This window comes from Ochotona princeps, chromosome 4 (genome assembly GCF_030435755.1).
Source record: "Ochotona princeps isolate mOchPri1 chromosome 4, mOchPri1.hap1, whole genome shotgun sequence".
NCBI lineage: Eukaryota > Metazoa > Chordata > Mammalia > Lagomorpha > Ochotonidae > Ochotona > Ochotona princeps.
In genome coordinates, this window is record NC_080835.1 from 95,284,900 (window position 1) to 95,420,355 (window position 135,456).

Here is a 135,456-nt window from a genome sequence, read left to right on the forward strand (position 1 = left end):
AAAAACCACATTGAAGTTACACGTAACTCCAGTGAGATTGTCCTGCATTCAGAAATCTACGAACATTGAGGAAGTGGGGGAGAAAGGTACCCTATTGCACTTTGGTGGAAGCACAGGCTAGAGCAGTCACTATGGCAGTCAGTATGGACAGGGTCCAGACAACTGAAAATTGATCTATTGTCTGACCCAGCTATCCGAGGAAGTGAAATCTGCATATGAGAAAATGACTTGCAGCCCTGTATTTGTTGCAGAACAATCCACAGTAGTTAAGACAGGGAAACAACCCAGATAACCATTGAAAGAGGAATGTGTAAAGAAACTGTGGTACATTTGTTCCATGGAATACTTCTTAGCCATTAAAAAGAATGAAATTCTAACATTTGCAGCAATATGGTCTCAAATGGAGGACCTTATTCTCAGTGAAATAAGCCAATCAGAAAGGACAAACATTGTATGATCCCTCTGGTGTAAGGCAACTTTCATACAAAATAGAAACAACTAGATGTATTGGTTAAGTTATGTATACATATACTGTAAACAATGAACTGTATAATTGAAACTAGGAAGTGAAGAAAAGTTGCAGTATGCATCTCTACTCTGAATAAAAGTAGGACTCCCAATAAAACTGCTAAATATATCTTGACAATATGATACTAGATTTTCTACCATTGCCTATGCCTGCAATGACACATGATACACTCAAACAGCTGAATGATGATGGATTTGTGACTGTTGCTCAAGGACTATGCTAAGCATGGGGAAATGCTGGAAAGGGAGGAAGGGGAGTAGAAGGGAGGAATCCATATAACTACAAAACCATATTATGGAAAGTAATAATAACAACAAAAATATAGAGGAATAGTATACAGAAAAAAATTCAGACCAAAGAGCAGTTTGGAGATAGTTGGCTAAAATTTTACTTTCTCAGAGAGCCTTTGGCATGATTACAAAATATGAGAAAGTTCTCTAACTTTGAGACAAATAATTAAAAGTGGGATGCTTGAATTATAGCACTTTGGTTTGACAAGGGAGAGCAGTTAATTTATTCTACAGGGATGGCTGATTTGGGTCACTGCCCTCTAGGCGCTGGCCCAGAGTGTGTCCCCCAGTGGCACCTGGGTTAGGCAAGCATTGGAGGTTTGTCTGTCCCATACTTGGCTCTTGCATTCTGTCCGTAATCCCTTTGCACTAGAATGTGCCAATCTCTATTTGGGAAGCACTCTCAAGAGCCCGGTGGAATCTTTCCTGTCTTAAATATTTCAGCATGAGTTCATCGACTTAACGATTACTACAGGGCTATCTTAAAGGCAAAGTGCCAGGTGAGTGAATCACAGCTGTTTCAAGCATTTCTTAAGTTTTTTCCCCCTTATTTATGCAACATCACTTGAGTCTCAAACTATCCATTGGAAGGAAATTGTGGAATTTCATTTGCTTTGAGACATTTTAGGGTGCTTTTTCACTGTTCTGAGCTCCTATCTAATCGAAGTGACTTTGCATTCCAGTTAATCACCCTTTCTTTTGATTAGATGTCTGCATCTTCAGGATGGGGAATAAGATTTAAAGCTAGAATAGAGGTTTCTTTTCTTAACAGAGAAACAGACTCACTTAGAGTAAGTAGCAGCTTAAAACTTCCATCATTTTAACTGTTTGTTAAAGTCTCCAATTTAAAAACATCTCTTAAACTGAATGTTCAAGTCTCACAACCTAGATTTTTTATCTTGACTTTGCTGCTCATAAACCCTACCAAAAAATGGGAGTTAATTAATCTGACATTCAAAGCCGAGGCCACAATGTTTCTTATATCTACTCCTTTTTTTCTTTGTTTAAAGTTTTATTTATTTTTATTGGAAAGGCAGATTTACAGAGTGAAGGTCAGAAGACCTTTGCTGTCAGAAGACTATCCAATGACTCACTCTGCAAGTGGCCAAAAATGCTGGAGCTGGGCTGATCCAGAGTCAGGACCCATGAGCTTCTTCCAGGTCTCCCATGCAGGTGCAGGGTCCAAAGGCTTTGGGTAATCCTTTACTGCTTTCCCAGGTCACAACCAGAGAGCTGGGAAATGGGGCAGCTAGGACACACATTGGTGCCTATATAGAACCCCAGTGTGTGTAAGGGGAGGATTTAGCCACTGAGCCATCGTGCCAGGCCCTGCATCTGCTCTTTTAACTGCTACCTTTTCCCACTATTTCTCTTCCAAACTGGACATTTTAAACTTTAACACAGGTGTTTCTTCTACTTACTTACATAACATTTTGTTTATCTACCCTTTATCTGAGAGGAACGCAAGTTTTGTGCCACCTACTTCTGTCAGTTGAAATTCCTTTAAAATGTCAAAGTAACAACCTTAAGTTTATTTTTATTAGACATTGCTACCTAACATTTTTTTTTTTTCTACATGCCAGTCTAAATGCTTTTCATGCATTATCTGATTTCCTGCTTAAGGCCAACTCTAATGGGAAAGTTATTATCTTCATTCTGCAATTTATAAAACTGCAAAGCACACATCATTTGCCTACATTTTACAGATTAGATTTGGAGAAATTATAGACTACCCTGCTGCTCTGAGTTAATGAATGCTAAGGCTGGGGACCTCACAGATGATGTTGAGCTCTAAAGTGCTAAAGTTATTGGGATCTTACTGGATGCCTGGCAGAGGGGTTAGAAGAGTGAAGAAAACAGGTGGTTTTCCATTCTCCAAGCAGAAAAATTGTGCTGCTCGCAATAGCACTGTACAAAAACCCCATGAAGACACTTACTATGCTTTAAATTTATTCTGAAACTGTATTTTGTTCTTAATTTTTCAAGTTGATTAGTTTCTTATTTAATCTAAACTAAGAGAAATAGAAATCTTAAATAACTTATCTAGTGTTCCTATAGTTGTTAATATCCTTTATTTTATACAAAATACTCAGAGAATGAATGATCATTGAATTGGTAGAATAGATAATTCATACATGGAAGTACAGAGTTATATCTAAAATCATACACTGAAGAAAATCTGAAATCTGTGTTTATACCTCCAGTGACAAGATACATTACTGGGAAGCTATACTGCATCAAAGGAAGAAGTCAGGCATGAGCATCTCACGGTTAACTCAGATAAATGCTGGAAAAACATGCTTTATATGAGGGTGCATCAAAAAGTTTGTGAAAAATGGAATTAAAAGTTAAGTTTACTTTGGTGAAGAAAACTGGAACCCAGGCATAACATGATTATTATGAAAAATATATAATTTTCAACATTTTATTATTCTGATTTTATTATTTTAAATTTCATTTTCCACAAAGTTATTGGCATGATGTAATCCTGTATTTCTAATATCACATGTTTTTGCTCATTTGATACTTCAAATAGCTAAAGGCAGAATATTGGACATATTGTTGTCACATTTTACAGATAGGAAAAGAAAAAAATGAGAGAAATTTAGTACATTTCAAAGCCACATAGATTTTAGTGGAAAGTTAAAGCTGGAATCCAGGTTTGTAGTTCTACTTATGCAGTTATACATTTGTTGAGCTGATACAAAGGAGCCTGAATCCAAACTGGTGGCCTAGACAGGACATCTTGCCTAGTATTTAAGGTTTGTAGTTAATGCTTCATATTGAGAAAATGATTACTTGAAGTTGTGGCCTATACATGATCTTAATATTTGTTTAGAGTAAGGGAGATATTAATTGAGAACACAAGTGGCACCATATCATTGTGATACAAGAAACCTTGAAGATCACAAAAGTGGGGCTTGATTTCATAAGGACTTTCTTGATGATGAAATTATCTTCTATCTGTGCCATGCCATAGAGTAACCACTCACCACATGGCTCAGTTGGAAACACATGCAAATATTTCCAGCGCAACTTAAAGAAGTGATCATTGTATTTAATTTATTGTAATGTACTATAAAAATCACAAGTAATAGTTGTACATATTTTTGTAGTGTGATATTATTATATATGTATGCAAAGCATTGCTTTTAACTCTATTTTAAAAAAAACTCACAAAACTCATTCCTCTTGTCTAATGGAAACTTTGCAAACTTTGATCACCACCTCTCCATTGCCCCATCCCCCAGCCTCTGGAAGCTGTTTTTAAACTTTCTGGTTTTACATAACATCATATCCTCTTAAATTAACGCAAACATGTGGTATCTGACCTTTTGGGATTGGCTCATTTCCCTTAGCATTATGGTTTCCAGTTTGGCCCATTTGGCCGCAAAGAACTGCATTTTGTTTTCCAATAATAATAAACCTTTTTAAAAAAAAGAGAACATCTGTTGGTTTGTTTTTATTTTTCTAAAATATTATTCATGAACTAGATCTTAAAATGTATCTGTGTACATTTCATGCAATTTCTACACAAAATGCCTCTTGCGACTTGTTCTTTTGCTAGTCTATAGTACTGTTCTTACGTATGTGCATTTGTTTTTCTTTGTTAAATTTTCCATATGTTTGTATATATGTTATTATTTTATTCAAAGGATGAGATTTTTCTTATGTGCACTTTTTTTTTCTTCTGGTTATGTGTGAGTTTCAGAGAGCTATGCTACTCTTGAGTATAATTTTCATCTTCATAGTGCCTTTAAACATTTTTTTTTTTTTTTTAGTTATGTATTGAAAAGGCAGAGTTACAAAGCCAAAGACAGCTGTTTCAGTCCACAAATAGCTACAATGGCCAGGGCTGGGCTGGGCTAGGCTGAAGCCAGGGACCTGGAGCCTTATCCAGGTGTTCCACTTGCGCGTGGGGATCCAAGTGCTAGGGCCATCTTCTGCTGCTTTCTCCAGGCCATTAGCTGAGAGCTGGATTGGACGTGGAAGCACCGGGACTTCAGCTGATGCTTTGATGGGATACTGACACCACATCTGGCAGCTTTATGTGTACCATGCCACAATGCTGGCCCCGAAATAAATAACTCTTCGAGAAACTAAAATTAAATCATAATGCGCACATAGACAATGTGGGTTGAACATGACAAGGTTTGAGTGTTTAAATCATTTGGTGTCCTCCGGATTGCAGTGTTTGTGTGAGAGATGCTATGCGCTGTACAGAATGATGGAAATAGAAGGACGGGCAGCAGTCAGAAGGGGAAGATTGCTCCATGCAGAGGTTCCGCATGTGGGCTTGCCCTACGCTATGTGTGTCTTTCTCTGAATCTTCTGTGCTGAGCGCAGCATCTAGTAAGGAAAGGCGCTTAAAACATGCTTATTGAATGAATATAGAGATGAAGAAAGGAAAATATCATTAAAACCTCTACTTAAAATTAACTTAAATTACAACGATAACTAGCACTTTCAGTAAGAAATGTGGAGTATGTTCCAGAATTCATTTAATTAGATTTCATAATATTAAAGATACTGACATGTATTTCATAAACTTTTCAGTATTTCACATGTTGAGGTAGTTCTGCCTTTTGGTGAGAATTTTTTAAATTTTAATTAATTTTTAGAAACTTCTTTTGTTGTTCCTCACATGATTGAGAAATTAGTCTTTGGGTAATGTTCCTGAAATTAACGTAGACACTGAAATTCTTCAGAGGTGGAGAGGTATTGTAGTTACCTTCCTCTGCCATTTCTCTACCGTCTATGGTCTCTCTGGATTCACAGAGATTTCGGCAGGAAACTTTTTCTTTCACATTTTTGTTTTTCATTTAATTTAGAGAAGAGTGTTTCTTCATCAACTTTGGAGAGAGCAAAGCTGTGTTTTCTATTTTCTTTCCCGCAGTTTCATTATCCTTCTAAGGTTGACAATGGATGCTTTAGCTAGATTTTCAGAAGGTTACTGGGTTTTCTCTAGGCGTATGGTGAGTAGTCTGTTCATTTTAAAACATGGTGACAAAAAAATGAGAACTGTAACTTCTAATGGGATTTCTGCCTAAATGTCTGGCCCAGGAGGATTCATCGGGCTTTCTACATCTATAGTGTGGGGTGTTAAATTGCAGAGGAGTTGGAGGGCACTCTGGTTAGTCTAGCATTACAGATGAGATAATTCAGGCACAGAGAGCTTCAGTGGATTTTATCATTGGCACAACTAGTTCCTGGCAGAAGTGAAGTTCATTTTCAGTTCAGTGATCTTTCCTCTACACCTAACGTCGTGGATTTTTTGAGGGTCGATCACTTTTTATCTTCAAAACCCTGAGATAGCGTCAATGCAGTTCTGAGTTTTGTGCCCTGGAGTCTGATTATACTAACATAGGATGCTCAAAGGCCTGCTATGCTGTTGAATCACTTGCAGCTTTCTTCTTAAGGTCAATTCTCCAGAGTGATAGGAGGAGATTATGTCAAAGAGCGTTGTAGACCCTCTGGTAAAGGTGTCTTGTTTTTCCTTTATCAGGTGCGTTTCATTGGTCACATACAGCGGATGAATCTAGCAAACCATTCCCAGGTCACAGCATTTGTCCTCCTCGGGCTCTCCCAGGGATGGGAGCTTCGATGCTTCTTCTTTGTTGTCTTCTCTGCTGTCTATCTTATGACTGTAACCGGTAATCTCCTTATTGTGGCCTTAGTGGCTTCTGACCCACATTTGCATACAACCATGTACTTCCTCCTAGGTAATCTTTCTTTCCTGGACTTTTGCTACTCTTCTATCACAGCACCCAGAATGCTGGCAGACTTGCTTTCAGGTAAGCCCAGCATTTCCTTTGGTGCGTGCCTGACTCAGCTCTTCTTCTTCCATTTCATTGGAGGCATCAAGATCTTCCTGCTGACTGTTATGGCGTATGACCGCTATGTTGCTATTTCCCAACCACTGCGCTACACAGTAATTATGAATCAGACAGTCTGTGGGCTCCTCATGGCAGCCTCATGGGTGGGCGGCTTTGTCCATTCCATTGTTCAGGTTGGATTGACTATCCGGCTGCCATTTTGTGGGCCTAACAAGCTGGACAACTTTTATTGTGATGTACCTCAGTTGATCAAACTGGCCTGTACAGACACTTTTGTCTTGGAGCTTCTGATGGTGTCTAACAATGGCTTGGTGACCCTCATGTGTTTTCTGGTGTTGCTTGGATCCTACACAGCCCTGCTAATCATGCTCCGAAGCCACTCACGGGAGGATCGTAGCAAGGCCTTGTCCACCTGTGCGTCTCATATTGCTGTGGTGACCTTAATCTTTGTGCCTTGTGTATACATCTATGCAAGGCCTTTTAAGACATTCCCTATGGACAAAGTGGTCTCTGTGCTGTATACAATGGTTACCCCCATGCTGAATCCTGCCATCTACACTCTGAGAAACAAGGAAGTGATTACAGCTTTGAAGAAGTTATGGAGGAGATAGAAACTTACTGGACTCTAGAGCATAGATCCCAAGCTGGAATGTGGGATGAATATCCTAGAACTGCTCTCAAGTGTCTGATGGAGAAAACATTGTGAGTGTCCTACTCTTTCCCTCAGAGAGCACTTACCCAGATGGGCATTATATTGGTTTGGCTGAAAAAGTTCCAAGTGCAATATGCATAAAGGTGGTAAGCCAACTGTTTCTTTTCTGATTTCATTTTCTGGCCACAAAATACACTTGGAATGCTTAACACATTCTAAAATTTCTTTCATACTTTACAGTGTCCTATGTGAGTTATGCCTGTGCTGTGGCATAATGATACAGCTATTGCCTATGGCATCAGCATCTCATATGGAGGCTGGCTTTTGTCCTAGCTCTTCAACTTCTGATCCCTGTTATCCCACCTGGGAAAGCAGTGGAGGATGGTCCTAAGACTTGGACCCTGGCACCCATATGGAATACCTGAAAGAGGCTCCTGGCTCCTGGTTTTGGCCTGGCCCAATGTTGTTTTTTTTCCTGAATATTTGGGAAGTGAATTAACTCATGAAAGATCTCTCCCTTGTCTCCCATCTGTAACTCTGGTTTTCAAGTGAAATAAATAAGTCTTTTTTTTCTATGAGTATTTCTTGATTTGGCTTGATTTTTTGTTTATTTTGTCTATTTGGAAGGTAAGAGAGAGAGAGAGAGAGAGAGAGAGAGAGAGAGAGAGAGAGAGAGGAGAATTTTTCATTCCTTGGTTCATTTTCCAAATGTTCAGAATAGTTGTACCAGTCTGAAGCCAGGAGCAGGAACACCATCTGGGTCACCTGCATGGTTAGCAGGGTCTAGCTGGGCCATCTTCTTCTTCCTTCCCAGACACATTTTCAGGGAACTGGATTAGAAGTGGATCAGCTGAAATTGAATTCACTCTCCTACATAGTATATTGGCATCAAAAACAGTAGTTTAACCTGCTTTGTCACAACTCTGGCCCTTATTATTTGTTCTTAATTTGATCATTTGTTTTATTTTGCTTTGTTATGCTGCCACCTTTTTATTTTCTCTCCTATTATTTTCAAAATTTTATTTATCTGGATGAATTTTTATGTTAGTTGAAATATGGAAAGAGTGAGAGAGAAGAGAGAGCTAGAGAGCATGCTCTTCCATTCCTTGGTTTGCTCCTCAAATACCAAAGCCAGATCAGAAGCAGAGCTTCCAGGATTCTAGCAGCTACTTTGATGCAGGACGCAGGTGGCCCAAGCATAAGCTATGCCACATCCTGGCCTCTTTTCTCCTAACAGTCACATGTGCGTAGTGTATCCAAATCTTTGTCTTGTACTGCTTTTATTTTTTAAAACATGGAAACTAAAGCTTTTATGCATTGGCGGTGAAATAGGACATGGTATGATTATTCTGGGGAATGGTTTTTAGTGTCTTTTTTTTTTCATTATAAAGAGAATTGATTTTATGCCTCCCATAGGTACAGTTCCAAGAAGATGACCCACTTCTCTAAAGGCCCTCTTCCCTCCCACCCCTGCCTTTCTCCCCAGTCTTTATCAGTTTTCACTAAGACACAATTACAGTTTATCAGAGTATATGCATGGCATAATACGCAGCACCATTTGATTTTGGAGAGCTGCTTTACAAATGGATACCTGTTCCTCTGAAGTGAATATGCTGTTTTGTTGCCTGCTATAGGTGCCTATTCATGTGAGTTTACTCATTTTTGATGACTTGTTTTAACCCTGCTAATCTCTTTGTCTGTTTAGACTATAAATATCCTAAAAATGCACATTAAAATTCCTATTTATTATTGAGAATGGATTATTTATCTTGTTTTCTTTGTACACTACAAAGCAATGTTCTAGTTTCTATAGGTTCAGTATTAGGTATCTGTCTGTCTATGTCAGTGTGTATACAGCATCATCAGATATTAAATTCTGCATTTATTTTTTATTTCACACACATCTATGGTTTCTTCCTCTACAAGTTCAATACTGCATGTATGTTCTCACTGTTAACCTTCATATGACCTTGGAAAAGAAGTGACTTCATGATACTACTCCAAGTCCCTGGCGAAGGGAAGTAAATCTTGGAGGAGGGGTCATTTGATGGATAGATAGGTGGGTGGGACTTACAAAGGGCAGGGGGACTGTGGCTTCCAGCTCATGGCTCTAAGCTAACTACCTACCTGTTCCCCCTGCAGAGACTTCCAGTTCTTAGTGCAGCTTCATCACCTCTTCCATAGTTACTTCTTGCTGATTAGAGACACATTTATCTATCCCAACTTCGAAACTCTTTCTGCCTTATCTAATGGATCCCTCTCATGCGGTGGAGAACTTCCATTCAGTGCCAATGGCTATGTCCTCCTACTCCTCATTACTCTGAGACATTGTTGGTTGCTTTGCACAGGAGCCAGCAACGTATGCTATCTAATCATGCAATGAGTGTGCAGAGACCAGACTACATACCCATGGGTTCTAGTCTCTGAGACTGGAGATGAATGATCTGAGACCAACATGAAATGAAACGATGGACCACCTGCTGCTGCCAAATGCCATTGCTGGGCCTCCTTTGACAGCGAGTGCACTTAGGGACCCCTGTCTGAACTGCCTGCAGCCCAGGTTCTTGTGCATTTGGGTGGGTACAGCTGCTAGGCTTGTGGAGGTATGTGGCTGCAGCTCTACCCATTTCAAAAACACTTAGTGCCCCCAACCCAGGCTCCAAAATCCTGGCAATTGGGTGGCGGCAGTCCACAGTTACACTAATTTCAAACATAATTTTGAAAAAACATGTATAATACCAGTAATTATGTTTAAAAGTATGTTTGCTTAAGCACAATTTTCAGTGTTTAAATTGCCTTTAGGACTTCAGATTCACAGCAAATTGGGATAATTAAATGATTAGTTTTATGCAAGATAAAAAATGTTGAAATATCAGTGATCAGTGTTTCTTATTGTTTTCAAATGACGAACTCCCACTTCTATTAATTACATTGCTGGATATGTTCATTTTGGCTATTTAAAAGAATGTGTAAAAATGGTATGTATACTTGCACATTGTTGTTTCAAAGCATACCGATTCCTTACCTTACAGTTTTCTTTGTGAAAGAAAAGTTAAATAGCTTGGTTAGAGATGAGTGCTAAAACCTCTTCAGAGAGCCATGATTTCATAAAAAGACTAAAGATGAAGCAAAGTATGGGGATATATATATTTTTTTCGCTGGGAAAAGAGAAGAATTAGTTCGTAAAGCTAGTAATGTGATTATTGAGAATATCAATAAGAACAGATAAAGACATTACAAAAATTAAATATGATTTGCTTTAATTTATAATATCTACAAGAAACAAATCTTAAGAGAGGCCAGGAGAGCATTTAGAATGTTAGCAATATCAGCCTGCTCTTGATGGGTTCAATTGTAAGGAGAAAGCAAAAAACTCATGAATTCCTTACTAACCACATGTTACACTACCAAAACTAAAATGTGGTTTGCTCTCTGTTAAAATGACAAGATGATGTTTGCTTTTAAGAAAAATTTCTTTGCTCCCTTCCATGAAATCTGTTCAGGTAGCTGAAGCTCTCTTTGCAGTAAGGTCATCTGTCTGTGTTTATGTCATTGACTACTTAAAACAAACAAACAAACAATTCCAAAAATCAAATTTGCCTTACTTTTAGAATACCTTGGGTCCTTACGGTTTTCCACCTTCTGCTGAGGTTTGTTCAGAACTAGTATGCTATTATTTTAATGAGCAGCAAACCAGGTTATAACAATTCATTTTTCCCAGGCTCCTGTGATCTTGTCTTAATGCAGTTATCGATCATATTTATTAATGTCTTGGATATTTTCTCAGTGTCATAAATGTGGGAAAATAGAATGTATATGAATAAATTAATGACTTCCCAGATACATTCTAAACAATCTTTTTCATTGTTTCTAAACTTAAAAGGAAATGCTGCTAGAATATTCTTTTTTATGCTCACAATTCAAGTTGTAAAAACTGCAAGACAAGAACTGAAATCAGAGAGTCTACCTTTACTGGGAGCCCTGCATGTAGGTGAGTCCGCTGACCTTGACATAGCTCAGAGTGGTACACTTGACCAGAAGTGCATGCCAGTCTGTAGCATGTTTCTTCATATAGGTAAATATTGTTGAACTGTCTTTGATATTGGTGCATCATGTCTACACAGGATGCTGCTGTCCTCCATTCTGACACTCATTTCCTCTCATGGTTCCTTAAAATTTCAGATACAAGGCAGATGCAAAACATGAAGCCTCAAAAAATAAAAGACTTCATAACCTCAGCTAAAGATCTAAATTAGGGCTCTAAGATTGATGCCTCAAGAAATGGGTGTGTGGTGCTGAAAGCTGCCTTGTTTTTGAGACTCTCAGGTTTTGTGAAAGGAATAACTTCAGGTTGTCAGAACTTGTTTCCATTCAGAATCAGACCGATTTGGGAAAGTGAACTGCAAGAGAAACAAGAATTAGTTCCCAACAGTGAATTACATTTTTTTGTTATAAATACTGACGTCACTCACCCCTCAGGATTTTGGGATTCACATTTCTATGAAGTAGTTATATCATTCATGACAATGTAGTTTTATGTATGAGTTCAACAAAGATCTCCCCTCTTTTCTTTTTATCTAGATATAAGTGGATGTGTCATTTGTGTAACCAAGACCATACCTGGGACATCATATTTGGAATGAAACTTACTAAATCAGATATTAGAAGCCTACCAGGAAGATACAAATATTCTACATCCTGTATGGAATAGATGTATTCAAAACCTCTTTGGAAACTCAACTGATTTATGTCTTGCAGTTTACAGAGACCCTCCTTCACAGATGGTAAGGGGTATCTCTTTGAATGCTAAGAGCTTTGACAGATGTTGGGAAATTCAGTATGTCCAGAGAAAAAAATCTGGAGGAGATGAACTTCTGTTTTCTTAGAGTCGAAAAAATTAGCAATTTAGCAATGTTCCAAAATATCTTTACAGACAGGTCTATGGGAAATATTCTGCAGAGAGTGAGAAGGTCACATTTCCTGTTGAAGCCACGTGTGACAACAGCTAAGAATGCTCCTGTGCACCCGACTTCGTGAAGACATACCCCTGATATAGGAAAATACGCTAGTACAAGTTTATTCACTGAAGTGCTACTTCTGATCACAAAATGCTGGAACAATCTAAATAAACTAGTCATCAAGGGGAAAATATCATGTTTTTCCTGATTTGTGGTGACTAATACACAGAGTACAAAAAAGTAGCATATTTGAGGGAAAGTGGCAATGTGAGATTTGATTATTATTCATAACCCTTGTCTGTATTCTTGAGGAACAATGTTTTTTGTTGAGTTCCTTATTTCATGGAGGGTTAAGCTTATGATTATAAATTAAGCCAAAATTGTGGCACTATAAAAATTAAAAGACACAACAAGGAAGGAAGGAGGAAGGAGGATGGGAGTGAAGGAGGGAGGGCTGTGTGGGATGTTGTTACTGTGCTCGGAAAACTGCATGTATGAAACACATGAAATTTATCAGTGAAAAAATAAAAAAATACTTTTTGCAAATGAGATTATATGGCATGGTATATCACAGGTGAATGAGAATGGTAAAGAAGATGACACAAATGTATTGCATCTCATCTCAAAAAGAAACCCAAAGAGGATAAAATGTAAATCAATAAAATTGATTCTACAGTCAATAGATGTGAAGGAAGGGAATGAATAGGAGAATGAGGCAAGGGTAGAAAGAATGAGGGAGAAACAGCCCTTCACCGAGTAGATTTCTCTGTAGAGCCTTGTATAGTTCTGATTCTTAGAATCGCGTTGATGTGCCACATACTTAAGCACCTTGCGCCACCACTGCAGTGCAGTGGGATTAGCTGCTGCCTGCAGCTCTGGCGGCCTGCATGGACACTGGCTCAAATCCCAGATGTTTCACTTTTGATCCAGCCTCAACACTCCTGGGAAAGCAGTGGCAGATGGTACAATAATTTGGGACCCTGCATCCGTGTGGGAAATCTGGATGGTGCTCCTGGCTCCTCGCTTCCACCAGGCCCAGCCATTGCAGATATCTGGGGAATGATACAGTGATACAAGATATCTCTCCTCCTTCACCATGACTCTGGCTTCTAAATAAAATAAATCAATAAATATTTCAGCAATAAAAGAAAACCTCATTTACAGGATTAGGCATTTATAATATTTATGAAACACAGAGTGTCTGAATTTTATCAGGAATAAATTAGACACACGTGCTGGAGTGGGTGAGGAGAGAAGAACTCACCTGAATAACTGGAAAATGGCATCTGTTCCTCTGTACTCTAAATGTAGACAAAAAAATCCTCTACGCTTATTGTACTCTCTGTAGTAACTGTGCTTTTCATAGAGCTGTGCATTCAAATTCTGAAACTACTTTGTGTTTATGTTAGGATTAAGGAAAAATAAATAGAAGGTGGATAATGACGGATATCTTACTTTTAGAGAGAGGGACTAAACAAAAGGATATCTTAGAATAAACTCCATGCTGTGGTTGGATTTAGAAATATGAATTCATAGTTTTTAAAAGCTTTTAAAAGGTGATCCTTCTGCTCATATATATGTATTCATAAACATCAATATACAGTCATGATTATAGATGTGTGTTTGTGTATGTGGAAGATTCAGAAAAAAGACATGGCTGTATATATTTGCGTGTATTCCTCTGCATGTATTTCCAAGGTGAGGATGCCACAGAGCCTGAAAGCACTCCATGCCTTGGTCAGCGACATCCAGGTTATCACCCTGGTCTTAGATTCCTAAATCATTCTTTAGTAGGAGATCATGGAGCTCAGAGTAATACCAGATTTCACAGCTGGGCAAAGAACTTGGAACTTCTTACTATGCTAGAAAACCAGGAAGGTCTCAAAGAATCAGGAAGATAGCAAACAGCAAATCTGGGATAATCTGGAATAATCAGAATGAAGTAATGATGATACTAATGGATGATATCCTAGAGAATAAAACAAATACGCACAAGTCCACATCGGTGTAAATAAGAAACTGAATAAATAAATAAATATCTTCCTCACAGTAACATTCCAACTCATAAGTGTACATTAAGGCTGGAAAGAGAAGTCCGCTTGTTAATGCCCCAGTAATTGCTTAGGGCTCTGAGACCCTGTTTTATTTCACCTCCAGGTTGTGTGTTGCTTTAGGAACACGCTCTTTGTCAAGTCAATGTGTGTGTGTGTGTGTGTGTGTGTGTGTATCTAGCTGATGATCTCTTTAGGGCAGGGCCTCACGTTCAGTGGCTATTGCAAAGATCCTTCACATTCAGCTTTCTAAAAACCGAATTTAGCGTCTTCTCTGAAACTGACAACACTTGTGGTTCACTTTGCTGTCAATGACGAGCTCAACTGTCCAACCAGAAACAGTGAATGAATCACTTTTTGCCCTTATTTCCCATGACAAATCCAGGAAACTTCATCGTTGTAACCTTGAAACCTCTTGAGCCTGTCTTCTTCATTCCTGTGAGTCTCATTTCCTAGGAGTTTTGAGCATCTCTTGTCTGGGTTGCTCGTTAAGTGGTGTTCTAAACAAGCCCTGGATCCTTCCATCAATGTTCTGTGTCACAGTCAGAATTGTTGCGATGAACTGTGTGTCTAGTTATGTTACACCCTACTTTAGAGCACTGCATTCACTGGTTCGTGAGACGTCATTCCTCTAATTCCATCCAGACCGCTTTGTTGTGTGCTCTCACTTTTTTTTTTTTTTTTTTGCCAGATTTGCCCTGTTCACTTCTTTTTGCAGCTGTACTAGCTATTTTTTAGTCCTCTGGTCACATGTTGCCCTTTGAGTATTTAGAGTCTGTACATTCTTCCCTGTCTAATGTTAATATTGTAGCAAATGTTAAGTGTTCCCTGTTCTCTGGAAGGGCATGGGTTCTTAAGTTCTCTGCCATTGGCCCATGCATCTTTCTTTCGTGACAGCCATTGGATGGACTGTCACATTTGTTACGGGGGAAAATTCAAGAGCAACCTGCTCATGTTCTTTAAAGTTTGGATGTTTACTACTCTCTTCTCATTGTGCAGGAGTTTTTGTGGTACAAATACTGATAATTTGAGAAAGGGAGCTTGACTACTGATGGTGCAAGCTTTCTTGCCTTTCAGAGAAACTGTAAAATAACTGTGGTAGGAATTTGCAGAGGAAGGAAAGTGGGACCTGAAAAGAAGTGGTTTGGCAATGCAGAGAACCCAAAGCTGCCTTGTTAGGTGTTGCAGACTGGTTATCAACTGTTTAGCTCAGGAACTGGTGGGTGTCATCTCATCTCAGACATTGAAGGGAGTGAAGGATGGCAGTTTGGAACTGAGTGTGAAGAGAGTGTGAAGAATGCCAGCAAAGTACTTGCTAAAGTATTCCAACTTTGATTAAGTTTTTCTCGGCTTCATTTGGTTGTCACATGGATTCTACTTATATGGAATTAGAACAAAATGAAATCCATTTGTTTCTAAGGGATATTACCTGCAGTATCTTCAGTTTCCAACGGAAAGGAGTTTTTCTTCCTTTGTTTAGCATAATATCAGTTTACATAGTTAGAATGTTTTAAATGTCTTTCATTTAAAGCAGTGACTTTGAACATAGATATTTATGACAGTATACACAGATGTACACATTTCTGTGTTGAAAATGTGCATTTTGCTCCTTAAAAACGTGCAAATATTCTAGAATAATTCAAAATTAAAAAATAATCTTTGAAAAATTCAAACTGAATTTTTTTTATTTCTTGATTGTGCTCCCAGAGAATTGTTCTAGAAATTTAGCCAGGATGGAATTAATTCTGTAATCAGACAGATCACAGCAACACTGATGGTTTTTTTGCCATTGTTATAGATTTCTTCTCATATAAGATCCCACTTAACTGCTACTTGATGAATCATCCTGTATTCAAGGTTTTCTCAATTAGCTTTGTATAAAAAATTTATACTAGGGTGGCATGTAGTATAAATGAAAGGAAGAGGATATGGTGCACAATTGAAATAGGTGTATTCCAGAAAATTTGGAAGTGACGACCAAGTTGAAGTATTTCATGTCCTAAATACCTGTTGTAATAATTTAGTTCTCTGCCTTTTTTTTTCTGCACATTGTTGTGTTTAACATGATGGAGCTATAATTGTGACTTTCTTGCCAACCTTGCTTAAGTCGTTCCTAAAATATTTGCCAAATCCCTACTATATGATGTGTTTGCGTATCTGGAACACAGCAGCACCAGAATCAAGACATTAACTCTTCTGTGGCTGGCTGGCAATTTTTTTTTCTTTTTTTATTAAATTTATTCATTAATTACATTGTGTTGTAATTACATAGAATCTGGGATTCTCCCACCCTCCCCCCATGGTGGGTTCCTCCACCTTGTTGCATAACCATAGTTCAAGTTCAGTTGAAATTCCCTCTTTGCAAGTATATTGGCTGGCAATTTCTTGTGTGACTGCATGCTCATTGCAAATAGTTTAATATTTTCTCTTTTGACAATAGCTTGAATTTTCTTATAAGACAAAATAGAAGAGCGTAATATTTTCTGTAGTAAAATAAGTTTCTGTTGAGGGAAATAAATTGGTGACCAGAGGCAAGGGTAACGTCTCATTTTTAGCAGTATGTATGTAGTTCAAAATGTTTCATTGTGAAAGACAAGCAGGCTGTTTTCCCTTTGGATAGTATTGGGCTTTAATGATCTTATCCCCAGTGAAAGTCCATTAAGTCTACTCATGTGTGCTGATTGTATTGTAACTGAAGCATGGGAAGAGTTGGGGCCACTGTTCATTATGAAAACATTATGAAAACTCCAGGTTCATTCACCGACGACTACCACCTGCGATGTATGTGGCTTGACTGTCTTAGAAATTCTCGTCAGTGGCTGATGATGAGCTGGGGAAAATAATGTCACAGTTCCTCACACATATAATTTTCCTGAAACCAAGTCAAGTGAAAGTGGCATGTTTTCTTTTTCATTGGTTAATTTTTAGATGGAGAAAAATACCTTTATACTTTAATGAGCTGTACATAACTGTTCCATTTCGAGGGTACTTGTCGGATTTATCGCAGTGCTGACATCATGAATTGATTGCCCATAATTGAGAAGAAGCCAACAGAGTTTGTCCTCATTTTTTAAAAAGATTTATTTATTTTTCCTGGAAAGTCAGATATACAGAGAGAAGGGGAGACAGAGAAGGTCCTCCATCTGCTGTTTCACTCTCCAGGTGATTGCAACGGTTGGTGCTGAGCTGAACCAAAGTCAGGAGCCTGGAGCTTTTTCTAACTCTCCCACACGGATACAGGGCCCCAAGGCCCTGGGCCATCCCTGACCACCTTCCCAGGCCACGAGCAGGAAGCTGGATGGGAAGTGGAGCTGCCAGGATTAGAACCGGCGCCCATATGGGATCCCGGGGCGTTGAAGGCAAGGACTTTAGCCGCTAGGCCACGCATGGTGAGGACTTTAATCAATAGGCTACCACGCCAGGTCCCTTTGTCAGCATTTTAACGCCAATTGCTTTCAAGGTGATGATTATGGATGGGAAACATTCTGTTGCAATGTTAACTACTTTCTTCAAATTAAGCATTTGGGTGAAGTCATTTGACCCAAGTCTGATGATGCAGACTCTGTTTTGAGGCTGAAAGTACTAATAATCCAATGCTTTGTCAAACAGTTGTAAGGTTTTTCTTCATTGAAAAAGTTTGTATGACAACAATGAGATAGAGTTAAATGGTTTTGTTTTACAATAATTTGTGTGACCACCGTGTGGCTGCATGAGCATCACAGTGTTTTACCACTCCCTGGTCCATTAGGCCACGTTCCTAAGACAAGTGCATGCCCTTCTCATCGCCGTGAGCACAGTGTACAGTTATCCTCTGCATCTGGACTTTCTGCAAGTCCAAGTCTAACTGACTATGGCTCAAAAATGATCGACAAAGAGAAGTCCCTGTATAAATTATTGCACCTCCCCAAATATTGTACTCCCCAAATAAACAGTAACAGGTACTTGCATATCACTTAGATTATATAAATACATGCATCATCATTTTGCACAAAGGATATGAGCATCTGCAGAGTTTGGCTTCTGTTGGTCGTGATGATAAAAGGGACAAATGTGTTCCCCAAGGCAATGGAGGTTTGGTTTTGTCACAAGACTTGGCCATAAGGGTAGCAAAGTGCAAAATATTACATTTGCTAGACTGAACTAAGTCCAAGCAACATCCGTTATTTTTAAATGATCCTTTAAATGTATTGCTAGGGGATGAAGGGGATATATTTACAGCCCATCCATTAGACTGAAACTTTCTCAAAACTTACTAAACTTTTTATTTTCAAGCTCTACCATCTATTAGGCACAAGAAATCCTTTGTAACAATTTATTCTCACCACCATGTGGCTATAAGAACATCACACTAAATATTTTAAAGCAAAGCCATTTAACTCTAGCTCATCATTGTCATGCAAAGCTTGATTTTTCTAAAACACAAATTTCTTTTTAAAGATTTATTTTATTTTTATTGGAAAGTCAAATATATAGAGAGGAGGAGAGACAGAGAGGAAGATCTTCCATCGCTTGATTCATTCCCTAAGCTGCCTCAACAGTTGGAGCTGCATTGATTTGAAGCCAGGATCCCGGAGTCCCTTCCACGTCTCCCACACTAGCACAGAGTCTCAAGGCTTTGAGCCATCCTCGACGCTTTCCTAGGTCACAAGCAGAGATCTGGATGGGAAACAGAGCTGCTGGGATTAGAACTGGTGCCCATATTGGATCCTGGTGCGTGCAAAGCGAGCACTTTAGCCACTAGGCTACAGTGCCGGGCCCAAAACACAAAATATTTTTAAGAGTTTTATGTCACAGTAAACCAGCAGCGGGGACTATAACTGGACTTTGACATGGATGTTGACCTCAAGGGGTGGCTTACTGCTGTGCCATAGTACTGACCTGCTGCTATGCATTTTTAAAAAAGCCATTATGCTCATAGCATGGCATTTTTTTTCCTGATCCCTGTTTAAATCTTTTCCATTCATTTCTTTTTGACCTGAAGTAGGAAAACTTTCACTGCTCTCTTAGGTCCTCTAACACTTAGTCCTTTATTTTGTATCCTGTGGATTTAATCTGCTTGCTAACTCTGTTTCCTCTGGTCTTGAAGCTGTGGGATTCTAGGTGGCCACGAGCATGAAACCTCAGATGCAAATAATTTCTCTAGCTGTCACTTTGGCCCCCTGAAGTGGTCACCTTCCACTGAAGCCCTGGCTTGAACACAGGCCTGGGCAACCCTTTTCAGCTTGAAGAAGCCAGAGCAGTCACCTCCCTAACCCCTGACAACAGCCAGGGCTTCCATAAGCAGAGGGCTAATGTGCGAACCTGAGACAAGAAGCAGATTAGACTAACTCCTTTCCACAGCTCCTTGCCAGCAAACAGGAGCGTTCTTCGGGGCAGGCAGCATCCATCTGCCTTCCCACTAACTGGGCAGGGACTGCTGCTCTTGACTTTCCTATTTCCCCTTTGTCATTTGACCCCCATCTTTTTTTTTTTGTTGTTGTTTTTTAATTCATCCTTCTAACACACTGGATCAAGATTTTGTTCTTACCACCTTGCTGATCTTATTGTGTCCTGGTGGGAGTGGTCAGAGGGGCAATTTCAGCAGGCAAGGCAAATACAATCAGACTTATCCATTCCTCAGTAACGGAAGACATAAACTACCTAGAACAGCAATCGTCTCGTCTCCAGGATCAGGTGGCCGTGGTGCTTCTAAACCACTGGGATGAGACCTCCTCACCTCTGAAAGAGAGATTTTTGCCTCTTTTTGGATGAAGAGTGCCACTTTTACACAATTAGGTGTAGTAAGAAAAGGGATTGATGATATAAAAAACACACTAACAAAATGTTAGTGTCCCCCAAATAACCCTGCCTCAATTTGGCCACGGATAATGCCTTTATTATCCTATTTTACCCTTATAATCATAGTGCTTTTATTCCTACCATGTAGAATTGATGTATTTTAAAAACAGAGGAGCCATTTGTGCCGTATTCCAGCCACCACGAAGGGACAACACAAGGCTGCTCTTCTTCAATCTGTTCAATCCAGAAGATAGATACCCGCACCCACATTAACATCCCTTATCTGCAGGAAGTAGCCGGAAAGAAACCAATGCCCCATCTCCCTATCTATACCCAGAGCCAGGATTGACAGAACAGGGACACCAGCAATGATCCTCTTAGTTCCTCGGCCATTGTAACTCCCCGACTCAATGACCAGATTCCCCCAAGGATTCGACGCCCTACTTAACAAAGACCAGCTCAGACACATGCCCTGTGTTACTCTCCACACCACCCTCTGTATTCCTTTCCTGTTACTTGGTCTGCAGAGAGGAAGCCAGCTTTTTGAAAAGCTCATTACTGCCCCTGTTCTGGCTCTCATCTGGCTTACGCTGTATAAACAGCTGCCAGCCACCCCTTAGTGACTCTGCCATCGTGATTGCTCTGTATGTATGCCAGCAGTTGGCCATCTCTGGAAATACACTTTTCCTCAAAAAATTTTTTTAGTCATAAAAAAACCATAATATTAGCGGTAAATTTTTCTTAAATTTACTAATCATGAAGATCAGAATAACAGGGTAATACTCCATTGTAACTCCTAAGTATTCCACCAGATGTCACTAATGCTGTAGTGTTCAAATCAAGATGAAGTTCTTCGGGCTTCGATATTCAGCTTGTATGATTGCAAGTTCACATGGCTATTTCTGGGTTCAAATCGATTAACACATTGGATCAGAATCACTTAGCATCTTTTGTTCACCAGCTCACTTATGTGAATTATTTCATTTTATCTCTCCTGCTTTTGTGAGGAAGTTCAATTGTAGGCTGCACAGGCACATCAGTTGTGCTGTTGTTTAAAGTTAAGATGAACTCCTGCTTCTGTCACCAGCCGAGGAAGTTAACCCATTGCTTCCAGCAGCTTCTGACACAGAGACTAGGAGGAACTAACTTTTCGGTTTAACTTGTAAATACTAACATGTTATTCATGTGTATTAAACATATATGAGATATTTTTTGTCAAGCTTAAAGTGACTATATAATAAAATTTATGTGGCAACAACTGTAGAATAAAACATTGTCCGTTTATTTCAAATGTTATGATTTATACTTTCTAAAATCATATGTTTAGAGCTCTTTCTAAATTGCTACACCTTTGGAAGTCAGCAGTATTCACTGTTATGGCGAGCTGCTTACTCTGCTTAATACTGCCTGATTGCAGAATTCCATCAGCAGTGCATAAGCGATCTGAGGTAGCCTCCAGACAGGATATTACACATATTGTCACCCTCAAGACTCCATGAGCATTGAGAAGTGAGCCAGGATAGGCAGTTCCTCCTGGGGGAGTTTGCACACTCCCAGCCTGTGGTCTTTTCCCTGTCAAAGTCCTGCCACCTGAGAGGGCTGATGGGCGTTTGGCTTCCAGCTCACAGGGGACTCTGGCAACATGTCACACAGGACTCCATGCAGCAATCGGAACTGAGAGGTCATCCCCTTTTCTAGTACTTATCACTTATTACTTCCAGCCGTGTTGTCCAAAACAGATGAGCAGACTCTGAAACAATGGTACAGACCAGATAAATAACATCAGAGTGTCCCAGGCTTTCCTTCCCTGCAATTCCTTTATTCCCAGTTCACACCAGTGGCTCAGTTTCAGGTAGAGGATCTTCCTTGCATGGCAGGAATCTCATGACTGCCACTGTAACCTAGGTTGTGTTTCCCAGGATTGGTCATGACTGCTTTGGTTTCTTTGAAATACATTGAGTTCAAACCTCTACTTGGCTTAGCTCTCCAAGAGTTACTAGTCAGAAAGGTACTGCAGTTTCACTGTAAAAGTTGTCATGGGTAAAATTAAGATATACCAGAATTGGGTGAGAGTATGATCTCATTTGCCATGGCCCTTATCAACCACAGGGCACAGTGCACAACTTAAAGTTTCCGGCATTGGAACCTGCCACTTTCAGTCTCAAGGAAGGCCAGTCCATCCCACCAGTACAAGTGCATAGTCACTAAAAAGGAAGGAAGAAGGAGGTTGGGAACTGTCATCATGTACTTAAAAATGTACATATGAAATACTTGAGATCTGTTCCCTTTATATAAATAACTAAAAATGAAAAGAAGTATGCCTGGTGAATCTCTATTTCCTGAGTCTAAATTACCCGCTGCCAATTATGTGTGTGTCTTTCAGTAACAATTTGCTGAGAGCTGGCACTAAGCTCCCCACAGAGGCTAAGGGGTCCAGATTCAGCCCCCAAGAGGAAGGAAAGAGCATCATATCCAGATGCAGACAGCGATGAATCCTCAGATGGGTGTCAGATACACAACACTGCAGCCTGCCTGGACAGAATAAGCTTTCACATAGATGAGTATTGTCCCCCTCCCCGTCCCCAGCACCATCACCCCGTCCCATCCCATCCTGCCCTGGGGGTGGGAGGACATGCTCAGCTGTGGAGTAACTGTGAGCCAGCAATCCAACACTGCTGACTACAAACTGCTAGTCATGCGTCTCCCAGCGTTCAGCCCAGCTAAGCATCATTTTACAGTCTGTGACATGGAAACAAAGACTCTTTTTTTATTATTATTATTATTATTTATTTATTTTTTTTATTTAATTATTTATTATTTAACTTCATTAATTACATTGTATTATGTGACACAGTTACATAGATACTTGGGTTCTCCCACCCCTCCCCATCTCACACTATGTAGCTTAGGAAATGTGATGATGTCTGTAGTCTGAGTTTGACACCTTGTCATTGCTCAGTGGATTTGATGTTTTCCAGATGTTCTTTATTCTCTTTGGCTGTGGAGGATCATCCATGATACCATTTGCTGGTTTGCAAGGTGGTCTTCCTGCTTCCTAAAGGAAGCTGCGATTTTAATAGAACAACTGATTTTCATAGTGTCCCATAGTTAATAAATAATGAAAATTGACTCAAAACCAGAAAGTTAAATCCCAGACCTCCTGCCATTATCATCACAACATCTTTTTTTTCTTACGAACATTTCAACATTCATTTAACATTTTAAGGGAAAAACAGAATAAGGAAAATATCTTTATATTGTGCTGTTATGCACTGAAATATTGGTATTGTTGTGGCAATACACCGTTACCTTCTCTATTGGCATTTAGGGTGGAAAAGTCAGAGTCAGTGCGATAAGTGAAGACAGACTACCTTGGGGTGGGTTGTGTCTTCTCAACTCCTCCGTGGGGCGAATTGTATCTCCTCAACTCCCCCATGTTGAAGCCTTCATCTTTTCTCTCTCTTTGTAAAGATAGAGCAAGAAGTTGTCTACCGTCCAGGAAGAGAGCCTGATCTTGAAATTTCAGCCTCCCCAACTTAGGACACATAAATATCCTTTATCTTACACATTACCCAGTCTTGGGTGTTTCTACAGAAACAAATGGAAACCAGAAAAGAGGGAGACTGGCATTGTGGTATATATGCTAAGGCGCTGCTCATGATGCCAGCATCCTACATCAGAGAGCGCTTTTGAATCCCTGCTGCTCCCTTTCTCACCCAGCTTTCTGCTAGTGCACTTGGGCAGGCAGTGGATGATGGTACAAGTACCTGGGCCATTACCATCCATGTGGGAGCTCAGGATGGAGCTTGTAGCTCCTGGCTTTGACCTGGCTCTGGTCTGGCTCGGCCCAAGCTCAGCCCCAGCTGTGGTAGACATTTGGGGATCGGACCAGTGGGTGAAAGATTTCTCTTTCCCTCTCTGTCACCTGCCTTTGAGTTATACAAATAAACAAATCATAGAAAGGAATGAAAGGTAATGTTATAACATTGTATATGGTATTGGTATTATGCTATACTACATAATTTTATAGTAATATGGCATAATTACACGGAACTGTAATTTTAGGAGGAGATACTGCCACGTGGGGAAGTAGGTGAAAGACAGTTGGTATCTTTGTATTATTTCTTACAGTTGTATATAGATCAACAAAGATGTCAGGCTAATTTTGAAGGATTGAAATATAAATTCAAGTCAAGTAAGTCAGTTTGTCAGTTGGTGAGTTTGTCAGTTATGGCATGAGGCTTAGAGTCATGACATCATAATGGTGAGTGGCCCTGGCTGCTGTGGAATTTTGGTCTTCGTGGATTAGTCCACAGTGCTCTAGCAACTGCTACAGACAGGACTGCTTTTTAGTGGTGAGAATTGAGAAAAAAAAAAGAGATGTTGTCAACTCAAAGGTGCTCCAACCTTGTTGGACAGCGTCCCAAAGTTCCCTGCACCAGGTACTCATTTGTTATATTACGTTGTTTTATATACCAGTTCATTTGCTGTTGCCGATCATCCCATCCACCTGGTAGTCTCAAGAATTATTCTAGGCTGTTCTCTGAAACATAGGAATGTGTAATTTCACCACAGATTTCATGAAGAGCTACTCTTGTTCCTTGTGTTTTTTGCTGTTGAGCTTAAGAGAGCAGATTTGTGTGCTCAGGGGAGGTACTCTCTTGGCTCCAAGGGAAACAGTTTCCTGTAGGTCTCTACAAAGGCTGTCTTATTTATGAAGAACATTTCCATTTTTTTTTCATTCTAGTTTTCTTTTGTTACCAGTTATGTCTACAGAGACCTATCGGAACATGTTTATAAATTTTCCATCTGATGTCTGAGCATGGTCTGGTGTCTAAAGACTTTGGATGATTCCAGTATTATTTAATGCTCTTTAGCACTTTCTCCTCAAAATGTGAATACTGATTTAGGTCAGAAGGCATTCAACGTACCAGGCCCCTTATTATATAAGGTTTCAAATTAACATGGAATTTAATTATAATTACTCAATTTTTTTATTAACCTGTGGTGTGCATCTCTCTGACTTATTCATGTGACGATCATGTGATTTGCTTGGACCCGCTAGTACAATCTGCCTGTATTAATATTCCTGATGTCCGTTATATCTGCACCATGTCTTTCTGCCATGTGGCATATTCATAGATTGCAGGGATTAGAGCATAAAGATCTTTGTGATGGCCATACTGTCTAGCACGGTCTCAAGAACTACACCCCTCCATTTTGTCAACTTGTTTATTGCAGGGTCACTGGTGACCTTCACGTTACTAAGCCCAGTGATCAACCCTAAGTAACTGTATGTCCAGTCCTCGATAACAGTGGGTGTGACAGACTGCTCCCTTGTCACACTGGCAGCGTTTGGTCTTCCTCCCAGCTCTTGCCCCTTTCCCATGGCCTCTCAATGCAGAAGCTGCTTTGTTTGTTTCCCCTGTCTCTAAGGGCTTACTGGCCTTTGGGTATGGTGCTGCCTCTGATGGTTTATTATCCATCGAAGTTTCCAAGTGCTCACCTCTCTTTGGTATCTTTGAAAACTATAATCCTGTTCAACTTACAGCTGTATAGTCCTGTTTATGATGGTGAAACACCCCCATCTTAGCAGTGTTAGCACAAAAATCTTGTATAAAGTTCTAGCCTGTGTTTGATTGTGACTATTTGTTTTGGGTGTTCGATACACAGTAAGAATAGCTCGGCTGCTGCGGTGAACGTCTCCATTGAGAAAGTCACATTGCTGGAAGGTGTTGCCCTTCCATTAATGATCCATGGCCCGGTGACACTTAAAAGTGGCCAGAAGAGGAAGAAATATCAGATCTTCTTATATAGCAACACTTTACTTCTATCTAATTCCAAGTATGTATATGTTATATGGTTTCTCAATCTTTATTGTCTCACAAACGTAATTTCATTTTCCGGAACTCTCACTGTAAAAAGAGCGCTTTTACTTGTGCTTCATGCAAATATTTTGTTTCTCAATTTTATCAGATAAATATTATGAAGGTCCTATTCCATGTGCTGTGACTTAGAGAATACAATCAAGAATGGGTCAGACAAAGTCTATTCTGCTTGAGGCTCACAGACAATTAAGATAAAAAGACTAAGATTAATCCTCCTGATAGTAGGATGGATAGGGGCCGTGTGGAGAAGAGTAAGGTATAGTGTCAGAGAAGGTTCACCATAGAGGGGCTCTCTGAGATGACAATATTGCAAACTTTAACCATGAGATTGGAATCAGCCACCAATTCTAGGCAGGGTACTCCAAGCTTCCTGGCTGCGTATCAGCAGGCCTAATATGAGGCGTAGCTTGAACCTTTAGGAAGGCTATGTCCCTGGACCCCACTGCAATTCAGCCTGACATTGCGTATGATACCGAGCAAGTGCCCAAGAATCTGGACATAAAGGATCCTGACAAGCCCTAGGAAGGAATACTGCTCTTACACATATTTCACTAAGGAAAAGACCCTAATAGGGAATCAATTCTAGCACACTTTGGGAAAGAGCTGATTAGAGTGCAGAGAACTTGGTAGGGGAGACTTGGTAGGGAGACTTGGTAGGGGAAGCAGTAGCTCCCATCAGCAGCACCAAGGGCCTCTTCACCTTGGGCGTGCCAATGAAAGTAAAAGACGCAGCAGGCAGATTTAGAATGTAACCTGCAGGTAATGGGAAGTAACTGTTTTTCCTTTCAACCCTGAACAGCAATGCGACTAATACGCAGTGTGCAAAATGATGATTTGTTCACACCTGTTTGCAGGCAAGGAGTAGAAGGGGATGAACTGGCCTGGCTAGTTGTTGACCTGATTGACTTGTGTTTCCCTGACTCATTAGATGTTATAAAAGACAAAGACTATTTCAACAAGCAGGATAACATCAATAAGCTTTCCAGTCAATGTACAGAAAACCATCTTTCTTGTTGCTCTATTATTTCCTGCCCTCTCTCAGACCAAATTTTGTAAAAAATACTTTCATCTTTGTGACGAAAGTAATAGATGTGATGGGTCAGGCCCTGATGAGGTACTGTGTTAAGAATGTCTCGTACTTCCTGTTAGTGGTTAGTGCAGTGTTAGTTTTTGTTTTCATTAAAAAAATTTAAATTTTTGAAAGTCTTAGCTGAGAGAGAGAGAGAGAGAGAGAGAGAGAGAGAGATCTTTTCTCCACTGGATCGCTGCCCTGGTGACTGCAGTGACCAGGTCTATAGCAGGCTGAATCCAGGAACCTGGAGCTTCCCTCTCTCCCAAGCAGGCAACAATGGCCCAAACACATGCTTCCTCTTTTGATGCTTTTGCTAGGTCATCACCAGGATGTTGGATTAGAAATGGAGCAGCCAGGGACACGAATCAGCACCCTTATGATATGCTGGCTTTGCAGGTGGTGGCTGAATTCACTAAAGCACAGTGCCAGCCCCTCTGGGGTCAATGTTTGGAATCATTAAAAGCACAGTTTTCCCCCAATCTATGTTGCTGCTGACTCCCTGCCTGGATTCCACATGTTGGCTGGTTCATGTCCTGGCTGTTCCACTTCCCATCCAGCTCCGTGCTTATGCCTGGGAAAGTGGTGGAGGATGGCCAAAAGACTTGGGACGCTGTACCCACATGGGAGATCGAAAAGTAATTCCTGGCTCCTGGATTTGGATTGGTTTGGTCCTTCCTGCTGTTGTGGCCACTTGGGGATTGAATCAGCGGTTGGAAAAATCTTTCTCTCTGTATTCCCTTCTCTCTGTAAATCTGCCTTTCCAATAAAAATAAATAAATCTTTAAATAATTCTGCCAAATTATTAAAATGTGCCTGCTTCTCCTTGGAAGGCAGTGGAAAAGTCAGTCTTTCTCCCCAACTACTATACACACCCTAAAATCTAATAGAGTAAATACTTCTTAATATGTATAGCTATATCAACAGCTCTGGCTTTTGGGGGCCATTTAGGGAGTGAACCAGTGGATGGCAAATCTTTCTCTTTCTCTATAAATCTTGCTTTTCAATAAAAGTAAGTAAATGCTAAAAAAAAAAAAAAAGAAAAGGAAGGGACTAGCTAGGCTTGAAGGGTACTTCCGTCCCCCACAGATTGCTGTTAAAACACACCCAAGATGACACTGCTCTGTTTCTGTTGCAAGTTTCCTATCTTCAAGAACGGAATTTTTGCTTTAGTAGGCCTATTATCACCACACGTTGTGCAACATTTGCTATTGAGTGCACATTTCATTTAAGGCAGTGCTGTGCATGCGCACACACATTCATGATAGGATGATCAACTACATTAATGTAATTAATGGTGTCCTATAAGACTTGATTCACTTCTAAAATATTGCTTTCGTACATGTTATACATTATTATGAACACTAGGAATTACAAGCAATTAACGGTATTTGAATTTGATATATAAACCCCAGGCTTTTGAGGCAGAAAAAACATTCAGCATTCATAATAACATTTTCAACAGTCTTTGTTAGAAAATAACATATTCCATAAAGTAATATCTTCCTCTGTGAGCAAACATTTCTTTCTGGTAGTGCTTCACCCTCAAAAAGGAGCATTGTGTGCCATGCCTTGATTCCATTTTTGTTCAGATCAGTCATCCACACCGAGGGCAGCATTTGTTCCATACACCACGGGAAGGAAAGTGGGTGACTGTAGGTTACATCAGATCTCAGCCCACCCTCGGGTTCTGGGTGGAAAGTTGATCACTTTATAGTGTGACCTTTTGCCATCGAGTCAAGTTTAATAAGTAGTTGACAGGTATACATTTTGTCAGAAAAAGTGAATTTCAGTTGGTATACAAAAACAAACAGGGTTTAAGTGTTTGTGTTTTCATGAAGGCGATTTTAAATCTTTGTTCAACCTCTCAAGTACTTTTTAAAGTAAATAAGACATAGGTAATGAAAGAATGAGTGTCTCTTAAAAATTGGTGTCTTTAAAAGAGCAGTCCTTTGGTAGCTATTGGTTGTCCCCTGCCCCTGGGATTTCCTCAGGAGCTTAGCTGCTGAAAGTTTATTAAGTTCCTTAAGAAACAAACTAACAGAGATTTTGCTTGATTATCCTCCCCAGTTACAAAGCGTGTTTTATTACAAAATGTAAAGTACCAGTGAGCAACCTATGGATGTCTGAAGATGGAGTGGACCCCCAGGGGAAGTGCAATGCCTGTGACAAGAGATCTTTCTTTATAGGTTGGCCCATGTTGAACTTTGTGGCCACCTTCAAGTAAGTACCACAACTTGGTCTTCTAGTTACTTTGATATGCATAGAAGGACAAAGTCAATTTTGTTTTTCCGGAGTAGCTGGAAAACTGTCATTAAATCTCTGCCCAAGCTTCTTTACTCAGATCATGTAAATAGTCACTGTACTTTCCCCTAAGAGGTTTTCATGTGAAAGCGTGCATGAAGGGGTTGTTAAGCAGCAGGGATTAGCAGAGTAAGTTCATTTGTTCTCAGCAGTGGCTTTTCAGGGGTGTTCTAGGAGCTATCTGGTGAGTATGTGTTCTGGGGCCAGGCAAGAATTGAAGGGAGTGAGGCTCGTAATCCACTATCTGATATCCTCTCCTTCAAGGCGCAGGTATTATCCCCCACTCCCAAATTCAATCCCTATAGAAATAGTTTATTTGATTCTGCAAAATAATATTATCAAGACCCTGGTCACCTGAGTTGTGGTGCAGCAGATTAATGCATTTGTCTGCAGAGTGGCACCCATCCAAAGAGGCCAACGAGGCGTGGTTGTGGGCTAGTTTTCTAGTAGTCATTTTGGAACTGTAAGGAAGGGGTTGTGTTTCCATACCTTGGGCAACCTAACCCAGCATTGTTGGGTTCACAGGGATCATGGAATACATGCCTGCTGCTCCTAACAAGCACACACTCAATCTCATGCATATTTTACACGTTGAGATGTCATCCCAGTACTCTACACTCTTCCATCCCACTCCATCAGATCTCGTGAATCATTTTGAAATAATTAGCTCAGTTTTATGATGCAGCAGAAAGTATATTTATTGAAGGTGAAATGTGGCTCCTACGTTGACATGTTTCATTGGTTGTGTGCTGTATGAACACACAGATGGTGTTTGTATCATCTAGTTCCAGTGCATTTGTTGTTGTCCTTACCACTCTTGCAAATTGGCTTGGGTGATCAGAACTGGTGTACATGTATATATGCATGTTGAATGTCGAGGTGGGGTGTACTCTCCTGATGAAACATGTCTTGAGAAGGTGCACAAGTGCACAGTAGAGGAGCTATTGCTGCTAGAATCAGAAAATGTGGACGATCCTGCTGAAAGGTCTGTTACTTCTTTGAATTAAACAAGATGACTGTAGCATTCAGCAATTCTACTTATGGGCCCAAGGTAAGTGCACACATAAATCCCTCAGACAGAGTGCAGAGATGTTCTTAGCAATACTGTTCACAATAGTTAGCAATAATACTTGGCAACAAACCCCATGTTCACTAATTGACAAATGGGTCACCATGTGGTACATAGTCTGGGGATAGTGGAAAATGGGAAAAGCTGCTTAATGAGTACAGGGTTTACTTTTAGATAATGAAAATATTCTGGAGCATGATATTATGAATGATTTTACAATATGATGAATATGCCAAATGCACCAGTGGTTCAATTTTACGCCAGCTGTAATATGCCACCACTGTGTTGATTGTATGTGATATACCCATGTATGCCTCAGATTTAAAAGACTTGGAGGTTGGATATTAAATACTTTGGTGATGCATTAGACGCAATATTAATTATTAATAATTGTAGCAGTAGGTGAACTGATTTCATCAGAGGATCAGTGTGTAAAGTGTTTTCTGGAACATATTTAGTATATTACAGTTCTGCAATCTGTATGAAGAAACATGACAGTATGGATTCTTCCACTCTGAAATGATATTCTTGCTTCTGGACAGAGTATTCCATTCAAATACCATAGCTTTTCACTATGAGTTAAGGGCAGTGCTTTTCATCTTTGAATTACACATCAAGCTTCAAAATTTCTCTTGAGATTTATTTAATGACGTTTTCAGTCTGGGAGACAAACTTACAGTGGTTCAAAGATTGTTCCATGGTCACTGAGCCTACATCATGTAGCACAGTGTATAAATTTAAAGGCAGGGTTTAAACTCCAAGTCCGTGTCTCTTCCACACCATTGCTAGATGTTGCTGAACCAGAGTGGAGTTGGTCAGGTATGTGTGAGCAGACCGCTCTGTGTACCTGAGTTCCCTCCAGCAGTAAGTGCCTGTTGGTGTTAATCTCTGATGGTTCTTAACAGGGTTGGGTTATCTATGATGATTGTCTTACCATGGTAGAATCAGTGCTAATTATCATTTAATTTTTTCTCATTTGTCTAATCTTAGTTCTTCAGTGACGAAAGAAAAATGGTACACACTACTTCAAAGGTATTGGCCAGTACTCATACTTTGAATTTTTAATTTGTAATAGGAGGATGTAAATTTCTGAAGGTTCTAATCCCAAATTATTCCCCTATTTCAAAAACGGATACTTTGTTGGAGTATACTCAAATAACTTTTTATCTTGTCTTCCGCATGTGCTGTCTGTAGTATTTCCTCATTTCCATGTATGCTTTATTTATTGTTGAGTAGGTTTAGATGCTCCTCTCACCCTTTGTGTCAGCTCGTGGGTTGTGTGTGTTAAATCCCACAAGTGTAAGTTATGCACTGAGTCTCAAGGTGACGGCTCCCCCACCACAGACTTCAAGCATTGGGAGGTGCAGGGTCTCTTATCTAGGCAGGGATACTTTGAGTGGTGAATCTGCTGCCAAAGGCATGTGTCAGGACACCATCTGTGCTTCTGTGGGTTGTGTCTTGTTTTCCAAAATTATTCATATGTATATTTTTTCTACTCACCTTTTGATCTTCTGAGTTATCCTATAATTTAACATATATAACCGCAAGTATACTTGACAAATTTGCAACATGGATGGATGTGAAATGAACTAATAACTAAATGCCTATTTGGGGTTATTCCTAAATTTGAATAGAAACATCATTTCAGTCAAGGAAGATGACTACTCACGCAACATCCTCATCAAAATCATCACTGAGGATATCAACAGTGGTGTAACTGTAAGTGTGCTTTGTCCAGTTAAAGTATGGGTTCCTGACTTGGGCAGAACAGAGGCAGAGATAGATGTAGGGGAGAGGTAGAGCTTCAGGGAGATAAGGATGTAGGGAAGTCATAACAAGGGAAAGGAGAGAGACAAGAGAGGGAGACAGAGAGAATGTTTGCAAAAATGACCGCATGCAGAAACGTATTTTCACATGTAGTGTTTATTTTGGAATTAAAACATCCTTTCTCTTTACAGTCCACAATTATAACAGTAACCAATTTAGACACAACAAATGATGTCATCAACTTATCACTACCAATACTAGGATTAACTGTAAGTAACCTAACAGCTACTTTAAAAAAAAAAGATTTATTTATTTTTATTGGAAAGGCGGATATACAGAGAGGAGGAGAGACAGAGAGGAAGATCTTCCATCCGATGATTGACTCCCCAAGTGAACGCAATGGCTGGAGCTTAGTCAATCCAAAGCCAGGAGCTCTTCTCTCCCACGCAGGTGCAGGGTTCCAAGGCTTTCGGTCGTCCTCAACAGCTGTCCCAGGCCACAAGCAGGGAGCTGGATGGGAAGCAGGGCTGCCGGGGTTAGAACCGCGCCCATATGGGATCCTGGGCATGCAAGGCGAGAACTTTAACCACTACGCTAATGTGCCGGGCCCCCTATCAGCTACTATAAGCAAAGTATGTTTTCAGACACACACACATATGCAAGTGTGTATATGCAACATATGTTTGCATGTTAATACAAGGGTCTATTACAAGTATTGATATAGATAGTCCCCAACCCCAGAACACATAAAAGTTGTATGTGAAGGCAGCAGAAAAATGTTTGTGTATACATTATTCTTGTGTTCCCATTTCTTTCTTTCATATGAACTAAAAGCCATAGGATAATGAAATTGGGGCATAGTGTTACAGTGTTAATAACATGGGTTTTATTGTATATCATATATACGTATACAGCAAGAGGCCTATGTGGTCCTTAATACAGAAATTACAACCTTCTCTCTTGGCTTGTTCTTTATGTATCTTCTTTTCTGCTTCGTTCCCTTCAATACCTAGTACTCTGTCACTCCATAACATATTCTTAGTATAAAGAATCTTAAATTATACTATTAGAAAGAGAGATGTAGACAATGAGAGACACAGGTACAGGAAAAAAAAGAGAAATAAATATAAGAGGTCCAAAGCACTGGTGTAGTCCTTGATGTACATGACACATAAGGATGTACTGGAACTGAAGCCTTGAGGCAGGAGCCGGTAATTCAATACGTATATCTCATGTGGGTAGCAGAAATCCAAATAATGGAGCCATTGGAGACACTTCCCAGGTCGCTATAAACTGGCATGTTGTGTCAAGATTGGAGCTGGACTCAAACCTAGGTATGGTAATGTGGGACGCTAACTTCATCCATTACATTAAACCCAATTCCTTGCAAATGTTTATGTAAAGAATATCTTGACTGCAGCTATATCCTCTAATTGTAGATCCTGCAAATGATATGGCTGATACCTCCAATTAATCAGTGAAGAGAAACACAAGGCTTGAGGAGATACGTGTGTGATCTATTTTTTTTTTAAAGATTTTATTGTTACTGGAAAGCCAGATATACAGACAGGAGGAGAGACAGAGAGGAAGATCTTCCATCCGATGATTCACTCCCCAAGTGAGCCGCAACGGGCCGATACGTGCCAATTTGATGCCGGGACCTGGAACCTCTTCCGGGTCTCCCACGTGGGTGCAGGGTCCCAATGCTTTGGGCCATCCTCGACTGCTTTCCCAGGCCACAAGCAGGGAGCTGGATGGGAAGTGGAGCTGCCGGGATTAGAACCGGCGCCCATATGGGATCCCAGGGCTTTCAAGGCGAGGACTTTAGCCGCTAGGCCACGCCGCCGGGCCCGTGATCTATTTTTTTTTTAAGAAAAGGAGAGTGAGCCACTGGGCCCGGCACAATAGCCTAGTGGCTAAAGTCCTTGCCTCACATGTGCTGAGATTCCATATGGGCGTGGGTTCTAATTCTGGCAGCCCTGATTCCCATCTTGCTCCCTGTGTGTAGCCTGGGAAAACAGCGGAAGATGACCCAGTGGAGGAACCCAGCGGAGGGACCCTGCACTGGTGTGGGAGACCCAGAAGAGGCTGTGGGCTCCTGGCCTCAGATTGGCTCAACTCCAGACATTGAGCCTGGCTGGGGAGTGAATTATTGGACAGAAGATCTTTCTCTGTGTCTCTCCTCCTCTCTGTATATCTGATTGTCCAATAAAAATAACTCTTAAAAAAAAGGAGGGAGTCACCAGCTACAGGCTTCCTGCCTTATTACCTGTAACGGTTATGGGATTATTGCTGGAATTAGGAGTCTAATCTAGTTCTTGGGCTAGTGTTGTGGTGTTGTGAGTTAAGCTGCTGCCTGCATGCTAGCATCTCATATCAGAACCCTGGTTTGCATCCTGGTTGTTCCATTTCCAATCTGGCTTTCTGCTAAGGTGCCTGGGAAAGCAGTAGAAGATGGTCCTAGTGCTTGATGCATGTTACCCATGTGGGAGATCTTGATGGAATTCTAGGCCTCTGAATTTGCCTTTTACTCCTACAATGGCATTGAAGCCACTGTATGTAATAGCTCTCTTTCTATCTCTCTCTGACTCGGCTTTCACAATCTTTTAAAGAAAAACTCTAGGTCTCCTATATGGCTGAGAAGTAGTCAATTACCGCCTCCCAGTTTCCACCTTACTTGGTAATTGGAGTCCAGAGCGAGAGCCATGGATCACACCTGAGCTCTGTTGTGGGTGTAAAAGAGCTAGCTGATTTCTTAATCAGGCTACCTGGTTTCTTAATCCTTAGGCCAAATGCTGAGCCCAACACCATGTTTAAGCTGTTTTGCCCTAATGTGGCTGCTCTGTTTTGATACAGCTGGCCTATATTATTAAAAGTTTTACTGAGAAGGACCTGATGTGATGACCTCTGCTTTGCTTTTCTTCAAGGGCTCAGTGAGAGATTACCAGCTATGGGTTGCTCCTGCAAAGGAAGAGGCCCCACAACCACTTAGTGGTAAGTGTCTGGAAGAGTCTAAAGTGGGATTGACTGGGTACAAAGTGACAGCAGTAAAGGCTGTCATGCACGTACAATACCCCAGGTGAGGACTGCTTAGGATGTCCTCAAGTAATCTGCAAAAATCAAAATATTCAATCTCTTCTTAAAATAATATGCCAATCTCAGATTAAAAGAATCACTAAGTTTATCTGAGGAAAAATCCACCTGTCCAATTCATGTTTGTTTGTTTGTTTGTTTTGGTGTTTTTGTTTAATGGTGACATCTTTGCTGCCATCGATAGAATAAATCTCTTCAAGTATGCTCTGAGAGTATATTTTAGTAAAATACGCCCGTTTACATAAAGCATAGTCTGGAAGATAATGTAGGCCAGGACACGGTCATATATGATTGGCTGTCTCTAAAGGGCTTTAAGAGCACGTCATTCATGGTGAACCCTTAGCTGCCATGTTTTAACAAGCTCTCAAACTCAAGTGTGGATTAACTCCTGTTTATCCTGATGGATTGTGTTTATTGTGCTGTAGTCACAGAGGCTTCTTTTCCTGCAAGGAAGAAGTGACTGTAAATCTTCTTCTGAAGGCAGTGTCAGTGTCCCATGAAATAGAAAAGTTACATTGATAAAACTTACAGTGAGAAGTTGCAAATGGAAGAAAGGGAAGACTTACTGTGTTAAAAACAAAACACATATTAAAGCGCAGAATATTTAAACTTTAAAATAAATTTATTTTCTTTTTTTTAAAGATTTATTTATTTTTATTGGAAAGTTAGATATACAGAGAGGAGGAGAGACAGTGAGAAAGATCTTCCGTCCGATGATTCACTCCCCAAGTGACCGCAACGGCCGGTGCACGCCGATCTGAAGCCAGGAACCAGGAACCTCTTCCAGGTCTCCCACGCGGGTGCAGGGTCCCAATGCATTGGGCCGTCCTCGACTGCTTTCCCAGGCCACAAGCAGGGAGCTGGATTGGAAGTGGAGCTGCCGGGATTAGAACCGGCGCCCATATGGGATCCCAGGGCGTTCAAGGCGAGGACTTTAGCCGCTAGGCCACGCCGCCGGGCCCCAAAAATTTATTTTCAAGAGAAAGATGTGAAAGGGTGCAGGAAAGGGCGGGAAGATGAGAGAAAGACAGAGAGGGGGAGAGAGAAACCACACAGAAGTCAGAGTAAGGGCTTAACTACTAGCTCTCTCCACAAAGTCGTACTAACGTCTAGAGAAGGCCTGGGTCAGGAGCCAGGCGCTAGAAACCAGGAATTCAATTTGCTTCTCCCACTTGAATGACAAGAACCCAATCAACCCATCAAGTCTGCTTCCCAGTGTCTGCTTTACCAGAAAGCTGAAATCGGCAACCCTGGACAGGGATCAATCCCAGGTAGTCCAAAGTCAGTGTCAAAATCGGCAACTTCACTGCTGTGCTAAATACCCTCCCCTGCAATGAACTTGGAGAATTACTCAATCACCAGCACTTTGTGAAGGGATTGACTTTGTGCACTCTGGAAGCAGTGCTTTGTACAGTGCTCTGGGATCCTTCCCTCTGCTAATTAGGTAGGGGGCTTCTGAGAAGGCAGCAGTGAGAAGGAACAGTTGAAGAAATCCATGTCCTGCAGCTCTTGAGCTGCCCTGTCCATGGAGCTGAGATGTGGAAATGGAGTGTCTTTGGATTGCTAGCACAGGGGACAGTGTGCCACACACAGCAATTCCTGATGTGTAAAGTCCAATAATTTACAGAGTGTTAGTCACCGATACTCATCTGTTTCTACCCAGAAGCTTATAAAGGAGGGATGGGATTGAAAACAACGATGGCAATCATCATGGAGACCAAATAATTTGGATGAGATGTAAAAATCTAGTTGGTGTCAAGGCAGACATCAGGAGGACTTGTATGTTTTCCGGTGGGAATAGCAGACCTGAACGTGCAAAGTGTCCAAGAGATCTCTGCATTGTAACCTAGGCAACAGGTTTTCACTTTTGTTCTCTTTACTTTCTGAAAAGTTCTTGGCTGGATCCACTGCATTATGTGGCTTGTTCTCAAAGAGGTTGCATGATGCTCACTCACAAGACAGCTCTCTTCCTTCCAGAAGCTCCAGGAGAACTTCAGGCCCCAGGGTGTTGCTCACGTTGATGACCAGGAAGACCTGATCTCCCCTTTCCCCATCAGCAAATCTATATGGCATTTTTTTTCTCTACACAGGGCATGAAAACCCCTTTACCATCCAAAGAAACTATATTCGTTCTGTGTCTCTGCCACCTACATCTGGGAAGTCTACCTCTCCTTCCAACCCTCAGGAGTCTGTCCTGAAAGAATTGTATTCCGAAGTGTGTGGCTGGTTCATTCTGAAGCCCAGGTGCCAAGCCAAAGGCCAGAACAGAAGTGGTGAGTTCTATCTTTGCTAAGAGCTGCCTGTCTCAGCTCACGTTTCCATTCCTGAGAAGAAATTTTTGACAGAGCTCTTCTCCCTGGAGGAGGAGGTGGCAGTAGAGGGAGGAATCCAGTACTTTACAGAATTAAGCTTATTGTTATTTTAAAAGGTTTATGTTTCTAATATTACTGACATAATTGAGAGAGGGATATAACCCACATGGGCCTCCAGTTAGGATGGAAAGGGTCAGGAATGGAGGAAGGTAAGTGAAACAAATGTTTCAGTTTTCCTTTTTTTTCTCCTCTTTCTGCAATAGGGGAGGGAATGATTCCTTGCAGGCAAAAACTATGTCAGTACCTGGGGCTGGGGGACCATCTTTTGATGGTGCCTTAGAAACCCTAACATGGGAAGAGTATCCCTAGAATATTGTTACTTGTGTGTTTAGATAGTTCTGAGACATTATGGGCTTGCTTGCACCAGGGTTGAGTCAATTTTTCCAGGATCTGTTGGTTGACCCAGTCCACTTTAATGCATCCACAGTCCTGGGAATATGCTGCTTCCTTGGCCAGGGGAGTTGTCCAACTTGCTCTGTTTTCTATTCTCTGACACGGCAGAATCAGGTTTAGAGAAACTAAAGGTCTACTGTCAAAATCCAACTGAGGTCTAGGAATTTGTGTTCATTTGTCTGGATGCCTGGGCGCTGTGTGCGTGTATCTATGTGTACACACAAGTCTATGCTGCATCACAGTGCAGCTTCTGAAGACTGGGAGAGCATGACTTCCCCATTCCAGGGTTTTGCCCTGATTCTTATGTGAGAGCAGTAGGGGATCAATTTACTGTGTAGCTCAGATACAGCTCAAATGGAAAAGCTCAAGGAGACAGAGGGTAGAAGGCTGTGGAACTGCAGTGGGCGCTGAATTGCCATGGCCAGTGGGTTGAGAGGTTGTAGCCTGAACTGCATCTTTTCTTTTTTTAGTATTAAGCCATTTAGTTCTCAAACCACTCATATGTATAATGTTATTTTACACAGTGTTAAAGTGTATTTTTGTACAAGTAGGGTTTAAGTATATGTTGGTAAGTTTTTGAGATCACTAACCAGGTTGCTAAATTGTTTTTGAAGATGTTAATGAGAAAGCTGTTGCTAAGCAGCTTTAAATATGTTTATCTAAGCCTCTCTCTAATGACCTCACAGCAAGCTGACTTTCCTTATCTTCAGACCAGATGCACATTAGACCAGGACTGAATCCTAATGTTAGGGTTTTCTGAACTTCCTGTTAACCATTTTCTTGAATCATCTTGATGTTCTTTTGATAGATGTTTTTCAGCAATTTCTTATTAGTGAGAAGTATTGTGTCAACAGCAAAATTTCCTATTTAAAAATGCTTATTTCAAAAGTAGAACAGTTGAGAAAGAGAGAGAGAGAGAGAGAGAGAGAGAGAGAGAGAGAGAGAGTGTGCTAATTCACTCCCCACATGGTGGCATGGTTGCAGTGGCTAGATCTGGTGTAGACTTAGCTCCAGCCAGGTCTTCCACTGGAGTAGCAGGAACCCAGGACTTCAGCCACCTCCATTGCATTCTCAGGCACATTTGTAGGGAAACTCATTGGAATGGAGAAGGCAAGACTCAAAGCTGCGTTCTGATATGAGATGCCAGCTCTGTAGGAGGCAGCTGAGCTCCTTTCATCAAAAAACTGGCTCCAAGAACAGACTTTTTTTTTTTTAACCCAAACTGTTCTTATTATGATTATTATTCTGTACATATATTTCTCCCTTCCTCCAACTATGGAAATAAGCATCTGTCAAATGGAAAACGTAGAAACTAGGATATGTAACTTGCGTATTTCTACCTCTAATAATCTCCCTTCTTTCCCAGATGGACGCCTAAGCCAGCTGTTTAGGTGGAACGCTGGTAGAAGAGGGAACGACCTGACACAGGGAGCTGCTCCCGCAGCTTCTTTTCCAGAATCGTCCTGTGCAGCCTCACTGATGACTCTGTCTGAGGATGAACACCTGCCCAGCCCACTCTCGGTGCGTCTCATTTTGATATACAACCCTCTGAGGACAGCAATGCTGAGAATTGGTTTTCTCCTCTCATTTTATTTCCAAATGAGTAAACCATTTGTCAGCCTTCAGAGAACAACAATCATGGTGTATCTTGCAGAATCTTAGTGTCAAACACAAAGGTGAAGAGACTCTGCTTTGCTGCGCTGGTTTCAGCGAAGTTCCACACACTTGCTCAGAGAAACCAGACATGGCTGTGGGGTCTGAAACGCTGTGAGTTTACCTCACTCTCACACTCTCCTTTCAATCTCTTGCTTGAACTCTGAACTAACTTCAGAAGTCCTTTCATTTCTTCCTCTTCATCTACATAGCTCAGCCTTGCCTTTCACAAGATATCTCACAGACATTTGATTTGTCATTAAAATTCTTGTATGTACCCTCTGGCATATATTCATCCTTTTTTTTTTTCCTCAATGGAGAATGTGGCCAACAAGAGCCGTAGAGCTTGGCCCATTTTATTTTAAGTTTATATAGTTCATAGTGAATTGTCACATTTTTGGATTGTCCTTCTCCATGCAATCTACTAGGTTTAGGCATGTTATGCTAGATGGAAAGGAGTTTATCATGTAGTTCCATGTTAGGTATTGCCCAGGCCTTGTAGCAGGATCAGAGTGAAAATGAAAGTCGAAATAAATGCAAAATTCCTAGAATACCTCACTCTGAATACCTTGATCTTCCCTTGGAATGAAGATGGGTGACAGAAAATGAAACTTTGGTGAGAAGGGAATGTAATCAGAGAAAAGCACCAGGGAGGAGATGGACCCTCTGCCTGGTTTAAATTAGTACAAGGAATTGCAGGAAGGAGTGGGTCATAGTTACACCAAAGAGAAATAAGTGTGACAGCCAAGTCTCCCTACTGGAGCAAGATCATGGCCATATAGAAATACTGAGAAGAACACGGTAGAGAGAATGGTTTATTGAAAACCCGGATCAGCTAAATTTTGCTTAACAGTTGATTTTACTGAAAAGAAACTAGGGTTAAAGTAAGTTTAAATTGGCCAGATAAAAGTGTAGAAATTATATTTAGAGATCCCCAATTTCCTTTATTTATGTCAGCTCTCTCGGCATCCCCTCATGCACTCTAGGAGTTTTTGTCTAAATGCTAAGAGAAGAATAGAAAGGAAGAAGGAAAAGAGACAAGAGGGGGTGAGAGACGGATAGAGGTGGCATAATAATTTCTGAACCTTATATCTAGAAATTATATCCAGTCTCTTACCTTTGTGTTAGTGTCATATTAGCACAAAAATAAGAGGCAGCAAGGCTTCTAGATCTGGAATGCCCTGTCACTGGCCTTCCTTTTTCTTTCCCATAGGATATGCTTTCCCTCATTGATGACAAAGGACCACAGACTGAGGGAATATTTTGGATACCAGGAGATATAGCATCCTATGTAGCCTTAAAGAACAAAATAAGTTCTGGAGACACAGTGGATTGGGAGCATGAATCCACTCTTGTGGCAGCCATGGCTTTACAGGTAAGGGGCATTCTAGCATCATCCGGGCTCAGCATGGAAGTATGTGGATGGTTCTACTATCATGATTGCTCTAGGGATTAATACGTTTAACAGCTGAAACATCTGAGAAACAGGAAAAGCCTAAATTGTAGGCAGCTGTTCCTTTCATTGCAAAAACAGTAGATGCCAGATAGGCTTGCATTTATCTTCAAATTCCACCCTCTCTCTGGTCACTGGAACACTCCATGCATACAACTTTTCCACAGTCAGCAAACATTGCCTTGGATTGATTCAACAATTGCACATGGGTATAAAGAAAATTTCCAATCATTTTCATTTTCATTTGCCCCCATCAGCTTTTTAAAAACATGGTGGACAAAAGGCTCTCCCATTGTATGTGACTTCCCTTTGACCATGTTTGGTATCTCTGTTCATCCAGACTGTGCTCAACCCAATAGTTACAGTACTGTTTGCACAGTAATCCACCTCTAACAAAGGGCTTGCATTGGGAATCTGAATATAAAAGTTGATGCAAAAAAAAAAAAAAGTTGATGCAGCAAATTAGGTTTGAATTGTGAATTGTTAGACTTTCTTCATTTCCAGAACTTCCCAGACTCTTCTTTCCTACTACAAGATGTAGGCAAAATAAATTCCAGCACCCATTTTCTGTGTGAGCACTTCAGAGGAGAATTGGAGGTCAGCTATGTGGAAGTCATAGTTTGGATATCTATGAAGAAAACCGGGATTAAACTGAATGTTTCAACGAAATATTTTCTTTGCAATTCCTCCCATATATAATTTCTATTAAACTAATGTGACTTTTTTTTAAAAACTTTATAAGGATTTTCTTCGACTGCTGCCAGGAACTCTATTTTCAGCCAGTTTGTATGGCCAGTGGCTCCGAGTGCTTGAGGAAGAGAATGAGGACAAAGTAGCTGCAGTTCAGAGGTGATGATACACTAATCACTCTACTTCAACTATGTTTCAAAACACAACCTACACAATCTGAAAAAGACAACACTCAGATTTCTATGCATTCAGAGAAGAAACAATGTTAAAAGCTTTCATTGGTTACTCAGGTGAAAGCCAGAATAAAATAAGATATAGGATTTGCTGCTGTCATTTAGTTCTTATTTCCTCCTAATATTATTGATACAGAATTGTTGACCATTTTACATGTACTGATTATGTAAAGTTAATACAGGAGGAATCCTATTGGTCAGCAGATAAGACCGCTATACTGGCTATCTGATCTAAATATAGTCGTAAGAATTAACTGAGCAGGGCCCAGCATGAGTGATCATAGGCTGAAGCCTCACTTTGCATGCACAGGGATCCCTTGTGGGTGCTGGTTCATGTCCTGGCTATTCCAATTCCCATCAGGCTCCCTGCTTGTAGTCCATGAAAGGAGTGGGGGAGTTCCAAAAACCTTGGTTCCCCGTACCTACATGGGAAACCCAGAGGAGAATCCTGGCTCCTAGCTTTGGATTGGGTCAGCACCGGCCCTTGCAGGCCTTGCAGCTACTTGCGGAGTAAACTATCTTCCTCTCTGTATCTCTTTTGATAAATCTACCTTTCTAATAAAAATAAATAAATCTTAAAAAATTAACTGAGCAGAGAAGACTACATATGGAAAATTTGTAGTCAATGTGACATATCTGGACTGAATCTGCTACATAAGAACATTGGACTGTTCAATTTCAGCAGTAAACTGTGAGTGGAACATATTTTGGCATGCAACAAGTGTTAGTTAAAATATGCTTTTCTTAATTAGGTATTCAGAAAGTTTACCCTACTTAAATCACATTATTGTGGTTTAACCAAAAACGGTAGGCAACTTTTTCCTGACAAGTTGGTTTATTTTCTGTGTTTTCTCAGGACTTTGTCAGTGGCATTCGAGATGCTCTTTTCTTCATCTGTATGCTTGTCTTTCCTAGGATAATGTTTCTATTCTCTGTGTCTAGGCTCTTAGTCCAACTGCCAAAAGCCAATTTTGTTCTCCTGAGGTGCTTGTTTGGGACCCTGAATAAAATTGTTCAACACTCCTCATTCAATCCAATGACAATACCGGACTTCGCATTGAGTCTTGCCCCAAGAATTCTTTCACTGTGGCAATCAACCTTCACAATGTCAGAAGTAGAAGATGAATTAAGAAAAAAGGTAATGAGATACATCACTTTTACACCTCAAGGAGCAACAACCCCCTTTGGAACTAGAAACCTGGAGAGTAAATGGTGACAGATCATTTTTTTTAAAGATTTATTTTTATTTTTACTACAAAGTCAGATATACTGAGAGGAGGAGAGACAGAGAGGAAGTGGAGCTGCCGGGATTAGAACCAGTGGCCATATGGGATCAAGGCGAGGACCTTAGCCACTAGGCCACACTGCCGAGCCCGACAGATCATTTTTAAAAATGAACATCTTCATGACACTACTGTAGTCTGTCAAGGTCATTTATCATTAACTCCTATCTGGGTGTTATGGAAGGCAGGATACTAAGGAAGAAATGGATAGCAGAGGGTTAATTTTTCTTTGCCATCCAAGAGACAGAGCAGTGACTTGACTAAGCTGTAGAGAGAGTAGGAAATTACATAACAGACTAGACAGGAACACAGGTTTGTAGTGTTGACAGACAGGTGCAACTGTGGCTGTCATCACCAATGGCTGTGCACATCTGTAGCCAAGTTTCTGTGTTTCCTTTCTTGAGCTTAGCAGTGAAGATCATACCTGTCTCCTCTGACCATCGACGACATTCCCTGTTTGGCCTGGACAGAGTGACACACACACTTCCATACACAGTGATCTTCCTCTGCCCGCTGTGGCTCATTCAGCGAAATACTTGTTTAATATTTCCTTTCTGCTACTAGAAATGTAAATTGTAGAATCCAGAACATTCTACGGTAGCCAAAATATTCCAAAAGTAGCCACAGTTCTTCCCCAAGCTGTTGCATTGAAGGGTGAGGGGGAGGCAGAGAGCATGGCTGTTGTGGGAGTCTGCATGCAGGTGATCAAAGAGATGCTGTCTTTGCAGGTGATCCCTTAGTTGTTGAAGGATTTTCACTGACACATTCCACCTCTCACATTTAAGTTACATCATTCGTAAAGTACATTGTGTAATTTTTTGTCTACTGAGTACTTTATGAATTTTTCCAAGAACCCATATATCTTCATGCCAAACATACTGCATACATTAGATGAAAATGATCTTTCCTGTGGAAACGTTGATAGGAAAATGTTAATCATTCAGCTGATACTCAGCTACTGGTTCATATAACTTTGTACCAAATCTGATTTTTTTCTCAGAATTCTGAATTGCATATTTGCGTGTGTGATGTCAAAATTCATAGATGACATGATTTATGGTTATGTAAAGTGAAGAGTACCTCATACCCCATTTTGACCCTTTTGTGCTGCAGATAACTCTCGTATGTTTTCTAATCCAAAACTATGCTGAGATATTTGGAGGTGACATGAGTTTTGTCTCGAGGGAGAGCTCCCTGAGTTCTTACAACAGCTTTGAAGAGATTGCACAGGATTCCAACAATATCTTGGAGAAGAATGATGACACTCTGGGTGAGAGCCCCCTGGGATCACCAGGAGAGCCTGGCAGGTTCTCTGTGCAAGTTTAGCAAGGTCACCAGGTGTCAGAGAAGTGTTTGCTGTGGGGCTCAGGGCCAGCCCTAAGGCATGTTGCGCTGTCCACGAATCCATCTCCTCAGCCTTCCCAAGGCTGCCACTGGCCAGGAGCAGTGTCACAGCCTTGAGATCAAAGACAAAGTCCCTAATTTAGAGAATAATTTGCTACATTGTAACTGTATCAGAGATACCATGTTCGAATCCAGATGGTAAATTAATGTTCATACCTAATTTAAATGGTGCCCTCAGGTTTCTGACACAAAATATGTTCACATCAATGTACATTTTCCCATACTAGGTATTTTTTGATAGAGCATAAGACTATTTCTTTACTAACATACTGTGCTATTTTAAAATCCCTCCTTCTATAAATTTCTTTTGAGTACTCTCACATATAGCATAAATATATCCTGATTAAAACTCCTTTGGAAGTCTTACAACATTGCCTGCTTTATTTCCTGCTCCTTGCACACTCTGTGACACATGAGACTTCTAGGTTTCCAGTGCTATTTGAAAAAGTGTGGAGGGAAGAAGCATCACTGAATATCAAAGCATAGAGTTGTTCTGGAAAGCATAACTATGTTCCTTCATTGATCGGTGATCTTACCTTTGGCAGTTACTGTACTACCCTCAGTTTCTTGCATGTAACGAATGTAAGAAGGGAATATTTGAATCTGACAATACTTCAAGGATTAAGGAGTTGATGTATAGAAAGTAAATTAATTTACAGCAAAAACCATGAATATGGATAGTAGAAATTTTCCTTAGCTTAGAAACTTGTATTATTTAGACCTAAGTGGTTATAGCTTAGAGTTAGCTATCAATTAGATAAGGGTGAGTTTAGCTTTAGGATTTGGGGGAGTTGCATCATGAGTCTTTTCCTGTTTCGACTATTCAATGTTTATATTACATTCATCTCATCGCTCAGAGGAAATCTTTTGCAAAATCCGTTTCATCAGCAATTGACCTGAGTCCAACATGTGAAAATATTGATAACCCAGGACCTTTGTTTTTCTTCCAGCGAAGACAATGGCCCAAACTCTGGAATGTCCTCCAATAGAGGAGAGAGAGATTAAAATAAAGGAAGAGCTGATGGATAACTCTAAACCAACCTTGGGTATGGACCCACCCAACTTTCTGCCTTCTATGTTAACTGAAGATTGGACTCGACGTAATTATTTACACTTTCACTTTTGCCCTGAACTCTATTTAACATTAACAATTAACAATTTTTAAATCAATATCACAAGTGAAGACAAGTCTGGTATCTGAGAATATTGATATGAAGCAGCGATTGTTTTTGTTTTAACAGAGGGAACACAGAAACCTTTTGAGTCTGGCCCAGAGCCCAGCATTGAGACTGATGGGAAGGCACCAGTGGACTGCAATGTAAAGGCCACACCTGGTAGGGGTCTATCCAGCTCTCAATTGTGCATTTTGTGAGTTGCCGAAGAACAATACCTCTCTTATAACTGTTTTTGTTTTCCTGCACTTTGTGTTTTAATGCACCAAGAACTACTTTCTCAGAAAATGTTTGGGCCTACATTGATCTCTGTCTTCTATTTATTAATTTGAATTTTTATTTTGAATTTTGAATTTTATGGCACAATTTCATAGAATCTGGGATTTCCCACACCCCCATTCACATTCCCACCTCCAGACTGATTTTCCCCATAGTGTTACAATAGTATAGTTCTTTTTTTTTTTTACATTTTGAAGCAATTTTTAAAATTTTTTATTTTTATTAATTATTTTGCATTATGTGACAGTTTCATAGGCTCTGCGAATCCCCCCACCCCTCCCCACTCCCCTCCCCCCCTGGTGGATTCCTCCACCTTGATGCAGCATTACAGTTCAAATTCAATCAAGATTCTTTCCTTGCAAACATAATAGTATAGTTCTTAATAAGGAGCGATAATTCCACCGGTCTGTTATGTAAGTGTGTTCTGACATTGCTGGTAAAGACAATGTCAGATGGTCCGGCATCTCATTATCTAGATATGTACAACAGCTTCCTTGGGAGCGCATCTTTGATTTGCAAGTAGGGATGCATATTGCTATGTATCTTCACATCTGGATATGGTAGTCTCTATTACTGCATCACTATGCATTCCCTTAAGTGAGAAGCCAGGAAATAAGGTTAGCAACAAGTATGAAGTTGAAAAAACAACAGCAACAACAACCACCACAACCACAAGAAATTACATCACCACGAAATTGAAAAATGTGCCACTGAATAAGTAACACATGGGTGAAGAAAACACAAAAGCCTAATTTACAAAATGATTTCCTTATTTTAGAGAGAACGTACTGTATTTGTCCTTTTGGTATTGACTTATTTCACTGAGTATAATGGTCTCTAGTTGGGAACATCTAGTTGCAAATGGTATAATTTCATTTTTTTCATGACTGAGTAATATTCCGTGGAGTAGATGTAGCCCAGTTTCTTTAACCACTCCTCTTTGGACAGACATCTGGAGTTTTTCCATGTCTTTGTTTGCTCTCCCTACTTGCTTACACTTTCACCTTTTTCCTAAACTCTATTTAAACATTACACTAATAATCTGGTTTTCAAAGAATCTGTGCAAGATGTTCCTCATCTTGGAAGAAATCTCCAGTTTCTTAAAGAAATAACTGAATTTCATGATTAAGGATCGAACAAGAAGCACCTTAAATTGAGACATCCTTTTTGCGTCTAGCTTTTTAATAATTGGCTCTCAGATGAATGCTGAATCAAAGTTAGCAGATCATTAGGGTGAATCTTTCCTTTTCCTTATCCTTTATGTAAGGGGACTTCCGTTCCAACAGAAATAGTACTCAAAGTTAACAAGAAAATATAAACATGCAATTTAAGATAGGATTCTATTTGTCAAGAATGTTTTATACCAATATGAGAAGTTGATATGAATCTGGGATCTGGGGATATTTATATTGAAACAACTTCCTAAAAAACAAAAACAACAAAACCCCCAATCCTCCACAAAACAGCTTTCTGATTTTCTTTCCACAGACAAAATGGTAAAGCCTCTGGAGCCTCCTCCGGTGCCAGACTTAATGAGTGATCTCAAGCATCGTGTGGAAGCAGATGCCAGACCCACATCTGGTAGGGACCACCTCTCTGTCTTTTATTTCCTGAATTCTTGATGATTAGAACATGCATGATTACTTATGACTTCTTATTCCTTAACTTCTTTAACATTACACTACTTTTATAAGATTTTTCTTACTGTATGAAATGTTCAGGATCTGTCTATAAAGAAATGGATTTTTTGGACACACAGCATTGTAAGTTAAGCTTTGTGGCTTGCATTTTTTCAATGACTGCTTCTCAGCTGAACACTAAATGGGCACTGAAAATGTTGTGAGCACGTCAGATCTTGCCCTCTCCTGTATTAATTGGGACATCCTGAACTCTCCTACTCATCTACTTATCTCACTTCTTCCTCAGAGCCTCACCTGAAGGCAACTCAAAAAGAGAATTATGTAAGAAAGTGGATTTTGCAGCGCTCCTCATGGAGAAAACGTGACAACCTGCCCCAACAGTCTACCCAGACATGTAGGCCAGCTCGGCTATTTGGATATCTTATTCAAGATATCTGTGAGCAGGACAGCTTGCCCAAACCTCTTTTCGTGAGTTTCGTTTTGATAATCTATAGACCACCTTTTGTGAGAGGATTTGAAAGGGTCAAGACTGCTCCCTCAAATCTGTCGTCATGAGGAAAAATCAGTGGGGAGCCATGACGTTTGACCAGGAAACCTTTTCATGTATTGCAATAAATAAAACTTCATTTAGGTATTGCAGAATAATAAAGCTAGTGTATATTTATTTTTTGCACAAAAAAAAAAATACAGAATGGGCTCTGGTGTGTTTGAGTCTCTGTGTGTCTCCCTCCCCAGGAACTGTCCCCTTAAATTCTTGAGAGCATGATTCATCCACTAATCGCCATCTCATATTAATTCCTTTTTTGTACCTCTTGATCACACCACTAAGAATGTCTCTCCATGGCTTTCCATTTGTTTCTCCAGGGCTTCAGCATAGACATTCATCCCCTGGCGTATGTTAATTTTTCATCTTAATAAAGCATGTGAGAAGTGAATGCTACTGTTTGAAGCCTAAGTAGACTATTCTACTATATTGTCACTGGTACATTTATTGAGGGTTAAGCATATCACCATGCTCATCTTTTAATGTGGGGAATTGTGGGCTAGATGTAAAGGTCTTCATCATATGATGTACATATTAGATGTTGCACTAGACCTTATTTCTTTCCTGGTAAGTGTAGTGGAAATCTGTGAATACTACCAACCCCATCTCACCAAGGGCTAAAGAAAAGTTGTACCAAAGTTGTTTATTGTGATCAAGGCCTTTGATGGAACAAGGGACACACTTGATAGGAAATTCTATAGGACAGTTGTCTGGCTCTTATTTTTCTTCTGTATTGGCTGTGTAAATAGGGCACTAAGGAAACCCCTATGAGAAAGCAATGCCCACAGAAAATGGTTCAGGAAGAAGGCAGGTTTCAGCTTGGATTTTAAAGGAGGATTAGGAGTGTAAATGGAAAAAATGGGGTATAATTTCTCTAAGGGAAAAATAAAATTGGAAATGGATGTCACAATGTCCACCCTTGCGGACAAGCAATGGTATTTGGGAAGAATGAGCACAGAATGGTCACTTATGCCAGGGTGATTCTATAGAGGCCTTGAAGCAGAGAAGTTGTAATTAAAGGAGTAAATTCACAGAAAAATAATGGCACTTTTCTAACATGAAATTACTGATAGGTACAAAATGCATTCATAGATACCAAAGTGAAATCTTTATAGTTTATTTCATTCCATTCTCTCTAGAACCATTACCTTTTGTATTGTTGCTACCTATCCTAACAGGGGCACACATGTGTTTCAACTTTTTTGGAAATGAACTGTCTTATAATTTTTTTGTCCTTTATTTCTTCCATAGGATATGCTTCGTGTAATCGATCAAAAAGGTCCACTCGCAAAAGGCATGTTTATAAAACATGGGAACTTGAAATCATGCTCAGAGCTACAGAAAAAATTAAACTTTGGATATGCGGTGGATTGGAAGAAAGAACGCACTCTGGTGGTTGGAAGCGTCTTCCTGGTAGGAATTCGTTTAGTGTCACTTAGATACAATTTGGGTGTCAGATGTGGACTTCTTTCACCCTGGTTGCCAGAGAACAATATATGCTTAAAGTAATGAGTCTGGGAAAGATCCTGCATAGTGCACATTGGTGCCAGCTACTTCCTTGTGTGTTGTGTACTTCGTGGATTTAATATGCTTTCTTTGATCATCATAAATGTCTGTCCTTCATCAACAACCCATGCAGAAGAATATTATTAATAATGCTATTCCCCAAATCATGCCAAAACATACCCTTCTATAACATACAATGATGACCTGAACAAGCATTCTGCTTTGATGACTTTCACATCATTTCATCACCAAGCTGGCTTTCTGAAAGAAAATTCTACTATATTTTGGAATGTTGTTACAGAATTTGAATTAGAAAGCACATTTTTGCTTTATCCTGAATCAACAAGTACTGCAAAAGGATCAGCAAAACCTCCATTTGCTTAGTCACCATTTCCTTCCCTTGTTTCTTATGCCAGAACATTAAAAGAGGTGTAGAAAGGACTCCACCATTTTTGCCTTTCAGTTTTGCCTCCTCTGCATGCTGGGGTAGTAACCACCATATGTAACACCTATCCACAGTGCTGAATGTGGGGTAACTTTCTCTTGACAGAAGCCTTGCTTTGAAATCTAGCTCCAAATCCAGGTGCAATACCCACAGTAGTTCAGGACTGTGAACATTCAGTTGACAGAAAGCAGATACATTTAGAAATGATAACACATTTCTATTTGTGTTAAGAGTTCTACATAAAATACTTCATTCTGGTCATGATTAACAAGAAGTTGCCACCATTTCCTTAAAACAAGAAACTTGGTCTTTCACTTCTCTTAGTCCCACTGGCCATAGGAACAGTATGCTAATGGTAATGGTCACTACTGTGTTTAAACCATAACACTGCAGAATGAGTCTTACCCCTCTGTTAAGGTTCACAGATCAACTGGATTTACTTTTCCTGAAGACTGAGCAATCTGGGTCTTGAGATATTACCAAGTGTAATAACTAGGGAGTTGGAAGAAACAGATATATGGTTGGGGCCACTTTTTTTTTGTTATTGAGGTGTCTAGAATCAGAGGCACAACAGCAGTTTACTTTGGCATATTCCCTTGGGTTGTATTGTGGCAATAATAACCAGCTCCGCCAATGGGTTCTGCATCAGAACTAAGAAACCAGAGAGAAGTCACAAGGTGCAGGTGTGTGTAGGTGTGGTTTGATTCAGCCAAAAGTACTTCAAGTCTGGTAAATTTCCAGAGCCAGTTGGAGGATTTTCTCCCTACATACATGAAATCAACTCTACAGACTAGCATTTAATACATATGACCAGGGTTGCTGTTGCACACCACTGACATAGTAAAGATATTAGTGGAAGGGAACTGCGTGTTAATTTTGCTGCTCCATCCCAAGTAGTACCAGAATGTCTGGAACAAGTGATAGTTCAATGCTTACTGAAATGTGTGACCCTTCATTGGATTATAATGCTGATAGCTGCCTGAGTGCATCACTAAACCAGTTATCATGTTTAGACAAAGACAAAAAACTGTAGAAATATTCATGGACTCAATATCATGGTTTTAACATTGCTAATTAGTACCATAAATGAACAAATCATCCATGGTTCCACTTAGTAAAATCATCAATCGTTGTGCATAACCAAGGCATAGGATTATGAACACTCTAAATTATGACTAAATTCCCTTCTTGTGGGGATTGTACATGTTCCCAACAATGGCTCTAAAGAATAGCTTGTAGGTACAAACAGGGTATCTGGTAACATAAGCAAGAGTCTTCTAAAATTGTAAAGATGTGAATCTATGCAAAGATAGGATGAGTGAGGCTGGGATGAGTTTTCTCCCGTCTGGCATACACAGCTCAAGTCAGAAAGTTTCATCCCCACTTTCCAAGTATATGCAAATGCATGCATGAATGTGGGTATTAATACCATTTGATTCTAAAACTTTCCTACTGAAATTAAAAGAACCAGGGCTGAAATAAATAGGCAAAATGTGTATTTCCTGTCAAGAAATTAATAAACAGAAAAAGTAAGACTGATTCATCAATAGATTCTGTCGGTTTATAAGCTGTACCAAAGGGAGGAAGAATAATGTTTTTTTTTTTTCCTTTTACCTATATAAGGAGTTTCTTCTAAGTATACCAGGAACTCTATTTATGGAGCACCTGTATGATGACTGGCTTCGTGTCCTAGATGAAGTAGCCAGGAAAGCTAAAGTAGCAGCAATTCACAGGTGAGAATAGGATAATTACTCTGGGAATTTCTTCAAACCATATTTTTCTTAAAAAAATAAACTCTCACTTTGCCATTTTTGTCTACGAAATCATGACTTGTGCCAAAGGATTTCATCTGAGCACATATCTGGAGGCTACTTTAAAAGGGGTACCAGCTTCTCTTTTGTCATTCACTCTTTTGTTTTTCTCCAAATATTATTTTCATGGAGTAGATTGTATTTAATCTATGCATATCACATTGATACAACAGAAAATGCATTTTCTTAAGAGAGATGCTACAGTAACAATTGAATGGTAATCCTTAAGCAACATTGTCAAGGTGTAAGCAGGCAAGAGACTCTAAATGGTAGTTCAGGATTGAATCGAATGAAAATTTTGTGTATGCATTCACACTTGGCATAAGTTTCTTGGATAACTGATAATCTTTGCACTATTACAAGTCCATGTGCTATTACTGAAAAGAGCAAAGAAGACCTCTTCCTTCATTTCTGTTGACATTCATCAAGAAGCTTTCAGTTGGTCACATTCTGCAATGCAACTAATGTTTCCAATATGCTGCAGATAAATTCAATGAGATTTGTTTCATTTAGCATGTAATGTAGTAGATTCCGAGAAATATTCCAGAAAATGTGTTGGAGACATATTTGTACATTCCTCAGCATCTTCATTTTGTTGTGTCAATGGCACTCAAAACATTCTGCTCTTTTATGTAAGTGTAATGTTTTAAGTTAACTTTCTTGTCTTAATAATGCATTTTTAATTCTGTTTAGACTTTTAAAGCTACTTCCAAAACCCAATGATTATCTCCTAAGATCCATGTTTGGGTCTTTATTCAAGATTGCCCACTATACAGCATCTTTTCAGAAGGCATGTTTTGATCTGTCCGTTAGTATATCTCCTAGCCTCCTTTGGCTGCCGATTGCCGATACTTCAGAACAAAACACAGAATGGCGTCGAAAGGTAATTTCATGTCTTGTTTTTATGTCCTGTGGTGCTGTGTCTCTACTTTGAATCTGAAATTAGGTATACTATTTCTGAAGGATCGTTTTGAAGAGCACATTGTAGGTAGTGCTCTGGAGGGGCAGGGTCACTCATCCTTCTTACATTCCTGGGGAATTAAGCACACATGGGGTCACTGAGTCACTTGTTCCCATCCTAGAAGCAGAGCACTAGATTAACCTGTTGTCAACACCCGCGTCGCCACGTAATCCGAGCTGAGCGGAGGGACTAGGGTGACAACACAGACAACGCAGAGAGACAACACACAGTACACAGAATGCCGATCGATGACAGACTGATCTTTATTGCAACTCCAGGCTTTCTTTTATACTCTCCCTAGCTCCTCCCAGTGTTTATCCAGTCCTCAAGTGACCCCCCTAAATCCTCAAGTTCCTCCCAGTAGTGGCCACCCTAAATCCCTTGAGTTCCTCCCAGTGTTTATCCAATCCTCTAGTGGCCACCCTAAATCCCTTGAGTTTTATCCAATCTCTTGGCAGATAACTTGACAAATAGGAAGCAGGAACTTGCGGTTAAGCCAGTGGCTAGATGTATCAGGCCAAAATTACCAATCCTGTTATGCTCTGAGAAACAAGCTAAGCTGTGGAGTTAATCCTTGGGAGACCGGGGCCCGCATTAACCATAAGATACAAACAGAAAAAAATCACTTGATGTTATAGACTTGAGCCTGGGCTTTGGTGTTGTAGAAAACAAGACTGTATTCTGGGTCTCACCACTGAGTATTGTGTGATGTGAAACACTGTTTCTGTTTATGGTTTTCTTTCTCTTTTTTTAAAGATTTATTTATTTTTATTGTAAAGTCAGATAGACATAGAGGAGGAGAGATAGAAAGGAAGATTCACTCCCCAAGGGAATGCAATGACTGGTGCTGCACCAATCTGAAGCCAGGAGCCAGGAACTTCTTCCAGGTCTCCCACGCGGGTGCAGGGTCCAAAGGCTTTGGGCTGACCTCAACTGCTCTTCCAGGCCATAAGTAGGAAGGTAGATGGGAAGTGGAGCTGCTGGGATTAGAACGGCGACCATATGGGATTCCCGGCGCATTCAGGGCGAGGACCTTAGCCGCTAGGTCACACCGCTGGGCTCTAAGGTTTTCTCTTCTAAGCAATGGCAGCAATTACAGTAATAAAAGATAACACTGCCTCAGCGCCCTAGAGTCACTGATTTTCTTCTGGCTATTCTGAGTCATGCAGAGATATGCCTGGGTCCAGTTTCATCTTTGCTTGAGGAACCTAAGAATGCGTTGAAGTTTCAGACATCTCAGTGGATTGACAGCATGGCAAACTAGACCTCAGTTCTTCCCCAGGATCATCCAGAAAGTCAGCAGAATGCTCCGGGGCGGGGGGGAGCAGTGCACGACAAGAAATTGTCATTAGAGAAGCACATTTTGTCTCCATCTGCCTCCCTGTCAGGAGAAGTTGCTAATGTGAGATTGTCAGACCCAAACCACCAGACCACCAGAGACAATACAAGTCCCTGGAATCACTGCTTCTCACGTATAAGCTGCTGCCCTGAAAAGAAATGTCCAAACTCGAGTGTTTTGAATACTACATAAATATTAAAATGCGACTAAATTTTTCCACTTCAATCCTCACTAAAATGTATTCATTAACAAAAGCTGCTCACCACAAAGGTGCATGCTGGATATGTTAATCTTCTTATTAGAAGGATTTAGACATTGGTGCACAAGTACTCTCAAAACTGTCATTTCAGAGAGAAAAAATGAGTTTATACATTGTTACATCAAACTTCTGAGTTTCACATTTTTGGTGATGTACACAATTTACATATGATCTGCGGTTAATATTGGTGCGAAATAAAATACATATTTCTGTTTTTGCCCTTATTACAGGCTTCACTGATTCGATTTATGATTGAGAATTACCTTAGGATTTTCAAGGAAGATATGACTGCCCCAAAGAGAGAAAATGCAGAAAATCAAGACAACTGCCCCAAACTTTCAGGTACTCTAAAACATTTAACTACCTTTGATGACCAAAAGGTAGAAATAATGCCAGGTTTATGTAACATCCTTAGACATTCTTTGTCTTGGAGTCCTGGCTATGACCCAAGGGCACTGAGCAGGGCTCCTGTACCTGCCTGCTGTCCTTTGGTTGCTGACAATAAGGTATGGAAAGACTCATAAAGGAGAAGGAAAGACAGGGCCCCTGATTTCATGGTAACACTGAGAGATATGTTTTATGTTTCAGTGACTAAAAATTGAGTAACAAATGTGAAATGGAAATCTTCCATAGGAGTGTACTTCACAAAGCAGTTGAGTGAGTGTAACTGAAGACACCACTTCATCCTCTGCATATTTATTGATTTCAGAAGCAGAGATGCATAAAAGACTCCTAGACAGAGACCCCACCCGTTGTCTTCCTCCACAGATGACTACAGCTTGTAGAGTCAGGCTGGGTCAATGTCTGGGTAAAGCAACATTTAAAAAAGATTTATCTACTTAAAGTAGAGCAGAGTGACCCAAAGAGAAGGAACCATTGGCTGGGTGGATCATCCTCCAAGTGGCCGCAACAGCCAGAGTTGGGCTGGGCCAAAGCCAAGAGCCAAGAACTCTGTCCTATCTCCCGCATCGGTGTCAGGGATCAAGGAATTGTGTCATCTTGTGTTGCTTCTCCCAGATACGTTAGCAGGGAACTGAACCAAAAACAGAACAGGAAAGACTTGAGCTAGTACTCTGACGTGTGATGTCAGTATCACAGGTCCTGACTTAACCTGCTGTGTCATAACACCAGCCCCAGAAATAAGGACGTTGATGCAGGACACCCATGTGTGATAGACACCCAGGCACTTGAGCTATCATAGTTGTATCAATTTATACTGGTAAAAAAGTTGACATTTACACCAGATTTTTTCACAATTTGTTTTCCATGTATGGTGAAAATAGTGTTTTGAATCAGAATGTTTTTTTGCACCAAAACCTTTTATATAGATACATAAAAATAAAACCTATATAATTGATATACTATATTGATATATATGGATAGTATATATTGATAATATATAATATGTAATTAATATATGTGCATATACATAGAATAGATATCACTCTCTCTATGTATATACACATATTTCTCAAAAGAAACTTTTCCTAGTGTCTCAAACTATCCTGCTTCTACACAGTATAAATTGGTATGAGTTTACCAGGATATATAAGATCTGTAACAATACATGCAATGAAAAAACTATACATAGTTTTTCATGCGCCCAGAATTGTGGCACAGTGAGCTAAACTTTGGCTTGTAAGATGCACATTGCCTATGAAAACTGACTCAAGTCCCAGCAGCTCTACTTCAGATACAGCTCCTTGCAAATGCACTTGGGAAAGTAAACGGTGGCTTGGGCCCCTGTATTCTAGTGCATGGAGTCCCAGGTTCCTGGCCTAAGTCTGGCTTAGCTCCAGAAATTGCAGCCATTTGGGCAATGAAGCAGGGAATGAAAGATTCTTTCTCTTTTCTCTCACACATACACACACAAACACCGGGACACACAGACATGTATACTACCTCTCCCCTTGTCGCAAACAAATAAATATTTAAAAAATGCTTTTCATGAAAGTAAAATTCCATTTTAATGAACTTGTGACATATCTGAAAAAAATCTCACAATGAAGTACTCACTCCATCTTCCTGTTTCTACCGTTATGTATATAACTCTTTCTGTCTCCTGTTAGTCCTCGAGTAAACACTGAGCAGCTGGATACTGTCTTTATACACATCTAGATTATTACAGGCCTGACACCAACTAGCATCTTGAAAAATTATGTGTACCTAAGGCTGGGGAAACTTGGTTTTATGAAACCAACCAAATTATATACTGATGTGTATAAATATATACACATTGTGTAACTATACTATATAGACTATGTAACATATATCTTATATAATATATGCCACATATGCACAAACACACACACTATATATAAAGTATATGTGTGTTACCTATTTGCATACAGGAATAGGCTCCTTGAACTTAATAATGCGTAGCATCATTGTTCTCTCTGATGAAAATGACAGTGGTATGGATTCTAGAAGTGCCGCTGCATTGGGACAGCATGACTTAAAGAGGCTGCTAAACTGGATGGAGAATTGGGGTGGAGTCTGATTTACACGGTGGAGAATGATGTCAACTGGGCCAAAAGAAGAACTGCTAAGAATCAGGTCTCCTGCTTCGAGACTCGGCTAGACTATTTTATAGTCCAAATAGGGGCAAGTAGCATAGTTCATGTACACACTGAATAAGTTGAAGCACAGAAAATTTTGATTATCTGGTCCCATAAAATGGCAGAACATGGGGCCCCTCCTAGAGTCTTCCTTTGTGTGTGATAATGGTGAACGCAGTCCTTCAGGTACCCAGTGGATCCGTGTTTGTTTCAGTTTGGTTTTGGAAAAATAGTTGTCCATTCAACTCAATCTTGGTCCCTTGGTTGACTTATATGGTATTTGTTACAAGGAGTTAATGGAGAAGCTATTAAGACACCTTCGTACGGAGGCATGCCTACCTGGGTGAATCCTTTGACTTCAGCTGCTACTGGTCACCATTCTTCTGCAAAGCAGCTCTTGATCAGCATTCATTTTGCATGGGCTGCAGATCAATTGGAAATTGTTTTGGTACACTTGGCCAGATATCACAGGGAAGACCTTCATTCTACAATGTAAAGGATAACAACTGCTGAAAGACAATTAAGATCACCCATGGAATCGCTGCCTTTGCCAGCTTTCACAACAAGGGGCTGGATGGCTCAAATAGCTTGTGTAAGGAAGGGCAGATTCCTGTGATTGGAGCTAGTTGGCAGTGATTAAATATTCCAAACACCAAACAGAAAATTTAAGAGGGTGAGGATCTTGACTATGAATAGGTGGTCATCAACTTTAGCTGATTGGGAATATCAAATGCTTTTTTAGAACTTATCAAGTGAGACCTGATAAGGAGCATGTAGTTTGAGCTTAGCATCAGGAAGCTTGGGGTACAAAGCAACAAAGTGTGTCCAGCTGTGTCAGCCAAGTATTCCCACTGAGCAACTGAAGAAGAGACTGTTCAAACCCTAGCTGCACTGTCAGAGCTATTACATGGGGAAGCAGAACACATTCATGCCTTAAGGGTTGTTGGAGTCAGATTTCAGGACTTAGCAATGTCTGTGCATCAGGAGATGCAGTTTATCCCAGCCACTTGAATGCATGTGCTGCAACCAGGAAATGTTATGAATGATCATCTGTGACTTCAGTTTTGCATCTAATCACCTCACTTCTGCCTCAGATCCTTGCCTGAAGCCAACTGAAAGAGGGGGTTCTGGGAGTAAGTCACTGTTTCAACGGGGCCCCTGTGAAAACCAGGACAATGTGCCCCAGGAGTGTACCTCGTGCACCCCTCCACCAGTTAAGCTGTTTGGATCTCTCATGCAAGATATCTGTGATAACGACAACCTGCCGAAATCTCTTTTGGTAAGTCTCATTTTGGTTTTCTGTAACTCAGCTTTGATTAGAGAACTTGTTCTGGTTGTCTCTTCATCTGTTTATGGCTACGAGGAGAAATCCTTGGACAACTGCCAGCATTTGGCTGACCCTCTTTGTTCATGCTACTGCAATGAAGGAAAATGTTATTCAGGCATTGCAGAATGATGTCAGAATTATAGCAGAAATAAGATGCTTTTGCCTATGCCACTCATTTCAGTAAAACCCCATAGACATTTGCACAGTAAATTCACCTAGAGCTGTGTGGGTGAATCTCCATGAGTCCTTCCTCTGCTTCAGATTCTCCTTCCTCATGGCTGCTCCAGAATATGAATCATCCACTGATCTCAAGTTTTCTCCCATTTCCTTTTCTATGTGATTCAATCTTACCACCCAACATATCTCACACATGTTCTGTTTGTCTCTCAAGGGCTTCAACATAAACAACCATCCTTTGGTATGTCTTATTCTTTCCATTCTAAAAGAACTTGTGAAATTAAAGCTGCACATTTGGAAATACACTATTGAAAAATTTTTGTACTTTCTCAGTAGTGTACATTTTGAACTCCCCTTTTACTTATGGAGATTTTAGGCTACATGTGAAGAAGCTTATCATGTTGGCACATGGTCAATATGGCAGTAAGGCCTACATCTTTTATGGTGATTGAGGACAAAGATAGATCATCATCCCCCACCTCACCAAAGGAATAAAGGAAACAGCAAAGTTTTTTTTTTTTTTTTATCACAATGTCACTGAGATAGTCACCTACCTATGGCCTATCTGACTGAAAATCCTTTGGGATACCTGTCTCTGAGGATTCTTCTTCTGCACTTCTGCAAAGCAGAACACTAAAGATTGAGAAACTTGTGATGTAAGAATGCAAGCTGAAGGTTTCAGAGGGATCACAGGTTTCAGTTTTGGTTTTTAAAGTGACTTGGCACTTGATTAGTGGATATGCAACAAGGTGGAATATTCCACATGGGGGGAGGGCGGAGGGAGGGGTGGGGTTATTCCCAGTTCCAACGAAACTGTATCACATAATACAATGTAATCACTGAATAAAAAAATGAAATATATATAAAAAAATAAAGTGACTTGGCACTCTAGGATGTAGACAAGGGTAATAGTCACTCCAATGAGCACACAAATAGAAAACCAGTGTAGCAGTAAGGTGTTCACACTTAGATTTTCCACATAGATTCGCCACATGGTCTAGCAGTTACTGCTAGGTATGTATCTAAACGACCTGAACACAATGAGTCCAAGACATACCTACACCATTGTGATAGCAACACTTTCACAATTGCTAAAATTTGGAATCAGCCAAGGTATCATTCATCCTCAGATGTGTGGATAAAGAAAACATAATCTACATACACAACAGGAGATCATCCAATCACTAAAAAGAATGAAATTCTATCATTTGTAGCAAAATGGTCCATAACAAGGGTATGGTTGCGCTTGGGACTTGTAATATGAAATGTCACATCATTTTGTGTGTTTTTTTTCACCTGTAGGATTTAATATCTTTTATTGAACAAAAAGGTTTGCACAAAAAGGGCATTTTTATGTTTGGCTGTAAAAGCAGAGTCCTAAAAGATAAACTGAATTGTGGACTCCAGGTGGATTGGGAGCATGAATCTGTCACTGCGGCTGCAACCACATTAAAGGTAGGATGTATTCTAGTATCATCTGCACGCGGTAGGAAAGCTGGATGGTGGTTTCCTTCATAATAATCATTCCCAAACAGCAATAGACCTAAGGCATTACGGTTTTGAAACACACGTTACAAAGTTCACGTTGAAGGCAGCTACCTTCTGAGTTGTTGAGAGCCCCATGAATTGCTCTATCCTTTTCTTAATCATTCCACATGGCACTGTACTTCCTCAGCCTCAAAAACCCGTGCAAACATTGTATCTCTTTTAGTGTTCATGAGAGAATGCCAAACCTATACTTCTACACAGAGAATGCCAACACAGACAAAGCGTCCTATGCTGGATAACTCTGACACTGTTTTTGTTACAAGGAAAAATTCTGACAAGGAAAACATTTAAGCTTTTGAAAACTGTCAGAGAAACTGTGGCATAGAAACATACACTTGCCTTGTAGTGAATCAGCGAATACTCAAAAGGGGCCATCAAAACTGCAACTCATTTCTTTATCTTTCCTTCCCCTTCCTCCTGTGTCTGTGGCTTATAGGCAGGTTTTCGACATGTCTGACTTTTACCACCCTGCTACACTTGTTTATTGGTTGCTGTGTTTAGCACGCTACTTGTAGGAGTCACTGTAGAGTAACCTCCCTTCCACCACAAACATTTTCTTCAAAATCTCACCATGTATATAGATAGACATAATAGCCATAATGAGTTCAGAATAACAAAAATCAGTTCATCTGTGTGAAAAATAGACGTTTTGGACCATGGTACATTTTTTCATTTTTTAATTTATTACTATGATATGATGTTACAGTTCCATAGGTCCTGGGATTTCCTTTACCTTCTATCCCCCACTGAGTTTCCCCTATATTATTGCAATATTGTAGTTCTTCATAAACTGCCATAAGTCCATCATTGTGGGCATGGACAGCATCCTATTGTCAAGACATAGTTAAGAGTTTCATTGAGAGTCCTTCTTTGATCTGGAAATAGAGATGCATACTGCATTGTATTCTCACATCTGGATATGATAGTCTCCATTACACAGTTACTATACATCCCATTAAATGACAAGTCAATAAGCAAAATGAACAACAGGGAAAAATAGAAATTTAAAACACCATGAAGTTAAATAACATGCTATTGAATGACTAATGTGTTGTTGAAGAAATGAAAAGGAAAACCAAAAACCTTCCTGAAGAAAATGATGCTACTGTATGACCTATGAGTCAGTGAAGAATTTAATTAGAAGAAAAAACTGTTTTGAAGAAATGAAACTAAAAGCAAAAACATCAAGATCCAGGAGATATAGTTTTCCCTGATCTTGGTTGATGAGATGTGTCTCCTGTAGACAGCAAATACATTTTTAAAATCCAATCTAATACATTTAGGGTTCATATAAATAGGTGGTAATTTTGGCTGGTCATTTTAGTAATGAGTCAGATCAAACCAACTAGAAGAATGGGCAGTTCTTCATCTGGGTTTACCTCCTGAGTGTTTGATAAGTTCCTCTTCCCACCTGGTTGCTGGTTGAGTTCTGATCACTGCTTACTTAATGCCATTGGGGTATATGTGGTTACTGCAACACCACACCATTGTCTTAGCTGCTTTCCCAGCAGTCTCCAGGTACCCCTCTGCCACTGGTTTGGCTTCTGCTATTTCCTGAAATGTGTACTGTCTGCTTCACCCTGGCTAATGTTTGTCTGTTTGTTTAAATATGTCCTCACCCTATTCTGCCATCTTGATTCTCATTCACCATGGTACATTGCTATATGTAGGAAACAGAACAGAGAAAAATTAAATCAATGCACTTTACTACTTGTTAGCAACTAAATAACGATGGTAGTCTGCTCATGACTTCAACTTCTGTAGAAGTCACCACAGTGAAACAGTTGTTGGTGTTTTCTTTTTCTCCATTTGTATTTGGCCATAGGTTAAATAGCAATAATATACTGATGACCTGTGTTGACACTACCATGCTTGTATTGTAATAATAAGTATAACATGTTGAGTCTTACTCTGTATAATGTATACACATGAGATAGATTTAATTTCCCAAATGACACTCAGTTATTCCCCTGAGGATTTTGCAATCTAGTCCTTGATAATACCATGTCATACAACCTGGGAAATTTTCTAGCCTAGACACAGGAATATGAGCAGGGCTACATTGTGGTGTTCTAGAGACAGAGGTCATACAGATGATATGCTTTGTTTCGTATCTTATGTTTTAGTTGTGTTTTGACTTCAAAGCTAGCTCCACCCACGAGTAGTACTGTGGAAGCCAGGAACCTAGAAAGAAGACCAATGATTGAGTGTTAGTGGAGTTTGCATCAGCCAAAGGATGCCATGAGCCTACTAAACTCCCAGGCCAGCCAGAACTCAAATAATCCTGCTGTTCATACACTAGGTCCACTTGAAGGAACACAGAGTGAACATATATATATTATTTCCAAGCTATTCTACTGGACAGAATCAACGCAGTGTATGTGTGTGTATGTATATATATATATATATATATATATATATATATATATATATATATATATATACACACACATACACATACACACACACACTCCAGTTATATATATATATATAGCTGGAGTAAGACTGTCTTTCAAGTACTCTATATTCAGCACTCATAACTGTTTCTGGGACAAATAGTGGCTCAATAAACATGAAAAAGGCTTGAACCTTCATTGGTTATAATGATGACTGTTACCTGGATGGATTTCCTAACCCTGTTTCTACTACAAAGATTAATGGGCTCTGTAGTGAGAATGATGCAAACAGCACGGCAATGGAATATGACAACTCCCCTTTACCATCACAGCAAGTGAAAACTTCAGAAAGTTTCATGGGCTCAAATGGACCAAATTTCCATGATCTTCACTTAGGAAGCTTAACCGTGATTCTGAAAGACAAAGAACTAAAACTGTATCCTATTATGATTGCTTCCTTTTTGTGGGGATTACACAACCACTAGATTACAAAGAATAATTTGTGGGTAAAAACTAGGTGTCTGATATTGGATGCAAGATCCCTCTGGTCACACCTATAAAGAACTGAGTTTCTACTAAGACTTGAAGAATGAGGCTTTGATGAATGTTTTTCTCCTTAGGAGAAAACCTAGGTCAGAAGGTCTACTACTCACTTTTGCATGGTTATTAATATTTCTGTTATTTGATTACAAACCCTTCCTGCACATGCTAAAATCATTGAACTGGAAATAAATAGACATAATGCATATTTTATTTCTTATCAAGAAACTGGAGTAAGGATGCTTCATCAACAAACCATGCTTCTATTAGTTTGTGCTTGTGTTAGTTTGTGAAAGTATACTTAAGCAGGAAGTGTCAGATAATGGGAATAGACTTTATCTTCATCCCTACCACTGCCTAGAGTACACATGTATGCCTTTGCTTTTGGCCAGAAAAATCCTAGCCTTTGATCCAACACAGGCAATTTAGTGGGAAGTTGGAACCAAGCTCTGTGTAGCTCAGAGTTGGAGTAGCTGTGAAAACAAAACAAAACAAAAACAACAACAACAAAAATAGGGACTAAACTGAGTGCTTTAATTAAAACTTTTCTGTAGGCTGGCCAAATCATGTTTTCTGTAATAATAACATTTTTATATGTCTCTATAAGGATTTTCTTAGAAATATCCCAGCAAGCCTGTTTACAGGCTTCCTATATGATGACTGGCTTCATGTTCTGGATGAAGGGAATGAGGATGCTAAAATAGCAGGAATCCAAAGGTGAGGATGCAATAGTTGTTCAGAGTGTATTTGGAAAAAGCAATATTCTGTTAAAAACTATTAACTATTTTACCCATTTATCCATTAAAATCATGACGTCTGACAAAGGATAGTTTTGGTCATGCAGATAGAGGTGGGTTTAGAATGGGATGTAGGCCATGCTGCTGCTGTTTATTTCCTGTGTTCTCTTAACATTCACATAGAGTCCTCAGTCACTGCACATATTCTGAGAACATGGCTTTGACAGGAGAGGAAATCCACTCGTTCAAGTCAAAGGCAGGGGCTCTGGTTGGTCAGTGGTCTTTGTGTGGGATTGTCAGAGTTAGCTAATTGCAGAAGTCTATTGGAGATTGAGGGGTTGAATTCAGCTGTATTTGTGCATGCATTCCCAGCTGTATTGAGTCTGTTTTGTAATGTTTGGTAACATAGCTTTGCACTCATGTGCTACTACCTTGAAAAACAAATAAGTGCTTTCTGTTTAATCTCTGATTGCATTTATGAGGAAGCTCCTGGGTGATCAAATTATGGAATGCAACACATTCTTGAACATACTTATGCTAGATGTTGATGAGATTTGCTCAATTTACCACATGATATAGTAGATTCAAAGAAATATTGCAGACAATAGTTTGAGCATTGGAACATTGATCAGTATTTTCATTGTGTTTTGTTAGGGACAAAAAGAGATCAGTTCCTTTTCTCTATATGCACAATATCTTGCACTAAGAGTATACTTTTCTGTTTTTAGACTTTTGCATAACCTTCCAAAATCGAACAGGAACCTCATACATTCCCTCTTTGGCCTCTTGGAGAAGATTGCAAAGCATTCATCTTCTAACTACATGACAGCATCGAAGTTGGCATCGTGTATAGCTCCAAGCCTTTTTTGGTTAAATGAATCTACAATCCTCAAAAGAATAAAGGCACACAAGAGAAAGGTAATTCTATGCCTCATTTTTATGCCCTGTGGCTATTGTTTCCACTTTGCATCTGGAATTCTCCATCCTAGTTCTGAAGGACCATTTTAAAATGTGCATTTAGACATTCCTCTGGAGGGGCACAGTCACACATCTTTCTGGCTGTTGTGAGCAGGTAGGAAATGAAGCAGGATATTGAGACAATGAATTATCTCGCATCCAATAATCAGACCACAGTCAGTATAAAGAAAGAAGAGAGTCAAACAGTGTTAGGAACAAGGGGTGAGTTCAGTGATGCTGTCATTCTGTATCCGTGTCATTCTGGGTTCACGTCTCAGCTTCTCTGCTTCTGATCCAGCTTCCTGTCAACAGGTCCTGGGAAAGGCAACAGGAGATGGCTCAAGTATTTGAACCCCTACCATCTACTTGTGAGACCCAACTGGAGTTATAGGCTTATAACTTGAGCTTGTTCCAACCCTGTCCTTTGCAGCCATTGGGGAGTGAACCAGCTAATGCAAAATATCTGTCTCTTCCTTTCTGTAGATCTGCCTTTCAAACAAAGAAAAACACATCTTTAAAAATACATACATGGGATTTGTGTTAACCAATTTTAAATCTAGGTCTTCACTGAGTGCTGTCTGATATTGAACAATATCCTTAAGCCAAAGCTTCCTCTTCTAAACAATGGTGATTGTTTTAATGACCAGAGGAGCTGAATGATTCTGTCAGGATGACCTGGACAATATTGACACACACCATCCTTCCTCTGCCAATTGTGAATTATTTAAAGATATGCCTAGGTCTGAGCTCATTTGTGCTGATGGAGTTTAACAAGTGAAAAATTCTAGAATACTTTAATGGAGTTAATATGCCAAAGGGGCCTCAGCTCTTCACCTTACTCTGTCAAAAAATCAGACTGAGATGTAGCAGGGCAGAGCACACAGACTGAATTTGGACAAGCAGCCAGTTTTTCTACATCTGCGCTCTTTTTGCCAAAAACACCCAGTGAGAATCTTTGCTCTTCCTAAGTTTAGGATACATCTCTGAAAGTGTTTTGCCCAAGCTTGCATCTATCTACTGCTTTACAGATTTCAAAAGGGGAGTAGACATGTTTACCCAATCATCATAGAAAAGTTAAATGAAAATATTACATCTAAAAAAGAGGCATTCATTGATAAAATTGCTCACAACTTTATTCAGAAAGTATGAGGTTGATGCACTAATGAGAATGTAAAATTCTGGCCCAGTGCAGTAGCCTAGTGGCTAAAGTTCTGGCCTTATAGGCAGCAATATCCCATATGGGCACCAATTTGTGTCCCAGATGCTCCACTTCCCTTCTAGCTCCCTGCTTGTGGCCTGGCAAAGCAGTGGGGGAGGCCCAAAGAGTTGGGACTCTGTGCCTGTGTGGGGGACCCAGAAGAGGATCCTGGCTCCTGGCTTCAGATTGGATCAGCTCTGGCCACGGCAGCCACTTGGGGAGTGAACCAGTGGATGGAGGATCTTCCTCTCTGCCTCTTCTCTCTGTAACTCTTACTTGCCAGCAAGTTTTAAAAAAAAGAATGTAAAGGTCTGGGCTCAAGAACTCTCAAACTGAGAGTATTCTTTTCTCAAAATCTCACAGAGGAAATGGGCTTACAGAATTTTTGCAATGCTTGAGTTTTTCTTAAAATTCCGAGTTTTACATTTTAAGGTGAGATCTCTGATTTACCCATGAAATTCTGTGTATACTGATGACAAATATTTAAATACATTCTATTTCCCCCTTTGTGTTACAGGTTGCTGTTGTAAAATTTCTGATTAAACATTTCTCCCGCATTTTTGAGGAAGCTGTCACTTCCCCTATGGACGAAAATGCAATAAATCTGCAGAGCTCTTCAAAAACTTCAGGTAACCTACTTCATTAGCTGATTTTGGCAATGAAGTGACACTTATTTGCCCTGCAATAAATAAAGAACTTAATACAGATTTCCCACATGAATGACAGGAAGCTAACCACTGCAACCCAAACTATTGCTTCACCTATTTTTGATGGAAATTTTTAAAAAAAATTCATGGGTATTGATTCCATGAATTTCCATTAACTTTCCATACATTGCTTTGATTTGTTTAAATAAAAATCATTAATGATTCGATTTAAAACATTTTGTCACTATCTATGGATTTAAATATTTGATAAAACATTTTTTGCAAGCAAGACATAAGTATACATTAATTCTATGTTCCCGCAAATGCTTTGAAGCCCTGTTGTAGAGATTGTCAGTATATTCTGAATTAAACCCAAATGCTGAGCTCAAAGCAATGCCTATTTGAGTTCTCTCCCATTTTCTCTATAAGATCCAGTGTCCTTTCAAAGTATTTTCAGAGAAACCAGAATAATTAAGAAACTATGTCTTGTTTTACTGTCAAACCATCCATCTAGAACAGCATACTTTCTGCCATCATTTTCTTGTATTTTTGGCCTATTATTCTCTGTCTGGCTCAGTTTCTTTATCTCTAAAATATGGACAAGAAGAGTGTACAAATATCAGGCTTACACTATGGGTCAAGTATGGATGCTCATTAAAACAGGTGGAGAAAAGGGAATTCATAGGGCAGCAGAGATTACTCTGAATCTGGAAGCTATCTTGTACTCTCCCGACTTGGCCAATTATAGCCAAGAGGCCCTCCATTTCATAGGGTAGAACTTGAGGACATGTGTGAGTATTCCCTTCAAATGTGTGTCTTTTCCTGGTTTTAGTACCTTCATCTAGTCACTTATAGGAAATCATTAGGAAAACCCATTTCATCAGGAATTGGGATGCATTGAGTGCCTTAGAATATTTGTGTCAAGACAACTTTTATTTTCTTTTCAACAGATAGTGCATCAATATGATGCACCCACTACTGCAGAAATCCTGATACATGACAAGAAATTGAAACAGATGGATAATGCCCAGACTACACCGCCATAGGCTCAACCAGCTGCCCTTGAATTTCCTGAGTTCTTTAATTCTGACATTGAGACATACATATGACCTTTTCCGATACTTACTTTCACATTGGACTAATTCAGATAGTGCATCAATACGATGCATCCACTACTGCAGAAATACTGATACTTGACAAGAAATCAAAATTGATGGATAATGCTCAGACTACACCTGCCATCGGCTCGATCGGCTGCCCTTGAATTTCCTGAGTTCTTTAATTCTGACATTTGCACATACATATGACCTTTATCTCATACTTACTTTCACATTGGATTAAGAATTATTTGACAGATGTTCACAATATTTTCCTAAATTTTGGATAAAATCTTTGCTTTCTATCAGAAGTAATGGAATATATTAGTAATGGAATGGACAGGAAGCACCTTCAACTTAGACAAATTCACAAAAATCATCTTTTCCTTTACAGGAAAATGCATGAGATTTTGTTTTCTTGAAGATACTTTTCACTGGTCTTATAGCTATTAAAAATACCTTACAGTCCAGTTTTTAAATATTCTGGAGGCTCTTCTAGTGAATTTCAATATATCATAAATGACTTTGACACACACAGTAATGTGTATTAAAGCAATTAATACTTTGAAGAAACAAATGCCAAACCCTACCTAGAAAAGCAACTTAATCAGTTGAATTACACTTATAAAAGTTTAACAGTTTGATACATAAGGAAATTTACTAGGACACAAAGTATACAGAGAACAAACTCAGTTTGCTGCCATATTCCTGTTAAGGATTTAGTTTGTATCCTTCTTTCCATTGCATTTCTTTATTTCTTTAAAAAATGTATTTATTATATTTTAATACAATAAAAATTACTTTATCACTTACTAGCTTTGGCAAGATTCTTATTGGGGATTTCTGCAAGCTTCTGTTGCCCTCTGAGTCACTCAAAGGCATGCAGTCAACAGACAGTGCCACTAGGAAAACCTTAGGTGTGTTTGGATTCAAGTTTGCTCTTTGTTGCCCTCCAAATCTTTGAGAGGGAAGCTGTACCTTCTGTATATTAAGGAGGAAGAGTTTTAAGAAGTGCCAAACACTTCTCAAACCCTCTGCTTGCTTTATATTTTCTTGTTCTTTAAAAAAAATTATAAAGTTTATTGAGAAAGTGAGGTGGTCAGAGACACATGTGGGCAATGTTCAGGAATATAGTGGACCAGGAAGGGAAAGGTGAGAGAGAGAAATGTGTCTGCCTTTTATCCTATACTCACGGGAAAAAAGAGAGAGTGCATCCTTTTACGTTGCCACATATGTGCTTGGGGAGGGGAGTGGTTACATGTCACTACCCTCAGGTCCCCGATGGGGAAATGTATATCCCTGGGGAGGAGGGGTCATTTGATCAATAGATAGGTAGGTGAGAGTTACACAGAGCGTAGAATATGTGACTTCTGACTTGTGACACTAAGCTAGCAACGTAGCTGCTCCATTTTATAAATCTTAAGTGTCGCAGGAGGGTATAGATTCATCACATCTTCTGCAGCAACTTTCTGTCTGATTAGATGTGTAGGGCTTACCCATCCTGGTTGTAAATCTCTTATCTAATACACCTCTCTCATGAATCAGAGAATTTCCAATCAGTGCCAATGGTTGTCCTTGCACTGTCATCATCATGCTGAGAAATTGCCGGTTTCCTTCAAGGAGCCAGTAACTGAAGTGGCCCAATCATGAAGAGTATGAGACAAGGCCAGTCCTTGAGATGGGAGATCCTGATGTATCTGAGGCCAACAGGACATGAGACAGGGACTGCTTGATGATGCTAAAGGCCATCAGTGAACTCCCAACATTTGGTGTTGTGTCCTGGGTCAGGCAGCCCTATTGCACCAGTCCTTCAGGCTCCTCGCCTGGCCTACCCCAACCCAGCTTCACATGCAACAGTGAGTACAGTGACTTGGCCTGGTGAGGCTTGTGGGATAAGTTCTTTAGGCTTCCTGCCAGCCTTACCTCAGCCGTGAATCTTGCATAAGCTGGTGGGTTCAGTGGCGTGGTGCTGATTTTGTCAGCATCAAAAACACTCAGTGTCCTCAACACAGGCTTACCTCATGGGTAGTGTCTCCAAGAACCCCCAACAGGGCTGCACCAGAGGGTACCTCTAAGTTTGCTCCCAATCCGCCACAGAAGTCATATGGGGAGGTAGGTTTTAGCCCTGAAGGAGCTCCTTCATACTTTCTAATCTCCTATTAGTCAACGTCCAGTGGCACATACTGAAGCTCAGATTCATTGGAGTTTGGGACTACACATAGGCTGCAAGACAAACTACAACATTCTAAGGCGAGGGGGCATGCATTATTATGGAGGTTTATTGCTCTGACATGATTAAAACTCAAGGCCACATCATTATCACTCTTTTATTCACTAACGTCTAACAATTTCCCATCATTCCAGAATCTATTGACTTCTTCCTCATAAGAGCAAAGACTCAAGGACTTAGACTGTCGTCTTTTGCTTCCAAGAGTCTGCAACTGCATTGGAAATGGTTTAACTGGAAGTTGAACCAGGTACTTGTACATGGTATCCAAAGCTGTAACTTGACCATTGTGCCACATGCCTACACACAGCATTGTTTTTCAGACCAGCATTCTAAGAGTGATGGGAAATACCTCCCTCTCTGAAACTCAAGTTTCAAAATAAATAACTAAATATTTAAAAAATGGGTCTCTTTTGTAAGCCAAAGCTATTTGAAGCATAAGGATTTAGGTTAAAAATTTTATGGAGTTTAGCAGGCCTGTTAGCCTTATGGGACCTGTTTTCCACTTATTGAAGAGGCAAGAAGGATTCATAAGAAAACCCACTCAAAGACATGCCTTGCACAGGTGAGCCAGAGTTTCTTGTCTCTCAACATAGATCCTGACAACACACTGAATTTGGGGGACTTAGATCTTAGCAGCATCAACACAGACTGGCTCTGCTATTCCAGAGCAGTCCTAAGATCTCAGTAGATGCTAGTACTCTGAGGGAATGCAAGACATTCTTCATCAAGGCCCTGACTCTTTGGCACTAGAATGATGAGAACACAGATAATCCATGGGGAACATGGAAAAATCCTGTATTTCTATTATCTGGTATCAGAGGATCCAATTAGAAATTTGCAAGCAAGTTAAAAGCAGACAGCAGTGTATGTCTTACACCTCCTAGTTTCTTATGCTTAAATTGATAAAATATTTAAAGAACTTTGATTCATTTGTGTTATTCTCAAAATGTAACTGTGGAAAAAGTTGTATTTTTCTTGTGGAAAAAAATTCCCATTACCTGTGAAAATCATACAGAAAAGCTTCAGTAAAGAAACCCAGAATTTCTCACATGCTCCAGACCATTATGGAGTATCACAATGTTCACAATGTTCCTAAGACTGTAAATGAATAAATATCATTCTTAATTTATTATATTGAGGTTAAAAACTTTAATCTGCATTATAGTCAAAGTCTTAGTGGTTGTAGTTAATAAAAATATCCAAACATACAAAAAATTAAAAGGCCATGGTGCAATGAAGAGTCAAGATGTCTGTTACGTTACACTGGTTTCAGATAGAGAAAACAAAGGAAGGATCGGATTCCCAGGGGACAGATTGAGAGAAGTCTCTAGCGGAGGATGGACAGAACAGAATGGGGACTCCATGGAGCAGTGAAGGTAAAGTCACACAGCTGCCAGTCAAGAACCACCAGTGACTCTTGCATATTCAATGGTTGGAGCCCATCTAGGAAATACCATCTTCCCAGGCAAGGTGAGTGGCGGCTACTATAGCCATTGCCAAGGACATTTTTGACTGAGGGAGAATTTCAAAGTCCTTACCTGTGCTGACATGTGGACCAGTGGAACAAAGCAGCAATCCCAGACATCAACCCATGCATCCCCATTCATCAAATCATCGCAAAGAAGCTAAAATCATTTCTTGAAGAAAGGCGATCCTCTTAACAACCTATGTTGGGAAAATTGGATTTCATATACAGTTTTAAAGAAGAGCTCTAACTTACATTAAGAAAAAAAAGGCACCTGGAAGTGGATCAAAGATCTGAATCTGAGTTTTGAAATCATCGAATTGCTGAGCAAAACATAAGAGAATCACTGCAAGGCATTGACAAGAGCAAAGATTTAGCGGGAGAGAAGGCGGGAAAGAGTAAGAGTCAGAGCACTCTCACTCCTTGGTTCATTCCTAACCTCCATTAGCTGGGAGGGCCCAGACAGAGTTGGAAACTTAATCCATGTCTCCCTGCTTTTGGTGACAGAAACCCAGCGACTTGAGCTACACTACCATCACTGAGAGCTCGGTTAGCAGGAAGTTGGAGTCAGAAGCCTGAGCTGGCAGTCAAACTCAAGTCTTGTGATGCCACAAGGTGCTTGCTAGGGCACACACTTATCCTGGTTTTGATGATATTAAATCTAGAAATAATCCCCATTTGATTTTTGTAATGTTTTAACCATTCTCCTTACATCCATTTAGGTATTTACCTATTTTATACTTCTATTTAGAAGTCTAGTTAGCACTTCATACCAATCATGTTCGAAAATGAATGTAAAATTTTATCAATATTTTCTTTTTTTCTGAGTTATTTCTGTTGTAATAACACCATAATTTACTCCTGAATGTAGACTATTACCTTTTGGGAGGTCTTACTCCATTTTATCCCAGTTATGAGAAGCTCCAATGAATTTTGTTTCTCAACATCCCTTTCATATATTTCTTTCAACTCACAGTGACATTGTTAACTTAGGGTATTATGATGACAATAATTCATCGTCAGATGCACTGTAAAATGATTACCTCCCAGCTCATTCTTCCTGGGTCACTCTGTCAAACTTGGAGCAACACTTTAATCTTATGTTAAAGGTGAAGAAAAACCTTGACTGGCTCCTGATGACCTTTTATAATGAGCACATTCTTTTTTAAAAAAAAGTAAAAAATTTTTATTTTGAATTTTAATTTCATGGAGTCTAAAATTTCTCCTCCCCTACAACTCCCCCCCGATCTTCATCATGTTGCTACAATAGTATAGTCCCGCAGAAGGAATTATAATTCTTGAATTTTCACTTGCTGTGATGATTCAAATTTGTCTTTGATCTGAAGTCAAGCTACTCTATTCCTATGAGAGACATTGAGGCTTCTAGAGAGTCTATTTATAAGTTTTTGGCTATGAGACAAGAATAGCTGCAGGATCAAGTAAAAGTTCCAAGAATGATGGAGAAGAGGTTATTAGTAATTTTCTCTTTTATTATAAAAATATGTAGTAGGTACCTAACAAATGTCCTATGTATTGTTCCAATTTGTTGCATAAAAAGATTTGGAAAAAAAAAACAACCATATTCATACATGAGTGACCACAAATGTGTTGTGAAAGAGCTTGATGCAAATTGACTGATGTGTAGTGTTTTTATATATATCCATAGCATCTATTTTCATGTTCTTCTAGTGTGTGACATGACTCACTTGAAAGAAAACAAAACTATATGTAAAAATAATCAATGTGATAATGAACTAAGCTGTATATGCAGGGCAGGGCTGGGTGAGTAAATCTTTGGCTGCAAAGCCTAATCTCTGGGGGAAATAGCAGAGAAACACAGGCTTTCCCAGTTCTAATTAGGTTGTTTGGATTTCAAATACCATACACAGGTGGTACTTTCGGCACTGGCAAAGCTATCAGTCTCTTAGCTGGCCAAAAGGCACCCTGGCTAGAAACCATGAGCTATGATTCTTGGCTTCCTAAACTCAGCTGGGCCTGGGACCTGGGATTTATCTCAAGCAGTCCCAAACCGACGCCAAACGAAACAGAATCTCTTTCCTGGGCTGTTCGCATATATAAAATTCTTCAGGGTCACTTGCCTTTTTGAGCCTAGGGCCAAGAGTTAACAAGGGAAAACCCTGACTCCTAAAACAGAAGGGTGAGTGTTGATTGCATCTTTCCTACCAATCTTTTAGAACCTTTTTTTTTTCACTTTTGAGACTGCCACTGATGTGAAGGTGGTCCTGGTGAACTTCCAGTTAGAGTTGGAGCAGAAATGCTGTACAGTTAAGAGTGGCCACAGGGTTTGTGCATTTTCTGTAGAGGATGCCTTTCTAGACCTTTTTGTTCGTGACCTTCATACACTCTGAGCTTCACAAAGTGGAGGAAATGAAGGTATTCAGAAGGGTGAGCTTGAGTCTACTGCCCCATCAGAATCTCAGTTTCTTTACAGTGAGGTTTGGTGGGAGCTGTGTTCTCATGTGTTAAAACTTGATTTTGTAAGTTGTTTATGGAAATGCAGATTGAGAGAGAAAGAGATAAAGAGAAATCTCCACCATCCTAACCCTCCTCCCTGGTTCACTTTCCAAATGCTCATAACATCAAACACCAGGAACTCTATGTGGGTCTCCCACCTGGATTGCTGGGATTTAAGTACTGGAGCCATCACCACCTGCTGATTCCTAGGATATACATTCCAAGGAAGCTGTAATATGGAGCTAAATGGGACTCCAGTGTCAGCATTTTGATAAGTGTATGTGCTTGGATGTCTAATCTTAACCTCTGGGCAAAATATTTACAACTGGGACCTAATTTTATATGGTTGCTGCTTCTCTTTTCCCAGGCTTATCGCAGGGAAGAATGGCCTCAGGAAATGACTCTTCAGTGACTGAGTTTGTCCTGCTGGGATTAACACAACAGCCAGAGCTGCAGCTGCCCCTCTTCTTCCTGTTCTTAGGCATCTATGTCATGGCTGTGGTGGGGAACCTGGGCCTGATTGTTCTCATTGTTCTGAACCCTCACCTGCACACTCCCATGTACTACTTTCTCTTCAACCTTTCCTTTGTGGATCTCTGCTACTCCTGTGTCATAATACCCAGAATGCTGATCAGTTTTGTGAAAGCGAACATCATCTCCTATGCTGAGTGCATGACTCAACTCTTTTTCTTCTCCTTCTTTGTAATTGATGAGTGCTATATCTTGACATGTATGGCCTATGACCGTTATGTGGCCATCTGCAAGCCCCTGCTGTACAAGGTCACCATGTCTCCTCAGATCTGCCTTGTGTTGACAGCATGTGCGTACGTGATGGGGTTTTTGGGTGCTACAGCTCATGTTGTATGCATGATGCGTCTTATCTTTTGTGATAATAATATCATCAATCATTACATGTGTGACATTCCTCCTCTTCTCCAGCTGTCCTGTACAAGCACCTATGTCAATGAGCTGGTGGTTTTCATTGTGGTGGGCACTAATGTAACAGTACCTAGTCTCACTCTCTTTGTTTCCTATAGCCAGATCCTCTGTAGCATCCTGCACATCCGTTCTTCCCGTGCAAGGTCGAAAGCCTTCAGTACCTGCAGTTCGCACATGATAACGGTGTGTCTTTTCTTTGGTTCTGCAGCATTTACATACTTCAAGCCTTTTCCGGCTGAGTCTCTGGCTGAGGATAAAGTATCTACTGTTTTTTACACCATTGTGGGTCCAATGATGAATCCTTTCATCTATAGCTTGAGAAACAAAGATGTACACACTGCATTGAGTAAAACATTGAAGAGAAACATCCTTTATTAACCTGAAACTATGTTATGTAGATGCCAACTCTGTATAAGGACATAAGCTGTAAATCTCTGGAAAAGACTAAGAAATCAAAATAAAATGTTCTGGATAACAGGGAAGATTAAATTAGTTACACAAAGCAAGTCATATATGAAGACAGGAATGTGAGTGAAGTATTAGATTTTCAAACTTCAGAGAGATTTTGCATTTTGTTATTTTAAAAAATTTAGGAATTACGTTATTGTAAAGAGGAAAAACTGGATGATAGTAACTCCAGAAATTGAAAAACTATGAACATTTTTACTCTGACACATCCAGAATATCTGTGCAACTTTGTGTTTGAGACAGCTACCTGTGTGAAATTGAACTCATTTATCATTTTATTCATAAATTCACCAATCTTTTTTGTTTTGTTTAGTTTCCTCAAAGAAGAAATATGAGTGATACTCTTCTCATTGTAGTTTTAGGTCTGAACTCATTGTCATTTCAAAGACCAGTGGTACTTGGAACCCAACAATTTTCATCTTCCCTGGCTAAGGATAGAAAATAAAAATGACCTTTTGGAATATTTGAATAAAGGTGACTTTCATTGGGTTTAACTCCTTGGACTTTAGGGCGGGCATGTGGGTACTGCAATATGTTTTAGATTCATTGGGAATATTTTTTATCACAAATGTTTACCAATTATTAGGGGAAAATAATTTCTCATTCCAAATAAATTTTAAAATTCTAAACCATTGTATCTCACTAATTTCTGTTGTTCCTCTCATGTCAGATATAAATGATACAGTATTATAATTGGCAAAGATTAACTGAACTGTACCAGCTTATGTTTAAAATTCAAAAAGTGTCGACATTAGGACCACAAATTGCATGGTTCTCAGAGGGTTATTTACAGAATGTGAAATGGGTGCAGGTGTTCCAGTGGAGACAGGATGAATGAACAGATACATGTGAATACATCATGAAAGTGTACGCAGAGTCTCACATTAAGAGGGCAAACAGAGAACATCTGTGAGCTCACAATAGAGAGGTTGGTCAGGAAGGGCTTTCTTGGGGGGGTGACGTTTACCCTGAGCCCTGACTGGCAAGAGGGAGCCAAGCACGTGAAGCATTTCAGGCCTAGGTCACAATCACACCGAGTCTCAGAGGCAGTGACCATCCTACTGGGTGTGAGGGTCGGTGTGCCAGTGGTGTGGTGGAGAAGGGGCACATATTAGGACATGGGTGTGTTGTGCAGGGGAAGAGTTAGGAAATGTGTGCAGAGTCAGAGGATTATCATTGCGGAAGATTTTCTCTTTCAAAGACAACCTGTGTGAAACCAATCAAGTGAAAGAGTTATCTCTCTTTTTTTTCTCCTGGTCTATTTTGAAATCCTACCTCTGTTCACTTTCAGCCCACTCTGGAGCTACTTTAAGGGTTTCATGGTGACCTGTTGTCAAATCCATGCCTTCAGTAACCCCCAAATTGCCCAGCATAAGAGATTTTTATTTTCTTTGTGGCTACTATTTCAAAAACGTGCTGAAGAATAAACAAAATTATACTGTTTGGAAAGCACTATACATTTTTAGTATTATATAAATCACATTCTAAACATTCTAAGGGGAATTTTCTCTCCACGAATGTCATGAAAATCAACATGCATTTTATATATTCAACTACATTTCACTTCATTGGAATTGTGCAGACAATTCTGCTATCAGTGTCATTGCTTGTACATGTACAAACTTACAACTATTCATGGTTTTGTTGCTGTGAAGAATTGCTTACTAATGTAGTTGTGTAGCTAATTACCATTTAAATTGCTTCATTTAAATATGTATTACACAAATTTAATTCTATAGTTTGTAAGTGCAGCTTCGAATACATTATTAGCTTAGCACTGATGTAAAAACTATCACATGTCAGGAAATACATGGAATCAAGAGTAAAAGGTATACATTTAAAATAAGTAAGTGTATTTTACTGATGTGATGATTATAATTTTGTTAATTTATTAATTATAAAATAGCTCTAAATGTAGCTTATAAAACAAGATAACGAAAGCCAATGAAATTAGACCATATGTAGTTCCTGAGACACATGAAAAGCAGTGTCATGTCAAGAGGAACTGGTGAGTGCTTTGTTCCCTGCAGTGTCCAAAACAATACTTCCAGAGTGAGTGTTTGGTGTAGCAGTTAAACTCCAGGAATGCCTGCATCCATATCAGAGTGTTAAGGATTGGATTCTGCTTCTGCTCCATTTACTATGAGGAGCGCTCAAAGGAAATACTCAGACCATTAAAGGAAATAACCCAGCTGATAGAACTGCCAGCTGGCATCCTCCCAGGTCACAGAGACTCAGGCAGTCTTGAACCTTGTCTCAGAACCTACTTGCCTGTAGTTTCCCAAAGCCTCCTCAGAAAGGAGACATGAGCACATGGATAGAGACTGAAAATGGTGCTGGTGGATGTTTGAAACATGATGCCTAAATTTTCTTTCCTTAGACAAGAAGTAATTAAGTCCTTATGGCTCTTAACCTGGGAATGGATTTGGTGACTGCATTGTGATACAGCTGTTTGTGTGAAAGGTGACCTTATCCAGATGGTAAAACCTGTAAGGGAGGCCTTGTGAACCATTCAACACTGGGTGGTTTAGCAGCCTTATCAACTCACCCGCAGAAAGCCAACAGAAATGGCTCAGTTCTTGCTGAATGATGCTGTTCCACACTTTTGAGTTCCCACGCAAGCTCTTGAGCAAATGTGGTCCTTGCTTCATGGGAAATAACTCAACATGAGTGCAAAGAGCCTTAGGAATTACCTGCAATACACATTCTTCTGGAGGCCACAAACTTCAGGAAAAGCAAAAAAATGTAAAACAGTTCTTCTTCTTTTTTTTTTTTTATCAACCTCTGTTGTTTCTTATTTTGTTTTATCATTATTATTATTTTGGTTTTGTATTTTTCAGTTTTATTATTATTTTAGATGCTGTTCACATCCTTGACCGAGGTAGGAAACATTCAGGGATAGGCAGAAGTGTTGGTGATGATTGCTTCCAAATTTTCTATTTCTTCTTCCCATTTCTGGAGGAATAAAAAAATATGGGGAGAAGTTAAACCCAGTCTTCCAAACATCCCAGTGCTCAGGAATGGGGAACAGCTACCCAACATCAACCCACACTCTCAATGGGGCATATATCTGAGTGTTCTGACCAGGTGGATATGATAGTTATGAAATGCTCCCCATCTCTCCAATCTAATGATGACGAATCCCTTTCAATGTCTGTTGGCTGACACAGTTGACCTTAGAGTCTGCATTCATCCAGATACTTGTTGTCATCGTTTGGTTGTGGTAGTTGTCCGTATGTTCTGTTTTCTGTTCTTTGTTATGGTATCCTATGTCCTCTGAAGGCCTCCACAACGATATACCGCATGCTCTATGTGCTCCATAATCTGTGGTCCAGCACTCCATCCTTTATAGTGAGGAAGGCCAGTTCTCACAGGTGGGTCCATGGACCTGGGCAAGGTTACTCAGACCCCATTGTATCCCCAACCCTGGGGCTCATATACCCAATACCCATTATGCAGGCAGTCCCAAGGACATGGGCCGGATGATCAGGTCTTGGTGGATCCCCTCACTCCCAACCCTGGTGCTCACTGATCCAGCTCCCACCAGGCAGGCAGTGTCAAGACCCTGGGCCAGGCAACCCATGCCCTGCCACATTCTTCTACCCCTAGTGCTCACAGATCCAGCACTCACTGCACAGGCTGGCCCAGGGATTGGGCCAGGTGACCTGGACCCTGTTAGACCCCTCTATCTTCCTCTCTATGAGGCTTTCGGAATTAGCATCCAAAATGTGGGTGGACCCAATGAACTGGGCTAGTAAACCTGGGCAGTGCTGAACACCTGCCTCTGGGATTCACAGACCTTGTACCCACTGCACAGGCAGGCCCAAGGATCTGTGCCAGGAGACCCAGAAACCTACGGACCCCCAAGCTGTGGGGCTCACAGATCCGGCACCCACCCTGCAGGTGGACTGAAAGTGCTGAGCAAGATCATTCAGGCCCCACCAGTCTCCCATTCTTGGACTCACAGATCCGACACCCAGTGTGCAGGCAGGTGCAGGGACCTGGGATTAATGACATGGGCCCTGCCAGACATCTGCCACAGGGGCTCACGAACTTAGCACCAACTGCACAGGTGTAGCAATGGTCCTCAGCCAGATGACCCAGGATGCACCAGACCTCCTGTCCCTGGGGCTTATGGATCTGGCACTCACTGTGCGGGAAGGTCCAAGGACCCAGGCCAGGTAACCTGAGCTCCATTGGACGCCCACACCTGGGGCTCATGGATCTAGCATGCAGCTTAAGGTGGGCCCAAGAACTTGGGCCAGGCAATCTGGCCAGTACTGGATCCCCTACACCTGGAGGTAATGGATCTAGCCCCACCACGCGGGTCAAATCAAGGACCCTGGCCTTCTCCCAGTGTCAGATCTTGAGCACACCAGTGGGTCCTTGGCCCAGGTTGACTTTGTGGACCTGTTGTCCTGGTAGGAATGGTGTCCCTTTCCAATTGGCCCATATCCTTTCCAGTTCTTAACTGTTGGGTGTTGTAGCCTAGCCACACCTGGTCCATAGCAGGAGCAGAGACCTAGCTAAGCCTGTTCTACACCCAGTTGTTGCTGGAGTCTAGCCCAATCTGGTACTCCCCAAGCGTAGTACACACCCATGCCGAAAGAGATTGCAGCCATGTTTAGCCCAGCCCAGTGACCCATTCTGGTTCTTGTGCTCACCAGTGTGAATTTCAACCCAGCCAGGGTGTTGCCCTAGTTCCCCATACAGGCCTATTCCACGCCACAGATCTTGTGTGTGCCAACAGAGATTGCTCTTCCATATGGGTGATCCCACATACTCCCCAGCAGATTCTACTCCCAGACCCAGTTGCGCCCTCACAGTACCTGTTCTCTATTCTGACTCTCCCTGGTGGATTCCATGACCTAGCCCTGCAATGGCAGTCACCTTGTCCATGGAAGACCCACAGAATTCATTCCTCACTTGGACATGAATCTTCAGGACCCTGATTACCCCAATCTGCGCCATCCACCAGACTTCCTGTAACCCTACACCCTCAAGTCCCCAGAACGCATCATTGAGTGGCCTGAGGGCTTTGCCCAGCACCATTTGTGCCTGGGATGCCCAGCCCAAGTTCCACCTGCCACAACTACGCAGCTGGGGGAGCAAAAATACAGACCCTCCAGCCCAGACCAGCTCGAGATCTGCCCATCGCATAGTGGTGGTGGATGGAGAATACTCCTGAGCCTCAGTCTAGACCAGCTCCAGATTTACCCACTGCATGGTGGGGGAGGGTGGAGCTAAAATAGCTAGCTTTAAGTCCAGTGCAGCCTAATTTATCAATGGCACAGACACACAGGCAGGGGAGCAAAAATACAGATCCTGTAGCCCAGAACAGCTTGAGATCTGCTCACTGCATGGCAGAGTAAATCAGTTCTTAAAGTCAACCCTAGGAAAACTGTGGCAAGAAACCTTTGAGAACCTATTACTACTTGTCATTTTAAGAATAATAACAGCCATTCTTGTAAAGCAATTTAGACTCAGTCATTTTGGAATGCTATACAGAAGGCTTGTTCTGGCTCCTGGTCTACTGAGAGATTTAAATACCAACCAGAGTATTCATCACGTTCTTTTTCTGTATTTATTTTAAAATTTAAGTTGGGACAGGGAAGCGTTGGGAGGCAGGAGTTGGGTAGGGCGAGCAGACCCAGAAGAGAATACTTAGAGAGATCTTTTACTTTCTGATTTGTTTTTCCACTGATTGCAACAACAGTTAGGCATGGTCTAAACTACAGCTGAGAATTGGTTACTGATCTCTGGATCTCCCACATGAGAGGAAGATATCCCAAACTTGAGCCAATTCAGGTGCCTCTACAGGTGTGTATTAGCTGGAAGCTAGTTTAGAAGTGGAGTTGTAACCGATAAACAAGTGATTTGATGGATATCTTTGTATATAAAACTTTCAGTCTTGAATGTCTAGAAATGGAGAGCGTGTTGTTGCTTTTCAGGGAAGAATAGAGGCAGGAGCAACACCTTGGCTAGAAACACTCAGTGGGAATATTTTTTATGGTAATGAGAATATTCTGTACTGTGGTTGAATCCATGATGATAATGATAGTATTTAAATTAGCAATAATTATAGCATGCATGTGATAACTTTTTTTCTTGAACCTGAAATAAGTTTTTTTTTTTAAATACAGAATCTTGGTAATGATATGCAAAAGATTTTGAGCAAAATTTCTGTTTGCCTTTAGAAGATGAGCTTAGGATGAAATTAATCCTGGAAACTAAACATTCACTTAGTTAATACAGGCTTACCATTCTATACATTTATGATAATATCATCTAATATAAAGCTTAGTAGCATGTTGGACTTTCTACCCATGTCTGTATCTACAAAGTGAGGAAACACTTTAATAGAAGAAGGATGAACTTGTGATAAGAGCTGAAGAAGTATAATGTCTTAATAATATAGGGGAAATCAGTGGATATGAGGGAAGATGAGGAGGGTGAGAATGGAAATCCCTGAGTCTATGGAATTGTAGCATGGAAAATGTTGTAAACAATAAAAATAATTTAAAAGTTCTCAAAACATAAAAGGAATAGTGGAATAAAATCCTTCATGCAATGTGATTTGATGTAAAATCAGCTTATTGGGAATGTATCTAACATTTTTCAACTTAATAAGAGATCTTAATATTTCCATAGAAAACAGAAATTTTAATGAATCACCATGGTCCTCATCATTCTTGTAAGTGAAGGAATACAAATCTTATGGGATGCTTTTTAAGTTTTCCCTGAAGGATATTAAGTCTCTTCACAATTTTGAGGAATATGATAATGAAGATAATTGGAAAGTATTTTTGAAATTATTGGGGTGTAAATTATCCTAATAGTAAATAAAAAATAAAAGACTGGTTTTTTGGTTACTTCGGCTCTTTTTCTGTTATCCCATTTACTCAAATAATCCCATGGCTTTATTTTAAACAATTAATTATTAATGAAAGAATCAGCAGGGGAGGGAGAGAGAGGGAGAGTAGATGAATTTAAGAACTCACACCCACTGATTTACTTCTTAAATTGTCTAAATGGACAGATCCCTAAAGCCTGGAACCAGGAGTTCAATACTTGGCAGAAGTTCAACAACTTGAGCCCTTACTGTTGTCTCTTACAGTCCGTATTCACCATAGCTGGTCGAGAGCAACAGCCTTGAATTGAATCTAGATTCTTCAATGGGGGATGTGAGGTTCCTATCAATTCCAAATCTAGGCCACATATCTCCTCTTCTGTACCCATAGCATATTTTAATATGATGGAAACTATCACTATGCATTTTCCAAATTGAAGCCTTTCTCCTTTACCTTTCCTTGGTCATTGACTTACTGTGTGATTTTCCTTGAATATTTGATTGTCCAGGACAATCTGATAGTGCAAATTTTAAAGATTTTCATTCTTTTCTGTGTTTCTACCATTAGCAATGAGAGAATTTATGCAAACCAATAGGTTGTTCTCTTTGAGTGTCATTCTTGTCTATTTTCCATACCAAGTGTAAGCAGTTATGAGAACTCTTCCATTGTAATGTCTCTTGCATAAACGTGTTTTTGGAATTACAATTTTGCTACTAATTCAGGTTTCTCAATTTTGTTGAAAATCACTCATGGGATGATGAATTATGCATACAAGTTCCTTTTGAAGTTCATTCCATCAGGTTCCCACCATATTAATCTTTCTAGTTATGCACTTTGACTATTATTCTGTGTTGTTGCCTAAAAGTTAAAGTGAAAATCTGGAGTGGCTCCTGTTGTCCTCCTATAGTGAACTTACCCTTGGTTTTTCCCCTTGAGAGCTTCCGCTGCTGATCTAAAGCTGCCTTTGATCTTCAGATCTGTGCCTCTGGTGGCACACACTGAGACATTGGGAGAGACTGCAAGTTCTCAGTGTGAAGTTCAGTGAAGATGGAAACCTGTCTTTCTTGCACTCCTTACTTGTAATTAGAAGTTCTCTTGGATGCTCTCTAAGAGACCAGAAATGGCATGTCACATGCCACAACTATGTTTTTGTGCTACATTCAGGTCTAGAAATATAACACAGATATGACATAGGCCTCTACTTAGGAGAGAATAGATTTTCATGGGTGCCAGGGTGGTGGGAAAGGGATTATCATTCTTTCAATCTTTTATTATGAAATATTTATTGAGGACCTAATATGTGTGCCAAGTATTTCTTAAAGATGCTATAGACACTTCATAGAAGAAAATAAAAAAATGTATCTGCTTTTAGGAGCTTAGATGCTAATATTTGTGGCTGCAGCAAGTGTGTTTATGTGTTGTGGAAAGAATCAGAACAAGAAAAAAAATAATGAATTTATAGGTTTTCATATCCAGAGAGCTATAACTACAGGACATGTCACCATATTTCCTGAAGTGGGGCATTACTAATTTTAGGAATGATAACGTATGAAAAATGTTGTTGATCCAACAGGGAATGTCATTGTTATAAACTTGTTTGCAAATATAGGATAGGTAATGAGCGTTAGCTCCATTGCACTACCTCGGGGGATAGAGAAGAAACACAGGTCTTCCAACTCTTTAATAAGGTCCTTAGGATTTCCTAGCTCATTAAATCCCATGGGCCATTCTACCAAATAACTTTTCTGGAACTGGCAAATCCCATTTGTCACCGCCTATGCTGGCAAGGAAACACTGATGAGAACCATCACCAGAAAGTATTGTGATACATGGTTTCACAGTTTCAGGGACTGAAGAAGCTTTTCAGGTTTGTGTGGTGCTCAACTTGATGAAACCCAAAGAAATGTCCTTTCTGGATTGTTTACTGCAATGCTTATCATGGCAATTCCCTCTCTGTGAGAATAGGAGGTCCTCTCTGAATCCTGAGGTCAAAGGGTGAGTGTGTTGACTGTATCTGTTCTGCTAATTCCTTTCAAACCTTAAATTTGAGAACCCAGCATGCTGAAAATTGTCCCTCTCTCTTCTACTTCACCATTGACAATGAGGAGGCTAGTAGTAGACACGAAGCATTACAGACTCTGGAATGTTCAAAGAGTTTCTTCACCTTCTTACAGAATTGCCCATAGGTGTTTTTGGAATTCAACTTTGAGGATGCTCTTTGAATTATAAGAGGAATAAATGAAAATGCTCATAATTCTTGGCTTCAGTTCACTCCCTCATCTAGAACACATTCGTATTTGTGTGGTGTTGTTGGTGAGCTGAGTTCTGCTGCTCTAATGCTTCTGTATTTCCACTTATCACAGAGACAAATGAGGGAAGAATGGCCTCAGGAAATGACTCTTCAGTGACTGAGTTTGTCCTGCTGGGATTAACACAGCAGCCAGAGCTGCAGCTGCCCCTCTTCTTCCTGTTCTTAGGCATCTATGTCATGGCTGTGGTGGGGAACCTGGGCCTGATTGTTCTCATTGTTCTGAACCCTCACCTGCACACTCCCATGTACTACTTTCTCTTCAACCTTTCCTTTGTGGATCTCTGCTACTCCTGTGTCATAATACCCAGAATGCTGATGAGTTTTGTGAAAGTGAACATCATCCCCTATGCTGAGTGCCTCACTCAGCTCTTTTTCTTCTGCTTCTTTGTAATCAATGAGTACTATATCTTGACATGTATGGCCTATGACCGTTATGTGGCCATCTGCAAGCCCCTGCTGTACAAGGTCATCATGTCTCCTCAGATCTGTCTTGTGTTGACAGTGTGGGTGTATGCAATGGGATTTGTGGGTGCTGTGGCCCACACTACGTGCATGCTGAGACTCAGCTTTTGTAATGAGCACATCATCAATCATTACATGTGTGACATTGCTCCTCTCCTCCCGCTGTCATGCACAATCACCTATGTCAATGAGTTGGTCATTTTTGTCGTGTTGGGCATCAACACAGCCGTTCCCAGTGTCACTCTGTTTGTTTCCTATAGCCGGATCCTCTGTAGCATCCTGCACATCCGTTCTTCTCATGCCAGGTCCAAAGCCTTCAGTACCTGTAGCTCCCACATAATAACGGTGTGTCTTTTCTTTGGATCTGCAGGACTTACATACTTCAAGCCTTTTCCTGGTGACTCTCTGGCTCAAGGAAAACTGTTTTCTATCTTTTACACCATTGTGGGTCCAATGATGAATCCTCTCATCTATAGCTTGAGGAACAAAGATGTACATGTTGCATTGAGTAAGATGATGAAGCAGAAATTGGTCTTTTCTTGAATATAACTACAGTTGTGTTGATGTCAATTTTCGGTTGATCAGATGATACATAAATCCCTGAAAAGAAGATGAATAGATCAAAAGAAAAATACACAGGATTTAGAAAATAGGAACAATTTATTAAGTTATGTAGATCACAGTCAAGACAATATGACCAAGCAGAGTATCAGTCTTTCAATATAAGTGTGTTTTCAGAGGAAAAGTTGCATATAATTACACCAAAAAGAATGTGAATGTTTTTTCTCAGACCCATCTAGTTCCAGTGAAGTTGTGTTCATGCTTTTATCAGGTTGGTGAACTTAGGTACATTCTTGTTTTCTTAATGTCATAGCCCTCTCTCACTGATTGCAGCTTTATATTTTGACATTGCTCTATTTCCACACAAGGGGAACTGGGGTGATATTTTTCCCACTTTGGTATTTGGATTGTTCCCTGTTTTGTCTCTGGAGATCATGAGGCATAGAGAAGGAATATGCACTTATGGTCCTGGTCAAGTACCAGAAACACATAATTTTATGGAATAGCACACTGACGCACACACAAATCATTTTATAGCATGCACTTCAGAGCAGGAGCATAAGTATTTGATCATGCTGTGTGTTTTTGGGGGAAGGATTTTCATATAAATGTTTACAAATGATTGCTACAGAAATCATTTTCTTCTTCCTAAATAGATTTCAGACTCTAGCACATCATTATCAGTCATTTTTTCTTACTTTTCATTGATCTTTTTAAATCAGAGGATTACATGGCATAAATAATACAGTATTTAACTAGGAAATGCTTGATGTGTATCTACCCTGTACCAGGTGTTTCTAATTCTATAATCTGAAGGATAATAAAGACGGGAATGTGTGAGGTCCCAGAGGGCTGATTGTTTAGACAGATACAGATGAAGTGCAGGTGCTCTTGAGGAGACATGCATGTGAGGACATGTCGTGGGAAGGTTATGCAGAATGATCACATTAAGGTGATGATACAGAGAGTACCTGCGAGCTACTTTAGAGTGGGTGTTTAGAAGGGCCTTTCTGAGGAGGTGCTGGTGAGTATCCTGAGTGCTGAGGACAAAAGGGATGCATGCACAGGAGCATTCCATGCAGAGGCTGCTGGAGCCAGGTCCTAGAGGCAGTGACCTCCAGCTGTGTGTGAGGACACTGTGGCTGTGATGTGGTGGAGAGGGCTACCACATGGACATTGGTTCTGGCCTAGGCTGCTCCAGTTATGGGGCAGTAACCTGATAATTGTCTGTAAAAAGTAGGAAAAATCCCCAAATGTTTGCCTCAACCTCTCCTGTAAGGAATCCAGATTAATCTCTTCATTACAGTTTGGTCCTGTGTAGCTGTTTTGGCCATTTGTGAAGTGAATCAGTAGATGAAAGATGTCTCTCTTTCTGTGCCCCTCAGCCCAACCAATGTCCACCTGCTGTAACTTTGACTTTCAAGTAAATGAATAGATCTTAAAACTGAAAAACCAAAACAATTGGTTTCTCTCATATGTCAAGTCTTCAATGTGTCACACATAAAAAGTCAGTGACATTTCAATATTGGCTCAATGCTGTTTGGTTAATAAAGATTGAGATACACTGAGTGACCTTTCCTCCAAAATTATTGCCGCTCTAAGCCCCAGAGGCTCACTATTGGCAGGGTCCCTTCAAGAAGTAAGAATGTTAAAAGATCATGATGGCCTTTTGTTCCTTTTAAAGATGAGGAAATTTGGATAACCACAGATGCAGGAAAGCACAGAGGAAGTGCCCTATGACCACAGAGTGGGTGCCATTTCTATCGTAGGTGTTACTGCTTGAATCCTGCTTTCTTGATTCTACTTTTTCAGGTTACCCTGTGAACTGTCAAATAATGAATTCACAAATAGTCAAAGTAAAATCCATATCTAGATTAAAACATGGAGTAAATACTCCCCCAGTTTTATTTTTATGAGGACTTTGGAGATTTTGTATTTGGACTAGTTCAACAAGGACATGAATTCTTTTCCAAGTAATCAGACTTCATTTATTGAAACCGCTTTTTTAAATTAAAATCCAGTTTTTTTCAAGTCATGAGTGTTTGAGTTCTGTCTTTGCTAGTGATTTACATATGACTCTATTAGTTTGCTAACATTACCATAACAAAATACCACAGATTGAATGACTACACAGACAGAAATTTATCCTCTCCCTGTTTGGGAGTTAGTTGTTGGCACATTTGGTTGCTCCTTAGGCTTTTCTCCTTGTTTGCAGAGTGCTGCCCAGCCCTGAATCCTCAGAGGCTTGATTTCTTCTGCTGATTACTTGCCACTGCTTGACTGTGTGTATCTGTTTCTTATTTTAAAAGGGTATAAAGCGGTTTGGTTATTGTAACAATGATGACCTAATTCAGTTACTTCTTTAACGACCTCAGTCACATAAACAGACAGTGGGGGTTATTGAGGGTCGCTCCTACTAGGCTACAACTACCATGGATTTGCATGGGGGCCACGTGTGTAGTGAGCAGGATCAGGCTGGGCTGGAACATCCATTGGTCTATGTAGAAGACAGGGCTGGAGACAGAACTGACACAGCAATTGCAACTAACAATGTGCATGAAAGCTGATTTGAACGACAGTCTGTGATGGACCCTGTGTTGGCAAGCACACACGAGAATCATGTCTAGGATCACCTCAGATGAAGTTTCTTTGCAGTCTCCCAAAATGAACTGATGGATTGAGAACCCCAACTGTGAAGAGAATTGCAGATTTCATAATCTAACTGTGGAATGCATGTGTCAGAGCTGGGCCTCCTCAGTAACCCCCACCAGGCCCACCCCTACCCTAGTTGCCGTACTTGCCAATATGTATGGCAGACTGCCACAATCTGTCCCATGTCCCACTATTTTCCTGATGGGCCCACTCCTGGATCTTGCATTCTCCAGGTGGTTCTGCAGTTTAGCTTGACAGAGTTTGCCCCCAGTGCCAGCGTCTTCCAACTGATGCTGTGGCAAATCCCGATCAACCCACACCCACTCTGGCTTATGCATGTACCAGTAGGAACAGTCAATCCAGTCTGGCTTTTCCCAGATCCAGTTTACGTGCAAGCTAACAGGTGCTGTAGCCCTGCCTTGCCTGGTCTGCCCCCATCCCAGCTATGCTGTCCTGTAGGAGTGATGGTCCAGCAGGGGAGCCCCATGCAGACCCCTTATCAGGTTTGCCCCGCCCCAACCTTGCACTGGTCTTATGTGTACTGGTTGGGCACTGCAGGCCAGTCTTACACAGCTTTCCTCACCTCAGCATTTGCCAGTGGGTGCTGTAGCCTTGCCGATCCTGGCCCACCCCAAATTCCTGCTCACACTGGTGGGGGCTACAGCCTAGCCTAGTCAGCCAGCGCTCAGTCCCAGCCCTCATGTGTACTGACATGTGTTTTGACTGAACTCGGCCTGACCCACACTCCATTCTGGTGCTTGGATTTGCCTGCATGTGATGTGAACTTGCCCTGCCTGATTCGCCCCAAACTTGTGTCAACTGTATGCTGGTGGGTACAGTTCTATGACCTGGTCTGGGTTGTTCCCTATCATAGCTCTTGAGCTCACCTGCAGGGTCTGTGTCCTAGCAGAGGAGTTTCCAAATCTCCTCCATCAGAACCTCTCTCAATGCCAGACTGCGCACCACTTAATGGGTGCATGAGCCAGCTCTACTTGGTTCACTTTTTATCCTGGCAAGAACAGTGCCCTTTTCTGACTGGCCTTTGACCCATTCCAGGTTACATTGGGTGTTACAGCCCAGCCAAGCCTAGTCCACACACAGACACAATTCACACACTACTCAGCAGGGGCAAAAACCTAGCCTAGCCTAGCCTATACCTACCCTGGTTCTCAGGAATACCAATTGGTGCTGTAGTCTAGCGCAGTCCGGTGTGCCAACTCTGGTCCACAATTGTGTCAAGGGACACTGCTGCCATATCCAGACCAGACTGCAGCCCCCCATTCCAGGCCCGCACTCATCAGTTGGAACCACAACCCAGCCAAGACTTCCCCTTTTCTCCCCAACCGGGCCTGATCCCAGGCTTAGATCTTGCTCATACCAGTGGTTGCTCAGACCCAGCTTGGCATAGTCCCTCATCTGTCATGACCTTTGCCTTTGGATACTGTTGCCTGAACTGACCCAGCTTGTCCCCAGTCCTGACTCTTGCTTGGGGGTGCTGGAACATGGCCCTATTCAGTCTGCTTCCATCCCTTGCTCATGCAAACTATTAGGTATGACAGCCTAGCCCAGCATGACCTGCCCTCCAGCCTGGTTTCTGCACTTGCCGGTGAGCTAAGATTTGCTTGGCTCTGCCCACTCTGCTCCCTTCCAAACCAACCTGCACATTTGCCAACTTACCCCGCTTACCTGACCTCCATACCTGGATCATGTGCTCACTAGTGGGAGCTATGACTCTCTAGGCGAGTTTCCCAAGTTCCCCCACTGGGCCCACTCCCTGACCCAGATCTCATGCAGGCCCTTGCCTGGGATAGCCTGATTCTTCATCTTTGCCTTGTATGAGCTGGTGAATATTGTGGCCCAGTCTGTCCCCAACCCTGTTTTAGGATACACTTACTGGTGCTACAGGCTGGATCTGCCCAGACTATTCTCTGTCCCAGTACCTGTGAATGATGGCAGGTTCCATGTTTACACCTAGCTCAGCACATTCCAACTCCAACTCTTGAGCTAGCTAGCTGGACTTGTATTTCCACAGGATTAGGCCCACATATCCCCAACAGAATCTACCCCTGGACCTGGTTCTCTCATATGTTGGTTAGTGTTATTGCCCTGCCTACTGTGACCCATCCCCTGTTCCAACCAACATTCAGTCAGGTACTTGGATGTAGACCTGCGAGAAAGGCACCCAGCCCTAGCTTTCACATGGACTTGTGTGTGGTGGTTAGCAATGTTCCATGATAGCAAGCCAAAATTAGGACTCCCATGTGGCCTGGTGTATCAATCTGACCCATACACAGCTTCCAGTCTCTCTCCTCAAAACCAGCTGGTCTCAGTTCCCTTGCTTACCTGCAGGTACAGTGACCCTGTCTTTGGGAGTCTCTCAGGATTCATTTCTCACAGACATGCACAGTGGCCATATCCATGGATGTTCCTAGGCAGTAATTCCACAACCCAAAGATTCCAGAACTCACCATCAGGCAACTTAGTGGGCCAAGCCTGAAACAATTTAGAATTCTGTCCACCTGCAATCCAAAGATTGTGGCAGTGGGCGGGGCCAGGGGCTGACCCTAGTTCCCAAGAGATCCTATCACAGTCTACTTACCATGAAGGGACAAACCTCTCAGGTCCAGGCAAGCCCAGGACTCGCTCACTGCTTGGCAGCGGTGGCTTGGGTTAGGGTGTCAAACATGGAATCCGACTGGGTTTAGGTACTCCCAGCAGTTGCCACGCTGCTGGAAGCTCCCACCACCCAAGTCTCGAGATTGGACTCCCCTAGGACACTCCCACCTCAAATAATCTTGTGATCCTTGTCTCAGAAGACTTGGCTGTAGGTTCCAAATCCTCAGAAAGGAGACATGACACATGAACAGGGACTTAAAATGGTGCTGGTGGATGTCTGAAACATGATGACTAGATTTCTTTTTTGTTACCTTAGACAGGAAGTCATTAAGTAGTTATGGCTCTTAACCTGGGAAGGAATCCCATGACTGCATTATGATATAGGTCTCTGTGTGAAAGGAGACCTTAACCAGATTGTAAAACCAGTAAAGGGGGTTTGTGAACCATCATCCTTGGGTGGGTAGTAGCCTTATCAACTCATCCAAAAAAGGCAACACAAGTGGCAGAATTCTTACCGAATGAGGCTTTCGCACACTTTGAGTTCCCAAGGAAGCTCTAGAGTAAAAGTGACCCTTTCTTCACTGTGAAATAACTCAAATATATTTAAAGAGCTTTAAGGATTACTTGCAATACACATTCTTTCTAGAGGCCACAAACTTCAGGAAAAGCAGAAATTGTAAATTAAATCTGAATGTTGTTTACAAAAACTGTGGCAAGAAAACTCTGAAAACATTCTTTTTAACATGTGTTTATTTTTATTGGAAAGGCAGATACACAGTGAGGAGGAGGAGAGAAGAGAGGAAGATCTTCCTTCCATTGATTCACTCCCCAAGTGGCAGCAATGGTTGGAGATGCACCAATCCGGAGCCAGGAGCCTGGATCCTCTTCCAGATCTCCCACAGGATCCCCAGGCTTTGGGCTGTCCTCGACTGCTTTCTCAGGCCACAAGCAGGGAGCTGGATGGGAAATGGGGCCGCCAGAATCAGAACCAGCACCCATAAGGGATCCCGGCACTTTCAAGATGCTGACTTTAGCTGCTAGGCCACTGTGCCAGGCCCTAAGAACATTCTTGTAAAGCAATTCTAGGCTCAGTGCTTTGGAATATCATAGAGAAGTCTTCTTCTGACTACCGTTTTCCTGTGAAATTAAAACCAAATAGATTGCAAGTAAAGTTCTTGCTTTGCATCTATTTTAAAAGTTAGGTTGGGGCAGGGAGGCATTGTGAGAAGATTGGGTAGGACAAAGAGACCCAGAAGAAAACAATTGGACAGATCTTTTAATTTCTGATTTTTTCTTCCACTGCTTGTCTTAATAGTTAGATATGCTGTAAGCTAAAGCTGAGAATTATTTACTGAATTCTGGATCTCCCAATTGAGCAGAAGATGTCCAAAACTTCAGCCCTTTTTGGTGCCTCCACAGGAGTGCATTAGCAGGAGGCTAGATTAGAAGAGGAGCAGTTTGATAGATACGATTTTATATAAAATTTTCAGTCATGAATATCCAGAAATGGAGAGAATATTATTGATTTCCAGGGGAAAACAGAGGCAGTTGCAACACCTTGGCTTTAAAAACTCAATGAGAATATTTTTTGCCGTAATGAGAATATTCTGTATTTTGATTGAATCCATGATGAAAATGATTCTACTTATATTTACAATATTTAAATAAGCATCTGGTAATGATTTTTTTGGCCTGGAGCAAGTTCCTTTGTATACAGAGTCTTGGTGATGATGTTTAAAGCATTATGGGCAACATTTGTGTTTGCTTTTAGAAGATAAACTTAATATGAAATAATCCTGAAAATGAACATTTCACTTAGTTGAGCACATGTTTTCCTTTCTATATACTTATAATAACACAGGATGATATAGAGCTTAGGTTATTTCTGAATTGGTAAGCTAAAGCATATAGGCTTTGAGCTACTCAAAAAGCTGTCAAGAATGGGGAAACATGGGTACCTATTATTTCAATAAAGAATGCTAATTTGATTAAATTTGCCATAGCTGAATTAAGTTTATATGGATCACGCATATGGAAGAAAGGGAGTGACATAGTTTTCAATGTAATAAAAAATTTGTCTATATTCATCCTTTATCTATTCGTAGGCATGCTGGTTTCATATCAAGTGAAATAATGCCTTTCATTGTAAGCTATAACATAGATACCGGAATAATATTCCTTAGCAGGGATCATTTTGTTATAAAGGGTTGAATTTCCATCTATTCAAAGGGTGAACACTATTCCATATAGTGGAAGTACCACATTTTCTTTATCCAGTTCTCTTTTGATGGTCATCTAGGTTGTTTCCATGTCTCCGCTATTGTAGATTCTGTTGCCTATGAAAATTTATATTATATATAATATTTACATGATATATTATATATAATATATATTATATTATACATTATAATATTATATCACATATATAAAACATTATATATAATATTTACATTATATACTATATTTATACATATATAAACATATAGTGTATAGTTATATATTATTTATATAAATATGCAGTGTATATTTATATATACATTTATATATATAAATTTTCATATGTAGATTTCATTTTCATTGAAATATTCGTACGAGCGGGATAGCTGAGTCATACAGTAGATCAATTTTAAACAGTCTTAGCACTCTCCATACTGATTTCCACCGTGGATATACTAGCCCTCCAGCTGTGAAGGAGGGAACCTTTCTCCTCACCTGCATACCGGCAGGTCTTGTTAGAATTCTGAGTGCAGGCTATCACACTCAGTGAAATAAGCTAATCCTAAAAGGACAAATGCATATATTCTCTGATATACAAGGCAACCTTCATGCAAAATACTAGATCAGCTGATATATACGTAAACATGTATGTACATATATTCATCTACAGGAACTATTCAATGGAGGTAGCATATTGAGAACTGATGACAGAGTGCACTGTGCATCTCTACTGGGAACAGAAGACTGCTAATTAAGCTCTGGATTGAGTCTTGACAGTGGTGTGCTGGACTCTATCACTGTCTGTATCTACAAAGTCAGGATACCCTAAATTAGAAGAAAGATGAATTTGTGAATGTTTCTAAAGAACTATACTATTGTAATAATATAAGGAAAGTCAGTGGATAGGAGGGGGGGATGAGGTGGGTGAAGAGGGAAAATCACTAAGTCTATGGAATTGCACCGTGAAAAATGAAAGAAACAATACTGATAGTTTAAGAGTTATCAAAGCAGTAAAAAATAACACTGAAATAAAATCTTTCATGCAATGTGATTTGATGTAAAATGAGCTTATTGGGAATGTATCTGACTCGTTTCAGTTAAATAAGAGATCTTAATATTTCCATGAAAAATAGAAATTTTAATGAATCACCAAGGTCCCCATCATTCTTGTAAGTGAAGAAATACAAACCTTCTGGGGTATTTTTCAAGATTTCCCTGAAGGGTATTTTGTCTCCTCACAATTTTGAGGAATACAAATAAGCTAATTGGAAAGTATTTTAGTAATTATCAGATTTTGAATCATCCTGATCATATAATAAAAGTACAGTGTACTATTTTTGTTACTTCTGCTCTTTTTCTGCTTTCCTATTTACTCAAATAATCCCATAGATTTATTTTAAACCAATGATTTTTAATGAAAGAGTCACCAGGGGAGGGAGAGAGAGAGAGAGAATGCATGAAACAATCACACCCAACCACTGATTTACTTCTTAAATTGCCTAAATGGCCAGATCCCTAAAGCTTGGAACCAGGAATTCAGTACAGTGGCAGAGGTTAGCAACATGAGCTCTTACTGTTGTCTCTTACAGTCCGTATTCACCATAGCTGGTCAAGAGCCACAGCCTTGAATTGAATCTAGATTCTGCAAGGGGGATGCTGAGGTTCTTATCAATTCCAAACTCTAAGTCACATATCTCCTCTTCTGTACCTATAGCATATTTTAATATGATGGAAACTATCACTATGCACTTTCCAAATTGAAGCCTCTCTCCTTTACCTTTCATTGGTCATTGACTTACTGTGTGATTTTACTTGAATACTTGATTGTCCAGGACAATCTGATAGTGCAAATTTTAAAGATTTTCATTCTTTTCTGTGTTTCTTCTGTTTGTAACAATGATGGAATTTACTCATCCATAAATGTTGCTGTCTTTGTGGGGTGTTCTTGTTTATTTTTCATACCAAGTATAAGCAGTTATGAGAACTCTTCCATTGTAATGTCTCTTGCATAAACATGTTTTTGGAATTACAATTTTGCTACTAATTCAGGTTTCTCTGCTTTGTTGAAAATCACTCATGGGATGATGAATTATGCATACAAGTTCCTTTTGAAGTTCATTCCATCAGGTTCCCACCATATTAATCTTTCTAGTTATGCACTTTGACTATTATTTAGTGTTGTTGCCTAAGAGTAAAAGTGAAAATCTGGAGTGGCTCCTGTTGTCCTCCTATAGTGAACTTACCCTTGGTTTTTCCCCTTGAGAGCTTCCTCTGCTAATCCAAAGCTGCCTTTGATCTTCAGATCTGTGCCTGTGGTGGCATACACTGAGACATTGGGAGAGACTGCAAGTTCTCAGTGTGAAGTTCAGTGAAGATGGAAACCTGTCTTTCTTGCACTCCTTACTTGTAATTAGAAGTTCTCTTGGATGCTCTCTAAGAGATCAGAAATGGCATGTCACATGCCACAACTATGTTTTTGTGCTACATTCAGGTCTAGAAATATAACACAGATATGACATAGGCCTCTACTTAGGAGAGAATAGATTTTCATGGGTGCCAGGGTGGTGGGAAAGGGATTATCATTCTTTCAATCTTTTATTATGAAATATTTATTGAGGACCTAATATGTGTGCCAAGTATTTCTTAAAGATGCTATAGACACTTCATAGAAGAAAATAAAAAATATATCTGCTTTTAGGAGCTTAGATGCTAATATTTGTGACTGCAGAAAGTGTTTATGTGTTGTGGAAAGAATCAGAACAAGAAACAAACTAATAAATTTATAGGTTTTCATATCCAGAGAGCTATAACTACAGAACATGTCACCATATTTCCTGAAGTGGGGCATTACTAATTTTAGGAATGATAATGTATGAAAAATGTTGTTGATCCAACAGGGAATGTCATTGTTATAAACTTGTTTGCAAATATAGGATAGGTAATGAGCATTAGCTCCATTGCACTACCTCGGGGGATAGAGAAGAAACACAGGTCTTCCAACTCTTTAATAAGGTCCTTAGGATTTCCTAGCTCATTAAATCCCATGGGCCATTCTACCAAATAACTTTTCTGGAACTGGCAAATCCCATTTGTCACCGCCTATGCTGGCAAGGAAACACTGATGAAAACCATCATCAGAAAGTATCATGACACATGGTTTCACAGTTTCAGTGACTGAAGAAGCTTTTCAGGTTTGTGTGGTGCTCAACTTGGTGAAACCCAAAGAAATGTCCTTTCTGGATTGTTTACTGCAATGCTCATTCATGGCAATTCCCTCTCTGTGAGAATAGGAGGTCCTCTCTGAATCCTGAGGTCAAAGGGTGAGTGTGTTGACTGTATCTCTCCTGCTAACTCCTTACAAACCTTAAATATGAGAACCCAGCATGCTGAAAATTGTCCCTCTCTCTTCTACTTCACCATTGACAATGAGGAGGGTAGTAGAAGACACGAAGCATTACAGACTCTAGAGTGTTCGAAGGGTTTCTTCATCTTCTTCCGGAGTTGCCCATAGGTGTTTTTGGAATTCAACTTTAAGGATTCTCTTCAATTTATAAAATGGGGTAAACAAAAATGCTTACAATTCTTGATTCAGTTCATTTTCTGATCTCGGACACCTTCGTATTTGTTTGGGGTTGTTGGTGAGCTGAGTTCTGCTGCTCTAATGCTTCTGTATTTCCACTTTTCTCAGAGACATATGAGGGAAGAATGGCCTCAGGAAATGACTCTTCAGTGACTGAGTTTGTCCTGCTGGGATTAACACAGCAGCCAGAGCTGCAGCTGCCCCTCTTCTTCCTGTTCTTAGGCATCTATGTCATGGCTGTGGTGGGGAACCTGGGCCTGATTGTTCTCATTGTTCTGAACTCTCACCTGCACACTCCCATGTACTACTTTCTCTTCAACCTTTCCTTTGTGGACCTCTGCTACTCCTGTGTCATAATACCCAGAATGCTGATGAGTTTTGTGAAAGAGAACGTCATCCTCTATGCTGAGTGCCTCACTCAACTCTTTTTCTTCTGCTTCTTTGTAATTGATGAGTGTTGCATCTTGACATCAATGGCCTATGACCGCTATGTGGCCATCTGCCAGCCCCTGCTGTACAAGGTCATCATGTCTCCTCAGATCTGCCTTGTGTTGACAGCATGGACATATGCAATGGGATTTTTCGGTGCCATGGCCCACACTATATGCATGCTGAGACTCACCTTCTGTGAAGACAACATCATTAATCATTACATGTGTGACATTGCTCCTCTCCTCCTGCTGTCATGCACAATCACCTATGTCAATGAGTTGGTCATTTTTGTCGTGTTGGGCATCAACACAGCCGTTCCCAGTGTCACTCTGTTTGTTTCCTATAGCCGGATCCTCTGTAGCATCCTGCACATCCGTTCTTCTCATGCCAAGTCCAAAGCCTTTAGTACCTGTAGCTCCCACATGATAACGGTGTGTCTTTTCTTTGGATCTGCAGCACTTACATACTTCAAGCCTTTTCCTGCTGAATCTCTGGCTCAAGGAAAACTGTTTTCTATTTTTTACACCATTGTGGGTCCAATGATGAATCCTCTCATCTATAGCTTGAGGAACAAAGATGTACATGTTGCATTGAGTAAGATGATGAAGAAAAAATTGGTCTTTTCTTGAATATAACTACAGTTGTGTTGATGTCAATTTTCGGTTGATCAGATGATACATAAATCCCTGAAAAGAAGATGAATAGATCAAAAGAAAAATACACAGGATTTAGAAAATAGGAACAATTTATTAAGTTATGTAGATCACAGTCAAGACAATATGACCAAGTAGAGTATCAGTCTTTCCATATAAGTGTGTTTTCAGAGGAAAAGTTGCATATAATTACACCAAAAAGAATGTGAATGTTTTTTCTCAGACCCATCTAGTTCCAGTGAAGTTGTGTTCATGCTTTTATCAGGTTGGTGAACTTAGGTACATTCTTGTTTTCTTAATGTCATAGCCCTCTCTCACTGATTGCAGCTTTATATTTTGACATTGCTCTATTTCCACACAAGGGGAACTGGGGTGATATTTTTCCCACTTTGGTATTTGGATTGTTCCCTGTTTTGTCTCTGGAGATCATGAGGCATAGAGAAGGAATATGCACTTATGGTCCTGGTCAAGTACCAGAAACACATAATTTTATGGAATAGCACACTGACGCACACACAAATCATTTTATAGCATGCACTTCAGAGCAGGAGCATAAGTATTTGATCATGCTGTGTGTTTTTGGGGGAAGGATTTTCATATAAATGTTTACAAATGATTGCTACAGAAATCATTTTCTTCTTCCTAAATAGATTTCAGACTCTAGCACATCATTATCAGTCATTTTTTCTTACTTTTCATTGATCTTTTTAAATCAGAGGATTACATGGCATAAATAATACAGTATTTAACTAGGAAATGCTTGATGTGTATCTACCCTGTACCAGGTGTTTCTAATTCTATAATCTGAAGGATAATAAAGACGGGAATGTGTGAGGTCCCAGAGGGCTGATTGTTTAGACAGATACAGATGAAGTGCAGGTGCTCTTGAGGAGACATGCATGTGAGGACATGTCGTGGGAAGGTTATGCAGAATGATCACATTAAGGTGATGATACAGAGAGTACCTGCGAGCTACTTTAGAGTGGGTGTTTAGAAGGGCCTTTCTGAGGAGGTGCTGGTGAGTATCCTGAGTGCTGAGGACAAAAGGGATGCATGCACAGGAGCATTCCATGCAGAGGCTGCTGGAGCCAGGTCCTAGAGGCAGTGACCTCCAGCTGTGTGTGAGGACACTGTGGCTGTGATGTGGTGGAGAGGGCTACCACATGGACATTGGTTCTGGCCTAGGCTGCTCCAGTTATGGGGCAGTAACCTGATAATTGTCTGTAAAAAGTAGGAAAAATCCCCAAATGTTTGCCTCAACCTCTCCTGTAAGGAATCCAGATTAATCTCTTCATTACAGTTTGGTCCTGTGTAGCTGTTTTGGCCATTTGTGAAGTGAATCAGTAGATGAAAGATGTCTCTCTTTCTGTGCCCCTCAGCCCAACCAATGTCCACCTGCTGTAACTTTGACTTTCAAGTAAATGAATAGATCTTAAAACTGAAAAACCAAAACAATTGGTTTCTCTCATATGTCAAGTCTTCAATGTGTCACACATAAAAAGTCAGTGACATTTCAATATTGGCTCAATGCTGTTTGGTTAATAAAGATTGAGATACACTGAGTGACCTTTCCTCCAAAATTATTGCCGCTCTAAGCCCCAGAGGCTCACTATTGGCAGGGTCCCTTCAAGAAGTAAGAATGTTAAAAGATCATGATGGCCTTTTGTTCCTTTTAAAGATGAGGAAATTTGGATAACCACAGATGCAGGAAAGCACAGAGGAAGTGCCCTATGACCACAGAGTGGGTGCCATTTCTATCGTAGGTGTTACTGCTTGAATCCTGCTTTCTTGATTCTACTTTTTCAGGTTACCCTGTGAACTGTCAAATAATGAATTCACAAATAGTCAAAGTAAAATCCATATCTAGATTAAAACATGGAGTAAATACTCCCCCAGTTTTATTTTTATGAGGACTTTGGAGATTTTGTATTTGGACTAGTTCAACAAGGACATGAATTCTTTTCCAAGTAATCAGACTTCATTTATTGAAACCGCTTTTTTAAATTAAAATCCAGTTTTTTTCAAGTCATGAGTGTTTGAGTTCTGTCTTTGCTAGTGATTTACATATGACTCTATTAGTTTGCTAACATTACCATAACAAAATACCACAGATTGAATGACTACACAGACAGAAATTTATCCTCTCCCTGTTTGGGAGTTAGTTGTTGGCACATTTGGTTGCTCCTTAGGCTTTTCTCCTTGTTTGCAGAGTGCTGCCCAGCCCTGAATCCTCAGAGGCTTGATTTCTTCTGCTGATTACTTGCCACTGCTTGACTGTGTGTATCTGTTTCTTATTTTAAAAGGGTATAAAGCGGTTTGGTTATTGTAACAATGATGACCTAATTCAGTTACTTCTTTAACGACCTCAGTCACATAAACAGACAGTGGGGGTTATTGAGGGTCGCTCCTACTAGGCTACAACTACCATGGATTTGCATGGGGGCCACGTGTGTAGTGAGCAGGATCAGGCTGGGCTGGAACATCCATTGGTCTATGTAGAAGACAGGGCTGGAGACAGAACTGACACAGCAATTGCAACTAACAATGTGCATGAAAGCTGATTTGAACGACAGTCTGTGATGGACCCTGTGTTGGCAAGCACACACGAGAATCATGTCTAGGATCACCTCAGATGAAGTTTCTTTGCAGTCTCCCAAAATGAACTGATGGATTGAGAACCCCAACTGTGAAGAGAATTGCAGATTTCATAATCTAACTGTGGAATGCATGTGTCAGAGCTGGGCCTCCTCAGTAACCCCCACCAGGCCCACCCCTACCCTAGTTGCCGTACTTGCCAATATGTATGGCAGACTGCCACAATCTGTCCCATGTCCCACTATTTTCCTGATGGGCCCACTCCTGGATCTTGCATTCTCCAGGTGGTTCTGCAGTTTAGCTTGACAGAGTTTGCCCCCAGTGCCAGCGTCTTCCAACTGATGCTGCGGCAAATCCCGATCAACCCACACCCACTCTGGCTTATGCATGTACCAGTAAGAACAGTCAATCCAGTCTGGCTTTTCCCAGATCCAGTTTACGTGCAAGCTAACAGGTGCTGTAGCCCTGCCTTGCCTTGTCTGCCCCCATCCCAGCTATGCTGTCCTGTAGGAGTGATGGTCCAGCAGGGGAGCCCCATGCAGACCCCTTATCAGGTTTGCCCCGCCCCAACCTTGCACTGGTCTTATGTGTCCTGGTTGGGCACTGCAGGCCAGTCTTACACAGCTTCCCTCACCTCAGCATTTGCCAGTGGGTGCTGTAGCCTTGCCGATCCTGGCCCACCCCAAATTCCTGCTCACACTGGTGGGGGCTACAGCCTAGCCTAGTCAGCCAGCGCTCAGTCCCAGCCCTCATGTATACTGACATGTGTTTTGACTGAACTCGGCCTGACCCACACTCCATTCTGGTGCTTGGATTTGCCTGCATGTGATGTGAACTTGCCCTGCCTGATTCGCCCCAAACTTGTGTCAACTGTATGCTGATGGGTACAGTTCTATGACCTGGTCTGGGTTGTTCCCTATCATAGCTCTTGAGCTCACCTGCAGGGTCTGTGTCCTAGCAGAGGAGTTTCCAAATCTCCTCCATCAGAACCTCTCCCAATGCCAGACTGCGCACCACTTAATGGGTGCGTGAGCCAGCTCTACTTGGTTCACTTTTTATCCTGGCAAAAACAGTGCCCTTTTCTGACTGGCCTTTGACCCATTCCAGGTTACATTGGGTGTTACAGCCCAGCCAAGCCTAGTCCACACACAGACACAATTCACACACTACTCAGCAGGGGCAAAAACCTAGCCTAGCCTAGCCTATACCTACCCTGGTTCTCAGGAATACCAATTGGTGCTGTAGTCTAGCGCAGTCCGGTGTGCCAACTCTGGTCCACAATTGTGTCAAGGGACACTGCTGCCATATCCAGACCAGACTGCAGCCCCCCATTCCAGCCCCCGCACTCATCAGTTGGAACCACAACCCAGCCAAGACTTCCCCTTTTCTCCCCAACCGGGCCTGATCCCAGGCTTAGATCTTGCTCATACCAGTGGTTGCTCAGACCCAGCTTGGCATAGTCCCTCATCTGTCATGACCTTTGCCTTTGGATACTGTTGCCTGAACTGACCCAGCTTGTCCCCAGTCCTGACTCTTGCTTGGGGGTGCTGGAACATGGCCCTATTCAGTCTGCTTCCATCCCTTGCTCATGCAAACTATTAGGTATGACAGCCTAGCCCAGCATGACCTGCCCTCCAGCCTGGTTTCTGTACTTGCCGGTGAGCTAAGATTTGCTTGGCTCTGCCCACTCTGCTCCCTTCCAAACCAACCTACACATTTGCCAACTTACCCCGCTTACCTGACCTCCATACCTGGATCATGTGCTCACTAGTGGGAGCTATGACTCTCTAGGCGTGTTTCCCAAGTTCCCCCACTGGGCCCACTCCCTGACCCAGATCTCATGCAGGCCCTTGCCTGGGATAGCCTGATTCTTCATCTTTGCCTTGTATGAGCTGGTGAATATTGTGGCCCAGTCTGTCCCCAACTCTGTTTTAGGATACACTTACTGGTGCTACAGGCTGGATCTGCCCAGACTATTCTCTGTCCCAGTACCTGTGAATGATGGCAAGTTCCATGTTTACACCTAGCTCAGCACATTCCAACTCCAACTCTTGAGCTAGCTAGCTGGACTTGTATTTCCACAGGATTAGGCCCACATATCCCCAACAGAATCTACCCCTGGACCTGGTTCTCTCATATGTTGGTTAGTGTTATTGCCCTGCCTACTGTGACCCATCCCCTGTTCCAACCAACATTCAGTCAGGTACTTGGATGTAGACCTGCGAGAAAGGCACCCAGCCCTAGCTTTCACATGGACTTGTGTGTGGTGGTTAGCAATGTTCCATGATAGCAAGCCAAAATTAGGACTCCCATGTGGCCTGGTGTATCAATCTGACCCATACACAGCTTCCAGTCTCTCTCCTCAAAACCAGCTGGTCTCAGTCCCCTTGCTTACCTGCAGGTGCAGTGACCCTGTCTTTGGGAGTCTCTCAGGATTCATTTCTCACAGACATGCACAGTGGCCATATCCATGGATGTTCCTAGGCAGTAATTCCACAACCCAAAGACCCCAGAACTCACCATCAGGCAACTTAGTGGGCCAAGCCTGAAACAATTTAGAATTCTGTCCACCTGCAATCCAAAGATTGTGGCAGTGGGCGGGGCCAGGGACTGACCCTAGTTCCCAAGAGATCCTTTCACAGTCTACTTACCATGAAGGGACAAACCTCTCAGGTCCAGGCAAGCCCAGGACTCGCTCACTGCTTGGCAGCGGTGGCTTAGGTTAGGGTGTCAAACATGGAATCCGACTGGGTTTAGGTAGTCCCAGCAGTTGCCACGCTGCTGGAAGCTCCCACCATCCAAGTCTCGAGATTGGACTGCTCTAGGACACTCCCACCTCAAGTAATCTTGTGATCCTTGTCTCAGAAGACTTGGCTGTAGGTTCCAAATCCTCAGAAAGGAGACATGACACATGAACAGGGACTTAAAATGGTGCTGGTGGATGTCTGAAACATGATGACTAGATTTCTTTTTTGTTACCTTAGACAGGAAGTCATTAAGTAGTTATGGCTCTTAACCTGGGAAGGAATCCCATGACTGCATTGTGATATAGGTCTCTGTGTGAAAGGAGACCTTAACCAGATTGTAAAACCAGTAAAGGGGGTTTGTGAACCATCATCCTTGGGTGGGTAGTAGCCTTATCAACTCATCCAAAAAAGGCAACACAAGTGGCAGAATTCTTACCGAATGAGGCTTTCGCACACTTTGAGTTCCCAAGGAAGCTCTAGAGTAAAAGTGACCCTTTCTTCACTGTGAAATAACTCAAATATATTTAAAGAGCTTTAAGGATTACTTGCAATACACATTCTTTCTAGAGGCCACAAACTTCAGGAAAAGCAGAAATTGTAAATTAAATCTGAATGTTGTTTACAAAAATTGTGGCAAGAAAACTCTGAAAACATTCTTTTTAACATGTGTTTATTTTTATTGGAAAGGCAGATACACAGTGAGGAGGAGGAGAGAAGAGAGGAAGATCTTCCTTCCATTGATTCACTACCCAAGTGGCAGCAATGGTTGGAGATGCACCAATCCGGAGCCAGGAGCCTGGATCCTCTTCCGGATCTCCCACAGGATCCCCAGGCTTTAGGCTGTCCTCGACTGTTTTCTCAGGCCACAAGCAGGGAGCTGGATGGGAAATGGGGCCGCCAGAATCAGAACCAGCACCCATAAGGGATCCCGGCACTTTCAAGATGCTGACTTTAGCTGCTAGGCCACTGTGCCAGGCCCTAAGAACATTCTTGTAAAGCAATTCTAGGCTCAGTGCTTTGGAATATCATAGAGAAGTCTTCTTCTGACTACCGTTTTCCTGTGAAATTTAAAACCAAATAGATTGCTAGTAAAGTTCTTGTTTTGTATCTATTTTAAAAGTTAGGTTGGGGCAGGGAGGCATTGTGAGAAGATTGGGTAGGACAAAGAGACCCAGAAGAAAACAATTGGACAGATCTTTTAATTTCTGATTTTTTTCTTCCACTGCTTGTCTTAATAGTTAGATATGCTGTAAGCTAAAGCTGAGAATTATTTACTGAATTCTGGATCTCCCAGTTGAGCAGAAGATGTCCAAAACTTCAGCCCTTTTTGGTGCCTCCACAGGAGTGCATTAGCAGGAGGCTAGATTAGAAGAGGAGCAGTTTGATAGATACGATTTTATATAAAATTTTCAGTCATGAATATCCAGAAATGGAGAGAATATTATTGATTTCCAGGGGAAAACAGAGGCAGTTGCAACACCTTGGCTTTAAAAACTCAATGAGAATATTTTTTGCCGTAATGAGAATATTCTGTATTTTGATTGAATCCATGATGAAAATGATTCTACTTATATTTACAATATTTAAATAAGCATCTGGTAATGATTTTTTTGGCCTGGAGCAAGTTCCTTTGTATACAGAGTCTTGGTGATGATGTTTAAAGCATTATGGGCAACATTTGTGTTTGCTTTTAGAAGATAAACTTAATATGAAATAATCCTGAAAATGAACATTTCACTTAGTTGAGCACATGTTTTCCTTTCTATATACTTATAATAACACAGGATGATATAGAGCTTAGGTTATTTCTGAGTTGGTAAGCTAAAGCATATAGGCTTTGAGCTACTCAAAAAGCTGTCAAGAATGGGGAAACATGGGTACCTATTATATCAATAAAGAATGCTAATTTGATTAAATTTGCCATAGCTGAATTAAGTTTATATGGATCACGCATATGGAAGAAAGGGAGTGACATAGTTTTCAATGTAATAAAAAATTTGTCTATATTCATCCTTTATCTATTCGTAGGCATGCTGGTTTCATATCACATATCAAGTGAAATAATGCCTTTCATTGTAAGCTATTACATAGATACCGGAATAATATTCCTTAGCAGGGATCATTTTGTTATAAAGGGTTGAATTTCCATCTATTCAAAGGGTGAACACCATTCCATATAGTGGAAGTACCACATTTTCTTTATCCGGTTCTCTTTTGATGGTCATCTAGGTTGTTTCCATGTCTCCGCTATTGTAGATTCTGTTGCCTATGAAAATTTATATTATATATAATATTTACATGATATATTACATAATATATATTTATTATACATTATATTATGTCACATATATAAAACATTATATATAATATTTACATTGTATACTATATTTATACATATATAAACATATAGTGTATAGTTATATATTATTTATATAAATATGCAGTATATATTTATATATACATTTATATATATAAATTTTCATATGTAGATTTCATTTTCATTGAAATATTCGTACGAGCGGGATAGCTGAGTCATACAGTAGATCAATTTTAAACAGTCTTAGCACTCTCCATACTGATTTCCACCGTGGATATACTAGCCCTCCAGCTGTGAAGGAGGGAACCTTTCTCCTCACCTGCATACCAGCAGGTCTTGTTAGAATTCTGAGTGCAGGCTATCACACTTAGTGAAATAAGCTAATCCTAAAAGGACAAATGCATATATTCTCTGATATACAAGGTAACCTTCATGCAAAATACTAGATCAGCTGATATATACGTAAACATGTATGTACATATATTCATCTACAGGAACTATTCAATGGAGGTAGCATATTGAGAACTGATGACAGAGTGCACTGTGTATCTCTACTGGGAATAGAAGACTGCTAATTAAGCTCTTGATTGAGTCTTGACAGTGGTGTGCTGGACTCTATCACTGTCTGTATCTACAAAGTCAGGATATCCTAAATTAGAAGAAAGATGAATTTGTGAATGTTTCTAAAGAACTATACTATTGTAATAATATAAGGAAAGTCAGTGGATAGGAGGGGGGGATGAGGTGGGTGAAGAGGGAAAATCACTAAGTCTATGGAATTGCACCGTGAAAAATGAAAGAAACAATACTGATAGTTTAAGAGTTATCAAAGCAGTAAAAAATAACACTGAAATAAAATCCTTCATGCAATGTGATTTGATGTAAAATGAGCTTATTGGGAATGTATCTGACTCATTTCAGTTAAATAAGAGATCTTAATAATTCCATGAAAAATAGAAATTTTAATGAATCACCAAGGTCCCCATCATTCTTGTAAGTGAAGAAATACAAACCTTCTGGGGTGTTTTTCAAGATTTCCCTGAAGGGTATTTTGTCTCCTCACAATTTTGAGGAATACAAATAAGCTAATTGGAAAGTATTTTAGTAATTATCAGATTTTGAATCATCCTGATCATATAATAAAAGTACAGTGTATTATTTTTGTTACTTCTGCTCTTTTTCTGCTTTCCTATTTACTCAAATAATCCCATAGATTTATTTTAAACCAATGATTTTTAATGAAAGAGTCACCAGGGGAGGGAGAGAGAGAGAGAGAATGCATGAAACAAGCACACCCAACCACTGATTTACTTCTTAAATTGCCTAAATGGCCAGATCCCTAAAGCTTGGAACCAGGAATTCAGTACAGTGGCAGAGGTTAGCAACATGAGCTCTTACTGTTGTCTCTTAGTCCATATTACCATAAGCTGGTCAAGAGCCACAGCCTTGAATTGAATCTAGATTCTTCAAGTGGGATGCTGAGGTTTTATCAATTCCAAACACTAAGTCACACATCTCCTCTTCTGTACCTATAGCAAATTTTAATATGATGGAAACTATCACTATGCATTTTCCAAATTGAAGCCTCTCTCCTTTACCTTTCATTGGTCATTGACTTACTGTGTGATTTTACTTGAATATTTGATTTTACATGACTATCAAATCTGATAGTGCAAATTTTAAAGATTTCTGTTCTTTTCTGTGTTTCTTCTGTTTGTAACAATGATGGAATTTATTCAACCATATATGTTGCTGTCTTTGTGGGGTGTTCTTGTTTATTTTTCATACCAAGTATAAGCAGTTATGAGAACTCTTCCATTGTAATGTCTCTTGCATAAATGTGTTTTTGGAATTACAATTTTGCTACTAATTCAGGTTTCTCTGCTTTGTTGAAAATCACTCATGGGATGATGAATTATAGGCACAAGTTCCTTTTGAAGTGCCTACCATATTAATCTTTCTAGTTATGCACTTTGACTATTATTTAGTGTTGTTGCCTAAGAGTAAAAGTGAAAATCTGGAGTGGCTCCTGTTGTCCTCCTATAGTGAACTTACCCTTGGTTTTTCCCCTTGAGAGCTTCAGCTGCTGATCTAAAGCTGCCTTTGATCTTCAGATCTGTGCCTGTGGTGGCATACACTGAGACATTGGGAGAGACTGCAAGTTCTCAGTGTGAAGTTCAGTGAAGATGGGAACCTGTCTTTCTTGCACTCCTTACTTGTAATTAGAAGTTCTCTTGCATGCTCTCTAAGAGATCAGAAATGGCATGTCACATGCCACAACTATGTTGTTTGTGCTACATTCAGGTCTAGAAATATAACACAGATATGACATAGGCCTCTACTTAGGAGAGAAGAGATTTTCATGGGTGCCAGGTTGGTGGGGAAGGGATTATCATTCTTTCAATCTTTTATCATTAAGTATTTATTGGTGACCTAATATGTGCGCCAAGTATTACTTCCTGATTTGTTGATATTTAATAACAGGAAATAAATATTACATCTGCTCTTTTGGCGCTCAGATGCTAATATTTGTGGCTGCAGCAAATGTGTTTATGTGTTGTGGAAAGAATCAGAACAAGAAACAAATAATTTTGATTTTTCATATCCAGAGAGATATGATGTAGATCCAGGCAATTCCACCCTGTTTTCTGCATTGTTACATGAGTCATTTGGTAGGAATGGTAATGTATGAAAAATGTTGTTGATCCAACAGGGAATGTCATTGTTATAAACTTGTTTGCAATGTAGGATAGGCAATTAACATTAGCTCCATTGCACTACCTTGGGGGATAGAGAAGAAACACAGGTCTTCCAACTCCTAATAAGGTCCCAAGGATTTCCTAGCTCATAAAAGTCCCATGGGCCATTCTACCAAATAACTTTTCTGGAACTGGCAAACCCCATTTGCCACCGCCTATGCTGGCAAGGAAACACTGATGAAAACGATCACCAGAAAGTATTATGACACATGGTTTCACAGTTTCAGGGACTGAAGAAGCTTTTCAGGTTTGTGTGGTGCTCAACTTGGTGAAACCCAAAGAAATGTCCTTTCTGGATTGTTTACTGCAATGCTCATTCATGGCAATCCCCTCTCTGTGAGAATAGGAGGTCCTCTCTGAATCCTGAGGTCAAAGGGTGAGTGTGTTGACTGTATCTCTCCTGCTAACCCCTTACAAATTTTAACTGTGACAGTCTAGCATGCCTCCAAATGGTCCATCTCTTTTCTGATGTCAGCATTGACCTGAGAGGAGTAGATGCAGGCTGGAGGCACTGTAGAACCTGAGTGTTTGAAGAGTTTCTTGATGTCCTTCCTACAGAATTGCCTATAGGTGTTTTTGGAATTCAACTTTGAGGATGCTCTTTGAATTATAAGAGGGGTAAATGAAATGCTCATAGTTCTTGGCTTCAGTTCATTACCCCATCTAGAACACATTCCTATTTGTTTGGGGTTGTTGGTGAGCTGAGTTCTGCTGCTCGAATGATTCTGTATTTCCACTTTTCACAGAAATATGTGAGGGAAGAATGGCCTCAGGAAATGACTCTTCAGTGACTGAGTTTGTCCTGCTGGGATTAACACAACAGCCAGAGCTGCAGCTGCCCCTCTTCTTCCTGTTCTTAGGCATCTATGTCATGGCTGTGGTGGGGAACCTGGGCCTGATTGTTCTCATTGTTCTGAACCCTCACCTGCACACTCCCATGTACTACTTCCTCTTCAACCTTTCCTTTGTGGATCTCTCCTACTCCTGTGTCATAACACCCAGAATGCTGATGAGTTTTGTGAAAAAGAACATTATCTCCTATGCTGAGTGCATGACTCAACTCTTTTTCTTCTGCTTCTTTGTAATTGATGAGTACTATATCTTGACATGTATGGCCTATGACCGTTATGTGGCCATCTGCCAGCCCCTGCTCTACAAGGTCACCATGTCTCCTCAGATCTGCCTTGTGTTGACAGCATGGACATATGCAATGGGATTTGTGGGTGCTGTGGCTCACACTGGAAGCATGCTGAGACTCAATTTCTGTGAAGACAACATCATCAATCATTACATGTGTGACATCCCTCCTCTCCTCCCGCTGTCCTGCACAAGCACCTATGTCAATGAGCTGGTGGCTTTCATTGTGGTGGGCATCAACACAGCCATTCCCAGTGTCACTCTGTTTGTTTCGTATAGCCGGATCCTCTGTAGCATCCTGCACATCCGTTCTTCTCATGCCAGGTCCAAAGCCTTCAGTACCTGTAGCTCCCACATAATAACTGTGTGTTTTTTCTTTGGATCTGCATCACTTACATACTTCAAGCCTTTTACTGGTGACTCTCTGACTCAAGGAAAAGTATTTTCTATCTTTTACACCATTGTGGGTCCAATGATAAATCCTCTCATCTATAGCTTGAGGAACAAAGATGTACATCTTGCATTCAATAAGACAATGAAGAAGAAATTGGTCTTTTCTTGAATATAACTACAGTTGTGTTGATGTCAATTTTCGGTTGATCAGATGATACATAAATCCCTGAAAAAAGATGAAGGAATTAAAATAAACATGCAAATGATTTAGATAATAGGAACAATTTTTTAGTTACATAGATCAAAAGTCCATACAGTGTGAAAAATGGAGTGTCAGCATTCTAATACAAGTGTGTTTTAGTAGAAAACTTGCACAGTAGTTACATCAAAAATGATTGCGAATGTTTTGGCTCAGAGTGATCCAGAACTAAGTGAAGCTGTGCTCATGGAGTTACCATGTTGATGAATGCAGATATGCTCTTGTATTCTCAATGTTGCAATCCTCTGTCAACGATTGTTGCCAGGGCTTTCTTTTTCTGTGAGAATGCGTTGTTTCCACACAAGGTGAAGTATGGGTTATGCTTTCCTCAATCCAGCATATGGTCTATACTCTCTGTTGGAGAGGAAAGATATTCCTTTAAGTAGACGGGATAGAAATAACTTGATTGAGCAGGTCAAAAATGGGTTTTATTGCCTGGATTTCAAAGCAGGAAAATGAGTAGTTGAACGTGCTATGTGTTCATTGGGCAGGGTTTAAATATAAATGTTTCCAAATGCTTGTTACAGAAAACGTTTTCTTCTTCCTAAATAGATTTCAGAATCTAGCACATCACTATCAGTTATTTTTTCTTACTTTTCCTTGATTTTTTAAAATCAGAGGATTACATGGCATAAATAATACAGTATTTAGCTAGGAAATGCTTGATGTGCATCTACCCTGTACCAGGTGTTTCTAATTCTATGATCTGAAAGATGATAAGGACGGGAATGTGTGAGGTCTCAGAGGGATGATTGTTTAGACAGATACAGATGAAGTGCAGGTGCTCTTGAGGAGACAGGCATATGAGGACATGTCATGGGAAGGCTATGCAGAATGATCACATTAAGGTGATGATACAGAGAGTACCTGTGAGCTACTTTAGAGTGGGTGTTTAGAAGGGCCTTTCTGAGGAGGTGCTGGTGAGTATCCTGAGTGCTGAGGACAAAAGGGATGCATGTACAGGAGCATTCCATGCAGAGGCTGCTGGAGCCAAGTGACCTCCAGCTGTGTGTGAGGGCACTGTGGCTGTGATGTGGTGGAGAGGGCTACCACATGGACATTGGTTCTGGCCTAGGCTGCTCCACTTATTGGTCAGCCACCTTGTTATGGCCCAGAAAAAGCCACAGAAGAAGATGCCCGAAGTGCTTTGCCTCAGTCACTCCTATGCGGAATCCAGATGAAGTTTCTTTCCCCAGCTAGTCTCTGTTATAGATGTTGTGTTCGCTTGGGAAGTGAATTAGTGGATATAAGATGTCTCTCTTTCTCTCTCTTTGTACCACACCTCAACCAATGTACACAGTTTGTAATTCTGACTTCCAAATAAATTCATAAATTTTAAAAAACGAAAACAAAAAATTTTTAAAAAGCCCTCACATGTCAAGCCTTCAGTGTATTACATGAAAAGCTTCTGTGACATTTCAGTGTTGTCTTAATGTTATTTAGTCATCAAAGGTTGACATACATTGAGTTGCCTTTCCCTAAAATTAAGCTGTTGCACCTCTACCTCTGAGACGTTCATTGTGTGGCAGGGTTCTTTTAAAGAAGTGAGTTAGTTAAGTGCCATGATGGCCTTTTGTCTATTTTAAAGAAGATGAAAGTTGGATGGCTATGAGATGCAGGAAGGCACAGAGGAAAGACCCTGTGACCACACAGCGTGTGCCATCTCTATTATAGATGTCAGTGTATTTTTTCCATTTTTGAAATTTATCATACAATTCTATATAGTCTGGGATTCCCCTCCTCCTATTTTCGACCCGCTGGTTGATTTTTGTCGTAATGTCACAACTCTTCATCCCGAGTTACAATAGTCTGCTATTTAAGTGTGCCCTGACATTTCTGGTACAGTGTCAGATAGTCCATAATCCCATTGTCTGGATATATCCAAAACTATTGTTGGGAGTCTTGTTTGAAATCAAGGACACAAATTCTTTTCAGCATATATAACTTGATTCATTGAAACCTCTTTCTTTAACTAAAATGCAGTTTTTCCAAGTCATGGGTGTTTGAGTTCTGTCTCTGCTAATCATGTATATATGATTGTATTAGCTTGCTAATCTTTCCATAACAAAATACCACAGATTGAAATGCTACATGGACAGAAAATTATCCTCTTCCAGTTTTGGTATCAGTGATTGGCACATATTGTTTCTCCTTAGGCTTTTCTCCTTGATTGCAGAGAGCTGTCCTGCCATTGAATCCTCACAGGCTATTTCTTCTATGGATTACTTGCCACTGCTTGACTTACACATCTGATTCTCATTTTAAAAATATATTGTATATTGAAAAATTTATTTAAAAATAAGTTTTAAAGCAACTTGGTAGTTGTCACAATGATGACCTTCTGATTTAGTTACTTTTTAAAATGCTTCCTTTGCATGAGGAGACAGTGGGGGTGAGAATAGCAACATGTTAGGGAAACAGATCAATCGCAGTGAGCATTCCTGCCAGCCAAGAAGGAAAGAGGTCTCCTCAGTGGAATGAGGTTCCCAATTCAATATTATTAGGAGATGTGAAAATTACTGCAATCAGCATTGATGCACAAAGCAATCATGGCAACACACTGTCAGGAATATCCAAAGGACATGCGCTCAGATATTAAAGTGAATAACCTAGCTGATACAACTGCCAAGGTGGTAGCCTGCCAGGTCTTATCTTAGAGAACTAGAAGTTTTAAGTTCTTTTTAATTTTTTTATTTTATGATTCTTTATTTTAGTTTATGATATTTTATTTTTATATATTTTTTATTCTTTTATCCATAGGTTTTAGATTTCCTTTCATCCTATCAAAGCCCCCACCCCTACTGATTTTCTTTTTATTATTAAATTTGTAGTCCTATAAGAACAGACGTTAAGTCCATAATTTTGTTTTTCTATAGGTATAGAAATGACAGAGAATTTAGTATTATTGTCAAGATGCATTTAATAATTCAGATGCAGAGATGCATACTGTATTGTGTGTCTCTGTGTATATACATATATGTATATATTTCCTTATATAAAAAAAGCAGAAAGTAAAATCCACAATAGGAAGAATAGTTAATGCACAGCAACATGAAGTTAAATAACATGTTACAGAATAACCAGTGTTGCTAAGGCAATGAAAAAAAAAGATCAAAATGCTTTGTGAGGAAAACACTGCTACTGTATGACTCATGTGGCACTGAAGGAGACAATAAGAGAGAGAGAGAGAGAGAAAAGAAACAACAGCAGAAGTTCTATGAAGAATGACAATGAAAACAAAAATACTAAAATTCATGAGATGTGGTCAAGACAGTATTGAAAGGGACATTTATAACATCAGGTGCTTACAAAGTTTTGAAATGTCTCAAGCAGATGATCCAAGTTCTTGAGCTTTTAATTCTTGTTGTAGGAGACTTACGTATAAGCTCCCAGTATTCCTCAGTAAAGGAGACATGGGCACATGTGCAAGCAGATGGTTAAAACAGGATGGAAATGTCTGTATTCCTGTGACAGACCACTGGAATATTACCTAAACGTGCTTGGGACCCTTCACTCGGGAAGAGAATCCATGATTAGACTGAGGCATGCTGTTTGCAGAAAAGGAAACCCTTGCCAAGGTCATGAAAGAAGTAACAAGTGCCCAAGAACCACATGTCCACAAGTAGCTAGGACCTGCTGGAGTGATTTCTCAGACACTCACCTGACACTACATAGATACTTACACAACCATGGGTTAGTTATGGAGGGACCGATTGACAAGCAGACTTTACCTACATACCCTCTGCTGGTGGCTTTAAGGACCACTTTGGTAGAAGAAACAGAGCAGAGCAGAACAGAAAAGGCAACAGAAAAAAAAGGCAAAAGAACTGTATTTATAAAAGGATACTGTCCCTCTCCTTGGGTTCCCATTCACCGTCCAGAACAATGACCCTTATTTGACTGCTAAGATAAGTTGACAAATATCTGTGGACTTAAAATTTAATTATAAGCTGAATTCTGGCAGTTCTTTTATTCAGGAAAACTAAATAAGGTGAGCAGGTCCTACTGCCCTAGGAAAATTTGGATGCGATCTCTGAGAATTTGTTAAGCCTTTTACTTGCTTTTGACTAGCGTAAGAACAGCTTGTAACCAGCACGCGAGAGAACCAGGTTCAGGGGTAGATTCTGTGGGAAATATGTGGGCCAAACTCTGTGGAAATACAAGTCCCGCTGGTTATCTCAGGAGTTTAGGTGGTGATGGGCTGAACTATGTGTAAGCATGGAACCTGCTACACTCACAGGTATAGGAATCGAGAATAGTAAGGGCAGGTCCAGGCTGCAGCACCCGTATATGCATCCTAAATAGGGTGTGAAACAGGTCAGGTCACAACATTTACCAGCTCATTCTAGGCTGAGATGAAGGGGCAGATTATACTGGGCAATACTCTAGCACCCTCTGGGATGTATGATATCTGGGTCTTGGAGTGGGCCGAGTGGGGGAACTTGGAAAAGTCTCTTATTGGGCCATTGATCCTGCTGTTGAGCACGTGGTCCAGGCCTGGGGTTCAGGCAAGCTGGACAAGGTAGCTCCAACTCTTTTCAAAAGTGTGGGTTGATTTTGGAAGAGGCGGACCTGGCATGGCCAAGGAAATCTTAGTGCACCCACAAGTGCAGAAACCAGGCTGGAGTGCAGGTTTTGCCAGGCTAGGCTGTCACACCTACTGGTTTGCATGAGCCAGGGATGGGAGAAGTCTGAGCAGGGCCATGTTCCAGCACCCCTCAGTGAGAGTTGGGACTGGGAGTCTACTGGGTCAGGCTGGGCTGCGTCATCTGAAAGCTAAGGCCAAGTCAGTGGAACCACTATGCCAACCTGAGTCAGGGTAACCAGTGGCATATGCAGATCTATGGCTGGGATCAGTCCTGGTTGGGGAGCTAAGGGGATGCCCTGGCTATGTTGTGGCTCCCACCTGAGAGTGCAAGGCCTGGAGTGGGTGCTGCTATCTGGTCTGGACATGGCAGCAGTATCCCTTGACACAATTGTGGACTTGGTCTTGGGTGTGCTAGAGTTGGCTCTGCTGCAGCACTAATTGGTGCTTGTGAAAACCAGGGTTGGTGTAGGGCGGGCTGGGCTAGGTCTCTGCCCCTTCTGAGCCATGTGTGAGCTGTGTGTGTGTGTGTGGACCAGGCTTAGCTGGGCACTAACACCTGCAGTGAAGACCAGAATGGGTGAAGTTCAATCAGGAAAGGTCCCATTTCCTGTCAGGATGGAAGGTGGACTAAGTGGTGCTGGCCAATGGACCCACCGATAGGAGTGAGATCTGGCACTGGGAAAGGTTCTAATGTGAGAACTTGGGGAACTTCTCTGTCAAGACAATCTGTGGAGGTGAACACAAGAACCATGATAGGGAGCTGGCCAGACCAGGTTAGGTAATGATACCCAATGGCATACATTTGGCGCAGGTTGGTATGAACCAGGGTGGATCAGTTCATATCACCCACAAGTAAATCCAAGCACCAGAATGGAGTGTGGGTCAGGCCGGGTCGGGCCTCAACACAAGCCATTTCATACGAGGACCAGGACTGGGTGCTGGGTGGGTTGGACTAGGCTGTAGCCCCCACCAGCGTGAATTGGAATTATTGGTGGGCTGGGCCTGGCCAAGCTATAGAACGCACTGACAAATGCCCAGGTGAGGTGGGCCATGCCAGATGCTGCACCCAACCAGCACATGTGAGACCCAGGCGGTGAGGGGGTAAGCCTGGTATGGGGCTGCATGGGACTCCCCTGGTGGACCACCACTCCCACTGGTGAGTGTGGGAGTTGGAATGGGAGCAGACCAGACCAGGTAAGTCTGTAAAACCTGTTGGCCTCCTGTGAGCTGTATCAGGGGAAAGCCAATATAGGTTGACTGTTTCTACTGGTACATGCATAAGCCAGAGTGGATGTGGGTTGTCTGGGCTTTGCTGCAGCATCAGCTGACAGATCTTTGCATGGGGTCCAGGTTAAACTTCAGACCCACTTAGAAAGTGCAAGATCCAGGAATGGGATGGGCGCAGATAAGAGTGGGTATCTTCCTCTTGGGTGTGAGGGTCCAGCGTGTGCTGCACAGGTTCAGGCTGGGCTACAACACCCATTGGTTCATGTAGAAGACAGGGCTGGAGACAGAACTGAATCAACAATTGCAACCAACAGCATACACATAATCTGATTAGGGCGACGGACTGTGTCGGATCCTATATTGGCAATCACACATGACAATCAGATCTGTGATGACATCAGATGAAATATCTTTGAGGATCCCCCAACTGAACTGCTGGACCCCGAACCATAACGATGGAAAAAATTACAGGTTCCACGGGTTACTGTGGAGTGTATGTGTCAAAGCTGAGCCTCCTTAGAGGCTTACATGGAGCAGTGGACAGCATATCCAGGTGCACATGGAGGATATGGCAATACATTGGAGTCCGCAGAGGACACCTGACACCATAGCAAAGAACAGAGGACAGAACTAATTGATCAACTATCCCAGCCACGCTCTGACAGCAAACATCTGGGTGATTGGAGACTCTAAGGCGTACTCTATCAACCAGTAGAAAAAGAGAAGAGGATTAAAAGCTTAATTTATGTTGCTAATGTTAAAATAAACACTTCTAGACTTAACACTTTTGACAGAAATAAAATTAACTTTTTTGATACTTAAAAATAAAAAGACTTTTTTTTTAGTTGACTACAGAATTAAGAAGAGGGAGCAAGAAAAAAGAAAGAGATGGAGAGATCTCATACGTGCTGGCTCCCTTTTTAGATGGCTCAAATGGCTGGAACCGGGCCAGCTGAAGCTTGTTCTGGGTTTCCCACATGGGTCCAGGGGTCCAAGAATTTGGGCCATCCTCTGCTGCTTTCCCAGCTCAATAGCAAGGGACTGGATCAGAAGCAAAGCAGCTGGGACTCCTACCGACACCCATATGGGATGATGGTATTGGAGGTGGTGCCTTTTCTTGATATGTCACAATGTTAGGCTCTATGTAAAAGCTTTTAGTACTTCCCTAGATAACACACATTGTAATTAGGGCTTCACCATTGTCATAGATTAAAAAAATCAATCTCATAGGTTTCTTTAAAGTTTGCACTAAAGAATTTCTGGTTTGGTCTGCTAACAGATGTTAGGATTTGAAAATAATAACCTGGATCTGTTTTGGTAATGACTAGACTTTAATGTATTTTAATGTAAAATAAGTACATAATAGTTTACATGTTGTTGACTTCTGCTTTTGTATGTTTATCTACACTCAGTTTATTTTAATGAAGTAAACTAATTAGAGTGAGAGAGAAAGAGCCCCCATCTACCTGTTTATTCCCTGGATGCCTGCAATAGCAGAGAGTTAAAGCCAGGATCCAGGTTAGCCAATGGTACCCACTGGCATACATTTGGTCTCCCATATGTGTGGCAGGAATCCTACCATTTGAAGCATCCCTGCTGCCTCCTGGGTCCATATTAACCATTATGGGACAACAGGAGCCAGAGCCTGTTGATAAACTCAGATAATCCTATATGGGACAGCAATGTGCTCACCACTGTCGAAATGCTTAACACAACCTCCATTCTCCACACCAATGTTTGGATGTTAGTGCCTAGGAATCATCCCACTATATCATCCCACTATAGTATTCCTACATTCTAACATTTACCCTTTTTAAAAAATTTAATTAATTAATTTTTTTACACTTCCTAATGAGTTCTTACACTTATTTGGATGTAAAATTAGCAATTGAAGTCTATCATATTCAAGGCTGAATATATAAACTTTTACAAATTTTTCCACCCTTTCTGAGTTCTTGACTGTAATAACAGTATGGTTTATTCAAAGATGTAGGTAAATATTTTTCCTAAGATAAATGCTAGAAGAAAGAAGTGGCCTTTTGCATGGCTTATTGATATTTTCTTATGTGCTATTCAAGTCTGTAATAGAGTAGCTGACAGTACAATAAGCCTCAGTCTGTGGCACAAGAATTCACCATAAAATCAAATATAGGTTCCAGGAATGATCAGAGCAGATGAACACTGATGTTTGTCATGAAAATATTTATGGAGTATCTACAATATGTGCTAAATATTTCAAAGACAGAGAAGACGTGAATTCACGCAATCATCCTCTTTTTCTCTTCGGAGGCGTGACTCATTAAGTGAGTTATGTGATTGTCATTTTAATGAACTACAGTGCACCTCAGGGTAGGTAATTTCTGTTAGCTGCAACAAATCTCTGATCTCTAGGGAATCAGAGGGTAAACATTGTCTTCCGAGGTTTAATGAAGTCTCTTGAATTTCCCCACTCATACAGAAACCCTTGGGTCATGTATGCAGTCCGTACTTCAAATACTGGCAAACCCTACTTATTGCCTGCTCTGCTGGCCAAAGCCATCACCTGGAACTGTGCTCTGTGAAATCTGTAGCGTTCCAGAAACAAGGAGACTGAGACATGGGATTTAATCTCTTGATTCCAAACTGTCTGGAAACAAAAAAGAATAGTTATTCTGGGCTACTCCTTGTTAAAATTCATCAGAGCGACTTGTGCTAGTGTGAAATCCCTGGAGAAGCCTGAATCACAAGGTTTGTCATTGAACCCTGCAGCAGAAGGGTGAATGTTGACTTCCTCTGTTTGCCTGACTCTCCTTCCTCCAGAAATTGCCTTTTAGACAAACTTGACACTCAACTTTACCCCTTGTCTCCATTTTATAAACTGGTGCATCTGAAGGTGCACAGGGGATGGGTTTGAGTTCTTTGCATCATTCTGGATTGCAATGTGGTTAGAGCAGGGCTGGAAAAGAGAGGACACATGTATTTGTTTTATTGTACTATTTCATTTCAACTTATTTTATTATATTTATTTATTTAATGCTCTTGTTTTTCCTCTTCTCACAGATATATCCAAGGGAAGAATGGCCTCAGGAAATGACTCTTCAGTGACTGAGTTTGTCCTGCTGGGATTAACACAACAGCCAGAGCTGCAGCTGCCCCTCTTCTTCCTGTTCTTAGGCATCTATGTCATGGCTGTGGTGGGGAACCTGGGCCTGATTGTTCTCATTGTTCTGAACCCTCACCTGCACACTCCCATGTACTACTTCCTCTTCAACCTTTCCTTTGTGGATCTCTGCTACTCCTGTGTCATAACACCCAGAATGCTGATGAGTTTTGTGAAAGAGAACATCATCCCCTATGCTGAGTGCATGACTCAACTCTTTTTCTTCTGCTTCTTTGTAATTGATGAGTGCTATATCTTGACATGTATGGCCTATGACCGCTATGTGGCCATCTGCAAGCCCCTGCTGTACAAGGTCACCATGTCTCCTCAGATCTGTCTTGTGTTGACAGCATGGACCTATGCAATGGGGTTTGCTGGTGCCGTGGCCCACACTGGAAGCATGCTGAGACTCAATTTCTGTGATGGCAACTTCATCAATCATTTTGCATGTGACATTCATCCACTTCTCCAGCTCTCCTGCACAAGCACCTACATCAATGAGCTGGTGGCTTTTATTGTGGTGGGCATCAACATCACAGTGCCCAGTGTCACTCTGTTTATTTCCTATAGCCAGATCCTCTTCAACATCCTCCACATCCATTCTACCCAAGGCCGATTCAAAGCCTTCCGTACCTGCAGTTCCCACATAATTGCTGTGTGTCTTTTCTTTGGAGCTGGGGCCTTCATGTTTCTTAAGCCCTCTCCTGCTGGCTCTCTACCTCAAGATAAAGTAGCCACTATTTTTTATACCATTGTGGGTCCAATGCTGAATCCTTTTATCTACAGTTTGAGGAACAAGGATGTACATTCTGCACTGAGTAAGACGTGCAAGAAAAGTTCCACTTTCATCTCAAAGCTGTGAGTTTGTATAGATCCTGATTTTAGTGACTATAAATTCTTAGGATGAAAAAGAACTCATAATAGTATGGAAATGATTTAGTATTAGGATTAATAATTAGTTTTAGGTATAATTTCACAAGTCAGAACAATGTATGTAAGTGGAGCTCGAGGCATCCACCCACGCAGCATCTGCAGAATAGTCCAGGTTCTTTTAGGAAATGTTTTGTTGCATGGAGAAAAAGCTGGAATAATAGTAACTTCTTGCACTTCAGGGGAGGGATGTGGATATTGGGGCCTGTTATGTGTTCCCTTGCCAACACTTTTCAATACAAATATTCACCAATTCTTAGGAGCAAAACATTTCCACCAAATAGGTATTAAAATCTTAATTCAACATTAATCATAATTTTAAAAGATTTCTTTTAGTATTAGATTATTTTTCCCTAATATGTTGCCGCCCAACCTGCATCATCTTTTCATTTGATTAAAGCCTTTAAAAAAGTAAGTTGAAACGCCTTTAGTAGGATACGACTAAAACTGCTTGGTGTCTTTTTGGGAAAAGAACATTAGATGTACAATTAGATGTACATTAGATGTACAAAAGTAGTCAAGACCAAGTGACCAACAGGTGAAGTACCCTGTGAGGACGTGGTGGCAAGCAGAGGAAGGAAAACACAAATCTGCCAGTTTCCTCATCCGGGGCATCTACCTCCAGAGTTATTGAAAGAATCAACATCTGCCAATGTAGTAACACAGTTTAAGGTATTTTGTTATGGTAGAGTCAGCACACTAACACAGTCATAAATTAGATATATGTATTTTTAGTCTTTTGTAAAGCACGGGGACAAAAGTGGAAAGCAAAACAAAATAAAAAATAACTAAGTAAAATAGAACCCAAGCACTCATGCTTTGGTGGAACAATTTTCAGTAGTTCAGAGAAGCAATCAACAGTGTGTGTAAATTCAGATGAATGGATAAAGGGATTTGGCATAAAAACCCAAAAGAATATTTCTCAGTCACAGAAAAGTAACAAAGAATAAAATCTGCTTTTTTTAGGCAAAAGGTATGAAATTGGAGGATGCCCTGTTGAGTGAAATTGAATGGTAATACTCCTCACATTGTACTCCCTGTCTCCATCACTTCTATCCACCATCCTCCTTCATTCTGATTTTTCTTTAAACTTTTACAGTGACATCTCTTCAATTTGCTTTATAACCATGAGTCTCATACTCTATCAACTGAAGAATCCAACAAATAGTAAGCAGAAAAATCCACTGTGTCTCAAGAGTGTAGACATGGACTAGTTCACTGCATAAAATATTCACTTGGAAAATACCACTGAAAAGTGTTGAGTTTCAAAAAATGCTTAAATTTTCCAGTATTTTTTTTAAAAAGTTAAGGTGCAATGAGATAGTACTGTACAACTGCTTGGGTTGCTGAAATCAGTACCAGTTGCCACACTAGGTTCTGACATGCATGCTGAGAAGCTTGTCACTCTTGTGCTGAGGGGTGTAAAATGTTACCATAGCCATTCTGGAAGACAGTTTGATGTTTTGCAGTAATCATTGAGCATTATTGGCCCAGACTTTGTATTCCTGAGCATTTATCATAGAAAAATAATATTAGACTCACACACAAAACATCTTGTGCTCAAGTGTCATAGCTGATTTTATCTTCATGCCCGTAAAGTAAATTTGTTAGATTCTCTCTACAATATGAATGGTGAAACAGCTATCACAATTCCGTATCAGTGTAGTAAGATTAACAGTAAAAACAAACTACTCGTTCATGCAGTGAGGAGTGGATATGCAAACAAGTATACTAAGAAGAATAAAAAAATGCAATCCTAAAGGTTATATGGGCACTGGTGCCGTAACCTAGCTGCTAAAGTCTTCTGCTTGCATACACTGCGATCACATATGGGCAATGGTTTGTGTCCCAGATGTACCACTTCCCATCTTTCTCTCTGTTTGTGGCCAGGAAAGTCAGCCAAGGATGGCCTAAAGTCCTGGGACCCTGCACCCACATGGGAGACCCAGAAGATGCTCCTGGCTCCTTCTTTTGGATTGGCTCAGCTCCGACCATTGCGACCACTTGGGGAATGAATCAGCGGATGCAAGATTTTCCTCTGTCTCTCCTCCTCTCTGTATATCTGAGTTCCAATAAAAACAAATAAATCTTTTTAAAAAGTTTATATGTACTTTATGTGTGCATTTCTGAAACATTGCTGAAATGACAGAATTATAGAAATAGAGATAGGCTATTGAACTGTGGAGTTAGACTTGGTTGCGGGGCTTGTGTGGTAGCCTAGTTGCTCAAGTCCTTGCCTTGCATGTGCTGGATTCCACAGGGGCACCGTTTCTAACAGTGGAAGCACCACTTCCCATCCAGCTCCCTGCTTGTGGCCTGGGAAAACAGTTAAGACCACCTAAAGCTTAGAACCCTGCACCTGCGTGGGAGACCTGGAAGAGGCACGAGGCTCCTGGCTTTGGATTGGCTCAGTTTTAGGCATTGCACATACTTGGGGAATGAATCAGCGGATGGAAGATCTTCCTCTCTGTCTTTCCTCCTCTTTGTATATTTGCCTTTCAAACAAAAATAAAATCTCAAAAAAAAAAAAAAAGAGAGAGAACTTGGTTATGGTAACTTTGCTGTGGCACAACAGGTCCAACTGCCACCAGCACTGCTCACATGAAATGCGGATGATGGCTTGGGTCCTGGCTGCCCCATGTCTGACACAGCTCCTAGTGGAGCACCTGGGAGAAGCAGTGGACTATAGCCATAGACCTCTGCGGAGACTCATATGAAGCTCCTGGCTTCTGAATTTGGCTTGGCTCTGCCACAGCTCTTGCAGATAGCTAGTGCACAAATTGGTGTATACAAAATCTCTTTCCGTTTGGATTTTCTTTCTATAATTTTGGCATTTAAGCAAACTTTGTATTTATCTTTTTCTCTGTGGCTCTATTATTTTAAAATAAAAGATAGAATTGCAGAGAAAGCAGAAACAGAAAATTACTTTTGAGTAGGCGGGAATTGATATGGAAGATTTGGGTAGCACAAACAGACCCAGAGGAAAATGCTAGGAGAGATCTTTTATGTTTTGATTTGTTCTTCCACAGCTTGCTAAAATAGTTAGGTATGAAATAAGCTAAAATTGAGAAAGGGTTACTGAATTCTGGACTCTCCCACAGGAGAGGTTGATATTCTAACCTTGAACCAGTTCATATGCTTTCACAACTGTGCATTAGCAAGGCTAGATTAGCTGTGGGGTTGTACCTCAAAGACAAGCCATTTGAAAGATAGCATTTTATATGAAGCTTTCAGTCATGCCTATCTAAAAATGGAGAGAATGTTATTGATTTCCTGGGTTAAAACAGAGGCAGTTGCAACAACTTGGCTTTAAAAACTCAATGGGAATATTTTTTGCGGTAATAAGAATATTCTCTATTTTGATTGAATCCATGATGAAAATGATTCTACTTACATATGCAATGTTTAAACTGAGCATCTGTAATTTTTTTTTGGCCTTGAGAAAGTTCCTTTATATACAGAATCTTGGTGGTGATGGTTTTTTTGTTTGTTTGTTTTCTCATTTGATCTTAGATTTTTTTCCTTGTTCCTCAAGTATTTTTTTAATTTTGTTCTTCTTCTTATTATTATTATCATCATTTTATGATATAGTTCCATACGCTTCTGATATTTCCCTAATCCCAGCCCCAATCCTCCCCACGTAGTTCCTCTATATCATTATTAAAATATAGTTCTTCATACACAGTCATATGTCCATCATTGCAGGCATGGACAATGGCAGAGAGTCCAGCATCCTATTTTGAAGATATAGTAAACAGTTTCAGTGTAAGTCCATCTTTGTCTGGAAGTAGAAATGCATACTGCACTGTATCCTCACATCTGGATGTTAGTCTCCATTTCACAGCTACTGTACATCCTCTTAAATGAAAAGTCATACTATAAAATCAACAATAGAAAGAAAAATAGAAATGTACAATGCCATGAAGTTAAATAACATGTTACTAGATATGACAGTCTCCATTACACAACTACTGTACATCCCCTTAAATGAAAAGGCACAAAACAAAATCAACATCAGGAAGAATAAAGAAATTAACAACACCATGAGGTTAAATATTAAATAGCATGCTACTAAATGACTAACGTGTAATTGAAGAAAAGAAAATCAAGAACCTTTTTGCAGTAAATGATGCTACTGTGTGCTCTATGAGTCATTGAAGAATTTAATCAGAAGAAAGTGTTTTGAAGAGATGAAACTAATAGAAAACATCAAAACTCATGCGATACAGTTTCCACTGATTTTTGTTGGTGAAATGTGTTACTTCTAGACAATAAACAGATGGCTTTTGTTTTTTAATCCCGTCTACTAATCTATGGTGTTTGATTGAGTTTAAGAAATTTATTTTCAGGGTTAATATGTATGCATAGTACTTTGGTCCTGTCATTTTAGCAATGGGTTGTTCATTGGTTTAGTCTTCTGTTGTCATTTTACTGGGATGTTCTTCCCATTTGCTTTTGGTTTTGGTAGGTGCTATTCCTCTTCTCTGTCAAGAGAACATCTTGAAGTATCATTTGTAGGGCAGGTTTGGAAGAGACAAATTCTTTTAGCTTTTCTTTGCTGTGGAAGAATTTTTTGATGTAAAATGAGCTTATTGGGAATGTATCTGACTCATTTCAGTTAAAGAAGAGATCTTAATATTTCCATGAAAAATAGAAATTTTAATGAATCACCAAGGTCCCCATCATTCTTGTAAGTGAAGAAATACAAACCTTCTGGGGTATTTTTCAAGATTTTCCTGAAGGGTATTTTGTCTTCTCACAATTCTGAGGAATACAAATAAGATAATTGGAAAGTATTTTAGTAATTATCAGATTTTGAATCATCCTGATCGTACAATAAAAGTACAAACCTGAGAGGGCCTCCCTAAGAGGCGGTTGAACTTGAACTGGACAAGTGGGATGCTGGACTCTGTATGGTGTAAACTTTTAATTAGGGAATCTCAACGGAACTTGAGCTGTGGTTATGCATCAAGGTGAAGGAATTCATGATGGGGGAAGGGTTTGGGGTGAAGGGGGGGAATCCCAGTACCTATGAAATTGTGTCATGTAATGCAATGTAATTAATGAATAAATGAATATTTAAAAAAAAAAGTACAGTGTATTATTTTTGTTACTTCTGCTCTTTTCCTGCTTTCCTATTTACTCAAATAATCCCATAGATTTATTTTAAACCAATGATTTTTAATGAAAGAGTCACCAGAGGAGGGAGAGAGAGAGAGAGAATGCACGAAACAAGCACACCCAACCACTGATTTACTTCTTAAATTGCCTAAATGGCCAGATCCCTAAAGCTTGGAACCAGGAATTCAGTACAGTGGCAGAGGTTAGCAACATGAGCTCTTACTGTTGTCTCTTAGTCCATATTACCATAAGCTGGTCAAGAGCCACAGCCTTGAATTGAATCTAGATTCTTCAAGTGGGATGCTGAGGTTTTATCAATTCCAAACTCTAAGTCACATATCTCCTCTTCTGTACCTATAGCATATTTTAATATGATGGAAACTATCTCCAGGAATTTTCCAAATTGAAGCCTCTCTCCTTTACCTTTCATTGGTCATTGACTTACTGTGTGATTTTAATTAAATATTTGATTTTACATGACTATCAAATCTGATAGTGCAGATTTTAAAGATTTTCATTCTTTTCTGTGTTTCTTCTGTTTGTAACAATGATGGAATTTACTCATCCATAAATGTTGCTCTCTTTGCGGGGTGTTCTTGTTTATTTTTCATACCAAGTGTAAGCAGTTCTGAGAACTCTTCCATTGTAATGTGTTTTTGGAATTACAATTTTGCTACTAATTCAGGTTTCTCAATTTTGTTGAAAAGCACTAATGGGATGATGAATTATAGATACAATTTTCTTTTGAAGTGCTTACCATATTAATCTTTCTAGTGATACACTTTGACTATTACTCAGTGTTGTTACCTAAAAGTTAAAGTGAAAATCTGGAGTGGTTGTCCTCCTATAGTGAACTTACCCTTGGTTTTTCCCCTTGAGAACTTCCTCTGCTGATCTAAAGCTGCCTTTGATCTTCAGATCTGTGCCTGTGGTGGCACACACTGAGACATTGGGAGAGACTGCAAGTTCTCAGTGTGAAGTTCACAGAGGATGGAAACCAGTCTTTCTTGCACTCCTTACTTGTAACTAGAAGTTCTCTTGGATGCTCTCTAAGAGATCAGAAATGGCATGTCACATGCCACAACTATGTTTTTGTGCTATATTCAGGTCTAGAAATATAACACAGATACAACATAGGCCTATGTTTTTTTTTTCTTTCAGCTTCACCTTTATTTTGGCCACTGTTGCAGTTGCTTGTTTGTCCAGTTTTGTGCAGAACCAACCTGACAGTATTTTTTTTTTAAATCATATTGTTGACAATCTTTACATAGTTAATTATGGTAAAAAGGTTCAGGGGCTATAGGGAAGTGGGTAAGACTATTATGTCCATATTATTTCCTGCTGGTATCTGAGGTAAAGGGGGATATTGAGGGAGAATCTCCACTTCAGTTTCCCACCCACCCCAAGTCCCGGATGTGGAGCATGCTCTGAGATACTTGCTCAAGTGGTTTTAATAGTTCACCAGTTATTAATCACTGCCATTTTTGCCACTCCCAGCTCGGTGCGGTCGTTGAAGAATCAACTGATTGGCCTAGTCCATCATAGAGTCTTCATTTGCCCAGTATTTCATTGCCAACATATAGCTGAGGTGGTTGATTGATTTGTTCTTTCTTCTGTCTTTTCTTGGCTAGGGTTCTGAGTCCAGCAGTTTGATTGGGGAGATCCCCAAAGAAACTTTGAGGTATTCCCAGACCAGATTCTTGTATGTTCTAGCAAGTACAGGGCCCGGCACAGTCCATCTCCATGATCAGCTGGTGGTTGCAATCGCTGGCTTGGTTCTGTTTTCAGTCCCGACTTCCACTGGAACCAATGGGTGTTGCAGTCCAGCCCGATTCTGCCCAGCACATACTCGGCCCTCACATAAACCACTGGGAGCTGCAGCCTAGTCGGAGTGACCCACAATAACTCCCACCAGGCCCGCCCCCTACCCTGGTTTGCCAGTATGTGTAGCAGACTAGTCCAGTCTGTCCCACATCCCATTTGGCTCTTGTTCTTGTCAGTGGGTATTAAAGTTTAGTTCCATCTAACCAACTCAGCTATCCAGCCCTCACGGATATTGTTGAGTGCCTCTCTGTCTAGCCACCCCAGTCCCTGTCCTAGTTTTCATGCCCTCCCGCGGGAATAGTAACCCAAGAGGGGGGACCCACTATTTCCCTCCCTGGTCTTTCTCAATCCCAGTTTATGCACTCTTCGGGTGGTTCTGTGGTTTGACTTGACAGAATTAGTCCCCAATGCCAGCTTCTGCCATCTGATGCTGTGACTAAGCCCAAACAACCCTCACCCACTCTAATTTATGCTTGCACCAGCAGGAATAATCAGCCCAGCCTGGCTTTTCCCTGATCTAGTCCACATTCGGCGCACGGTGTTGTAGCCCTGCTTGGTCTCGTCCGCCCCCATCCCAACCCATGCTCTCCAGTGGGAGCAGCTGTCTGGCGAGGGACCAGCCCCTTAATCCCCCTGCCGGTTCTGCCCCCTTCCTTCCTGGTTCTCACACGTGCTGGTTGGGTGCTGCAGTCACATCCAGTACAGGCAACCTCACCCTGGCATTCCATATTGTGCACTGGGTTTTGTCATGACCAAACCTGGTTTGACCCACACTCTGTTCTGGTGCTCGGATTTGCCAGTGGATGACATGAACTGATTCAGCCTGGTCTGCCCCCGACCCATGCCAAATGTATGCCACTGGGAAACTTTCCATGGCCTATTCTGGGCTGTTTCCTTTCATGCTTCTTGCGCTTACCTGCAGGGATTGTGTCCTGCCAGAGGAGTTGTCCAGGCTCCTCCATCAGAACCCCTCCCAATGCCAGATTTTGCACATACCAGGGAGTCCATGAGGCAGCCCTACTCAATTCACCTCCTGTCCTAGCAGGAACAGTGGCTTTTCTTGGCTGGCTTTCAACCCATTCTGGTTCTTGGTGTTAGATGTTTCAGCCCAGCCATGGCTCGTCCATACCCACATACAGCTCACACTTGGCTCAGTAGGGGGTTGAGACCTAGCCTAGTCCATCCCACATCTATCCTGGTTCTCCAGAACACCAGACGGTGTTGGAGTCTGGGCTGGCCTGGTGCATCCAATCCCAGTCCACACTAGTGCCATGGGAGAGTACAACTGTTTCCTAGTTAGAACACAGCCCCTATTCCAGCACACTTGCCCCATGGTGGGAACCTCAACCCAGTTAGGGTGTCCCCTTAGCTCCCCAGTTGGGCCTGTTCCCGGCCGTAGATCACGCACCTGCCAGTGGTTGCTCTGACTCAGCTTGGCTCAGTCCCTCACTTGTCCTGGCCTCTGCCTTAGACACTGTGGCTTAGCGTCCTTGACTCATGTAAACCAGTAGGTGCAATAGCCTAGCTCGGCATGACCTGTGTTCCATCCTGGCTTCTAGTTTCGCTTGTAGGCTAAGGTTTGCTCAGTCCTGCCCAGTACATTCTGTTCCATGACCAATTGATACATTAGCCAGCAGTTGGAGCTACTTTGCCCAGCTTGTCCGACCCGCAGGTCTGGACCACATGTTCACCAGCAGGAACTATGACTTTCAAGGAGAGTTTTCCAAGTTCCTCCACTTGACCCACTCCCAGACCCAGTTCTTATACATGCCAATGGGTTTTAGGCCAGTGCCCAGTGCAGTCTGGCCTTCTATTTGGCCTTGTATGAGCTGGTGAATGTTGCAGTCCGGCCCACCCCACACCCTATTCAGGATGCACATTCGGGTGCTGCTGCCTTGACAAGTGCAGACTGTTGTGGGTTCCTTTACCTGTGATTGATGGCAGGCTCCTTGGTCACACCTAGCTTAATCCAAAACCACCCAAACTCTTGGGCTTACCAGTTGGGCTAGACTTTCCACAGGGTTTGGCCCACACATCCCACACAGAATCTACCCCCAAATATGGTTCTCAAGTGCTACTTAATGTTATGGCCCTGACTAATGTGACCAGTCTCCTGATCCATCATCATGTCAGGTAAAAGGATATCCTGCTGGACAAGCCCAGAGCCTTAGCTTCTGCATGAACTGGTGTTCACCGCTCAGCATTGTTAAGTGATTAGAAGTTCTTCAAAGGAAGAGTTACTGCCATTGGGAATCTTTAGGATTGACTTAGATCCCAGAAGCACAGTGGGATCAACCTGGATCTACCTAAGCAGCCATTCAGACAACCAATACCCCAGAGCTCCCCGGCCGGGCAGCCAACAGGCAGAGCCTGGCACCAAGTGGTACACTGGCCAACCTGGGGACAGCTCCACCACGTGCATATGGTGGCTGGAGTTGGGATCCGAGCAGGACGCCCCATCCTGGAGCCCCCAGCAGCCTCCTGGCTGCTGGAAGTTTAAAACCCCAGGCCCAAGGTTGCGCCCCTCAACATAGGCCTTTATTTAGGAAAGAAGAGTTTATCATGGGTGCCAGGGTGGTGGGGAAGGGATTATCATTCTTTCAATCTTTTATTATAAAATATTTATTGAGGACCTAATATGTGTGTGCCAAGTATTTCTTACTAATCTGTGGATATTTCATAAAAGGAAATAAATATTACATCTGCTCTTTTGGAGCTCAGCAAGTGTGTTTATGTGTTGTGGAAAGAATCAGAACAAGAAACAAATAATTTCAATTTTTCATACCCAGAGAGATATGATGTAGATACTGGACAGGTCGCCATGTTTTTTTACATTGGTACATGATTCATTTACTAGGAATGATAATGTATGAAAATGTTCTTCGAACAGAGAATGTCATTGTTATAAACTTGTTTGCAAATATAGGATAGTTAATTAACATTATCTCCCTTGCACTATCTCGGGGGAAAGAGAAAAAACACAGGTCTTTCAACTCCTAATAAGGTCCCAAGGATTTCCTAGCTCATAAAAATCCCATGGGCCATTCCACCAAATAGCTTTTCTGATGCTGGCAAATCCCATCTGTCACCACCTATGCTGGCAAGGAAACACAGATGATAACCATCACCAGAAAGTATAGTGATACATGGTTTCTCAGTTTTTCAGACACTGAAGAAGCTGCTGTGGCTCCCATGGTCCTAAATTTGTTGAGAGTAAAAGAAATGTCCGTGGATGCCAGAACCTATAAAACTGTGTCACATAATGCAATGTAATTAATCAAGAAAAAATAATTTTCCAAAAAAAGTAATGTCCTTTTTGGATTGTTCATTGCAATGCTCATCCATGGCAATTCCCTCTCTGTGAGAATAGGAGGTCCTCTCTGAATCCTGAGGTCAAAGGGTGAGTGTGTTGATGGTATCTGTTCTGCTAACTCCTTATAATCTTTAAGCCTTGCATGCCTCCAAATGGTCCATCGCTTTTGTGATGTCAGCATTGACCTGAGAAGGGTAGAATGGACGGGAGGCACTGTAGAACCCGAGTGTTTAAAAGTTTCTTAATCTCCTTCCTACAGAATTGTCCGCAGGTCTTTTTGGAATTCAACTTTGAGGATTCTCTTTGAATTATAAGAGGGGTAAATGAAAATGCTCATAATTATTGGCCTCAGTTCACTCCCTCATCTAGAACACATCCCTATTATATCAGGTTGTTGGTGAGCTGAGTTCTGCTGCTCTAATGTTTCTGTATTTCCACTTCTCACATAGACAAATGAGGGAAGAATGGCCTCAGGAAATGACTCTTCAGTGACTGAGTTTGTCCTGCTGGGATTAACACAACAGCCAGAGCTGCAGCTGCCCCTCTTCTTCCTGTTCTTAGGCATCTATGTCATGGCTGTGGTGGGGAACCTGGGCCTGATTGTTCTCATTGTTCTGAACCCTCACCTGCACACTCCCATGTACTACTTCCTCTTCAACCTTTCCTCCGTGGATCTCTGCTACTCCTGTGTCATAATACCCAGAATGCTGATCAGTTTTGTGAAACAGAACATCATCCCCTTTACTGAGTGCATGACTCAACTCTTTTTCTTTGCTTTCTTTGTAATTGATGAGAGCTATATCTTGACATGTATGGCCTATGACCGTTATGTGGCCATCTGCCAGCCCCTGCTGTACAAGGTCACCATGTCTCCTCAGATCTGTCTTGTGTTGACAGTTTGGGCATATGCAATGGGATTTGTGAATGCTGTGGCCCACACTGGAAGCATGCTGAAACTCAATTTCTGTGAAGACAACATCATCAATCATTACATGTGTGACATCCCTCCTCTCCTCCAGCTGTCATGCACAAGCACCTACATCAATGAGCTGGTGGTTTTTGTTGGGTTGGGAATCAACACAGCAGTAGCCAGCATCACTCTATTTGTTTCCTATAGCCGGATCCTCTGTAGCATCCTGCACATCCGTTCTTCTCATGCCAAGTCCAAAGCCTTCAGTACCTGTAGCTCCCACATAATAACGGTGTGTCTTTTCTTTGGATCTGCATCACTTACATACTTCAAGCCTTTTCCTGGTGACTCTCTTGCTCAAGGAAAAGTATTTTCTATCATTTACACCATTGTGAGTCCAATGATGAATCCTTTCATCTATAGCTTGAGGAACAAAGATGTACATGTTGCATTCAATAAGACAATGAAGAAGAAAATGATCTTGTTTTGAATATGTATAGCTATACGTGTCATTCATGTCAGTTCTTGGTTAATTAAATGATACATAAATCCCTGAAAAAAAGATTAAGAAATTAAAATAAACATGCACATCATTTAGATAATAGGAACAATTTATTTAGTTACATAGATCACAAGTCCAGACAGTGTGGGAAATGGAGTGTCAGCCTTTCAAAATAAGTGTGCTTCAGTAGAAAAGTTGCACAATAATTACACCAAAAAAGACTGCGAATGTTTTGACTCAGAGTGATCCAGAATTGCTTTGAAGCAGTGCTCATGGAGTCACCATGTTGATGAATGTAGACACACTCCTGTATTCTCAATGTTGCAGTCCTCTGTCGCATTGAATGTAGACATACTCCTGTATTCTCAATGTTGCAGTCCTCATTGATTGTTAACAGGGAATTTGTTCTGTGAGAATGCTTTATTTCCACACAAGGAGAAAAATACGTTATGCTTTCCTCAATCCAGCATATGGTCTAAACACTCTGTTGTCTCTGAAGATGATGAGACATGGAGAGGAAAGATATTCTTTTAAGTAGAGGAAGTAGAAATAACCTGACTAAGCAGGTCAAAAATGGGTTTTACTGCTTGGATTTCAAAGCAGGAAAATGAGTAGTTGAACGTGCTATGTGTTCATTGGGCAGGATTTAAATATAAATGTTTACAAATGATTGTTACAGAAAACGTTTTCTTCTTCCTAAATAGATTTCAGACTCTAGCACATCACTATCAGTCATTTTTTCTTACTTTTCCTTGATTTTTTAAAATCAGAGGTTTACATGGCATAAACAATATAGTATTTAGTAAGGAAATGCTTGATGTGTATCTACCCTGTACCAGGTGTTTCTAATTCTATGATCTGAAGGATGATAAAGACGGGAATGTGTGAGGTCTCAGAGGGATGATTGTTTAGACAGATACAGATGAAGTGCAGGTGCTCTTGAGGAGACAGGCATGTGAGGACATGTCATAGGAAGGCTATGCAGAATGATCACATTAAGGTGATGATACAGAGAGTACCTGTGAGCTACTTTAGAGTGGGTGTTTAGAAGGGCCTTTCTGAGGAGGTGCTGGTGAGTATCCTGAGTGCTGAGGACAAAAGGGATACATGCACAGGAGCATTCCATGCAGAGGCTGCTGGAGCCAGGTGACCTCTAGCTGTGTGAGGGCACTGTGGCTGTGATGTGGTGGAGAGGGCTACCACATGGACATTGGTTCTGGCCTAGGCTGCTCCAGTTATTGGTCAGCCACCTTGTTATGGCCCGGAAAAAGCCACAGAAGAAGATGCCCGAAGTGCTTTGCCTCAGTCACTCCTATGCGGAATCCAGATGAAGTTTCTTTCCCCAGCTAGTCTCTGTTATAGATGTTGTGCCCACTTGGGAAGTGAATTAGTGGATATAAGCTGTCTCTCTTTCTCTCTCTTTGTACCACACCTCAACTAATGTACACAGTTTGTAATTCTGACTTTCAAATAAATTCATAAATTTTAAAAAACGAAAACAAAAAATTTTTAAAAAGCCCTCACATGTCAAGCCTTCAGTGTATTACATGAAAAGCTTCTGTGACATTTCAGTGTTGTCTTAATGTTATTTAGTCATCAAAGGTTGACATACATTGAGTTGCCTTTTCCTAAAATTAAGCTGTTGCACCTCTACCTCTGAGACGTTCATTGTGTGGCAGAGTTCTTTTAAAGAAGTGAGTTAGTTAAGTGCCATGATGGCCTTTTGTCTATTTTAAAGAAGATGAAGGTTGGATGGCCATGAGATGCAGGAAGGCACAGAGGAAAGACCCTGTGACCACACAGCGGGTGCCATCTCTATTATAGATGTCAGTGTATTTTTTCCATTTTTGAAATGTATCATACAATTCTATATAGTCTGGGATTCCCCTCCTCCTGTTTTCGACCCGCTGGTTGATTTTTGTAGTAATGTCACAACTCTTCATATGGAGTTACAATTCCATTAGTCTGCTATTTAATGTGCCCTGACATTTCTGGTACAGACAATGTCAGACAGTCCATCTTCCCATTGTCTAGATACATCCAACATTATTGTTAGGAGTCTTGTTTTTTGTTTGGAATCAAGGACACAAATTCTTTTCCATATAACTAGACTTGATTCATTGAAATCTTTTTCTTTAATTAAAACGCAGTTTTTCCAAGTCATGAGTGTTTGAGTTCTGTGACTGCTAATCATGTATATATGATTGTATTAGCTTGCTAATCTTTCCATAACAAAATACCACAGATTGAAATGCTACATGGACAGAAATGTATACTTTTCCAGTTTTGGAATTAGTGGTTGGCACATTTGGTGTCTCCTTAGGCTTTTCTCCTTGATTGCAGAGAGCTGTCCGACCACTGAATTCTCACAGTTATTTCTTCTATGGATTACTTAGCACTGCTTCACTGTGTGATCTGATTTTCATTTTTTAAAAAAGTTATTGTTTATTTAAAAATTTATTTAAAAATAAGTTTGAAAGCAACTTGGTAGTTGTCACAATGATGACCTTCTGATTCAGTTACCTTTTTTTTTTTAAAGATTTATTTATTTTTATTACAAAGTCAGATATACAGAGAGGAGGAGAGAGACAGAGAGGAAGATCTTGCGTCCGATGATTCACTCCCCAAGTGAGCCGCCGCAGCCGGTGCTGCGCCAATCCGAACCCAAGAGCCAGGAACCTCTTCCATGTCTCCCACATGTGTGCAGGGTCCCAAAGCTTTGGGCCGTCCTCAACTGCTTTCCCAGACCACAAGCAGGGAGCTGGATGGGAAGTGGAGCTGCCGGGATTAGAACCGGCCCACATATGGGATCCCGGGGCATTCAAGGTGAGGACTTCAGCCACTAGGCCACACCGCCAGGCCCCTCAGTTACTTTTTAAAGTGCTTCCTTTGCATGAAGAGACAGTAGGGGTGAGTATAACAACATGTTAGGGAAACAGCTCAATCCGCAGTGAGCATTCCTGCCAGCCAAGAAGGAAAGAGGTCTCCCCAGTGGAATGAGGTTCCCAATTCAATATTATTAGGAGATGTGAAAATTACTGCAATCAGCATTGATGCCCAACGCAATTGTGGCAACTCACTGTCAGGAATATCCAAAGGACATGCGCTCAGATATTAAAGTGAATAACCTAGCTGATACAACTGCCAAGGTGGTAGCCTGCCAGGCCTTAGAGAACTAGAAGTGTTAAGTACTTTTTAATTTTTAAGTTTTATGATTATTTATTTTTATTCTAACTTATGGCATTTTATTTTTTATTCTTTGATCCATAGTTTTTGGATTTCCTTTCATCCTATCAAAGTCCCCACCTCCTTTATTATGACAATTTGTCCCTTTATTTTTACAATTTGTAGTCCTGTAAGAACAGAGATAAGTCCATAATTTTGTTTTTTTAAATGTGTAGAAATGACAGAGAGTTTAGTCCCTTACTGTCAAAATGCATTTAACAATTCAGAGGTAGAGATGCATACTGCGTGTGTCTTCACGTCTGGATATGTTAGCCTCTGTTATACTGTTGCTATATGTATACATCCTTTTAAAAAAGCCGGAAAGTAAAATCCACAATAGGAAGAATAGTTAATGCACAGCAACATGAAGTTAAATAACATGTTACAGAATAACCAGTGTTGCTAAGGCAATGAAAAAAAAAGATCAAAATGCTTTGTGAAGAAAACACTGCTACTGTATGACTCATGTGGCACTGAAGGAGTCAATAAGAGAGAGAGAGAGAGAGAGAGAGAGAGAGAGAGAGAGAGAGAGAGAAACAACAGCAGAAGTTCTATGAAGAATGACAATGAAAACAAAAATACTAAAATTCATGAGATGTGGTCAAGACAGTATTGAAAAGGACATTTATAACATCAGGTGCTTACAAAGTTTTG

General features: G+C 40.7%; 9 protein-coding genes across 13 annotated transcripts; all 9 read left to right on the forward strand.

Moving 5' to 3' along the window:
• Window positions 1-6,352: 6,352 nt before the first annotated feature.
• LOC101518832 (olfactory receptor 4D5) lies at window positions 6,353-7,267 on the forward strand. Its single transcript, XM_004597690.2, has one exon. It carries the CDS (start codon window positions 6,353-6,355, stop codon window positions 7,265-7,267), a length of 915 nt encoding a protein of 304 aa, XP_004597747.2.
• Window positions 7,268-24,395: 17,128 nt separating this feature from the next.
• Window positions 24,396-39,530, forward strand: LOC131480012 (rho GTPase-activating protein 20-like). Its single transcript, XM_058662325.1, has 10 exons — window positions 24,396-24,537; window positions 25,769-25,939; window positions 29,123-29,275; window positions 31,416-31,457; window positions 32,060-32,144; window positions 32,384-32,461; window positions 35,120-35,186; window positions 37,376-37,558; window positions 39,417-39,490; window positions 39,522-39,530. The coding sequence occupies exons 1-10, from the start codon at window positions 24,476-24,478 to the stop codon at window positions 39,528-39,530; spliced, it is 924 nt and encodes a 307-aa protein (XP_058518308.1). The 5' UTR covers window positions 24,396-24,475.
• Window positions 39,468-68,387, forward strand: LOC101518591 (uncharacterized). Of its 4 annotated transcripts, none has more exons than XM_058662542.1 (19): window positions 39,468-39,571; window positions 40,917-41,078; window positions 41,899-42,005; window positions 43,022-43,217; window positions 44,476-44,632; window positions 45,717-45,866; window positions 46,008-46,100; window positions 47,706-47,798; window positions 48,144-48,325; window positions 49,653-49,814; window positions 51,976-52,085; window positions 52,857-53,046; window positions 54,953-55,064; window positions 58,375-58,559; window positions 60,087-60,239; window positions 63,876-63,985; window positions 64,734-64,923; window positions 66,678-66,789; window positions 67,955-68,387. In XM_058662542.1, the coding sequence occupies exons 1-19, from the start codon at window positions 39,530-39,532 to the stop codon at window positions 68,002-68,004; spliced, it is 2,556 nt and encodes an 851-aa protein (XP_058518525.1). In that variant the 5' UTR covers window positions 39,468-39,529; the 3' UTR covers window positions 68,005-68,387. The 4 variants fall into 4 exon arrangements, with proteins under 4 accessions (XP_058518525.1, XP_058518527.1, XP_058518526.1 ...); XM_058662544.1 differs by having other exon boundaries at window positions 45,717-45,812; XM_058662543.1 differs by lacking the exon at window positions 67,955-68,387 and adding an exon at window positions 67,758-67,895.
• A 6,062-nt stretch (window positions 68,388-74,449) lies between these two features.
• Window positions 74,450-75,391, forward strand: LOC131480103 (olfactory receptor 8B3-like). The gene has a single exon (XM_058662546.1). The coding sequence runs from the start codon at window positions 74,459-74,461 to the stop codon at window positions 75,389-75,391; it is 933 nt and encodes a 310-aa protein (XP_058518529.1). The 5' UTR covers window positions 74,450-74,458.
• Window positions 75,392-82,264: 6,873 nt separating this feature from the next.
• On the forward strand, window positions 82,265-85,648 carry LOC131480104 (olfactory receptor 8B3-like). Of its 2 annotated transcripts, none has more exons than XM_058662547.1 (2): window positions 82,265-82,281; window positions 84,712-85,648. In XM_058662547.1, exons 1-2 carry the CDS (start codon window positions 82,265-82,267, stop codon window positions 85,646-85,648), a joined length of 954 nt encoding a protein of 317 aa, XP_058518530.1. The 2 variants fall into 2 exon arrangements, with proteins under 2 accessions (XP_058518530.1, XP_058518531.1); XM_058662548.1 differs by lacking the exon at window positions 82,265-82,281 and adding an exon at window positions 83,871-83,878.
• An 11,208-nt stretch (window positions 85,649-96,856) lies between these two features.
• Window positions 96,857-97,792, forward strand: LOC131480105 (olfactory receptor 8B8-like). Its single transcript, XM_058662549.1, has one exon. It carries the CDS (start codon window positions 96,857-96,859, stop codon window positions 97,790-97,792), a length of 936 nt encoding a protein of 311 aa, XP_058518532.1.
• An 11,193-nt stretch (window positions 97,793-108,985) lies between these two features.
• On the forward strand, window positions 108,986-109,933 carry LOC131480106 (olfactory receptor 8B8-like). The gene has a single exon (XM_058662550.1). It carries the CDS (start codon window positions 108,998-109,000, stop codon window positions 109,931-109,933), a length of 936 nt encoding a protein of 311 aa, XP_058518533.1. The 5' UTR covers window positions 108,986-108,997.
• An 8,961-nt stretch (window positions 109,934-118,894) lies between these two features.
• LOC131480013 (olfactory receptor 8B3-like) lies at window positions 118,895-120,387 on the forward strand. The gene is made up of 2 exons (XM_058662326.1): window positions 118,895-119,802; window positions 120,342-120,387. Exons 1-2 carry the CDS (start codon window positions 118,895-118,897, stop codon window positions 120,385-120,387), a joined length of 954 nt encoding a protein of 317 aa, XP_058518309.1.
• A 10,236-nt stretch (window positions 120,388-130,623) lies between these two features.
• Window positions 130,624-131,565, forward strand: LOC101532007 (olfactory receptor 8B8-like). Its single transcript, XM_058662551.1, has one exon. The coding sequence runs from the start codon at window positions 130,630-130,632 to the stop codon at window positions 131,563-131,565; it is 936 nt and encodes a 311-aa protein (XP_058518534.1). The 5' UTR covers window positions 130,624-130,629.
• The last annotated feature ends 3,891 nt before the right edge of the window (window positions 131,566-135,456 follow it).

Coding starts and splice junctions, on each gene's coding strand:
- LOC131480105 (XM_058662549.1), top strand. CDS start 96,857: ATGGCCTCAGGAAATGACTCTTCAGTGACTGAGTTTGTCCTGCTGGGA.
- LOC101532007 (XM_058662551.1), top strand. CDS start 130,630: ATGGCCTCAGGAAATGACTCTTCAGTGACTGAGTTTGTCCTGCTGGGA.
- LOC101518832 (XM_004597690.2), top strand. CDS start 6,353: ATGAATCTAGCAAACCATTCCCAGGTCACAGCATTTGTCCTCCTCGGG.
- LOC131480103 (XM_058662546.1), top strand. CDS start 74,459: ATGGCCTCAGGAAATGACTCTTCAGTGACTGAGTTTGTCCTGCTGGGA.
- LOC131480106 (XM_058662550.1), top strand. CDS start 108,998: ATGGCCTCAGGAAATGACTCTTCAGTGACTGAGTTTGTCCTGCTGGGA.
- LOC131480013 (XM_058662326.1), top strand. CDS start 118,895: ATGGCCTCAGGAAATGACTCTTCAGTGACTGAGTTTGTCCTGCTGGGA. Junction 119,803..120,341: donor CATTCTGCACTGAGTAAGAC/GTGCAAGAAAAG, acceptor CGCCTTTAGTAG/GATACGACTAAAACTGCTTG.
- LOC131480012 (XM_058662325.1), top strand. CDS start 24,476: ATGTTGTCAACTCAAAGGTGCTCCAACCTTGTTGGACAGCGTCCCAAA. Junction 25,940..29,122: donor TTACTTCTATCTAATTCCAA/GTATGTATATGT, acceptor TATCCTCCCCAG/TTACAAAGCGTGTTTTATTA. Junction 29,276..31,415: donor AACTTTGTGGCCACCTTCAA/GTAAGTACCACA, acceptor GTCTAATCTTAG/TTCTTCAGTGACGAAAGAAA.
- LOC101518591 (XM_058662542.1), top strand. CDS start 39,530: ATGACTCTGTCTGAGGATGAACACCTGCCCAGCCCACTCTCG. Junction 47,799..48,143: donor AGATGCCAGACCCACATCTG/GTAGGGACCACC, acceptor CTTCTTCCTCAG/AGCCTCACCTGAAGGCAACT. Junction 48,326..49,652: donor GCTTGCCCAAACCTCTTTTC/GTGAGTTTCGTT, acceptor TTTCTTCCATAG/GATATGCTTCGTGTAATCGA.